The following is a 118579-nucleotide window of genomic DNA, read 5'->3' as shown; positions in this document are numbered from 1 at the left end:
AAATTCCTGCCCCCACCTACCGGGAGCAGTCAGAGGACAGGGTTCCCCTGCAGTGTCCCGGTTTCTCTAGGCCCAGAGATGGAGTGAGTGGACCCCTGCTGAGCAGAGGCTTGTCTGAGAACCCTGACTGGGAATGAAGGAGAGAGGGGATGGGCTTTGGCCGGAGGCCTAAGGCACCCGCTGGCTTGGCTGGCTGGGTTGCATCCCCTCCAGGCCTGGAGGGAGCTCCCTGTAGAGGAATTATAGACCTCTTGTCCAGGAAATCTACTCTCAGGGCACAGGACTCACATGTGAATTCCCTAAATAACTGCCCCCCTCCGGGTCTGCAGCTGAGATTTTTCCATTACAGGCATCTGTGGGGCAGATCCTACCTGCCCCTATTGCTTCCTCCTGGGTCTTGGCAGGAAGGATGGGCAGGATAAGCACGTATGGATTTTCTCAGGGTCTGTGATCCCTTCCATGGTCTGGAATAGATGAGACTGGGAAACCGTGACAGGAAATGGACACAGTCTCTGCATGTCAAGGACAAGGACATAGAGAGCAACTGAAGACGTAAAGCATAGTGAGGAACATTCTAGAAGATTTATCCAGAGGTTAGTGGAGTTTAGGGGTGAACCCTTAGGGTCAAGGGGCATCTATACTCCTGGGCAATCAATCCCCCTAGCTTCTTCAAGACTTAAGGTGAGACAGAAGAGAAACAGGAAGCTCTGAGCTCCTGCGGTTACCCGTTCCCCTCACCCCTGCTGGCACTCTCCAGGGTTGCCCAGTCCTTCCCACGCCCTGGCTCTGCTGTCCACTCTCAATAATGGAAAGGTCTGAGCCCTTCCTCCGCTCACAGGCTCTTAGGGCTCCCTGCCATGCCCTGCATTAGGGTGACTACAGTCCCAAGGACACCGCTGCTCGCGCACTTGGGCTGCAACAAGTGCAGGCAGGAGTCCACGCACCCCTCCCTGGCCACTCTCTCTGTGGAGGAATTGGGAGTCCGTCTCAGACTCCGGAACACACAGACTCGGGTGGGAGTAGACACCTGGCCCTTTGACCTGTTGTGCGTGGGTTGGCTATCGGTGGACCCAGACAGGGGGGCTCATCTAAGTCAAGACAGGAAGAAAGGAGGAAGACAGGAAGACATGAAAGCAGGAAGTAGGAAGGCAGGCCTGGTCTTGAGAGCAAACACAGAATAGAAAGGTCACAGGGATAGGATGGAGAACGTCTGAACCACGTTTGGTTGGCAGAGATCTGGGAGTACGTGTTTGCAGGGGTAGGAAACAGAAAGAAACGTCTGAACCACGTTTGGTTGGCAGAGATCTGGGAGTACGTGCTTGCAGGGGTAGGAAACAGAAAGAAACGTCTGAACCACGTTTGGTTGGCAGAGATCTGGGAGTACGTGTTTGCAGGGGTAGGAAACAGAAAGAAACGTCTGAACCATGTTTGGTTGGCAGAGATCTGGGAGTACGTGCTTGCAGGGGTAGGAAACAGAAAGAAACAGGAGCAAGTGCTAGCTTAGAGGTGGGGTGCTGGTTACGAGCAAAGGGGACACTCGTGTGTGGTTGTGTAGGTAAGAATGTACCAAGTGCTAATCCCAAAGGAGATTCCCTCTGGGCATGTGGCTCAGTGGGTAGAGTGCTTTCCTAGCAAACATGGAACCCTGGGATCTAGCCCTAATACCCTCCCCCAACCAAGGCTTGTAGAACATGCCTCTAATCACAGTACTTGGGAGGCGGAGGCAGGAGGATCAGAAGTTCAAGGTCCTCCTAAACTACATAGCAAGGTTGAGAAGACAACTCCGACTATATGACGGAGACCGCCTTCTCTTTTTTTTTAGGAGTTGATGGCGAAAGGGCAGAGCTCGCTTGGATGCGTGGCCCACCTATTACAAATTAGTCATCTGCGCAGCAGCGTGTGACGCGCACATGTCCGTGTGCAGGCATGCACGTGTGCTACAGCGAAGGCTGTGCAGTTCTGTGGGTGTACGTGAGAGTCCATGGGAGAGTGTGCGAGGGGGAGGGTGGGCGCTGAGCTGCAGATGGACTTGTAAAGGAAACAGTTTTGTTTCCTAAGTGACTGGCCTCCTGGGGCCGCCAGCCCAGACTTGAAGGTTGTTTCAAGATCGTGAAAGAGAGTAGGAGGGACAGAGGGAGGGACAGAGGAGCTGGGAGAGGCTCCACCATTTCCTCCCACGTCCCTGGCCCTCCTCCCGCCCCCTCACCCCACTCTTCTGCCCCAGTCCCCGTTGCCTGCCTCTCCTGCTGCCAGCCCCCCTGGACTGCCCTGTCTCTCCTGTTCCCTGCATCTTTCTTCCCTTTTAACTGGTTTTGTCAATGCTGCCAGGCTTCTGGAGCCTTCTGGGGGTGTAAGTGAGAAGTGTTCTGCTTTCAAAGAAAGACCATCTTGGGGTGAAGAACTAGTTGGGAGTCTAGAAGGCCTGGGATGGTCTTATTTGGTGCCCAAAAGGTCATTCTCTCATTCACCCATTCTCCAGAGTCCTCTGCTCCTGTTCCCTCAGATTGCAGTGGCCTTGGCAGTGGGAATATTGGGCTCCAAGTCACAGACACAGCTGGCCTGGGCCCACTGCCGCCGAGTCTCCGCACTGGACCACAAGGACTGTGTGGCTTTTCCTCTCATCTCTTCCTTGACTTGGGTTCCTCTGTTTTCTTCCTGCTCTCTCTTTTCCGTGTACTCAGTACTTCTCTTCCTCAGGATCTCCTGAGCCTGCCGTCTTTAATCTGTCCCCCAGATGGTTTTCATTGTCCTGTTCAGATTACTCCAATCATGCTGTCTAGAATTAAGAGAAGGAAAAGCCTCCGGGAAGCAGTCCCCACGGTCCCTCTGCCTCTGACCCATTGTCTTTTTGCTGTCTTTGCTTCTCTGACTCCAGAAAGGTCCACACTGGGGTCCTGTCAGGACACTCAGGTGGGGGTGTTGAAGAGATTAAAGAAGAAAACATTTGTATGCGAGCTCTCTCAGGCACGGTGATACACAATAATCTATGCCTGTTTCTCACCTGCCCTGTCTGGGGTCTGGGTCATGGTCTGGTGCAGTGGGAACTTGCCTGAAAGTCAGGCCCCAGTGGGTTCACCAGCCACTTGTATGACCTTGGACAGGCTATGTGCTAGCCTTTACCTGAGTTCCAAGGCCTACCAGAAAGCCTTGGAGCTAGCTCCCTTTTCACTTCTAATGCTCCTGAATTCTGGGCTTCCTCTTAACTCATGGCCCAGCTCAGGGGAGCAATAGAAGTAGCCTGCAGCTACTCTGGGCTGGGAGGAGATGAGTGGGCAATTGATTCTGCCCAGTCCGTTAGTAGGGTACAGCTATGTCTACTTTGATTAATGTGATTCTAGGAAATGACCCTTTAACTCTGGGCATAGAAATGAAGAAACGCCCCCTACATGTTGTTGTTGTTGTTTTGCTTTTTAAGGGAAGATGACCTTGATATTTTATACAGAGCCACTGTGGAGGTGGGCAGGGCCTGGGTATCCTTTGGGCTGGCATTCAGGCAGCAAATACCAGGTGAGGCTGTTCCAGGATGTTCTTTAGGCGGTGAGAATACATCAGGAGTGATGGGAGGAGGGGTTAATGGGTCTTGCTGAGTTTGGGGTCAGGGGTCACAGCTGGGCCCTGCAGGATTCCTGTTTGCCTTTGATTCCATCTGTGTGAGGAAGGAATGGGCCCCCAGCCCCCTGAGGTAGGTTTGTTTTGGCTGAGGATCTGACCCAGCCACTGGCCCAGAGCTCTCCACCCTCCCTGCTCGCCCTATCAAGAGGCAGCCTGGCCTGGCCCCCAGCCTCCTCCTTCCTGCCTGCTTTCTTCTTTCCTTCCCATGCCCCTTTCTCTTCACCCATACAGTTCCATTTGTCTGCTTGTCCCCTTTGGCATTCTTTTTTTTTTTTTTTTTTTTTTGGTTTTTCGAGACAGGGTTTCCCTGTGGCTTTGGAGGCTGTCCTGGAACTCGCTCTGTAGATCAGGCTGGTCTCGAACTCACAGTGATCCGCCTGCCTCTGCCTCCCGAGTGCTGGGATTAAAGGCGTGCGCCACCAACGCCCGGCTCCCCTTTGGCATTCTTATGCCCACCTAGGGCAGCATGCCCCATAAACATCTGGCACCCAGAGCCATGGCTGCTCTCCTATGATGGACTTGCAGAATTCTAGGGAGCTTGGCCTCCTCTGTGTCTCAATTTCTCTTCCCAGGGTCTTTTTCCTATAGAAATGTGGCGTGAGCAACAGTGTGCATTCCTTTGATGCCACTGAGTCATCAAGACATTCAACTAGCACTTGTTGAACTCCATCTGCATGCCCCATTCTGGGCCGGCACTGGAGAGACCATCACAAGCCAGAGTCCAGTTTCCCACTCTTCTAGTCCTTTTGCTTGAATCCCAGGTCATTTAGTCTCCACCCCATGCCCAGCCTTTGACTCTATGGTCCCAGAGTGGGTGCTGAGCCTTTGAGATCTCTTCTCTCCATTTTCTCTTTCTTTCTTTTTGTTTTTGTTTTTTGTTTTTTTGGGTTTTTTTTTGTTTTTGTTTTTGGTTTTTTCGAGACAGGGTTTCTCTGTGGCTTTGGAGGCTGTCCCGGAACTCACTTTGTGGACCAGGCTGGCCTCGAACTCACAGAGATCCGCCTGCCTCTGCCTCCCGAGTGCTGGGATTAAAGGCGTGCGCCACCAATGCCCGGCTTTGTTTTGTTTTTTGAGACAGGGTTTCTCTGTGTAGTTTTGGAGCCTCTCCCGGAACTCACTCTGTAGACCAAACTGGCCCTGGACTCACAGAGATCCGCCTGCCTCTGCCTTCCAAGTGCTGTGATTAAAGGCATGTGCCACCAACACCTGGCCTCTCTCCTTTTCTTTAATCTTCTTCGGATTTCTCCAGTCCTACTGCTTGGGAGATGCTCCCATCCTTCCAGTACAGGAGCAAAGACTGGGCCTTTGTGTTAAAAGTTGTGCTGGACTGGCTATGAGGGAAGGAAGGGTTTCAACCCAGAATTCACTGTACTTACCAAGAACACTTGAATAAGTCCTCCACCTCCTATGGGTAAAGTGAAGGATTCTCACCCTAGCTTTGTGTTCATATCCCAGACTGGGTCCTCACACCAAGGATCATTGGTTTGAGGTCAGGCCCAGGCCTCTGGAGTCCCCAAAGCTCTCCAGTGGGCAGGCAGAGTTGAGGGTTACTGTCCCCAAGATGTTTTGTGTATCAAAGCTAATGGTGAGTGATCTCTAGCCATTCACTCCTGCTGGGTGTGATGGCTAACCTTGAATGTCAATTTGGCAGGCTCTGGAGTCACCTAGGAGACTTGGTGATTCTGGGCAAGTCTCTGAGAGTTTCTAGGTTAGGTTGATTGAGGCGGGAAGACCCACTGTGAAAGTGGGTGGTACAATTGCATGGGTATGTGGGGGGGGGTCTAGGACTAAATGGAAAGAAGCAAGGGAGCTGAGCACGGGCATCCACCTCCCTCTGCTTCCTGACTGTGCACACAATGTGACACAGCTGTCTCTCGATCCTGCTTATGCTTTCCCCAACGTGACGGACTGCACCTTCAAACAATGAGCCAAAATAAACTCATTCTCCTTTAAGTTGCTTCTACCAGGCATTTCGTCACAGCAACAGGAAAAGCAATCAATACACTGAGTCCCACTATGTCACAGGCTAAAATCTCTTCGCCCAGCGTGAGAGTATTAGGAGACGGAGCCTCTGGGAGGCTCTTACACAATGGGGGTGCCCCATGATGAGTCTCCCTATGTAGGTTTCAGCTTGCGGTTCTACTGCCTTGACTACCAGAGTACTAGGATTATAAGCATGTGTTATCCAGATGCAGGCTAGTGCTCTTATGAGAACAGATATGTATAACCTGTATCCTCTCCCTTCCCTTGTTGCCATGTGGAGAGGTACAGCGTCAGTAGCTATGTGAAAACCAGGAGTAGGTTCTCACTAGATGTGGCAACTGTCGGTACCTTGAAATTGGATTTCCCAGGCTCCAAAACTAAAGAGAATGCATGTTATTTAGTCCTCATACCAACTCTGTTTTACAGATAGGGAAACTGAGGCACACAGCTCCAAAATAGCTAAGACAAGTGGGGGACCTGGGGCTCAGACCTAGTCTCTTCGGCTCTAGTAGCTGAACATTTAACATTCTTGCTATGGAAAAGGGTCATCCCTGGGACCAAGGTTCCTGGCTACAATGGTGACAAGAAAGAGAGCACAGAGTATAAGCGGGGTGGGGTGGGGGGGGTAGGGGTGTGGGGGTGGGGGGGTGGGGGTGACAATAGCATGCCTCTGTGAGCCAGGCTGCAATGGCTGCTGATTGCACACAGTTGCACTCAGGCCAGAGGGTGATGTCAGCTCCAAGAGGAGGCAGCTGATCCTCAGCTGGAAGAATCAGGGAGATCTTCGTGGAGGAGGTGACATTCTAGCTAGGTCTTGATAGGGGAGGTCTGGTCCAGACAGAGAGAACCCTGTGAGCTCAGGCACAGGGGACTGCAGCAGCACCCAGAACACAGAGGAGACTTCGAAGGCGATCCTGGAAGCGGTTACAGAGAGCCTTGAATGCCAGACTAAGTGTTATCCTAAATGTCACTGTTCCACTAAAAAAAATGAAAACTAAAAACCTGTGATGATAAGAGTCACCTGGATGCTTGTTAAAAATACAGAACAGCGGGCACAGCTCTTAGAGACTCTGATTCATGAGGGCGGGGGCGGGGAGTGGGAGTCTGTATTTTTACCACCAAGAAAGTTTGAAAAATATTGCTATAAACAATATGGAGACATTTAAAGTTTTTGAGAAGAGAAATACTCTCACTCAAATTGTGCCCTAGGTAGACTCATTTGATTGAAAGGGGTGTGTGTGTGTGTGTGTGTGCGCGCGCGCATAGGTGTGAAATGTAAGGCTGGAAGGAAGAGATAGGTAGCAGCTCTGTGGGTGAGGGGGTGGTGGGTGAGGAGGTGGGGATGGATGAGGAGGGACATTTAAGCTTTGGTAGCTAGCTGCTTGTTTGCCAGGGCAAGAGAGGAAGGACTTGAGGGTTGGGCTGCACAGTGTAGTTATTAAAATAGGCTAGGGAAGGAAGAAAATTGTTTGGAAAAGGAAACATAGCTTCCCTGTGTGGGTGGTAAGGTTGAGGTGGTGTGACCGGGCTGCAGGAGGAGCCCCGTGAATGACTGAGACAGGACTGGAGAGTGGCATGAGCATGGGCTCCGGAGATCACCTGCATGGAGGCGACTGCTGAGGCAGAGACCACCAAGGGGGAGGATCTGGAGGACAAATGGCCAAGAGTCTTAGGCAGAGCTTTGCTCAATACCTAGGCCAAAGAAAGGTCTAGAACAGTGGTTTTCAACTTCTGGGTTGAGACCCATTTGCGAAGGGGGGTATCAATAACTCTTTCAGAAGGGTCCCCTATCAGAGACCCTGCATATCAGATATTTACATTACAATTCGTAACAGTAGCAAAATTACAGTAACAAAGTAGCAATCAACTAATTTTACCATTGGGGGTTGTCACAACATGAGGAACTGCACAAAAGTTCCGCAGTATTAGGAAGGTTGAGAACCATTGGTTTAGAAGATGGTGGAGGAGAGAAGCCAGAAAGACTGGAGAGGAGAGAGAGAGAGAGAGAGAGAGAGAGAGAGAGAGAGAGAGAGAGAGAGAGAGAGAGAGAGAGAGAGACCTAGCCGGAGGACCTAGAGCTGAAAACAAAACAAAGAACTCTAAAAGTTAAGTTTCAAATGGTCAAAGGAAATGAAGGCTGGTTACATTTTTTTCACCTCAGAGGTAGCACACAATGTGACACAACCTAATAGCCATCCTAATAGCAGGTCAAGCCTGGGAACAACACCCCTCATCCCACACTGAGGAGGCTTATGCAGTGAGGAAGCTGGCGACAAAGCAGGCCACCCTCTTTCCCTCCAGGAAGCAGAAGACAAAGGAAACAGTGGGAAACCGAGGGGAGATAGCGTGGGGGTTAGGGGACTAGGGCCACCCCATAGAGGACTCTCTTCTCCTGTCTTCTGGGCCCACCCTGCTGCTCATGTGCCCCAGCGCTTATCATAATCTCTCTTCCTGACAAGGAAACAATGAGGTCAATACTGTGTGCTGTAGTGAGTGATTCCCACCATAGAGATAAGGAAACTGAAGTTAGGGACAGTCAGTGATAGGGTGAAGGCCACTGGCTGTGAGAGCCACGGCTGCCCAAAGCCTTACTGGCTTGCCCCACCTAGCAGACCTTAAATTTTAGGTTTGTTTTGTCTACTCCCTTCTCCCCAAGAACACCAAGAGATGGAATCCTCTGTGCCGACACTCAGTGCCTGCTTAGTGGGGCTCCCTGTCACCACGGCTGGCAGCTAGTCAGACCTCCATACCTATATCATGCCACAGAAACCAGTTTCTTGTCCCCAAATGGAGTCAGAATGCCCAGAGAATAAATCTTAGACTGATCCCAATTTGGACAAAATGTTTTCTGAACCTGTTATATAGTCACTAACTCAGCGTGGAGGACAATGAGCATAGCTATTACTTTTTATCCTTGATTTCCAAGGTGCTGGCCTTTGGACTGCAATTTCTTTTTCAGCTGGACCTGAGTCTAGCACCTTCACTCTTTGGAGCACAGAGCTTGTCCTAAGTAGGCTGTCCAGGAAGCTGAGTGGCTTGATATCTGAAAGACAGAAGTTTGGGTTCTGAACTAGAAGGAGAAACTTTCATTTGTGGGTGGAAGTGGTCAGGGCGAGATAGAATCGGGGAAAACGGAAGTGCCCACCGTGGAGGCCGTGGGGTAACCAGAGAGAAAAGACCCGATTTCCTCCAGTCACCCCCTCACTGCTCATTCACTCACTCAGTCACTCTGCAAATGTCTGCTGAACTTCTAGGCCTTGCCAGGCAGAGCAAGAATTGACAGCGGCTTTGAGCAGCTCAGTCAAGACAGGGAGGCAGATTGAAACAAGCTCTGTATGTACAGTTCGATGTGGAAAAGGGCCAAGGGCAGGTGCAGCGAGTGTACGTGTGCGTGCGTGTGTGCGTGCGTGTGTGTGCGCGTGTGAATGTTGGGGGGTTGTCTAAGCATCAGGGCCCAGCTCACATCACTCCCATGGCCAGCGCATTCACCCCCACTGTTCCATCTGTTTCTTTGTTTTGCAGTTTTTATTTCTGGCTTTGTTTTTCCTTTACTTTCCTAATAGAGAGCCTTTGGAAAAATTCCACCCTTGTTTCAGTTGGACCAAGCTAAAAGGGAATTGTCCACTCTTCAGCCAGAATAGCCGAGGGGTACCGGCCTCCTACGGAGTCCAGGTGGACAAGCAGAACAGGCAGGGCCCGGCAGGAGAGAGGCCGAGGAAGACCCTGAGTTGAGACAGAGGACAGTAAGAGCGCAGGAGGATCCCAGCCTGCTTAAGCTGAATGGGTTGGCCTTGCGCCCCTCCCACACCTCCCCCCACACCTACCTGCCTTCTGTTCTGCTTGGAGGGGAGGAGAGAGAAGCCTTTCCCCCTCGGAATGCCTTAGTGCTCTTCCCTCACCTAGGAGACTGTGAGGGGCTGAGACCCCAGAGTTAGAAGTGAGTCTTTGGTATGTGTGCATGGAATTCACTCTTGTTCCTCTTTTTCCCTCAAAGTCAAAGCACACAGCTCTCTAGCACTGCATTTGTCCATTTAAGAAATATTTATAGAACACCCACTGTGTCACACACACACACACACAGACACACACACACACACACACGCTAAATGTGTGCAGGTTACAGTATAGGAGGGAGAAACGTTCAGAGAGTGTAAGCTCTGAAGATAGTTTGCTTTTGCCTGTGAGTACTGGTTTGCTTGCTATGCAAACTTGGTAAATTACACAAGGTCTCAAAGCCTGTTTCCTGGTCTTAGCACAGAGGTACGCACAGCTCTTTGCTTCCAGGACTGTGGTGAGGACTGAATGAGCGAGTGTGTAGTGTGTACACAGCGCCCAGCACAAAGCAGCCTTTCAGTAAGCATTAGCCATTGTTTCTCCTCACCTCACTCAGCTGGAGGCAGTCAAACCCATAAACGACCTGTTCTTCAAATTTGCCTCTTGCTCAACCCGGTGACTCAGAGGCCGTCACCTGGTGCTAACCACCTCTTGCCCCCCAGGCTCATCTGCATCCAGTCTGCAGACATGTGTCGGCTGAAACTGCAGCTATCTGCAGTCTCATTGCCGTCCACCCCACTAGGGATCTCATAAGGCAAGAGGGAGGGCGGCCTCAGCTCTCTGATACCCTCCCGATGGAAGCCTGAACCAGCTGTTCCTTCTCAGCTGGCTGGGAACAGAGTAGAAGAACGGGGAGCCTTGGAGGGGTGGAGCCCAGACACCTACTCTACAGGAGTAGGGAACACAGGACTTGGCAGGGGAGAAGGCTGAGGGGATTCCAGCTCAGAGGGCTTCATGTGTGGTATTCCAAAGTGGGAAGGAGCTGGCACTCATACTGGGTGCAGAAATGGCTGGGCCCACTCAGTGGGTCAGGACCAGGTCATGGCAAGGCCCAAGTAGCATAGTAGCTTCTCTATTCTTGAACAACGGTGCTGCCCACTTTGGCACAGGGCTTGAGAACTAGGAGTGTGAACTCAGTCAGGGCAAGAGGAGAGACCAGGACACACACACACACACACACACACACACACACACACGCACACACACATGTACACACACACACACAGAAACAGAGACAGAGACAAAGACAGAGAGAACACACTATAAGGGTGCACACGCCTGACTCAGAGGGAGAAAGAGTGGAATGCCGGGGGGGCATCTTTGTGGGTCTGGGAATGTGTTTGGGTGTGTATGATGATTGCATGTTTTCATTTGCTTATGCACCTGCTTCGCTCTCTGCGAGAATTTATTGTCCAGGTGAGAGGTAGGGTTTTGCTCTTCCTTTGACTGACCCCTTCTGTAACCTCTCAGCAGGGAGAACTTTCCCTTTGGGGAGGGTGGGAAACTATAGTTCCTTAGTGAAGTCCCGGTCAAGGCTTTGTAAACATAAACACAGGACATACTTGTATGTGATCCTTAGCTCCGCTGCAAGCTGGAGTCTGCACATGTTTAAGAGAGAGGATGGCATACTATGTATGTATCTGTGTCATTTTGCATTAGCGTAGTGGCTGGTGTGTGTCAGTTTGTCTCAGCAATTCCTGTGTCTACAGCTCTATACATGTATGTGTATACATGTGCTGGGGCTATGTTTCTTTCTTCTTTTTTTTTTCTGTGATATTTACTTTTACAGTGCAGCAGGCTAGAGGATCCTAGCTTCAAACTGAATTTGGACTAAAGGAATCAAACACTGGACAAGTCTAACCTTCCCTAGCCCATCCATAGCTCAGTTTTCTATGGAGACGATAAAGGCTGAGGACCAAATAAGATTGGGTTACAGAGCCAACCCGGGACAGAATACTTCACCTCAACAGTATCTCTCTCTCTCTCTCTCTCTCTCTCTCTCTCTCTCTCTCTCTCTCTCTCTCTCTCTCACTCTCTCCCTCTTTTGGTTTTTTGAGACAGGGTTTCTCTGTATTGTTTTAGAGGCTGTCCTGGAACTCGCTCTGTAGACCAGGCTGGCCTCGAACTCACAGGGATCCACCTGCCTCTGCCTCCCGAGTGCTAGGATTAAAGGCGTGCGCCACCAACGACCAGCATCACCTCAACAGTCTTGTCTGAATATGAGGGAAAGGTCCCCTTGGCTGTGACTATATCATGTGACAATTCAGCCAGACTATAACCGTCTCAGGGCAGACCTTGGGTCTTAATGGCTTTTAACGATATTCATGACACCTTACTGTCACCTAGATGTCTCATGCATATGCCATCTGGAGGCAAAATGAGTTAAATAAGCGTATGAAACAAGCTTGGTGACTAATGTCTTCCCACACACGGTAGTACATGGGATGCAGGTGGGAAACTGGCTGCGATGGTGACAACACGACTCAGCTGCGCACCATGGAGCCGGAGTCCCGGGGGTCACCGCAGTGTCCGTGTCTCGACAGTCCCTTCCTTCTCTGCTCACGCCACCCCAGGACACCAGTCGAGATACTGCACAAGCCTGTTTTCTTGTGGGAGTGATGCATGAGTGCACGGGTGTCCTTCTGTCTTTGGCATCGATGTGGCTCTCCCTTGGAGCAAGTGCGTGTGTGTGAGCCTCCCCCTGCTGGGTGTGTGCGCAACGCCTGCCTTTCTGTGTGAGGCCCCTTGGTTTCATGGGGACATGTGCCTGTGTGTGATGTGCCTGGCATTTGCTCTCCTCCCCCAACTTTCCCGGTTACATAAGCGGCTTACAAGAGAGTCGGTCCTGGACTTCGGGCTCCCCCTGCTGTCCACTGCTGGACTTCACAGTTTTGGGAGGGGTGTATTCAGTCTCCTTAGGGCCCAACTCCTCTGGAGATACTAGCTCAGCCCCTAAACTCTACTTACTGGTTATGGGAGTCCCTTTGTCCCAAGTCAAGAGGTAAGATCCTTGAACAGTGAGTGCTCTTCCCCCATCCATCCCATAATGACTGCTACCTCTTGACCTGATATTGCACTAACACAAGAATGGCACCCCTGCCAGGCGGTGTTAATTCCAGCCCTTTGAAGGCAGAGGCAAGCTATCTCTGTGAGTTCAAGGCCAGCCTGGGCTACAGAGTGAGTGCCAAGACAGGCTAGAGAAACCCTATCTTTACCCCCCTCGCCAGCCCCTAAAAAAGAATGGCATCCTTGAGAGTAGGAGACCTTGATAGCCTTACTTACTAGGCCAAAATTCAGCACAAGGCCTGGCCCAATCAGTATCTGCTCCACGAACGAGTTTTCACCTTAAATGGAGTGGACAAGAGGATTTAGAGACAATCAGGGCTGAGGTTGTTTTTTTTGTTTTGTATTTGTTAGATTGCTTTGAGACAGGGGCTCACTATGTAGTGCTGGCTGGCCTGCCTCTGCCTCCTGAGCATTAGGGTTAGAGCTGTGCACACGAGGCCCGAGCGTTAAAGTCACGGTTGACTTAAAATGTGTGTGGCCTTGGGCAAGATACATAACTGTTTTGAAGTTGTGTGAAGTTGTGTGTTAATGGCGTTGTCTTGTAAAATAAAGGCTGGAAAGGGTGTCTGTGAGTGGTGTTATTGTGTAATCATACCATAAATGGCTGGCGATTGACTTTCAAACCTTAAGTACAGGAAGGCTTTCTATCCAATCAACTTCCACTGAGGGGAGAGCACTTTTTCTCCCAAAGTGTCCCTGGAACCTGCGGTTTTCACACGGCTCAGCATGGCTTCTAGAGAAGTAGTGTGAGGAAACCAGGCCGGGAATGTCCAGGTGGGAAGCCGCAGTCCTTTATCCTGCAGTCTTGGGAGACCAGGGTTGGATTCTACTTCTCCGTGGGTTCCCAAACTCTATCAGTGTTTCTCTGTGGTTGCTGGATATGGCTTTAACTGGCAGCCCCACGAATACTTCCCCTGAGAGTGAGAAGTCGGCTCTGGCCTGGGCCACTTTTGCTCTGTGTGCCTCACTTTCCTTAAGAGGGTGAAGTAAGCGGAGGAAGCAGGGATAAAGGGAACACGTCGAATGTGGAGGTGCAGAACCCGGATGTGTGCTAGGCCAGTTTCCACTAATGGCTGCTTCCACAGGCTCGGCTTTGCGGTTGGCCTGTCCCTTCTCCCCATTCTGGCTCCACCCTCCCTACTCTCCGCCTTTTTCACAGTGGAGACGGCATGAGAAGGGACTACTTCCTTTCTCCTACCTCCAGGCTAGCTCCACCCTTCCCAACAGAGAGGAGACTCCAATAGGTAGAAAGGAGTTTAATGCAAAAACAAAACACGCCCTCCATAGTTACCGTGGGCAACAAACGTATGTGAGAGATCTCAGTTAATTATCACTATAACTGAGTGTTTACAATCTCTCTTCCGTATGTGGAAGGGAAAACTAAGGTTGAAGGGATTGGGCTGATCACCCAGCTAGGAAGTCTGGACGGCTAACCCACTTTCTTTTCGTTTTGCTTTCTGGCCGGGTATTAGAACAGATTTCAGTGATCTTCCAGGGCTCTGAAGCCCCTTGAGTCCAACCACTTCACGTCCAGAAAGTCCAGGGTTCCGCCATGCCCAGATAAGTCAGCAGGGTTTGCTGCCAGGACTCAGCAGCCTACATCACCCAACCGGATTCTGAGTGCGTAACCACAGTCATCCCATTATCCCCAGAGGCTCTGCAAGCACCGATTCTCCCGGAAAGGCTGGCAGGTGCAGGGCGGGATGCGCCCTGAGCGAGGGTAGGTGGGGGTACAAGAGTCCAGGTGCCGCCAGTTGGCTCAGCCTGAGGCCAGAGGCGGAGCCACTGTTAGGGTCGAAGTCTGGCCGTGGCGTCGGCCCGGGGAGGGGCGGGGCGGGGCGGGGCGGGGCGGGCTGTGGGCGGGGCCGGGCAGCTGGGCGCGGGAGGGCGGGAAGAGCGACGGGAGGAGGGGAAGAGGAGAGGAGGGCGGGGAGTTGGCGGCTCCCGCTTAGCTGGGCTCTGCGCACCCACGCTTCACTGCTCCGCTCTCTGCCCCCCACCCGGGCATGTGCCCCCCGCGGCCCTGGCCCTCCAGAGCCCACTCCGACCCCCGGAGCCTTCCCAGAGCCGCCTGCGCAGAATGGGCGCCCCCAGCCCTAAGCCGTTGAGTTCACTGCTGCTGCTGCTGCTAACGCTTGGTAAGCCTGGTGGTCGCCGCGTCCCTGTCCCGGCCGGGTAGGTGCTGACACTGCGCATCCAGTCAGCTCACTTTCCTACCATTTCCGAGTTGGTTCCATCCCTGCTTCTCCATCAGGCGAGTCTCCGGTCTCTCTGGGCTCGGCGCCTCGCTTCGTTTTGCGGCTGCCTGCCTCGTCAGTTATGGGGAGGGTGGTGGCGCCCTAGCTTTAGGCCCCGAGCTGGGGTATACCGGCCGTCTACTGAGGGACCTCCTGAGACACCATCGGACCCCCGGAGGGAGGCGCCACCTCTCAGCTTTTACACCCAGGCCCTGGGGTGCTTGTGCCCAAATACTGTGACAACCTTCTGCCCCCCTCTAGGCTCCAGGCCCGGCCTTGGGTGCGTGCTTTGCGTGGGCAGTGCCTGGCGGTCTTCATAATTGCCCCAGAGTTGGCTGCAGGCCCAGGGGCTCGTTCTGCCCACCGTCTTTAGAGAAAGTCTCCCCTAACCACCTCCCCCCACCAACACACACATTTTACCCTCCCACCTCACCCCTGTCTCCACCCTGGGCCAGTTCCTCTTTGCCCTTCTTTCACTCTCCAGACATTTGGCTCGTTGTCACACTCAGTTGGTCCCAATATCGTTGTCTCAGGAGAAACCAGGCTCCATGGAAACTGAACCTGGCATCTCCAAGCACCCAGGGTCTGTTCTGGAGTGTGTTTATGATGGTGTGTTCTGGGCCAACCGAGCATGGTTGGTGTGTGTATGTGTGGGGGTATGGAGAAGGAATGCAGTTACAGGGAGGATTCTGGGGTGCCATAGTCAAGGTGGAAGCCTCCAGAACTGCATGGTGCCAGAGTCGTTTACCTGCTGCAGGTCTTGGGCTTCTGGGGCCGGGATGAAAACTCTCCTTGGGGAGCACGGCAGGAGGCAGAATGCTGGAGGGAAAGGGAGGAGCTGTGGGGCTTGGTTGCCTGGTGATGGCCTCTTTCCCCAGTGGGCTTTATGGGGCAGGAATGAGCCCAGGGGAGGTCAGGAGGAGTGAGTGTTGCCGAGGGGCCGTAGAGCCTTCTGGCATCTGAGCCTACGCCATTCAACACTGATGTTCACTTCCCAGACAAGGAAAACAGAGTATCTGTTCCAGAGAGCATATACAGTGAGGGTTGGGCCTGGGATTTGAACTCAGATCTGACTCCCGACTCCCAAATCAGGCCTTTCGCTGTTAGAGAGGAGGTGGCCTGGTGAGCGAGAACCTTGTAGCAGCCTATTTCCTGAGGCTGTGGGGACAACTTTCCCATGGGGATCTCCAAGCATCAGCACTTACGGAGCCAGCAAGGTGGGAGGGGGCCTCCTGAGCAGCCTGCCCATGGGCAGGCTGGGAAGGTGTCAGCCTGGCTGTCTTTAACATCACCCTGATTATGAAATGTGCCTGGAGCAGTGTGTGCCTGAGTCACACACTTTCTGCGTTCTTAAAGTTCTTAAAGGCAGAAACTGAGACCCGGGAGAGGAGAGAATTGGACCTGTGTTGGCTTCCTGACTCTAGCCTCAGCTTCAAGTGATGGTCATGTGTTCTCTGAGTGACGTAGCCAGAAGAACGCAGTAGGAACCGGAGGGCAGGCTCTCAGGCTCCTGGGTGTTTTCCTCCAGTGTGAGTGGCATGGCTGTGGACTTCCCCGTGGGAATCCTGGAAATTACAGTTTGGTAAATCAGACCTCCCCTTGGAAGTGTCTCATCTTCTCTTCAGGGGTGTGTACAGGCCCTCCAGAAACGTCAGGATCTTGACCAAAACATCACATTCTGTCTTACTTTTCTCATCGAGAGAGATGGCTCTCCTCAGCCAGGCCTTCTCTTCTGTGTTGGCTAGGAGAGCAGTTACAAAGCTTTAGGCTCATCTCCGTGTTCAGATCCTAGCCCCAGCACTCCCTAGATGTGCTCTCGGGGAGTTATGCCATTTCCCTCATCTGTGAAATGACTGCCCGCCCTCCTCGCATTCTGGGATTCTGTGGTCTTTTCTAGAAGTAGCTATGGAATGGTGGAGAGAAGAAAAGCTGAACATTCCAAGGTTTGTCTGTTGGAACAGGGGTGGGAGTAAAATAGGTGGAAAGAGAGAGAGAGACAGAGAAAGGAAGAGACAGCAGGAGCTTAGGGCCTCCTTATAGAAAGGGGGCCTATGTAACTGATGCACAGCACATGCAAATCGTATGCAAATGAAAGCTTTTGTTGGGGAGGGGTGCATGGTGCATCATCTGGGTTAGCCAGAAGGTTGGCAGACTCTGGGGGGAAGGGATCTTCTGCCCCAGGCCAGGGCAGAGCCTGATTCTTGCCCCAGAAGCCACAGCTGCCTGTGTAGCCCTGTGGGCTGGGAGCAGTGAGCTCATGGCACAGCTGTCGTGGGGAGGGTATTGTGTGGTGAGAACTGACTAGGTCCGTGCCCTGTTCAGCATGGTGCCCCGTCCAGTACAGTACCCCGTCCAGCCTGGGCCACTGGCTCCATTGTCTAGCCCAGGTGACAGAGCTAAGCCTAGCAGCCTCTCTGTAAGATTTTGCCAGGTCCCCTCCAGCAAAGGTCTTAGAATCCCTTAGCTAGAGGTTCCACCTGAGCATGTCCCCATGCATGAATGGAGGGTGAGAGAGAAAGATCCAGCCGAGAACAGGGGAGTGAGGAGTCAGACATTCTTCTTATTTATTTCTTATTTTAAATTCTGTGTATTTGTGGTAAATGGGGTGCACGTATGTGCATGGGTGCAGGTGCACATATGTGAGCATCCATGTAAGGACCAGAGGTCAACCTCATGTGCCATTTTCTATTTTATTATTATTATTATTATTATTATTATTATTATAGAGAGAGACAGAGACAGACACAGAGAGAGAGACAGAGAGAGTGAGAGAGAGAGAGAGAGAGAGAGAGAGAGAGAGAGAGAGAGAGAGAGAGAGAGAGAGAGAGAGAGAAAGTGTGTGTTTAGGTCAGAGGACAACTTTAAGGACTTGGTTCTTTCTTCCCGTAGTGTATTCTTGGGATCAAACTCAGGTTGTCAGGCCTGTGTGACAACTGCTTTTACCCACTGAACCACCTCACCAGCCACCGTGTCAAGCTTTTTATGTGGTTTGCAGGGACTTGAACTCAGACATCATTTTCCTCACTGGGCTGTCTCCCTGGCCTCCAGATGCACTCTCTTGTTGACATAGGCGCTCTACCTCTAGTTGGCTAGAAATAGAGACGTCCTCTGTTCTGAGGTGGATCTGGGCTTACGTTGATATGCTGAGATGCTGTTTTATGTCCCAGCATCTCTTCCCTGGACTCTCTGTGTTTTATGCCCCAACTGTGTTCTAACCTTCCCTAGGTTTCCCTTTGCTCCCAGGCCGCTTTCAAAAATGGTGCTGATGGTACTGCGCATCAAATAAAGACCCAGTCTATCTAAAAAAGTTTCGATTCTTTCTGCCTCTCCCCCACAGGAGTCAGGTGCTATGCCCGGCAGGTGCATGTCCCCAAGGGGCCTCTTTACCGCGTGGCTGGCACTGCTGTCTCTATCTCTTGCAACGTGAGTGCCTATGAGGGCCCTTCCCAGCAAGACTTTGAGTGGTTCATGTACAGACCAGAGGCCCCAGCGACTTCCCTGGGCATCCTTAGCACCAAAGACAGCCAGTTCTCCTATGCTGTGTTTGGGCCTCGTGTGGCGTCTGGTGAGCTGCAGGTGCAGCGCCTGAAGGGAGACTCCGTGGTGCTCAAGATTGCTCGCCTGCAGGCCCAGGACTCCGGCTTTTATGAATGCTACACCCCCTCTACGGATACCCAGTATCTGGGTAACTACAGTGCCAAGGTGGAGCTCAGAGGTACGGGCTCTGAGCTGGGTGGCGAGAGAGCCTCCCAGACTTAGCTTTTCTCCCTCCTCCTCCCCCCCTCGCTTCCTCTTCCTCCTCCTCCTCTTCCCCTTTTCCACCCCACCCCACCCCCAACGCCCACCATCTGGGAGATTGAACCTACAGTGTTGAGCTTACCAAGGAAGGAATCTGCTAAGCTGTATCCCCTGTGTTGCTTCTTGAGATTGGGTCTCACCCTGTAGCCCAGGCTGGCCTATGGCTCACTAGCCGAGGACAGCCTGTAATTCATGGCAATTCTTCCACAGTTTACTGTGTAGCCCAGGTTACTTTAAAACTCTCAGCCACCTTCCGGTGTCAGGCTCCTGTGCCATCAAGCCTGCCTTTCCAGCATTTTCTTTTCTTTTCTGGGGACCAGATGCAGAGACTTTCCAAGCTGCCCAGTCTGGCATCCGAACTTGTCCTGCAGCCCCAGTGCGCCTTGAACTTGGTTCTCCTGCCTTAGCCTCCTGGGGAGCTGGGATTATAGGCCTGCACCATCAGAATTACTTTAGAGAAGGAAGACAGAATTACTTTTTTGTGTACTTAAAACAAGTCAATTGCCGGGCGTTGGTGGTGCATGCCTATAGTCCCAGCACTCAGGAGGCAGAGGCAGGCGGATCTCTGTGAGTTCGAGGCCAGCCTGGTCTACAGAGAGAGTTCCAGGACAGCCTCCAAAGTCACAGAGAAACCCTGTCTGGAAAAACCAAAAAAGAAAAAAAAAAAGAAAAAGTCAATCTCAGACACCAGAGTGGGTGTCAACAGGCTTATTCTGTGAAATTCAGGAAGTATTTATTGAGCACATTGGTATGCCCAGGCTGGGCTTGGCACCACTGAGTTATAGAAACCCTTGCCATTCAGCAGCCCACAGAGTAGGTAGTGAAGTAAGATGCAGGAGGGCCGCCGGCTCCCAGCCCTCTCTCTCTTGTCTTTCTCTCCAGTTCTTCCAGATGAGCTGCAGGTATCTGCTGCCCCTCCAGGGTCCCGAGGCCGGCAGGCTGCAGCCTCCCCGTCCCGCCTGACAGTGCATGAGGGGCAGGAGCTGGCGCTGGGCTGCCTGGCTCAGACCAAAACAAAGAAGCACACGCACCTGTCTGTATCCTTTGGGAGAGCCGTTCCTGAGGCGCCAGTGGGGCGGGCCACTCTACAGGAAGTAGTGGGACTGCGCTCCGACATGGCGGTGGAGGCTGGAGCTCCCTATGCTGAGAGGCTGGCTGCGGGGGAGCTGCGGCTGAGCAAGGACGGGGCTGATCGGTACCGCATGGTGGTTGGGGGTGCCCAGGCTGCGGACTCAGGCACCTACCACTGCACTGCCGCTGAATGGATCCAGGATCCTGACGGCTCCTGGGTCCAGATCGCAGAGAAGAGGGCAGTCCTGGCCCATGTGGATGTGCAGACACTGTGTGAGTGCCACTTGTCCCCCTGAGGGGCCATCGCAGTGGGCATCGGGTTGTGACCGTCCTCTGACTACGTCATCTTCTGTGGAGTGAGCAGCCGCCTAGGCACTATTCGCTCAATTCACGTTTTCTATGCTCAGCAACTGGATGTGGAGATACACGGGCTGTGGTGGAAGGGTGAAATTCAGGTCCCGGGGTGAGGGATGGATAAAAGGCTTCTGCATTTTTGCAGAGAGGTATTGTAGATGGGGACCCAGGCGTCTCTTTGACCCCTCCCTTCCCCTGCTGTATTTCAGCCAGCCAGCTGGCAGTGGCAGTGGGACCTGGTGAGCATCGGATTGGCCCAGGGGAACCCTTGGAACTGCTGTGCAATGTGTCAGGGGCACTGCCCCCACCAGGCCGGCATGCCGCGTACTCAGTGGGCTGGGAGATGGCTCCGGCCGGGGCGCCTGGGCCTGGCCGTCTGGTGGCCCAGCTGGACACAGAAGGTGTAGGCAGCCTGGGCCCTGGCTATGAGGGCCGCCACATTGCCATGGAGAAAGTGGCATCCAGAACCTACCGGCTACGATTGGAAGCTGCCAGGCCCGGCGATGCAGGCACCTACCGCTGCCTTGCCAAAGCCTATGTTCGAGGGTCTGGGACCCGGCTTCGTGAAGCGGCCAGTGCTCGTTCCCGGCCCCTCCCCGTGCATGTGAGGGAAGAAGGTGAGAGCTGAGCCCGTGACAGGGTTCAGAGCTTCCAGAGCTTATCTCCTAGCCTCTGGGCCTTCACCCTGTAACCCCCATGTCCTTTGCTCTGCAGGTGTGGTTCTGGAGGCCGTGGCTTGGCTCGCAGGGGGTGCTGTGTACCGGGGAGAGACTGCCTCCCTGCTGTGCAACATCTCTGTGCGTGGTGGTCCCCCAGGGCTGCGACTGGCAGCCAGCTGGTGGGTGGAGAGACCAGAGGAGGGCGAGTTAAGCTCTGGCCCTGCTCAGCTTGTGGGTGGAATGGATCAGGATGGCGTGGCCGAGCTGGGAGTCCGGCCTGGAGGTGGTCCGGTCAGTGTGGAGTTGGTGGGACCCAGAAGTCATCGGCTAAGACTGCACAGTTTGGGGCCTGAGGATGAAGGCGTATACCACTGTGCTCCAAGCGCCTGGGTGCAGCATGCCGACTATAGCTGGTACCAGGCTGGCAGCGCGCGCTCCGGGCCTGTCACAGTCTACCCTTACACGCATGGTGAGTGATAACTGCCCTCCACTCGCCTGCTCCAGTGTCTGCCCCTTCCTCTTCCCCGGCTTCCCCGCTCTCCTTTTCCTGCATCCCTTTGCACGGAGCCCCAAGCTAACCTCTGCGCTCATTGGGGCGGTTGTGGGTGGGCAGGGGCTGCCCTCTGTGAATAGGGGCTGAGTCTAGAAATCCTGCCAGACACCTGTACTACAGCGGGGGGGGGGGGGGCGAGGGGAACCATGGCACTCTCTAAGCAGAGCCGTCTTTCTTCCAGCCCTGGACACCCTATTAGTCCCCCTGTTGGTGGGTACAGGAGTCGCTTTAGTCACTGGCGCCAGTGTCCTTGCTGCGATCACCTGCTGCTTTATGAAGAGGCTGCGGAAGCGGTGATCTGTAGCATCCCAGGTGAGGGGAAGGGACCCCCAGGCTCCTTCTTCCTCGGGCTTCCTGTGTGCTCCATCTGGACGAGAAGCTGCCAGCTCAGTCAAGCCGGCAGGGTCATGTAGCAGGGCGAGTGCCGAAGGGAGCCTGGTCCTCAGCCTGCTCCACATGTTCTCTCTAGTTTCTGCAGGTGTCCACTGTCTTCCAGCCAGTGCCGCCCCTCCTCCGGTTGCCTAGATACCCTCTCCCTCCTCCGTGTAGCCCTCCTTTAATTTATTTGACCTGTCTCTGCCTAGAGCGAAAGACAGGACTCCGGGTCCCTCACACCTTTCCTCTGGTTCTCTGTTCTTGGTCTCACACTCATGCTGTAGGAAGGCCAGTTCCTGTCCTCCAACTAGTTTTGTTTTGTTTTCTAAAATGTGAATAAACTGGTTTTGTAAAATCCAGGCCTGGTTGTGTCTTCCCTTACCATGAAGCTATAAAAGGCAGCAGCAGGGGTGCATGGGAGGGTGTGGTTAGTAGGGATGTTTCTGGGGGTTGACAACCTATTCTGGACAACCCAGGCCTCTTTTCCCACCATAAACACCATCTGTCCCCCGTGGGCCTCGCTACCCACCCACTGCAGGAGGGGATGCCTGGGTCCCATCTGTTGCCTAAGATGTCAGTGCGGAGCCAACTTCTAATGGGGTTCTATATAGGAAGAGAGGGTGAGTTCCAGCCGAACCTGGTCCCCTCCACAGCTTCCAGGGACAAGTCTTTCAGAGCTCCCCAAACTGGGCACACCCTCCTCGTCTCTTTCTCCTGGTTGGGCTAGTCTCCGACCAGACTCCTCCCACCAGGCCCTGGGGCCTCAGTCTTTGTCATCCTGACCTTAATTATTCTCTGTCTGCAGCAGAATAGGAGCCTCAGAACACAGCTGCCTGCTTAGGGACAACAGCAGTTTGGGGGGGGGGGTTCCTCTGCTTTCCGTGTACACAGAGCTGCTGCATCTCCCTGCCGGAAGGTTCTGGAGAGTCTCGGCTGTTCAGTGCTCCAGGCGGCATCCAGTCTACCCTTTTTCATTTAGTAATTTAACATTTATTGAGCATCACGAGTTTGCCAAGTATCATTTTTTACAGATAAGGGAACTGAGGCCCAGAGAAGTAGTGTGTCTTGCTGAGAGTCATGGAGGTAATTAGTGACAGTCAGCACAGGCACTAGAACACAGGTCTCCTGACTGTCCCGGACAGTGGTGCCCCGGGTGGCGGCGTCTCAGCGACTTCCAGGAGCAGCTTCAGTGTCTCCACTCTAATGCTTTGTATGAGGATGCCAAGCACCCCACCCCCTCTCGCGCAGATTCCACCTTTTCCCCAGAATTCAAACCCTGGCCTCTCCCTGTGCTCTAGCCCAATATGTGTATGCGGGACTCCAGCTGATACTTGTTCAAGGACCTCATTTTTGAGGGTGACCCAAGTGGTCCTGAAACCCGAGTCCAGAGTTAGGCTGAAGGGGAGAGGTGACAGCTTGCATCCTCTGAATGGACCAAGCTGAGATGGGCACTGGGAAGGAGGCACGGTGTCCCACTGGATGCTGGCTTCTTAGCCTGGAACAGAGCAGCAGACCTTTATTCAAGGACGGGAGTGGGTGTAGCCAGGTTTGAACTAGCCCCGTCAGAGGATACGTTCACTGGGCTACCCTTCGCTCCAGGGGCCAGCTTCGAGCCTTTGATCTTCTGCCCCTCACCTTGCCATTGCTCTCCCCTCACCGTCCCGAGATGACTGGGGACAAGGCCGGGATGCAGTGGGGTGGGAGTATGTGTCTCCAGGCCCAGGGTTCCCTGTCCTGGCAGGAGGGCAGGCTGCAGATACCCGGAAGTATAAGCTCCGTTTTCTCCTCTAGTCAACTTTGCTTGTCAGCCCTGCTGGCGAATCTGTCCTTTGTGTTGAAGCCCACTGAGCCTCAGCTGCTCGCTGCCTCCTCAGGAGTCCCCTAAAGGCCTTCTTATTGTTTCCACCTGTCTCTGTGACGCCACCTCCGGTGTCACTGGCCAGTTACCGCTGACGTTTCCGTTCTGGGACCTAGAGTTACCAAGTTCTTCAGCCTGGACCTGGGTCCCTTTCCTCGACATTTCCCTCCTCATCTTTCTGTCCCTGGCTTCTTTTCGGCACCTGCAGCTTCTACCTCGCCTCATTCCAGTGCAGTCCCCAGACTAACAGTGTCAGCACCATCCAGGAACCTGTCAGATCTGGGAACTAGTTAGACATGCAGGTTTTTGGTTTCCATCCCGGACCTACTGAGTCAGAATGATGGGAGTGGGACCCAGCAATCTGTTTTAACAAGCCCTCCAGGTGAGTGACGCAAAGCTCTGTAACTGCCAGTTCCCACCATTCTCCCTGCCTTACTCAAGCCTTAGTTTCCGGGTTGCTAATACCCTTTTCTTGCCGGAAGAGCTTCCGGTGGGCTCCTAGTATGAGCCACACTTCCTTCAGTTGCTGTGGGGCCTTTCTGATCTCCACCTGCGTAGTGCTCTGCTGTTAGGACCAGGTGTTTGAATACACACCTGATTGATACCCAATGCTATTTTGAATGGGCCCTTGTCACTATGTCCCAAGGATAAACTACTTTCCCCAGGATCAGGCTTCCCTCATAAAACCACTTATTAAGTCTCCCAGGGCCTTTCTTCCCCTTCAAGGTTCACAAAATAGTTGTCCTCGGGTCTCTCCTGGTCCTGCTCCAGGGCCCCTGCTCAGTATCTACCCCCTTTGCTTGTTTGCCTATACCCTGAGGTTTAAGGCTGTGGACACCTTTCTAAGCCTATCATAGTGGGGTAGTGAAGCTGGATATGGTCACACCTGTGCCCTCATGCACCCAGTTTTCTCTTCTCTGGCTCAGCAGTGACTGCTTTGTCTAGACAGGTGTGTCACACGTGGGAGGCCAGCTAAGGAGGTGAGTGGCTGCGGTGATTCATGTGTCACTCTACCCCCTTAAGCCGGGCACGCTGGTTTAGCCGTGTCCCCTGCTTTGAGGCTGCCTCTGTCTGGAAGAAAAGGGTACTGGTAGGTTTCGCATGAAGGTGTGCTGCGGGTTGAGGCAGGACTGACTTCACCAACTCTTGGTCCATTTGCCACCCAAGCTGTCCATATGGCTGTCTCTGTCTGCTCCACCTTCCCATTCAACCCCGTAGGCCCATCCTTCCACCCACAAACAGATGTGAAGGTCAAACACAGAGAGACTGACGGGTGCTTTTACCCCCATCCTCTCTTCTCTTCAAACCGGGACTTCTTCCTTCCCTGCCGGATCCTGGGCTCAGTGGGCCTCTCCCAACTGTAGCCATCCCTTGGGACATTGGCTGCCTCCTCTTCTTCCATCACCATCCTGCAGCTCCCACGTACCTGCGTCTAGCCCCCTGGTCTGCCACAGGGGTCTGGAGAAAACCAGTCACACCTTGGACTCACTCTCTGGGGGTGGCAGGCGGCCATTCTGCTCCTTGTCAGCCCCATCGTCCCCACCTGCTCCCTCCCCAGCCCCCTCTTCCTCCACCTTCTCATCCAGCCTGCTAGGGATGGACCAGTAGAGATGGGCATCGAGGCGGGCTGCAGCTTCTGCCAACTCCCTGGCACTGCATGAGGGTGTGGGCACCTCAAAGGTCTCGTGGAAGCTGGCGTAGTCCACCTCGTAGAAGCCGTCCTCCAGGGTGAGCACAGATGTGAACCGATGGCCCCACAGCACTTCATCTACCAGGTAGGAGCTTCGAGCTTGGCAGGTCATCCCTGTGGGGAGGGGAAGCGGCGGGCACCGTTAGCCAAAGGGATTGCAGCCTGAGCTTCCTCTCCCGCCTCTCGCCCCACAACCCTCTCTTTCCCCAAGAATCCCTCCTGTCTTTGGTCAGCTCTCTTCTCCATTTGCCAGCTCTCCTTTGAGAATCTTAATCTTAAAACTAACCTTAGGCATCATCTGGTCCAGATTCCCACTTCTCATAGTCTGCTTGTTCAACCCCCAAGCATTCACAAATAATGGGCAGCTGACTGAGTTGATTACCTCCCAGGATTGGAAACTCACCACCCCATTAGAAGGCCAGTTCTTTGTGTATTGCATTAGTGTGTGTGTGTGTGTGTGTGTGTGTCACAGCATGTATGATCACTCCACAATATGAGAGCTGGAGATCTAACTCAGGTCCCCAGTCCTGGTGGCAAGTACCTACGCTTGCTGAGCCATCTGGCTCTGGGTTGTCTTTTATACAAGCTGGAATCCTTCCCCTAGGATCCCTCCACCTCATTCCCATCCCACCCGACGCTCCCTTAGTGGCTGTCAATATAGAGCCAGGTTCCCTTAGGTCTCTTCCTCAGATTGAACACTCATGAGCGTTTCTCACTTGTTCTGGCTTTGGAAAAGTTTACTATCTTCACTGCAGATGAGAATGGTCAGAGAGGGCCACCAGATAGGGGTCCATCTGAAGTGGGATGACTTTTCCAGTTGTGGCCTCTTTGTGCATAAGCGCAGGCTCTTGCTTCTGGCCAGGATGCTCTAGCGAAGTGGCCTGTGATTACATTACATAAATGCCTGTGGAAGCTGATCACGTTGCTACAGCAAAGCCTGTGGCCAACTAAACCCCCAGTTCTTTCTCCACCAGAGCCTTTCCGTGCTGTGCTTACATAAGAGTTTTTTTTTTAAAGCCTAAATGTAGAATTTTATATTTATTCCCTTTAAATGTCATCGTGTTGGGTTTTTGGCTCATTATTCTTGCTTTTCAAAAGCAGTTTGGATCCCAAAATACTACCATCCTCCCCAGCTTTATCTCTAGAAACATCAAACAAGCTCCCACCCCCATGTCCTTTACCCTGCCCTTCTCAGTCCTTGCCCTGGGTCTGTGTCCTGCCTTCCCTGCTCGGATTGTGCACCCTCCCCTCAGGGCAGATCGTTTTGGTCCTACTTCAGAGTCTCCCCAAACTAATGCCATCTCAGAAACAGAGGTGTAGACGTTCACCAGCCAGAGACTGGCTGACATTGAAAGTCTGGCCCCGTGACATCTTGGAGACATTGGTACTCTGTGGCAAAGCTGTACCCAGCGAAGGTTGGGAAGGAGAGGCCCCAGGGCTTCTACAGAGAGAAGGCCTGAGAAGCAGGGATGGGGCTGCGGGGTGTAGGGGTGCGGGGAGGCAGAAGCAAAAAAAGTTGTTGTAGGAAAACTGCCCCGGATAGTGTCAAAAAGGAGAGCGGCTATCTGGAGAGACGAGAGACATGGGGAGTTGTAAGGGCAGGGGAAGGATTAGGACCAGCCCAGCTGGGGTGAAGGAGGAGTGGGGGGAACTGAGATGGTGCTGAGGCAGAGGCTGTTTCTGCCTAGGACCCGGAGCCCGGCCGGTTTCAAGGCTAGCAGCAGGGAGCAAGCCCGTCAGTAGCAGCGCCGTGGCTCCCCCTAGTGGTCCTTTGGTTCTCCACCTGCATGTTCCTTATCGTCTTTGGTGGCTAGGACCTCTAAGGGACCTGCTTTTGCTCCCATCCTGGTCCCAAGCTCTTGACAGTGTAGGCCTGAGTGAAGGCGTTGACGTCACACTTCCTTCTGGAAAGGTGCTAGAAATCGCAACATCAGGGGACATTAGGAGTAACAGGTGGGTAACTGAGGCAGAAGTGAGACCAGTTCTCACCTCCCCACACCTAAGTTTGCCTCCTTGGGGAATAGCTCAGGACAATCTAATTCCAGGGCTCTGAACCTCGGGGCGTCAAGAACCTGCACTTAACCTTCATCCCAGCACCGTACTAGGAAACACGGAAGATAGACTTCCTGTGCTCAACCCAGGCTGCTATTTATTGGCTTGTGACAGCGGGCTATTTATGGGACCTGTCTTTGGGGTTACTCGCTCTCTGGAAAGTGACCACAGTAATAAGTAACCTCCAGGGGAACCTTGCTAGGATTAAATGAATTCAGAGATGTAAAGTGCTATTCAAAGTGACATACCTGTCAAGCCAGGGCCTCAAACTAGCATCATTTCATAGAACTCTTCCAAGCTTTATCTTGACTCTGCAAAGTCACCCTGTCCATCCCTTTCGTTTCCAGCCCTGACCCAGCGCACCCTCCTCCTCCACCTGTCACCCTAGACTCCACTCCCTGTCCATCTTTCTGCAACCCCTTCCCACGGTGCCTTTCTCGCTACTGCCCTGAGTCACCGCTCCCGTCCTCCATCCTGCCCGCACCCGTGGCCTCCACCATGCCCTCTAGAATGACCACGATCTCGAAGTCGTCCCTCTCGAGGGCGCGGCGAGACGCCTCCCAGAAGGGGCTGGCGGCATCGATCTCGTGGCTGATGACGAGAGGTGAGACGAGGAAGAGGCGGTCGTCCCCCGTGTCGAAGCCCACGCTGAGGTCAGTCTGGTGCAAAGGGATGAACTCGCCCTCGAGCGTCTGGCGTGAGCGGATGAGCTTGGCGCGGATGGAGGCCTCGACGATGTGCGAGGATCGCAGGTCGCCCACGCGGAACATGAGGCAGAGGCGGCCGTCGCGCAGAGACACCACGGCGTGCGAGGAGAAGACCAGCGTGGCGGCCCGCTTGTTGGGCTGCGAGATCTTGACGAACATACAGCCCACCATGAAGGCGTTCACCATGGAGCCCAGGATGGCCTGCAGCAGCAGCAGCACGATGCCCTCGGGGCACTGGTCGGTAATGACGCGGTGCCCGTAGCCGATGGTGGTCTCGGTCTCGATGGAGAAGAGGAAGGCGGCCACGAAGCCATTGAGGTTGTTGACGCACGGGGTCCACGCGGTGTCCTCCAGGTGCTCCAGGTCGCCGCGGCCGTAGGCGATGAGCCACCAGATGGCGCCGAAGAAGAGCCAAGTGAGCGCGTAGGCGAGCACGAAGAAGAGCAGGCTGAGGCGCCACTGCAGGTCCACCAGCGTGGTGAACAGGTCGGTCAGGTAGCGGTAGGTCTCGCGCACGTTGCCCTGCTGCACGTTGCAGCGCCCGTCCTTCTCCACGTAGCGCTGGCGGCCACGGCGCCGGGGCGGCTCCTCCGACACCGGCGAGAAAGCGGCATTCTCCTGCGCCATGGCGGCCGCAGCCGGAATCCTGCGGGGACTTAAGAAAGGTGTGCCGGAGTTGCTGGATCCACCCCGAACTCAGCGTCTCTTAGCCTCAATTTCCCCCCATGTGGTGGAATGGGAGCTACAACCCTAACAGCCCACAAGCTCAGAAAGCTGGTTGCTCTTCCAGAGGATCTGGAAACGTTTGACTGCCAGCACCCACATGTGGGCTTACAGCCGGTTGTCACTCCAGTCCCTTGCCCTCTTCTGGCCTCCGAGAGTGATGCGCAGACATACATGAAGGCAAAACACTCATACACATAAAATAAAAATGAAGATTAAGAAAAAGTATGGAGCACACAGGCAATGAGCAAAACTGGGCAACACAGTGTGAGTTCAGTGGGTAGGAGGCGTGAGAGATCTCCTTGTCCCAGATCGCGGTGTCGCTACCTCAAGCCGGAGTATGTAGCACCCCACAGGCAAGCCCAGTTAGACACCTGGGATTCTAAAACCGGAAGAGCTGGGCTCCTGGGCAGTTCCTTCTCTATGCAGAGCCCTCTCTGCCATGAGGGCTTCCAACCCTCTTTCCGCGGCTATTATCCGTTCCCCCAGGACTCTTCTTCATCATCCTATTGGAAGACCCATCTAAATACTGTTTTAAAGTTCATACCAAGACTATTCCCTCTCTTATCTTCCTGAATCTCACTTTTTCCACCTCTTCCTATATCTTTTCTCCACCCAAGACTTACCAAGGAGAAAAAAATGCAAACTGTGCACAAAAACACCCCTCCAATGTGCAAAGGTTGAATGTTCCCAACATTAGGAAATTCCCGCTGGCAATTCTGACTGCCTAACCATGGTCACTGATGCTCTGACATCAGCCCATCTCCTGGGCTCTTTCCCAAAGCAGATGTGCTGAACAGGGTTAGCAATAGGAGGCTGGAGGCCATGTGAGGTCAACTGCCCACAGCAAGAATAAGGGAAGCGCCAGGCCATCCAGGGTTACTCTAGTCTAGTATCTTCCAACTCTATTCTTTCTAAGAGATAAGCAATCAGACCAAGTGAGACACCAAGTGCCCACATCAATCCCCTCCCAGTTTCCTGCTTTGCATTTACTACCCTGTCATCAAGCCCACCCACGCCAGCCATATGTCTCAAAGCCCACATTCCAAGCAGAGCCGAGATTCCAAGCAAAACCCACCTGGTTTGGTTTCAAATTCTTCCCCCTGAGATGCACTCTGAGTTGCAGTCTTCCCTGAGAGACGGATGTCCAGAGTCCTTCCCTAGGCGCTTAGGGTCCCCTAAGAGATATGGACCATATGAACCAAGGATTTAGGATACAGCAACATTCCTTTCTGTCTTCTGGAACTTGTGATCTCCCATTCCATGGGAACCTGGGGGAGGAGAGGCAGGAGGGCTGGGAGGGCAAGGGAGCGCAAGAATGTGACATAAGCTTCACAGATGGCTTGGATGACCAGGTCCTAGGGAGAAACAGCATGGATATGTAACTACAAGCCCGACACTCCAGTTTTAAAATTTTGGAGTGAAGTGTTCTGCAGCCGGGCCTTTGGAGGATGTGTGCATGTTAGGTAAAAGGCAGAAAGAGAAACCACAGAGACGGTTTGTATCCTAAGAGCCCCCACACTTATTTCCATGGGAGTCAAGAGACACAAACACCTTGGCAATGGCAGATTCGGTCTTCCCCTCCCCCAACAGCAGGCTTGCTTTCTCTCTCTGCAACTCAGAGTGTCCTCTGGAAGTGGTCTGGAAGTACTCAGTGTCCCAGGACCCAGGTCTCTTTTTTCCTAGCAGTAGCGTCAGGCGGGCTTCCTGACATTCTTCTAAGGGTCTTGGGTAATCTGACCTCTGTCTATGGCCAGGAATGGGGAAGGGATCCTAGTGTCCGATCGTCCCCAAAAGACTGATTGCCCAGGGAAGCTTCTGATGCGTCCTAGCTGTTGTCATCCAGGGGAAGGGTCTCTTCTTCATGGGACAGGAAAGGCATGCACTGTCCACCACCTGAAGAGCAAGGTCTTCATTTCTGCCTCTTCCCTCCAAATAACTCCAGCTTTCCCCACCACAGTTCTCGGGCATGCTGGGACCACTTTCAGTAAGATCCCAGCACATTTTCTTGGTGCTGTTTTCTTCCCAATAGGGAGTGCTGGCCAGTATGGGGGGGGGGCTTATCTTTTATAAGAGGTCTCTCTGGTGGAAACTCCCTCAGGAACCAGCTCCACCCAAGCCCCACTTGCCTTAGAAATCGGGGCCCAAACCCCAAGTCCCACAACTCAACTCACAGAGCCTGGAGAGGAGAGGAGCCAGCAGCAGAGACCCTTGGGGGTTGGTGCCCATGTCCCTGACACCATCTCCCGGCTACCATGGGTCCCCTCTGAGAGTGGGAGCCGCAGACACTGCTGTTTCTCCTAATGTGCAGCAGCTCAGACTAGGACTTGGTATCTGTGTCATCCCCACTTCCCAGGTTCCCCTGCTCCTCTCTCGTTTCCATGGCAACCAGTCTGGCTACAGCTCCACAGCGGCGCCCTCCCTTTCCCAGTCCTGGGTACCACTCTGGTTGATCCACACGCCATAGCTATTTTTAGCCAAAGTACCTCCTCCTGGACACTGACAGTTGTCTCCTCACCCTTTTACAGGGGGAATAGCGTGCGTGAGGGGGATGACGAGGGGGGGGACTTGGCATATTGGCCCTTTTCTAAGAGGCTCCTCATTCTGGGAAAATAGAGCCCTGGATGTGTTGGGAATAAGATGTTTGATTTCAGGGCTCATCTGGGAGCTCACAGCTCATGATACCCCGCAGGGACCACTGGGTAAAGGCGCTGCCCTCAGACCAGGCTCACCACTGCAGGCTCCACTTTCGAAGAGCCCTCTGAGGAAGCAAGCAACAGCTAGAAGGAGAAGAGGTCTGTGAAGGTAGGGGCGAGAGGCAGGGCCAGACGTTCTGTCGTCACGGATACACACACGATGTGACAGAAGTGCCTTCGCTGAGCCACAGTTGTTCTGTCTCAGAGTGTGGGCATGGCAAACAGCTCTTCCGCCTGCTTCACAGGGGATGCAGGCCAAATTAGGCAATGTACATAGAAGGGTTTTGAGATGTATGTTGCTAATAGCAAAAAGTTGAGAAAACCCTCAAATGTCCAACAGAGAGAAAAGTTCAGGCTAGTGCTCACTATCAACAAATCTACGGGGCTCAAATGCCCCACACTATGCTAGCTAGATTATGAAACGAAGGGATTCCTACCCAGAAGCAGCTTCTGATGCCATGGGAAGGAAAGACACAGAACTACATAGGACTATTGCTAATCCACCAAGCACCAGCTCATTGGATGCCTATGAGACAGTTATTTTTTTCTACCTACAGATGAGGAAAGTAGCTTATTAAATTCCAGAGCTGAACAGAGATAAGAGCCACACATCTTGTTACTGCCCTCAAATTTATCATAAGAAAAGACTTGTGATATTTTTGTATGTTAGGCAACCCTGCCCCCAGGTCTTACCGTCTAGCCCAGGTTGGCTTCAACTTCCTCCGTGTTGGGATTATAGGCATGTATACAAAAGACTTTTTTCAAAGGGTAGTTTTAAATTTACAGAAAAAATGAGAGAGAGAGAGAGAGAGAGAGAGAGAGAGAGAGAGAGAGAGAGAGAGAGAGAGAGAGAGAGAGGAACCTGGGGAGATGCTCAGTCAGTAAAGTGCTTGCCCTACAATGAGGACCTGAGTTTGGATCCTCAGCACCTATGTAAAAAGCAGGACCTGGCGGCAAGCACCTATAGTTCTGGCTCTGGGAAGACAGAGACAGGAGGATGCCTGGAGCCCTCTGGCCAGTCAGCATCACTGAACTGGTGAGTTCCAGGTTTAATGAGGGAATCGGCCTCGAAAATAAGATGGAGAGTGACATAGGAAGACACTGATTTCTGGCCCTGTGTGCACACACGTGTACATGCACACATACAGATGTATAGACACACAAATTGAGAGAAAGGCACAAAGAGTTCCCTCGTGCCCTCTGCCTGGCATATACACAGCCTTCCCCACTATCAACATCCCCAGTGAGAACAGTAGCTTGGTTACAATCGACACACCTTAATTGGCACAGCATGATCACCAGTCTCCAGCTCTCATTAGAGCTTTCTTCTGCTGCCTTAACTCTGGAACGATGTATCGTGGCATGTATCCACCATTACGGTGTGGAGTGCTCTTCTCTGTTCTTCACTTACTCATTCCATTCTCCCAATAGCCTTTGGCAATCTCTGATTTTTTAACTGTTTCCATCGTTCTGTCTTTTCCCGAGTGTCATGGGGTTGGAATCATACACTATGTAGCTCCTCAGACTGGCTCCTTTTTACATTTAAGGTTGTTGCACGCATTTTTACAGCTCCATAACTCGTTTCTTTTTGATACTGAGAAATAGTCCATTGCCAGGATGTACCTGGTTCATTTGTCCACTCACTCACTGGAAGACATTTTGCTTTCAGTTTTTGTCAATTACAAATAAAGTTGCTATAAACATCTGTTGTGCAGGATTTTTATTTGGAAAAGTTTTCAGCTTTTGGGGAGGTAAATACCAAGGAGTATGGTTGCAATATCATGTGGGAAGAATATGTTTAGTTTTGCAGGTGACTGCCAAACCGTATTCCAAAGTGACTGTACCATTTTTTAGCCTGTTCCTGTTGCTCTATATCCTTGCCAGCATTTTGGTACTGTCAGCTTCATGAGTTTTACATCACCACAGAAATGCGGTAACTGTAGCCTTCAGTATAATAGGTTACTGCAAAGTCATGGTAGCTGATATGATTATGTATGCGAATGTGCATGTAGATAGTGCTGTTACATAAAAAAGGAATACATTGGCTGGAGTTCAAGATCAAGAGTTCAAGACCAACCTGGGATACACATCATGTTCAAAGCCAGACTCAGTTACATGAAAACTTTTCTTTAAAAAAGAAAGGAAAGAAGGAAAGAAGAAAGGGAGGATGAAAGAGAGAAAGAGAGAGAGAGAGGGAAGGAAGGAAGGAAGGAAGGAAGAGAAAGAAAAGGAAACCAAGATATAAAATATGCATACAAACTGATTATTGTTATATGAAAGCAACTGCAAAATGACTGATTAAAAATTAGAAACTGTGACAGGGTGGTGGTGGCTCACATCTTTAATCCCAGCACTCGGGAGGCAAAGACAGGTGGATCTCTGTGAGTTTGAGACCAGCCTGGTCTACAAGAGCTAGTTCCAGGACAGCCTCCAAAGCCACAGAGAAACCCTGTCTCGAAAAACCAAACAAAAATTTAGGAAATGTTTTGGAGAAATAAAAATATTTCAATGTTAATTTCCCTGAGAATTTATTTACTCATTTACTTATTTATTTGCATTGCTGTGGATAGAACCCAGGGCCTTGCACATGGTAGTCAAGGAATGTGCCGCAGAGCTGCATCCCCATCCTCAGGGAAATGAGAAAAGCAAAGAGTGGTATATAAATTGAAGCTGTTATTATTGCTGTCACCAATATTGTTATGTGCAAGATGCTTTCTATGTGTTCTCCTGAGCCTTAACGTGGCAAGGACACATAACTAGAAGAGTGGGAATATGACTGCACATTAGAAGGCTAGAAGTTTCTGGAATGTACTGAAGAATATGATTGGTGTATGGAGCAATGTACATTTTAGAGGCAATGACTTGAGTTCAAACCCTACTCCATTCTTTTTTCTCTTTATTTTTGTTTCCTCCTCCTCTTCATCTTCGTCTTCTTCTTTTTCTTCTTCCTTCTCCTTCCCCTCTTCCTCTTCCTCCCTTCCTCCCTCTTCTTTCTTTTGACAAAGTCTCATTATGAATCCTTGGCTGGCCTGGAACTCATTACATATATAGTCCAGGCCAGACTTGAACGTGTATCTCCTCCTGCTTCTGTCTCTCTAGTTCTGGAAGTACAGACATGAGCCACCATGTTTGAAAAATGTTAGCTCTTTAAATCTAAGAAATGAGAACAACTATGTTGTATTAGTCGCTTTTTGTTGCTATGACAGAATAACCGAACCAATTTAAAAGACAAAAAGTTATTTTTGGTTCCCAGTTTCAGTCTAGGGTTCTTTGGCTCCATTTTTCTTGGGTCACATGAGACAGAGCATCGTGATAGGCAGCAGGGAAAAGCAGACCTCACGGAGAATGGAGAGGTGGAGATGGGGAGAGAGAAGGGGAGCGCAAAGGCAAAGGAAAATATGAGGAGAGAGGAAGAGCTGCTCTTTTAGAGCAGAGGTTCTCAACCTGTGGGCCATGCCCCCTTGGTGGTCACATATCAGATATTTACATTACAATTCATAACAGTAGAAAAATTAGGGTTATGAAGTAACAATGCTGTAATGTTACGGCTGGGGGTCACCACAACACAAGGAGCTGTATTAAAGGGCTGAAGGATTAGAAAGGTTGAGAATCACTGTTCTAGAGCATGCCACTGGTGGACTACTTCCTCCAGGTAGTCTACTTATAGTCCATTCAGGGTTATTCGATCAATGGATTAATTCACCAATGAAGTCATCTCCTTCTTCACAATCTAATCACTTCCCAATAGTACCACAAACTGGGCCTCTAAACCTCCAATACTTGGGGCTTTAGGGAGGGGCATTTCATATGGAAGCCACAATAGTGTCTACTTCTTGAAGATTGTTTACATAAGATCCAACATACTGTATTTTCCTCTTGCTTTTTCCTTGCAACCGCCATCTTCATCATCTTCATTGTCACCCTCCTCACCCTCATCCTCATCATCTCAGGGGACTCCTGAGATCCCTATCCAGCAGGGCCTGCCCTCCTCTTTTCTGACATCACCCAGTGAGACCTGCAGGGGGCTCTCCCTGTTCACTGACCTCTCTCCAGTCCTGTTGGCTGTCTCTCATTGTTCCAAGTGGAAATATCAGGTTTTTGCCCGAGATTGGCATCAACAGTGCTGTTAAAGCCCCAGTCAACATCCCTGTCTCCTGGGCCTGGCTCTGTCACCTGAGCCAGGGGACTGCTAGCTTGCTCTTCTCTGCCCTGCCAAGTGGCTGCTCACATTGGTTTCACTGTGCCAGGCGTTCAGAGAGAAGAAACCAAACTCCAAGGCGAGAACATGTTTGCAAAGAGCTGGCCCCCTTTTCTGCAGGGACAGTCACAGAGGTGACAGTGCCCTCCAGGTGTTGTTAGCCAGCCCTCTGACTCCATCCTGGCTGCCCTGAGCTTAACCTAGCTGACAGGCAACAACACTCCTTTGCATGGCGTCCATATCCTCCAGGTCTGGGCTTAACTTGTTAAGTTTAACCTCAATTCCTATTTATCTAGCTTGAACTGAGGCAGGAGAAAAGAAAATTTTGCAAGCCACCAGTGTACAGAAAAAATAGGTAAGATTCTAGATTTTCTGTTCCAAGAGAACAAAAGCAGTTCTGCAAGCGATCAAGCCCGATATGTCAGTGGAGTTGTAATAAATGAAGATTGGAAGATAGAGGACACTGGGGACCGGAAGGCCACCTCTGGAGCCACACTGATGGTCTACAAAGAACCATGGGGTGGAGCTGGGGAGATAGCTTAGTGCACAGAATATTTGCGGAGCAAGCATGAGGACCTGGGTTTGGATCCACAGCACCCACATAGACGCTGGGCACGACAGCATATATGTATAACCCCGGCATCGGCCTCTAACCTCTACACATGCCTGCTTGGTGAGGGCTAACACATGTGCGCGCGCACACACACACATATGCACTGGCACACATGCGCGCAACACACATTTTGATGTAAACTAGAACAGCTCTCTGCAGATATCTCAGTTTTGTGGGGAGTCTAAAGAAGAGGTAGGGTTTGAGTTTCGCTGCTGCTGTTTTGAGGTGAGGGTAGGGACATTCCCTTCCTTTCCCCAACAGCTGGGAGTTTGTGTGTGAGATGAGTGCAGCGTAGCCTTCTGCTCACGCTCACTCAGCGGCAGCTCCTTTGTTGTCAGCTGTGGGGTCAGTCAACCTGGGAAGGCTTCGTGAACGAGATCATGAGACTTCCTGGGAAAAAGTGTGGAGAAGGGGGAAGGAAGTATGAAAGGGAAGGCGGGAGATGGTTGAGGATGTGAGTTTAGTGGAACAGGAAGGTCAAGTCAGTCCACATAACAACTGGTATAAATTCAAGGAGTGTGTGTGTGGTGCACACTTTAAACCCCAGCATGTGAGAACACTGGCAGGTGGATCTCTGTGTGTTTGAGGCCACCGTGGTCTGTATAGTGAGTTCCAGTTCAGCCAGAATGACATGGTGAGGCATCATCTCTACATGAATAAATAAAAGTGGATTCGGCCCTGGAAAAAATCACACATCCGTCTATTTTGTTTGCCAGTTCACTGGGCTGGCTAGAGATAGGCTAAGACTTACATGCCAGCGTTTAGAGGTATTCCAGGAGCAGCCCTCGCTTTGCAGATGAAAAGAGGGTCTCAAGAGAAGAATCGGGACTAAGACCCAGCTTCCCACTTCCAGGCTTCCTGATTTCCTGTTCCTAACCTCTCCACAGTGTATTTGGGTGTTAACAGAATTTCCATCAATGGACCCAATTACAGAGGTACTAGATAAGCCTTATAGTTAAAGAACATATTCCTCCCTCCTTCCCTCCTTCCCTCCCTCCCTCCCTGCCTGCCTGCCTCCCTGTCTGCCTTCCATAGTTCTTCTGTAATCAGTCATTCATAACTTAAGTCTTAAAAACACTGGCTTGTATACATTATATGTACTTAAAGGTAGCAACTTACCTAAACATGCTATCTTCTGTGGGCTGTCATCCTGCCACAAGTCGCCCTACTTTTGGTGGAACTTGTTAATACTGCTGCACCTAAGCACAAAAACACTCCTCAGAGTCCCTGGGACTCCCTTTCAAGTCTGTCTCGTTCCTTCCAGTCAGCTCTGATCTACTCAAGCGCTGCTGTTCTGAGGATGGGCCTCCCTCTGCAGGCAAACTTCCCTGCATTCTCACTCATGCCTCATCCCATGCCCACCCGTGGACTCTCCTTCTGCAAAGGGGCTCCACACTGCGCTCCTCTTTTGTGCTGAGGGGATTGACCTAACTTCGAATAAGGTAAAAGAAGAAAGGAGGCCAGCGGTGAGAAGATTAAGTCTGAATGTTGCAATGAATCAAAATGAGGAAACCACAGTTACTACCTGAGAGAAAAGGAGGTCCTCAGGAAAAGGGTTCCTCTGTCCTCTTGCATGGCCAACACTGAGCGTCATACCCTGGAAGATTATTTTTTATATATACTGACATTTTTGGTTTTTTTGTTTGTTTGTTTTCGAGACAGGGTTTCTCTGTACTGTTTTGGAGGCTGTCCTAGAACTTTCTCTGTAAACCAGGCTGGCCTCAAACTCACAGACATCCACCTGCCTCTGCCTCCCGAGTGCTGGGATTAAAGGCGTGAGCCACCAACACCCAGCTATACTGACATTTTGCCAAGAGCCATAACCTCTACTTGGGAAAATAAGATTATGTTTAAATCATGTGTCTCTCTACTATTACCCACTGACAAACTTTGGAGTCAAACAGGTGGATTTAAATGCCAGATTTAACACTTGCTGGGCATATTACAGTATATAGGCCAGCCACCTAATATCTTTTGACTCTGGGCTTTCCCATCTCATGATATATCATACATAGTCAGGAGAGGTGTTACACAGCTATAATCCCAACATTTAGGAAGCTGAGGCAGGAGTTTGTCAAGTTCCAGGTCAGCCTGGGCTATACAGTAAGACCCTGTTTCAAACAGAACAAATGGAAACAAAAGAACAAAATCAAATTTATCACACACAGTAAGTAAACACTCAGAAACATTAATTTGCTAAGTCCCCATCACCAATGGTGCTATTGTGATTGTGGTGTGTTCCAGAACTTTTCTTTGGCAAAAGGTTAAATATTAAAAACCTGACATCTATACAGAGAATATAGCTGCTAATAAAGCATGATTACTTAAGAATGGAAACCTGATTTAAGTCACCCTTAACATGAGAAGACGATAGTACCACCGAATCTGCTTTTCTCACAGTCCTGCAGCCCTGTGCTTCTAGAATATCTTACTCTTTCCAACTGACACGTTCCGCACCATCTCACCCTTACTCTGAGATTCAGCAAATAGCTGTTCTTCTCTCTATATTTGCGAGAAACTTATCCAGACAGTTTTTCTACTTCAGGTTATCGATTTTCTGTCCTTCCCTTTGGTTCTGTTTCCACTATAGCTTCAAGGGTTTAAGCAAAGGAGACTGGACTAGTAAGAGGGGTTGCTTTTACTGATTTGTGTGTGTGTGTGTGTGTGTGTGTGTGTGTGTGTGTGTGTGTGTGTGTGTGTGTAGCCTTGGCTATGGCAGGCTTGAAGCTGGTTATGTAAACCAGGCTTGAGCTCCCAGAGAGTCTCCAGACTCTGCCTCTTGAGTGATGAGGTTAGAGGTGTATACCACCACACCCCACTTTGTTCAAGGTTCTAGGTTTTATATATGACTTCTTTAATGGAAACAGTATGTTTCCCTTTGAGACTGGAGAGAAGGGTGAAGGATGGGTCAGATCCTGGGCTAGTGGTAATCGTCATGATTCTGGCTGTGGAAATGACAATTTGCATCCTAGAGAGATATAACTAAGGGAGACTTAACAGAACTTGGTGGCTGAATTAGCATGCCAGAGAATAGGACATAGTAGGGCAAACATGGAGACCAATGCTTATTGTCAGTTTTTCAGTTTGCTTGACAGTAGTCACACAGAAATAAGGAAACTGAGAGTATTCCCAACACTAGTGGGAGGGGTGGGGGAAGAGGATGGGTTCAGTGGAGCCTGTCAAGTGCGGCTGGAAATCCCTTGCGGGTACTGGGTTGGAAGTAGAGCTCCAGTGAGAATACCCGGGAGAGTCGAGATCTGTTCAGTGCTCAGGCTGTGTGACCAGGGGGAAAGGAGCAAGGTACAGACAGAAAACAAGACCCCACCGTGGGTATCAGAGGAGGATGCAGCTGTAGATTTGGATGTGAAGTGTCAGAGGAAGACAAAATAGAATGGTGTCAGGCCTGGTTATAATGAGCCTTCTGTCTATGCTAAAGAATGTGGATTTGACTTATATACAATTACAGCTATTGAAGGTTTTTGAAGTGTGTGTGTGAAGAGAAATATGTTATTGATGTTTAATTCTTTTTTAAAAATTACATTTCACCCCGTGTGTGTGTGCACGCGCACGCGCGGGCGTGTGTGTGTGTGTGTGTGTGTGTGTGTGTATGTATGTGTGTGTGTGTTTATGGGTGTGCCACAACACACCCTTGGAAATCAGAGGACAACTTTTGGTAATTGCTTCTCACCTTCTACCACGTGAATACTGGAGATTGCTCAGGTCATCAGGTTTGCAGCAAGAGCCTTTACCCTCTGAGCCATCTTGCTGGCCTTAATAGTTTTACATAAAGGAATTCATGAGCGGAAGGATTATTATTGAGTGGAGAAAGGCAGCAGGGAGTGGACCGGTTAGATGGCTGCTGCAGTAGCCCTGCTGAGAGGCGCATCTGCTCTAGACTACAGCAATGGCAATGGCTTAGTGGGGGAGTGTTCAGGGGCTTAGAAGGGAGATGCTTTGGTTAGACAATGGAGTGGCATAAGGAGGAATAGAGTCTGGGACGGCTGCTGTGTTCCCAGTTGGGTGATGGTGACATTCACTGTGGTTTGGAATAAAGAGGAGCACGCCTGCGAGCAAGATGATTCTGTCTATGTTGTACTGAGTTTGAAATATATATCTGGGTGGTTTAGAGTCGAGGACACATGGTGATGATTGATGCCAAATGCTTGGGTAACATTTTTTTTGAAAAAGAATAAACTCATGATAAATGTCTTGTAATGATCTCATAAACTTTGACAGTTCCTTGGCTTCTCTTCTCTCCATTTTATATTGTGGTCTGAGCTCAGCCTCCAAATCCTCCCTGTCTCTGAACCTGTGGACCCTGCTCAGTTGTTTAAGCTGGCCTTGAACTCACTCTGTAGCTCAGGAAGGCTTTGAGCTTGCAACCCTTCTGCTTTAGGTACCCAAGCCCTTGGGATTGCAGGCCTAACCAACATGTTTTCAGATCATCTTACTTTAGCCACTCATCTCTATTTTCTTAGCAGCAGAAGATATCAGAAATTTGAAAAGCAAAAAATAAACAAACCCCCCCAAAACCAAAAATCAAACAGGAAGATAGTTCCTGGTCCATTGCTTTGGTTCCGATTGTATTTTCTCCTCTTGAAGCAAAAATCCTTACAAGGGTAAATGTTAACATTGTCTCACTTTCTAATGTAGCACCTTGTAATCTGGTTACCCCTTAGATCACTCTTCTGAAATTGCTCTGGCAGGGGTTGTGGTCATGCATACCTTTAGATCTAGTACTCGGGAGGGAGAGGCAGGTGGATCTCTTAGTTTGAGGACAGCCTGGTCTACAGAGTGAGCTCAGGAACAGCCAGGGCTACACAGAGAAACCCTGTCTCGAAAAATCAAAACCAAACCAAAAATAAAAAAAAAAAAAGAAAAGAAAAGAAAAGTGAAAGGAAAGAAAAAGAAAAAGAGAGACGAATGACTCCTGGTTGTCAAACCCAACACTTCTCTTTCTGCAGTGACAGACACTGTCCTAAGTTCCTCTCTTTGTCTTTCCTTCCTTGCCTCTTTGACACTCTGCTCTCTTAACCCATTCTTTGTCAGTCAACGGTGACTTTTTAGCGGTCTTTCTCCTTCTGATCCTCCAAACGTAAGTATTCCTCACTTTTCGTCAGTCTATCTTTCCACCAAGCACGGCCCTAGTTGAGACCAGTCTTGCTGTCATGGCTTCAGAGTTGCTTTGACAGCAACTGTCAGCTGTTTCTTCTTCCTTCTGCCCTTCACCCCCCCCCCCCCAGCTGCTAACTCACCATCTCTGCCTCAGTTACCCGTTTCGTCAACAGGTTGGCTGCTCTCTGGCATTCGTTCCTCTGTCATAAGTGTCCTTCCCGCCATCTCCTAGGACATGGACCCTTGTGTCCCCTAGTTCTCAAATAAATGTTATCTCTTTCCTCAAAACTTTTGTGGGGAACCCCTAAGTAGAACGACCTTTTGCTCTTCTTCCACAGCCTTGGGCGTCTCCCACACTTTGCACGGACTGCAGCTTATTTTTGCTTCCAGATGAAGTTGCAGGTGGCAATGGTTTTAGGTGGCCTTTTGCACCCAGCACCTCGCTCTCTAAACAGGGAACAGCGAATAACCTGGAAAGTGTGCGGGATGCCAGAGTCCTGTAGCCGCAGGAGCCCAGGCCAAGTCTGCCAGTCTCGTCCCAGTCGCGGCCCGTCCTGAATTCATTTCCACCTCATTAACTGGGACCCAGTCCCGCCCCCGCGGCCCTCGCCCTGGTTCCTCCATTCTGACAAGGCCGCCTGGCTTTTCTTCTTTCTCTCTCCCCCTGTCATCTTGCCAGCTAGGCTTCTATCGCTTCTCCTATCGTCTCTTCATCTCTCTTTCTCCGGGACTCTGTCTGGGTCTCTGTCTTTGGGTGTTTCTGCGCCCTAGTCAGTCTAGGTTTGCGCTTCCTAGCCCCTTACGCCCCGCCCCTTGCCCTAGTATGTCCAATCGTCAGGCTCGGTCCTGGCGCTCCGCTCTGTCATTGGCCGGCCCTGAGCTCCCCCACCCCCGTCGTCCCGGCCCCCTCCGGGCCCCTCCATTCACTCAAAGTTTGGCTCCAGCGCTGCAGAGGGAGGGGGCGGCCCGGCCCGGCCCAACTCTGCCCCCGGCCGGCCCGACCCCGGCCCCGGCTCCCGGACAAGCTCTTATCTGATCCCAGCTCGGGGTTTAAGAGTCTTGGCCCTGCCCGTCACACAGCTCCGCTCGTCACTCCTGCCCGCCCCGTCCGTTCATCTGTCCCGCTGCCGGGCGTCCCTCCATCCCTCCGTGCAACCACTGCACCTGCGAGCCAAGGTAAGACTCTGGCCCTGATGAAGGAGTGCTGCCGCCCTGGCCCGGGTCCTATCCACTTACAGACATCGGGCCCCCTTAACCCTTTGGTCCCTCCCTGCTAAGGTTGGCTGTACAATCCGGGTATCCCTCCCTCGGTCCCAAGTGGACTTTCCTGGGAAGGGCTCCTCACCAAAGATACCTTACCTCCATCTCAAGCCTTCCATCTAAAGAAGGGGCTTCTGATGTCCCCGCCTCACTTGGCATACCTGCAGCTGCCTGAGGCTCACCCAGTTACTGCTCCACTTACGCTGCACCCACCACACAGGCATACCGACACCGCTCCTGCTTCCAGTAGCCACGGGTTACTCCTGCTCCCAGCCTCCCCCTTTTACAGTGACACTCACGCAGTGACACTCATTGACGATGTTCTGATCACCTGTTTACACTTGGGGAGAAAAACAAGCGTTAGATTGGAATTCACACTCAGCCTGGTAGGTCGGGGACCCTCTCCTCTCCTTCCTTTCTCTCTCCCTTCCATTCCAACTTGGATCCCACATCAAGACACCCCTCCCTACCGACACCCCTCAAATTGCTTCACAAGGGGAATTTCAGAAGGAGCACGCTGTTTCTTCTGGAGTCAGAGGGTAGATTAGGGCCTATGAATTCACCCTGCAGAGATTTCCCTCTCCTATGCTATCTCCTCCTCCAACAGGGACTAACAAGAAAGAACTGATTCTAGGGAGAGCTAAGACCCAGGATGGTTAGAAGGTCAAAATAGAAGAAAAAAAAGTAGTGGGGGTAGGGCTTCTGGTATCCTGGGATTTCCTTCCAGTAACTGAAGTGCCCTGGGGAGGCTGATGACCAAGAAGTCAGCGTGTAAGAAACAACGGCAGAGTTGGACCCAAAGGGAAGGCAAGCCTGAGGCCTGATCAGGTCTTACCAGTGCAAATTCTGATGAGATTTCTGGCCAGGCAGCACTTCTGTGGTGTTCATTTTTTTCTCTCTATGGGACAGACTGCTTTATGCAGTCTGAGAGGGCAGGAGATGGTGAAGGAAGATTTGAGAGCCTCCTGTTTGGGATTGTGTGGAAGGCATTAAGAGACTAGCACCATGCGCCCGCAGTTACCATGACCTCAACCGCGTTTCATCGTGGCCACTTTTCCCTGATCTCCAAGGAGTTTTGAATATGTTCCTGGAATGATGGCAATTCCATCCTCTGCCAAAGGGTAGGGCTTGTCAGTTCCCCGGGGTGCCGACGGGGTGTGGGGACCAAGCCTAGAAGCAACCAGGTGTCCTGGCTCGTGGCTGGTTCTTCAGGAAGGAAGAAAAGGGGAAGAGGGGGAGAGACGGCATCGTGCCAGGGGGAGGGTCCAGGGCTAGACCGAAGAGGCAGTAGGCTTGACCCAGGCAGTGTCAATCTGTCCACCCACCCGCCCAGCCTTTGGTGGTGGTGGCAAGGGAGGGAGGAAGGGAAGGAGGGGGAGTTAGGGGGTGATCTGGGCCAGTCCAGCCTCCCAAGGCCCTTGCCAACCTGGGTCCTGAAAGGAACTGCTGTTTCCCGAGCCATCCCCAACCCCCCCATCCAGAGCCCAGAGCAGCCAAGTTGTCTCCGTGGATATCAAATGGCAATGATTCCACTGACTGGGGGGTGATGGGGGGGTATGGTCCCATTTCTTGTGTAGCTCTAATACAGAGTCCTACTGCTTTCCCTTACCCTGGGGTGGGGAGCATAACATCTCTCCAACACATACCTGTCCATCTTTGGGGGGCACTGTTTATGTGGGGGATAAACTGGCATTTCCCAAGTTCTCTACGGCTCCCACCTGCACTCTGCATTAGCTCATTTACACTCCAGCTTTGTTGGCTTGGTCTGGAAAGGAAGTGGCTGGCAGAAGACCCAGGGACCTTCCTCTCTGTCTTTCCGCTAGGGACCGGGGGGCTGGGGTGTTCAGGTCTGGGTGGGTTCATGTGCAGTTCTTCACCTTTGTGCTGAGATTGGCAGGGTAAGAGGTTTAAAGGCTCTGGTGGGTGAGTTGTGTGGCAAGGCAAGGCAAGGAGATGTCTGGGTCTCCTAGGCTGCGTTTCTGCACACAAGATGCAGACAGGTGGTTGAGGCATGAAGCTCCGGTGAGGAGGGCAAGAGACTGGAGGTGATGAGGGGAAGATGCTTAAGCCCTTAAAGTTTCCTGCAACAAGCTATTCGGATGAAAGAAGAAGAAAAAAGCAGCTCTACTCTCCCTCCCTTCTCCGGCCTAGATTCTTCTCTTGCCTGACTGGTCAGCGCTACTGCCCAGACTGAGGCCAAGTTGTCCAGGACAGCAGTGAGGCCCTGGAAGGGGCAAAGAGAAGGGATAGCACGAGGCACCCTGTTGAGACTAAATTGCAAGGACACTGGCCAGGAAGGGGGGTTTTGGACTCCAAATGTCTTAGCCTAAGGCCACTCCTGAGAATGGGGAGTTTTTGCATTCACCTCATCACCTCGGTCTGAGGCCAAGGGCTTTTTTTCTCTCATCAGAGACTAGTGTCCATGTTGTCACCATTCTTCACAGAGAGAGTACCGTCCTGGGTGGCCCCTCTCCACCCTTCCCCCCATCAGAACCTTGAAAGGGCAAAGAGAACAGGATTGTGGGAGCAACCCTCCTGTGGGTGTCTGCCAGCCTGGAGCCTGATTTGAGGTGGTGGGGAAGGGAGGGGCTGTCTTTGGAATGTGGGAGAGAAGTCAGAGCTAAGTTGTGCGGTCTGTGGAAGAAGCTTGGAGAAGCGGGGCTCCAGACGACTGGGTTACTACGTGGCACCTCTGCTGTTCTTCCAGTGGCAGAAAACCCAGGGAGAAATTAGGCACCAGTAGAAAACGTGGCCCATAAAAGAAAGATTTGAAATGATGGCTGGGAAGGAAAAGGAGACACATTTCTGGAGGTTTAAAACAAAACAAAACAAAACAAAACACAAAACAAAAACAGCTCCAGGAGCTGGAGAGGTGGCTCAGTGGTTAAGAGCACTTGCTGCTCTTGCAGAGGACCTGGGTTCAGTCCCAGCACCCACACGGCAGTTCAAAGCCATCTGTAACTTCAATTCCAGGGGATCTGACACCCTCTTCTGGCCATTAATACACATGGGATGCATGCACTCAGGTATACACATGGCATTGCATTACCAACATGATAAAAAAAATTTTTTTAAAAAGTAGCCCAAACAAAAAAGTCTGTCATTCTGGCTTCTGAAAGAACTGTGAAGTTCTGAAATATGGTGGTGATATAATAACTGCCAAGAGACTTCTCATAGTGGTGGCGTGACCCTAACTCGACACCTCTTCATCCTGAGAGATTACACACACAGTGGTTCGGAGCATAGCCTTGGAGTCCTCCTTTCTTGGTCCAAGTCCTGGTTTTACCAGTTAGTAACCACACAGATTTCCTAATGCTTCCATCGGGGCTAATAATAATTGTGAGGATTACAAGAGTCAATATTTGTAAAGGATTTAGAAGGTGGGCAGCCTGTAAAAGGTGTGGTGGCTATTATCTTCCTCTGGGCTCGCTAACTCTTTCTCTCTGCCATCTTTATTGGCTCCAGAGACTGGTCTCAGTCCTCCATAGTGGTTTTCTGAGCCCCCTTCCTAGATCTGGGAAGGTCGAAGAATTATTGAGAAGTTAAATACAGGGTTCCTGTTTCATACCAACAGACTGGATGTTACCAGAAGCTGGGCCTTCATACCGCAGCCCATTCTTCCCATGAAATCTGTGCCAAACAGATGTCCTGTCGTCAGTTCAGACTCAACAACTGTGATCTGTCCAGCGCCGCCCCCTTCCCCAGATAATCTCTCTGCCCTAGCAACCTCTGCTTTTCAGCCAAAGATGCAAGTTTCTACCCCTACATCTGGGGTATTTCTATTTTCACGTGTCCCCCTCCACTGCATGGCTCTGTCTCCCCTCTCTTCTGTATGGTGCATGTGGATGCTAATATGTGGATGTGGGTGCATGTGTGTGTGCATGAGTGTAGAGGGCGGAGGTTGCTGTCGAATGTTCCCTTAATCTTTGTCTATCTTATATTTTAAGATAGGATCTCTCATGGAAGCTGGAGTTCACCAATTTGGCCAGACTGACCGGCCAGCAAGCCCCAAGGATCTTTCTCTTCTCCCCAGTCCTGGGATGATAGGCTCCCTATACCTGACTTTTTGTGGGTGCTGGGTATCCCAACTCAGGCATCAATGTTTGTGTAGCAAGCCCTTTACTTAACGAGCCATCTCCTCAGAACTTTGTGGGTGTGTGTTTGTGGGAGGGTGTCTTATGAAGCTTGCTGGGTATTCAAGGATGACCTTGAACTTCTGAACCTCCTGACTCTATCTCTCGAGCGCTGAGATCATAGTCTGTGTCACCACACCTCCCTCCAGGCCTGGTGTAACGTGGTGTTGAAGGTAGAAGCCTGTGCTTCGCACATGCTAGGTGAGAGATCTACCACCTGAGCTGTGTTCCCAGCCTGCTGCCTGCCTGTCTCTCTCTTAGTCTCTTCATGTAGCATCTCTCCCTTCTCAGCTGGCTCAGGTGTCCTCTACACCTGTCCCCTGATCAGCCTGTGTTACTAAAGACAGCCTCCATCGAGGCTTTCCTGACTCTGGACCCACTCCTTGATCCCCTTCTTTCGCAGCTCCGTGTTTGGCACTATCATCACTGAGCAGTGGTCTTACCTTACCCCCTCCATGCCTAAGCATTCCTGTTAGCACTGACATTTTCAGTCACAGTATCCGGTGACTTTCTGCCTTTTCCACCCCCCCTGAAGCCCATCTCTTTGAGACTGTGTTTTCCAGGGTCTGACCCTGAGGGACACATGCAAGGACATTTAGTCCCCGAGTACACTCTTCCACCTACTCTTAGAGAACATAACAAGTCATTCCAATGCCCACCTGCCTGAAAACTGCCATAATCTTTTTTTCTCTTTCTGTTCATCCATATCATTTTATCTTTTCATCTTTGACTTTTCCCTGGATGCCTCATACATGGCAAATGTCTTACTTGCTAATGAATTTCATTAGGACAAGCCTGTGTCCCTGTCACAGTGAGGGCCTCCTGAAAGAAAGGTAAGACTTCCCTCCTTTGGTCCCAAGGATGCAAAAATGTTCTGTCTTACCTTGAATTTAGGCAGGACTCTGCTCATTTGGGAGGAGTACCCTGATTTTAGAGACCTAAGTGGGCATTTTCCAGCACCATGTGTATGAGACCCCATTACCCAACTCTCTAGGGAGCTTTAAGCTTGACCAGCCATTTCATCTGGTGGGGACAGCTCTTGGACTCCAGCTTCTTGTTCCCTAAGTATTGACGGTCCCTCAGAGGGAAGTCTGACTCCGGCCTGAAGCTAGTGTGTGGGTGGAACAGAGTTAGAGGTGAGGGTCCAGTCTGGGACAGTCCCCCCTTGAGTGTTGCCCCCATATCTCTTACCTTGCACATCCCTGCTCAGAGGGGACTCAAGGGGGTGTCACATTCTCCCTAGAGGAGACCGCTGAGCTCTTCTCCTCTTCCCAGTCTAACTCTGAGATGCCTAAGCCCTGGCTGACCCATGCTTTAAAAAGAAACACGGGAAGCTTATACAAGGTGAAGGTGAGTGTCTGAGGCTGTCTAGAGCGTTTGTTCTTAAATCTCAGCATACATTTACATTTTTCCGAGGGCTCCAAAGAGCATTATCATCATGGGTTATAGCTATTGATATGCAGCGTGTTAGAAATGAAGGCCGAGGAGGCGTGAGATCATTCACAATTAATTTAAAAATGGTGATAACCCCATTGCCTGTGGATGTGAGGTTTTAAATGAAAATAGCTGTGTTTTATAAAACAAAGGTTAAGTGAGGGTGACATTGCCTTTTGTTAACACAAATCTTTTTAATGTCTAGCTCAGGAAAAATTTGTTGGTTCCTTCTATTTGCTTCTGCATTTAATATGTTGCAATATCACATGCCATGTAACCCTGGGAAACTCCACTGATCACCCTTGAAATAATGAAAGTGGAAGAGTAAATAATGCAGTATTAGCACCATGACAAGAATAGGCTTGACCTTAGAAAGCCTCAAAACATGCCTCAGGAACCCCTGTGGATCCCTAAGACACCCCTGAGAACTGTCACTTTGAGACACTGCCGATGTGTGTTGGGAGTGGGCTTGGATTGGGAAGAGGTGCACACCCTTGGGAAGAGTAGCCTGGCTTGCTGGTCATGTGGTTGATTCCCTTTGGCTGGACAGCTGGTATTACTTTGTGGGTTCAGACTGACCTCTCTGGAAGAGCACAAAGGGCATTGGCCATTGTCCTTAGTCACCTTCTCTGCCACCACAGCTGCCCCAGCAATAGGTCTTGTGGGAGGGCAGCGCTGGACCAGGGAGATCTCCATCACGCGTGTAAAATCTGGGTGTTGCATGCATTGGGGAAGACAGGTAGCTCCCTGACATTTGCGGGCCAGCCAGCCTACTTGAGATAGCAAGCTCCAGGTTCAGTGAAAGACCTTGTCTCAAAAACTAAAGCTACAGCAGAAGACACGTGACATCAACCTCTGGCCTCCATACCCCCAGCCACCCATGCAGACTAAGAGGGCAGCAGCCAAGGAAGCAGAAGACCAGAGACCACCCCCCACACACCCCCTGCCAATCCGAGCATCCTGAATTTCAGAGGTCCAGATCCCTCTGTTCCTGAAGCCCGCCATTCTGGCACAGGGCCACCACCAGCTGTGTCTCTGAGCTTTGGCTTGGGACCTTGCTCTCTCACACGGGTGTTCAGAGTCCTACCCACAACATTCTCTTGACTACACAGAGAATTCCCTTACCTCCCTAGCAGAATGGAGGTAAGGGGTGGGTAGAGTCAGACTCCCACCCATAGCCTCTCTCTCAGCTCCTGTCCCCAGGGCCTTCCCTGTTTAGGTTGTGCTCTCTGGTCATTGGCAGGTGTGGAGGAGTTGAAGCTCCTTCCCCTGGCTCTCGTCAGTGACCCCAGGGGAGCTCAGGGCTAAAATCTCCTCAGCCTTAGCCGTGCCCCACCCTGCCTCCCCCTGCCAGCAGTTCCCCAGCTCCCGCCCCTGGGCTGTGGGACACTGAGAGGGCCGAGGGGCTGGCTCTGCATACTAATGTCCGGCCCATTGTCAAAGCCCCTTTGTGCCAGAGAGTTCCATTGAGGCGGCTCTGGGGCGGGCACAATGGGGGCTCTGTCCCCAAGTTCCCCCAAACAGTCACCTGCTTTCAGAGCCTCCCCACCCCCCCCCACCCGTCCCAGTGTCCAGAGAGCATGAGGGAGTGGACCCAGGGTGAGGAGGGAGAGTGTGGGCAGTGTGACATCCCCCCTTTGGGCAGGCCGGGGAGATGGACATTTGACAGGGCTGACTGTGGAGGGCAAAGCCTGGACCACAGGGGTGGGGGTGGTCTGTGGAGGGAGTTGGAATGCGGGTCTGTGAGGCCCATGACAGGACAGGCGCACACACAGCCTGTTCATGCCTCCTATATGCCCAGCCTGGACCAGTGACTGCCCAGCCCCTTCCTTCTCCCGGCTCATGGACGCATGGCTCATCTATGCGGAGACACACGGGCACACGCTCATCTATGCAGCCCCACACCCGCTCCAACCCCACACCCAAGCACCCTGACGCAACATGCAGAGCTGTGTTCCCAGACCACGCACCCACACCACCTCCGGTCAGCGTGTGCACGTGCACACCGTCTCTCTCCGCTCCACTCTTTCCCTCCCGCCCCCCTCCAGCAGCTACTGGTACCTCAGTGCCACCCCCTCCCCACCCCTGGCTGCCCTCTGCTGCTCTGACACAGGTTTTAACAAGTTTGCACTTGTTGTGACCTCAAGAATGTGGCCCTGGGGCAGGGAATGTCCTGCTGCCCCAGACTTCACCTGCTTATACGTTAACCATGGACACGGCCTCTGCCAGACTTTGAGTGCAACTTTCCTACCTCTACTCCAGGGGTGGAGGGAGGTCGGTGGACAGGGACCCCCACCCCGATATTGAGTCAAGCATACAGTCTGTATGTGTGTGGATAGCTAACATATCCTGACCCGGTGCAGGCCCTGGTGGACTCTCTTTTGCATTTCCCCAGAACACTCCCTACATCCCAAGCCCTCGTGGCCTTGAGAGGAAGACAGGACAATTATCCTTTCCCCAGCATGACTGAGATGGTGAGATGAGGTACCCAGGTGGCTGGTGACAAGACGGTGGGGTGGGGCTGGGGGGTCCCTTGCCTCTAGTTGTTTTTTGTTTTGTTTTGTTTTTTGGTACTGGCTGCTTCTGCTCTACTCAGATGGTCCCCTGCTCCTATGGAATTTTACCACAGCTGTCTTTACTCAACTTTCTCAGAAAGAAGCTGTGGGCATGGTAACAGTTGGGAACAGAGAAACAGCAGGTAGAGGGACCTTCACTGAGCTTCTGGGTATAGAAAGGGTTTCAGAAGGTCACTGTGAGTCAGAGACTGCTTCCTGCACATACAGAACGGCAGCCTTGAGGAGGTGCTGGGGCTGAGAGGAGCTGTCCAGGAGGTGACTCAGTTCCCCCAGTATGAGTCACAGGTAGAGTACCTATGGGCCCCCAGTGCCATCAAGGGTGTGAATACGAATAAATTGCTTGTCAGGTGGTGTCGAGGTAGTGCCTTTAGTTCCAGAACTCAGGAGGTGGAGGCAGGTGAATTTCTGTGGGTTTGAGGCTAGCCTGGTCTAGAGGAAGCTCTAGGACAGCCAGGGCTATGCAGAGAAACCATGTCTCAATAAGCAAACCAACAAACAAATAAATAATAAATTGTTTAAGAACAGCAGGTAACATTTGTCTTAAAAAACTCCCTGGGTGTTAGGTGTTACTAGGCACAGAAGGAAGAAGAAAAAGGGGAAAGTCTGTGTCTCTTGTAAGGAGATCTCCGTGTAGTCACCTACAAAACAAAGGTAGGATGGCCTAAGCAATAGTTCAAATGACTTTCAGAACCCCTGTGGGTAGTGGGATTTCTAAATGTCTCCAAGGAATCTCTGTCCTTTTCTACAACTTGCAGAGAAAGCATCATCTGATGTGTCCCTATTCTCTCGGGACAGCACCGATTTCTGTTTCACTTCTTATAGTGTGTTTCTGGACTGGCTGCTGCAGGAGGTGAGGGAGGCCCTAAGCCCGGATGGACAGGGAGTCAAACCAAACACATTCCAGGCCGGGTGAGCACAGGAAGCAAGCTCCTCGGATAATATTTCAAGTGTAAACCAACTGTCACTTCAGGACCCCAGGGTCAGATCTTACAGGAAGAAAGGAGGTGGGATGCATGAATGAAGGCCAGGGCTACTCTCCGATGCCGGTGTAAAGTAATGTGTCCCGCTGGCAAGCTGTGTGACCTTGGGAACGCTGCTCTAAGCAGCGTCTCCTTTCTTCAGTACGTTGAGGGGGCTGAGTGGGATGTGTGTGGAGACCTCCCAGCGCCAACATCCTGTGACCCAGGGCAAGATGACAAGCACAGGTTGGGTTCAGCTTGCGGTGCCAGCCTTCTTCGCAGCGTCCTTGGGCGTGAGCAAGCCGGTTAACTCTCTGTTTCCACACCATTAACATGACAGCAGTGCTATCACCAGCCTCTTGGGGAGGACCGGTCCACACATCACGTCACATGGAGCAATCAGCCAAATGTGGGAAGGGTTGGGACGGGGCCGTTGGTGGTGCTGCAGGAACACGGATGAGGGTGAAACCCACGCAGGGCCTGGAGGCCTTCTGAAAGGTTTTCCAAAGAAAGTGACATCCAAGCTGAATCCTGATGGGAGAGAAGAAATGAGACAGCCAGGGGGATTGGAAGAGGCCTGCTTTGCCAAGAACGGTTCGTAGGTGTATGTTCCAGAAGGAAAAGATGTTTGGTATGGCTAATGATGGAGGATATGTGTGAGGAGTAAATGAAAGAGCGTATTGCCGCTTGGGAGGTTAACAAAGGTCAGACTGTAAGGGATGGCCTTCTGGGAGCTTTAGAGACAAGTCCCTCAGCTTCTCCTCAACCCTCTCCTTCCTTGTCTCTCTCCCTTTCTCTCAAGACTCTGTCTTCTTGCCTTGGTTACAGTGTCCTGGGGGCACTGTCCTGCCTGGAGGACCCCTTGACCGATCTCAGATAAAGCGCCAGCAGCTTTAGGTCAGGGCTTGCCATTGTTTCTCCGTCTCCTAATCATGAAAGAATGAACTACTTCCTCTAGAAAGCTGGCATTAAGGCATCCCTGGTAAGCAGAGTGGTGATTACATGCGGGCACGCCTTCTCCAGATGCCCACCCTCACTCTGAGGGCAGGGGTAATTCTGAGGAGGTACCAGGACCAGGACACTAGAGAGAGCACAGCTTTTCAGTCCAGAGTAAAGGCTGGGGGGCAGGGAGGGGGAGGGACTGAGTCTGTGCCTCCCAAGCACTCAGAGATTCTATAGGAGTCTAAGACGGAGGGCGTGCTGGGTTAGAGCATGATACACACACTGCTAGGGCAGCCCAAGGGAGGGAAAAGTAACAAATGGAGCGCTAACCATATGTGCATGTATGTGTGTATGCATGGAGGACATATGACCACCTGTGGAGTCAGCTGTCTCCTTCCACCATGCGGGTCCCAGAGGCCAAACTCAGCACTCTACCTACTGAGCCGCCTCATTGCCCCTTATGGGCTCTTTTGAGTATAAATACTAGGCATAGAGGAAGACACAAAAATGAAGCAAAAATATAGATTAAGAGTCAATTCAGGGGCTGGAGAAATGACTCAGCAGTTAAAAGCACTGTCTGTTCTTCCCGAGGACCAGGGTTCAATTCCCAGCATCTCCACATGGCAAATCACAATTGTCTCCAATTCCAGTTCCAGGGTCTCCAAGGCACACATGTATGAGCAGGCAAAAACATATATACTAAAAATAATCGTTTATTATTTTTTTAAAGAATCAGTTCAGAAGAGCTTCTCATTTGGGGGAAGATGGAGGTGTCCCCCTGGGGAGCTGTCCTGGGGGCCTCCACGCCGGAGAGCGGCTCTTCTGCTTCTCCTCTTCCCTCTCGGGCGCTCTACCAGCCAAGCCAAGGCCTCCCTGATCACCCAACAACGTAACTTCAAGACGACAGAGTAGCAAGCCAGAGACGGCACCTTCGGCAGGGGTCTTGCTCTGTTCCTCACCTCTCTCTTATTGAGGTAGGGTGTTGCTATGTAACTCCGGCTGTCCTGGTACTCACTGTGTAGAACAAGCTGGCCTCAAACCCACAGAGATCCACCTTCCTCTGCTGCCAGAGTGCCAGGATTAGAGGCGTGGCTCTTTCTCTTTTCTAAAGTGGGGATCCTGTGTGAGTGGGCTCCCAGGACTCCCAAGGAGAAGTCCCATCAGCTCGGAGACTCTCTAGTGCCCTAGATCCTGGTGGCAGATCAGGTGCCAGAATATAGTCTTCCGAGGGTCTGGACGTCCTAGGCCTGCCAGCTTCCTGGAGCCCCTGAGGTTGGAAGTAGGGGAGGGGTCAGAGAGCAGTCATCGAGGACTCAGCTCTGCCTAGCATTGTTTGCAGCACACTTCCTTTGGCTCCTGGCAGGCTGAGGGGTGTCTGCAGGAAGCCTCATTGGGAATAAGGGGGCTTGGGATAGACCAGTCAATTGGAAGCCCCTCAAATTCTGAGGCTATAGCAAATCCTACCGCATCAACCGCAGTTTCCCTAGGGAAAGCAGTAATAAACTTGGTTCAGCTTGAGTAGCATCAAGCCCTCTGGGGTACAGAGAAGCAATATGAGTAAAAACCTTGTGAGACCTGGAGAGACTTCTGTCTTGCTATTAAGTAAATGTCAACAGTCACCTCACTTTCTGAGTCTTAGTTTCTTTAAGTCAGGGGAATTGTCCCTTCATCTGCAAAGTGCAATAATAATGATAACTTTATTTGCATAAGGGCCTTACAGATCTCATGTACTTTCTTTATATCTAATAATCCTGAGCACATAATCAAAGTGTATTGCCTCCTTAGATGAGGAAACTGAGCCCATGGGGATTAAGAGATTGACTGAGGTTCCTGTAACTAGTTACTGACAAAGACCAGAATGGCAAACAGTGGCAACGGAGAACAGAGAGAGAACTGGGCTGTGACTTGGAGGCAACGGGATTTAAAAGAAAAGGTTTGTTTGTTAGGGTGGCACCACCTGAAATGGTTTTCTGTGGACTCTGTTGTCAGAAAAGATGGCTCATATATGTATAGTTGACATCTATAGCCCAGAATCCATCCTGAGATAACAAATTTAAATCCTTAATCACCGAACAATTAGGTGAATTTTGATAGCACTAGCTTAAAAAATGCTTGAGATAAAATCTCTGACTTCAAAAAAAACTATGGCAAAATGTCCCAGGAGCACAGAGGGAGTCTACATATTTCAGCCTGCCTCCGTGGCAGAGAGAACACTGGGACTAGGACAGGGTCTTAAGGAATGAAAAGATTTTAGAGGGAAGAGGGGTGTGGAAGGGAGTTGGGAGTAGAGGAGACATTCCACTCAGAGAGCTGCAGAAGCAAAGGGTGTGTGTGTGTGTGTGTGTGTGTGTGTGTGTGTGTGCGCATGCGCATGTGTGTGTGCCCGTGTGCGTGTGTGTGTGCGTGTGCGTGCGTACGTGTATGTGTGTGTGTGTGTGTGTGTGTGTGTGTGTGTGTGTGTGCAGCATTCTCCGAGGTGGAAACGGGAGTGTGGGGAGGAGACCAAGAAGAGGCTTCTAGAGTGATGGAGTGAAGGATTCTTAGTGCCATGTCAAATGTCAAGTGGTTTTGCCACGGGAGCTCAAACCTGAGCTGAGCGATGGGTCAGACTGGACTGCAGGGCTCTGTGGTAGCTGAGGGGTGGGGTGAGGACCCGGAAGTCATTGCATCATTTCAGGTGAAAGAGACCAGGACTGCACGATGGGAGCCTCAGGGAGTGTGGGCAGATTTGGGCAAAGGCAGAAAAGATAAGACCCGGTGACCCATGGGCTGAAGGGCAAGAGAGAGGTCAGATATCCAGCTTGGGTACTGAGAGAGAGAGAGAGAGAGAGAGACAGAGACAGAGACAGAGACAGAGACAGAGACAGAGACAGAGAGACAGAGAGAGAGAGAGAGAGAGAGAGAGAGAGAGAGAGAGAGAGAGAGAGCCTGTGGCAGAGGTGAAGTGGCTTGCCCTGGAAGGGCTGAAACGGTGGAGACGGGGAGAGCCTTATTAGGAATGATAATCGAGTGGGGGTGTGCATGGGAAATGCCAACACGAAGGGGCAGAGGGGAGACCTCACCGAGAGAGAAGATGGATCAAAAGTAAACAGAGGACAGGTGAGCTGACTCAGTGGGCATAGGGGCGTGCTGCCAAGCCTGATGACCTGAGTTTGATACCTGGGACCCTACATTGTGGAAAGAGGAAAGAGAGAACTGACGCTTACAAGTTGCCCTCTGATCTCTACGTGTGCGCTATAACACCCATGTAAATAAATGTAGCAAATTTTTGAAATAGAGGTAGAGAGAACCTAGGAAATGTGATGTCAGAAGCGACTACATTCTTAGCACTACACGTGAAGAGTTCGTACATGCATGATCTCATATAATTCTCCCATCACCTCTATGTCATTAGGCCCTTTTTGCAGATAAAGGACACAAAAGCCCAGAAACTCAAGTGAGTTGCCCAGAATCCTAAAGCCTAGAAGCTCTACAAAATCAGGGGTCTCCATCACACTGCAATAGAAACAAACAATAAAACACAAATAGTGTGCCAGGGATGGACCACTGTTAGTCTCAAAACACAAAGAGTGTGCCAGGGATGGACCACCGTTAGTCTCAAAACACAAAGAGTGTGCCAGGGATGGACCACCGTTAGTCTCAAAACACAAATAGTGTGCCAGGAATGGACCACCGTTAGTCTCAAATGAGAGACTGCTGGGGTTGAGAACTGAGAAAACACCCTTGGATTTAACAAGCGGAATGTCAGTTCTGACCTTGGAGAGAATTCCTGGTTGCCTCGCCACTGCCCAATGGGGCATCTAACGGGATGGCACTAAATTCGTGTAGGTGCTTCCTGGATGGCAAACTTCTGCTCTCTAGAGATGGTTGCTATTGCTGCTTGAATAGCTAGTGTCGTTGAACCATTTGATATTGACGACGTGTGATCTGTTTATTTTTGATTTGCAATTACACGTAGTTCAACCTAACAGTAAAAGGAGTGGATTGGTGCCTTGGTAGAGATTGTGAGAGACTATGAGGGCCGCCTGCCAGACTAGAGGGCCCTGCCCCCTGGTGGTCAGGACTTAAATCTGCAGCACAGGAGAAGGGCCGGTCACCTCGAAGCTTGCAGTTGGTGGTTTTACAGTTCCCTCTTTCTCTGTCCTCCTCTGTAGGCATGCCAGACCGCTCTGCTCAGCAAAGACGGGTGGAGGTGATTTTCCTGAGATGGGGTTTGCCTGATATATAAACGAGTTTTATTATCTCAATCAATAGCATTAGACAGAAGTTGGATTAGAATCCCTTTACGGTGTCTAAGATTAGGCTGTGACTGATTTGAGATCTAGGGCAGAGGAGGCCTACAAAGGAGAGATCCCAAACGGATATGTTGTTTATCATCCAGTTTCTTCCTAACTCAGCCTAGCGCTCACCCCCACCCCCACCCCCATGTCCTTGGGAACTGTCTCACTGGGAGAAAATACAGGCTGGGCAGTCGCTTAGTTGGCATAGTGCTTGTCTAGCATGCATGAAGCCTGGCTTCAGCCTCTAAACACTGCATGGACTGGATGTGAGGCTGCATGTTTGGGAGATAGAGGCAAGTCATATTTACCTCCATTATGAGTTCAAGGATAGCTTGGACTATATAAGAGCCTGTCTCTGCAGGGGTGTGGTGGGGGGAATGGAGTTTTCCCTACCCAATGTTTTCTGCTAAGTCACACTATTACTTCAACTTTCTCAAAGTGAAGGAGGACGAGTTAACATCCCTAAGCAAATGTTGTGAGGTGAAGGCTCACATGGGGCCAGGTTGGGAGGCTCTCCGGACCATTGGCGCTGAGGATAATGAGGAGACAGTGGTACAGCTCTGTCCTCGGTTGAACTCTGCATAGTGCCAAGTCCTGACAAAGGAGCAGTTGACCGAAGAGCTCAGGATGTGCAGTTCTGTAGTCCCAGACAACAGCTAAGAGCAGACACCATGGCTGGGCCACAGCTCGGGGAGGGAGTGTGCTGGAGGTGATGCCCGAGTCAGAGACGGGGCAGGTACACACGGAAGCCATGGAGTCATCCTCCCTCTCCAGGCACCCTCTGGAGCTCTCTGCAGGGATGCCCTCCCCTTCCTCAAGGGGGTCAGAAGGCATGTCTGGGGAACAAGCAGGAGGAGGGGCCAGTGGTCCTGCCCAGCCCACACTGACAGGCAGTGGTGGCATCTAAACACAGGGGAACATCTGACATGGCCCCATCTCTTTGTCCCTCCCACTCTTGACTGGAAAACACGGAGGGGGTCACAAGGGCCAGGGAGAGGTCACGGACTCCCAGGAAATGCTTTGAAGGCTTTCATCCTTCCTGCTGATCAAACTCTGAGAACGTTCCAAACGTTGACACAAGGGAAGAAAAGCCTATTCTTCCCTGGCCCAGGGCCTTGGTGTCAGGCTGGGGATAGAGGATGGGAGGGCCAGGGGAAGGGGCCTCAAGGGTGGGAGACAGGGGCAACGGTGAGTCAGCTGGGCCGGCAGGCCCCTGGACACACACACTGCCCCCTTTCCTCACCTCGAGATTTGTGTGCGGCTGACTCGTTTCCATTTGTTTTCACCGGGGGAGAGGACAGGAGAGAGGTTGATGAATGACGACATTGAGCTTTAAAAAGACCCACATCCAAGTCCATTCTTCTAACCCCAGGGTTTACATAACCCTCAGAGCTTTGCTCCCTGCCCTTCCTCTTCTTCCCCTCTCTCTTTTCTCTTCCTCTCTTTCACGGAGAACACTTGGAAGCCCAGAAATGCTTCTTTCCAGGCCCAGCCACTCTCCTCCAGGAGGCCTCCAAGACCATTATTTAAGTGGCTTTCACGAGGGAGATGATATGACTGGAAGAAGAGGCCGAGGAGCTGTTTCCTTTCCTCAGTGGGAGGAATGGCACCAGACCAGGCTAGACAGATGGTGAGATCTTTTGTTTTACTTGTTTTTGAGATAGGTTCCTTCTGTATAGCCCAGGCTGACCTCAAATTCACCACCCTCCCGCCCCAGTCTCTGGAATGCTGGGATTATAGGCATGCACCGCCATCCCACCAGACAGGGGTTTAAAGCAGAAAGTGGCCGCTCCTGTCTTCCAGCACGGCACCTCCAAACTGACCTAGCAGTGTGTTCTGAAGGACAGAGGACAGGAACGTGTCCACAGATGAGCTGCAGTTGCCATGCACTGGGCATCTCAGAACGCTGTTTTGGTCTTAAGTAGTGTAAATGTTTCATTTTATTCCACCGTACAGCCAGGTGTGTGCTAGAGTTGGGACACAGCCTTCTTCTTCCACAGTGGAAGCTTTGGAGGCCTAGAGGGTTAGGAGCTCATTCAGGTTAACAGAGAGTCTATGCAGAGTTGAGACAGGCTGACGGTTTCCTGCTTCCCGGTCCAATGCACTTCCCCGTAGGCGGAATTTCCCCCTGTTCCCAGGCTGGACCTTCCTCATCCTGTGTCCAACCATCTCCAGCGTGTGATGCGCGAACACACGTCCAGGTCATTTGCTTAAAGCGACTCTTGTCTGAAGACGTCCTGCCCACAGAGTGTGGCTGGCTTGTGTTAGTTGCATACCTTGTTGCTGTGACTGAAGAGCTGACAAGAGACATCTTAGGGAGAGAGAGGTTCGCTGTGGCTCTTGTTTAAGAGGGACTTCAACCCATCATGGGAGGGAGGCGTGGCTCTGGGAGTGTGAAGTCACACTACACCCACAGTTAGGAAACGGAAAGCCCGTGGAGTACCCGTATTCACTCTCTCTTTCCTATGCTCCCAAAACTTAAAAAAAACAGTGGTTGTTATTCTGCCTCTGATGACCCCAGGGCTGCCACACACCTGTTCCAGTGTACCCCTCGTATTGCATGTGCTTCTTTGGGTCTTTCCTACAAAACCCGAATCACATTTTTCCCATCTTTTAAACCCAGTCACCTTTCTCTTTGTGTCTTTCTCCAAAAGAGACACTTGGGTATAGCAGGAAAAGTTCAGTTTGTGGTTACTGTCTATATTTCCTGGTCCATAAGACTCAAGTCATCAAGAAATAGTAGACCTAGGTGATTCCTTCAATAAACTCGTTTTCTCTCAATAGATATATACACAGGAAACTCAGGAATAGACTGTGGTCTTCAGGTAAGGCTTTATGGAACAGGGGTCACCTGAACCGGGCTCCGTAGCCTGGAAGACAGAAGAAGGATAAGCAAGGGTAAGAAAGCTTGTGTGAGTACAGCAGGGCTTCTTCAACAGCAAGGCATGCGCTTGTTTGAACGAGCCACAGGGGGCAGTAGGAAATGAGGCGGGGAGCGTGGGCTAGACACAGGCCACAGAACTCCTCGGGTGCTGGACTCAGTCTGGTCTCTCTCTGGTGTACGACGAATACTTTCTTTGAGCTGGAGAAGGAGCTGGGCAGATGCAGTGTGGTGAAGAGTGGATGGGTTTGGAGCCAGAGGACTCGATCATGAGTCCAGTTCCATGATCTAGGGAGTCACGCTATCTTGCTGAGCTATAAAGTAAGGACTAGGATTTTTTTTGTCAGTTTTTGGGATCAAATCCAGAGCCTTGGTTATGCCAGGCAAGCACTTTATCTCTTAGCTATAGTATGTACGTATGCATGCATGCATGTATCCTCAACCTCAGGACTCTGGTCTCGCTCTTTGCCTGGAATGCCACATTCTTTCTGAAATGTGCACACGCTTTGGAAAATACCAGATCAGTGTTCATTGGTTCATGATCAGAAGTGTAACTAAGAGTAGCAATGTAGGATGAGTTCGATTATCGAAAAGTGGAGGTGTGAGATGAAGGGTGGGTGACACAGTGACTCATTAAGTCCCTGGAGGATGACAATGAGACGAAGGGGAGGAAGCACAAGGATCCATCCACAACATGAGCATTGTGTGGGGAGCTGAGGGGGAAGGGGCGCTTAAAGGGGCTCCAGGACTTTGAATGTAAGTAGCTGGAGGATACCTTTAGTGATTTAGGGACCGAATGGCAGAGAGGGGCAGGTTGGAGAAGAAGGAGAAACTGTCTACATTTGGAAATGAATGAGTCTAGTATTCACATCCCAAAGCTCCTTTCAGTTGAGTTGCTTTTGCTACAGAGAAGCTCTTTCTTTGGGGTTGAAGCCTCCCCTCCCGTCCCGTGATAGGTCTCAGGAAATGGTCCAGTTTACATCCTGCCCTTCCACCTGCTGTCCTGGTGTGGAGCTGAAGCATCTTGTCTAGCCACCCCAATATAGCATAATAAACTTTAGTACCAAGTAATCAACTTAATTGGTTTTTGAGATCCAGTCTCATGTAGTTCAGACGGGCCTTAGACTTGCTATATAGCCAAGGATAACCTTGAGCCTCTCATTCTCGTCTCAACCTCTTGAGCATTGGATTACAGCTGTGCCACCATTACTGCTTTATCTGCTATTGGGGGTCAAACCCAGGGCATGCTATACAAGCCCTCTGCTAACTTAACTTCCTTTCCAGCTCCCACCTGCAGCAATTTTTAAAACCCACTCTTTTACCAGGCTCCTACTTAAAAAAAATCAGCTGACCCACAGAAGGGTTGGCATTGAAGTCTCTGAGCTGCCTTTCCTTCCTTTTCTGAAAAGATCTGCAAACAAAGATCTGTAGCATTAGTCATGCTGAATGATCTTGGATCCCCTCTTCCTTGTCAGGCTCCTCCTGAAGGTCTTCAGGAGGTCATCTCCTGTGAGGTGTATCAAGGCTGCAACCTCACTCAGACCTGTCCACACAGTGCCTTCAGTCATCTCTTCCTCAGGCTTCAGAACGACTTGCTTCTGGTGGAACAGATGCCGGCAGAGTCCATGGCCTCCAATTAAGAGTTCACAGATGGCAAACAAAGGCAAATAAACATTTCAAAGCACTGTGGTGTTATAAAGCCAGATTCAGGCAGGAGCATGCTTAGAAAACTCATGTCACAGTGAGACGGGGTAGGGGTATAAAGAAAAACCTTTCCTCTGAGGGTGAGGAAGGCTTCCAAAGGCATCACTAGCATTTGGTCCCAGCTTTGGAAGGTAGGTAGGAAGTCGTCAGACAGCCAGGAAGTTGGGCTGATCCAAAGGTAGAAAGAACCAGACAGTGGGGCTTCCTGCAGAGCTGAAGTCTGAGGATATGGGAAGACTGTTGGGTAAGGCCAAGAAGGAACAGAAGCCAGGTGTTATGGCGCATGCCTCTAGTCCCAGCACCGGGGAAGCAGAGGTCTCTTCAATACCAGCCTGGTCTACAGAGAGAGTTCCAGGACAACCAGGGCTACACAGAGAACCCCTGTCTTGAAACAAACAAACAACAAAAAAGAAAGAAGGAAAAAGAAAAAAGGAAAGAGAAAGAAGCAGAGACTAATTCGTGGAGGACCTTGAATGTCGTGCCAAAGGTTTGCAGTTCATCCTAAAAACAATGGGGGACCTTGGCCAGTTTTAGTCACAAGAACTATGTCGTGTCTTGTGAGCAATCAAGTACCTGAGAAAGGTGTTGATAAATCCATTCATTCTGAAGCCTAAGTGGTTGGCATAAAATAAAAGTGCATGTAGGTTAGGAAATCTAGCTCTAGGGGGAGCTGAGGGTGTGAAACCAAAGATAGGCGTGGTATTTGCTGGAGGAATGAACATCACGGTCCTTCTTTGCTTTAGGGAAAGAATCAGCTCACTTCTCAAAGAAGAAAGGTGATAGATAGCCAGGTTCTGCCTCTCCATTCAGGCTGCTCTTTTGAATGCCAATCCCAGTGCATGGTTGGGACTGTTTTGGAGAAAGTGCACCCTCTAGAGGAAACAGGATGTACATTTTTTTTGGTAGGACAGCAGCAAACCACGTCCAGAGCCTTGGCTGGCTTCCTTCCCTCAGAGGTCTGGCCAGCTTGGGGGTGGAGTGTGCTGATTGTTTATCTGTTTCTGAGTCTGGCCACCCCTGAGAACAAAGTGGCTTGGCTGTAGGAGGTGGCATAACAGCTGGAACTTAGGATCACAGCTGGAGGTGGCAGATACAAGGGCTGGCGACCTCAGACACAACAGTTGGAGGCGGCAAACACAACAGCCAGAGGCAACAGAAAAAGCTAGCAGGTAGCCAAAATCTCCAGGGCTCATGACTCTACAGCCTTAAAACCCGGCTTTCAAAGTTCCAGGTTCTGTCCTCTTTGTGGCCACAAAACTCCTCAGTACAGGGGACCAGGTGTTTTGGACCAGGAACTGGGGACCAGGGTTTGGCTTCCCATTTTACCACTAATTTGCTTGAGGTAATTTTCTTTGAGCCTTAGTTTCTAATGATGCCTTTCCTATCTACTTCATAGCGTAGGGATCAAATTATATATTTTATAAGGTAACAAATAATGTAGGTTATTGTTTGGAGAATGATACGCTAGGCTTTTGAGAGCCTCCGTCCTTTCTGGTAGGCAGTGCCTCCTTGTAACACAAAGGGAGGGCTTAGATGAGTGATCCCGAGTGTCAGGGAAGGAGGTGGGGAGGTGATGCTCCCCATAGGTGTGTCTGAAAGCTCAGGTAGATATCCAGTCAGAGCTTTCATCTCCTCTGTGGGACCTCTGAAAACACTGTAACTCACCTTCGGATATCCAGGGACTGCGTGTTCTGTACCTGCCTAGGGACTCTTCACATCTGGGCAATCCTGTTTCTAGTGTTTTGTTTTGCCAATATAACTGGAGTCTTCCTCCCTGTAGTTTGAACTCAACAGTCTTGTTTGGTCTTGGAGCTTGGAAAACTAATCGGAACCTTCGTTCATGTGACAGTCCCTCAAGCCAAGTATCTCGTTCACATCTATTCCTTCTTTCAGATCATCTCTTCTCTTGACAAAATCCGTCTGTTTCCTTTAATCGTCTCCCATGTGATCTGGCCCCGAGTTTTTTCATCTCTTGATTGCTGTTTGAGATGGAATACTGAAGATGTGGAATGAACCAAGCAGAGTGGAATCAATTACCTCCTTGTTCTAGAGACTCCATTCAACCAAACATAGCTTAAGATTGTATTGCTTTTTGGCATGAATAACTCATGCTGGACTTTTTCCTTTTGATAAAATGTTTAAATCTCTCTTTTTTCCCATGGTAATGTGACTAAATTACATCTTAATAATCTTTAACTTTCCCAGGTAATTTTTAGGCCCCAGTGTATAATCCAGCGTTTATCCTTTATTAGATGTGGCTCACTCATCTGGTTCTTTTTAGAGCCCATCTCTGCCCAGTCCTTGTAGAGTGTTGCAGGTTTGTGTCACCCACACAGCTGATGGTCACAATGTTCTCTAGTTTTGAATGAAATTAGTGTTAAGAGTGCTGAGTAGGGCAAGAGCAAGGATAAATCTCTTCACTACATCAATAGGAAATTAATTCTAGGCTATTGGGCTCTAATCATGCATACCACTGAATTTTTAAAGCCACCTAATTACATGGCCCTACTGGTCATTTTTCTCTATCTTATTCTCAAAGGTATGATAGATTTAAAAAACCTCCCTGAAGCTCTAGTTACACATTATCTGTATTTTGTTGACTTGTCTGTTTAGTAACCTCATCATAGAAGGACATGAAGCTATTTTGATGTGACTTGTTCTCAGTAAGTGCACAGTGAGTCTCACTGACCACTTCCTGCTCTCTTGTTCTGTCTACTTACAATCCTTATATTTTATTGCAGAATCTTTCCTAGGATCAGTATCACCCATTTGTCTATAGTTTATGGAATATACTTCATTTTTATTTTTGAAAATTAAAGTTATTTTCTCTCCTATCTAACTGTGCAATCCCTATGTTCCCCCAACAGTCCTCAAAATCTCATGTATAGGTTTCACATCTTTAAGAGTTTGAGGATCAAGCCAGGCAGTGGTGGTGCACACCTTTAATCCCAGTACTTGGGAGGTAGAGGCAGGTGGATCTCAGAGAGTTCAAGGCCAGCCTCATCTACAGAGTGAGTTTAGGGCAGCCTGGACCATTACACAGAGAATCCCTGTCTCAAAAACAAACAAACAAGCCGGGCGTTGGTGGCGCACGCCTTTAATCCCAGCACTCGGGAGGCAGAGGCAGGCGGATCTCTGTGAGTTCGAGACCAGCCTGGTCTACAGAGTGAGTTCCAGGACAGCCTCCAAAACAATACAGAGAAACCCTGTCTCAAAAAAACAAACAAACAAACAAACAAAAGGAACAAAAAGGAAGAGTTTGAGCATTCTTTAAATATTTATTTATTTATTACATATACAGTGTTCAGCCTGCATGTATGCCTACAGATCAGAAGAAGGCACCAGATCTCATTATAGAGAGCCACCATGAGCTGGGAATTGAACTCAGGATCTCCAGAAAAGCAACCAGTGCTCTTAACTTCTGAGCCATCTCTGCAGCCTGAGTTTGAGCATTCTTATGTGTCTTATGTGCAGACTCTACAGTGGTGTGTATATGTATATATATGTATGTGTATATATGGATTATATGTATATATGTATATGTATATATGGATTGTATATGTATATATATGGATTGTGGTAGGTGGTTGTTATTATTAGCATTTCTGAATATTGAGAGGGCTTTATTTTAGTTCTAAATAGGAATTATTCAGAGCTATAGTGCTTCCTTTTTGCTTCGAAGGAATCAAGGCCATAGGGCAGTGAAGAGCACTGGGTCTGGCTGAGTAGCAGTCTCCTGTGGATGAGAGTTTTCAAACGGTCTCCAGGTTGGTAAAGTGGGCAGGCTGCTGCTTCTGAATGTTCTCAGGACCCTCATCCACTGGTGATCTCCTGTATCAGTGGATAGGAATACATGGATGTTCTCAGGACCCTCATCCACTGGTGATCTCCTGTATCAGTGGATAGGAGTACATGGACGTTCTCGGGACCCTCATCCACTGGTGATCTCCTGTATCAGTGGATAGGAGTATATGAATGTTCTCAGGACCCTCATCCACTGGTGATCTCCTGTATCGGTGGATAGGAGTATATGAATGTTCTCAGGACCCTCATCCACTGGTGATCTCCTGTATCAGTGGGTCGGAATACATGAATGTTCTCGGGACCCTCATCCACTGGTGATCTCCTGTATCAGTGGATAGGAGTATATGAATGTTCTCAGGACCCTCATCCACTGGTGATCTCCTGTATCAGTGGGTCGGAATACATGAATGTTCTCAGGACCCTCATCCACTGGTGATCGTATAACTTAGACTCTTCCAGAGGCAAAGCAATGGGGAAAATGAGGGAGCATGATAAAGAGCAACAATGAAATGCAATGGCTCAGACATATGGGGTAAGGAACGCAATGGTGGCTCTGATTGCCAAAGGGCCCCAAATCCCAGAAACCACCTTCATCCTTCTCAGGAGTTCAGACGTCAGACTCAGAGTCACAGTGATTCAGATCTTCTCTCCTGGAAAAGTACAAAGCTACTTTTTGGGTAGAGATGCCAGACGCCTTGTATGAGTGAATTGTCTCCTATTTCAGTGTCTTGTCCCACTTTCTACTGTCAGGACGAATAGCAACCTTGAATTTGAGCTCCTGCAGACACAGCTTCTAATTAACATGGCATCCACCCTCACTTCACTCAGTCAAGACAGTTTTGCTGCTATAGCCTGGCATCGCGGGCAACCCGCGGGGAGATGTCTCGGTGCTGGGAGGAAGCCTCAGCCTGTCTTCCTTGCTGTTTATCGCTCTTGAGCAGATCTTGTCTGCGCTCTTCCGAACACCAATCTAGACCCTGGCCCAGACTTAACTTCTCCCAGGTGCAGACAAATGATGATGATAATGGCGGCAAATGGAGGAGACTAGATGATTAGCCGAAGAATGGACACCTTCTGCTATTTTCTCACCAGTGGGCTTTAACTCGGGACTACCGGAGAGAAGAGAAATTAAAGGTGTAGATGCATCTTAAGCAGGACTGTCCTAAAAGGACTTCAGTGGAATAGGTTTTTTGCCTTGATGTTCATCAGAGAAGGGGGGTTTTATTTTAAAATAGGTATCTCCACAGGAGTGGCTCTTTCGAGTACTCGTGTGTGTGTGTGTGTGTGTGTGTGTGTGTGTGTGTGTGTGTATTTAATGGAGATCAGGCGAGCTCTCATTCCTACTTTCAGGGACCTGTGCACTTCCTACTCATTCTTCTCTGTCTCACCTCTTCCCCAAATCAAAACATTACTACACTGTATTGCAATTATGTATTTAATTCATGCCCTCACCAAGCTGTGACTTCTTAGCAAGAATGACATCACTTTCACCTTTGACCTGTCAACACCTCGTGCTGTGACTGGCATTTAGCAAGTCCTCTACATATATTTGCTAGAATAAATGGCATCAAAATGAAGGTTAGGGGCAGACAAGATGACTCCGACTCAGCAGGTAAAGGCATTTGCACCAAGCTTGACCAGGGCCCACATGCTGAGAGAAAACAAAATCCTGGAAATTGTCCTTGGGCCTTGACACTTAAGCAGTCCCCACCATTAATTAATACAAGCGATTTTAAAAGGAGATCTTAGTGTCTCTTCCCATTGGGTGGTGCTAGGAGTTGGCTGGATTTGGACAGTAACCTCCTTTGTGCTGTGTTGCTCCCTGCAGATGACATCAGTCGCTAAGGTCTATTATAGTCAGACGACTCAGACAGAAAGCCGGCCCCTGGTGGCCCCAGGCATCCGACGGAGGAGGGTCCTGACCAAAGATGGCCGTAGCAACGTGAGGATGGAGCACATTGCTGACAAGCGCTTCCTCTACCTCAAGGACCTGTGGACGACCTTCATTGACATGCAGTGGCGCTACAAGCTTCTGCTCTTCTCGGCAACCTTTGCAGGCACCTGGTTCCTCTTCGGTGTGGTGTGGTATCTGGTAGCTGTGGCCCATGGGGACCTACTGGAACTGGGACCCCCTGCCAACCACACCCCTTGCGTCGTGCAGGTGCACACTCTCACTGGAGCCTTCCTCTTCTCCCTCGAATCCCAGACCACCATTGGCTATGGCTTCCGCTATATCAGCGAGGAGTGCCCTCTGGCCATCGTGCTCCTAATTGCGCAGCTGGTGCTCACCACCATCCTCGAGATCTTCATTACAGGTACCTTCCTGGCAAAGATTGCCCGGCCCAAGAAGAGGGCCGAGACCATCCGTTTCAGCCAGCACGCAGTTGTAGCCTCCCACAATGGGAAGCCTTGCCTCATGATCCGAGTTGCCAATATGCGGAAGAGTCTCCTCATTGGATGCCAGGTGACAGGCAAACTGCTTCAGACCCACCAGACAAAGGAGGGTGAGAATATTCGGCTCAACCAGGTCAACGTGACCTTCCAAGTAGACACGGCCTCTGATAGCCCCTTTCTCATTCTGCCCTTGACCTTCTACCACGTGGTAGATGAGACAAGTCCCCTGAGGGACCTCCCCCTCCGCAGTGGGGAGGGGGACTTCGAACTGGTGCTGATCCTAAGTGGGACAGTGGAGTCCACCAGCGCCACCTGCCAGGTTCGCACTTCCTACCTGCCCGAGGAGATCCTCTGGGGCTATGAATTCACACCTGCCATCTCGCTGTCAGCCAGCGGCAAATACGTAGCTGACTTCAGCCTTTTTGACCAAGTTGTAAAGGTGGCTCCCCCTGGTGGCCTCCGTGATAGCACTGTACGCTACGGGGACCCAGAAAAGCTCAAGTTGGAAGAATCGTTAAGAGAACAAGCTGAGAAGGAAGGCAGTGCCCTTAGTGTGCGTATCAGCAATGTCTGACTTCCTGTCTTCTCCGCCGCAGCCCTTTGGCCTTCTCCAATTTCAGCGCCCTGGGAAAAGGAGACTCTCCGGGTTCGCTGGAGAGCCCCAGAAGCACGCATCCTCTACTTACCCTTCCGTAAGCTGCTGGACTCTGTTTCCCTCTCACGGTCCCCTCGCACTTTCCTCTACTACTATGCCAGTGTGCACGCGTCTTCAGCCAGGGTGGGGGAGGGAGAGGGAAGATTAGGCTGAGTGGCTTGGAGGGCCTCAGCCATGCGTGGAGATTCATATTAGGAGGACCATGTGATTGGGTGGGTGGACTCCCCCCAACTACCCACTACTAGAAAGTGTCATGACTCCATCTCTGTTTCCATCTAGTGAGTCCCCTAAGGCAAAACTCTCTCAGAGAGTCACCCTGGGGCTACACTCTCAGAAATAAAGAATCAGAAATCAGTTTTCACCGGGCTGTCTACCAAATCCTGAAGGAAGAAGCCAGGGTTTGCCATGGTGCATTTAATCTCAGCTGGTAACTCCTGACATAACCCAGACTTTGGGTCACCGCCTTATTTTCCCTTTCCTGTTCTCAAGTGGGTCTTCTGGGGGCTTCCCAGTTCTCTCTCAGCCTCTGTTTCCACAGCATTGGGGCTGACCCGAGAAACAGGAACAGCCACCACCCCTCCAGCGCCCATCCTGGGTTCTGAGAAATTCAGTTTTGGAACTATTCTCTAATAGTCTGGCCCTGTCCTGGAAAGATTTGTCTTACTGTGTCCTGTGAATGGGAAGACCTTAGTCAATGCTGTCCCTCCCTCCCTCCCTCCCTCCTTCCCTCCCTCCTTTTCTCCCTCCTTCCCTCCCTCCTTTTCTCCCTCCCTCCCTCCCTCCCCCCCCTCTCTCCTTCTCCTCCTCTTTAAAAACTTTTTTTTTTGGAACAGGGCCTCACTATATAGCTCCGGCTGAACTCACTCTGTAGACCAGGCTGGGCTCAGACTCACAGAGATCCACCTGCCTCTGCCTCCCGAGTGCTGGGATTAAAGGTGTGCGCCACTATGCCCTGCTGCCAATTCTCTCTAAAGTCTAGTGCTCAGGCCCCATGAAAATATCTCAGACCACTCCAGATTACTCTGTTCCTGACTCCTCTTCTTCCTCTCCTACCCATCCCAGACCCCTCATCCCTTAACCCAAGCTTTTGAAGAAAGAGAGGGAAACACAGTCATTTCCCTTTCTTAATATCAATCAATTAGAACTGGTCACAGGGCACTGATTCCCCAGGAAAGCTGAACCAGCTCCTCTGATTTCCAGATTGTTATCAGAGCCCCTGGGAATTTGTGATGTCTTGCTAGGGTTTAGACCGAAGCAGAACTTGGCCTGGCAGCCACTATTTTGTCACATCTCCTGGTGCCCTTCTAAAAAGTGCCAGCCATTTTATGAGGCAATGCTGAGAGGGGAGGAACTTATGTTCTGATCTCAGCCATTCTGACATGGCATAAAATGATGAAAGTCAGGGTCATCTCTATTCTCTGCTGCCAATGGGCCAGTCTCAGGCCAGCTAAAAAGACAACTTAGGGTCAGACCCAGGCCATTCCTACTTCTCTGTGAGGAGCGTGGCAGGGGTCAGGGAAGGGCGTTGTAAGCATCAGGACTGGTTCTAAAGTCTAAAGCATAAGTGAGTTCTGGTTCCACTTTAGGTACACAGGAAATCTCACAAGATGGTTTAGCAGGAACTCCAGCAGCGATGACATGTTGATTTAAGGTGGACTTGACAAATGATGACAAACTACATGTTTACGCAGAATGTATGCACACATCTCTGTGCAAAGTCCTGCAGAGAAACCAGAAGATCCCGAGGCTAAGCTCATCTCAGCCGTGCTTGGTCCCTTGCATTGGTCTTTCCTCGAACTCAACTAACCGCAGCTCGAAACGAAGAGCGCTCAACCCCTCCCTACTGTAAAACCCACCATTATCCTTAAACTCGAATCAGAACAGGAACCAGAAGAACCTGAACGTCTGAAATAGAGTCCCAGGCAAAAAGCCAGCGTCTGTGCTTTCAAATATACTCAAAGCTGTGCCTGCCCGGTGGCGTTCGGTGTGCAAGGACTGTGTCCCACCGTGTGTGTATCTTCTTATTCACTGGTAATTGTTCCCCTGTCTGGTTTCTTCTGCACATTGCTGCTTCCCTCCTGAAGGAATTACTCTGTCCCCAGTCCCTTACCTAAGGCCCAATGCTCCTCAGATTCTTGGATAATAATGTGAGAAGAGAACATTTTCTGCCTTACCACTTTTTGAACTTCCTCTGCAATCCCAGGCTTCCCTGTAAGTTGCACTTTAAAAATCATTCCGTCCTGTTAATTCAGAATGGCACCCTTCTCCCAGAAGCCCAGTGTTCTGCATGGAACAACTCCCACTCCCAATCCTAAGTGGTTCTTCAGATCACAGCCTGGCTCGCCTGACCTGGAATCCTATTTCAGGATATGGGACAAGCTTTACTAGCAGCCGGTCCTGATGAGAAACGGGTTCCCTATCTGTACCAGCTAGAGGCTTGTAACGTCAGGATTTTAAGTGGGGTGGGAGATCTCAGGTGGGCAAAACAACCAGTGGCGAAGGAAATCTAGAGTGTGAAGATGAGAAAGATGAGGTGAAGGGGTCTAGTGAAATGCAACCCAGAGTCTTATGGCTGACACAGAAGAGGTGGGTGGAAACTTGGGAAACTGGGATATGATATATATGTTTATCTAAGGAAAAACAGAGATAATATATAGAGAGATATGTATATAGATGTACATATATCCAAATATGTGGAATGTACAGGAAGGAAGTGCTCAAGACTTCAGAAAAGGGACAAATACCTTGTCTTGGTTTTATGGAGTAGGCTACCTGGATTTTCTGTGTTATGTTCGGCAGAGTGCTGAGGGCAGTTGATGGTTTTAAGTTTGGTTGATGGAAAAGGGAGGGCTAGACCCTGTCTTTTTCACAAATAAAGGAGCACCCATCAAGGTTGAGGAACCTGTGCTGATTGGACAAGAGAGCAGCCAGAAGAAATGGGCCAAGGAAATGCTCTCTGTCCACGGAGATCTAGGAAAATCTACCACTCATACTCTGCTCTACCTATCCCTGGCAACAAACAAGCAAGCAAACAAAAGCACCCTTTTCCTCTCCTGAAGTACAGCTCTGCATTTCCTATTCTTCCACCAATGTAGGAGCTCTAGGCCCCATAACTGAAAACCGAGAAGCTGAAAAGTTGGTATTTGGGAGGCATTAAGTGGAAACCGTACTGCTATAATACAAACTCCAGGACTGATGAGTTGTTGAGCTCAAGATGCTCCCAAGACAGGCCTGAGCCTGTGCACAAAAATCCTAAAGAGGGTTCCAGTCCTGGCGGGGAGGCAGATGGGATACTTGGGCTTGGAGGCTCTTCTATGCAGAATGTGGTTTTCATCTTCCCTAAAGGATGATACAATTCTATGGGAGGCCTCTGAAACCCCTAAGCTGTGTTCCACTTAATTCTTGCTGCTCCCTACTGCCCCACCCACTTTCTGAAACCCACTTCAGCTGGTAAAACTATGCAGGGGTTTCCCTGAGGTCAGCAGAGAAAGAAAAGCAGTCATAACGTAGCTACCGGCCAGGGACATTGCACTTTCTCCACGGCTGCTACCATGAACCTTTACCCCTGATAGCTAACTTATTTTCTTTGCAAAATAACACATTACCTATACTGTACAGTTAGCTGGCCAATGCTACTGAAACAGAAGTATCTAGTGATGAATTTTCTATGCACTGCACTAAAGACTAAACCAGGTCAAACGTATTTAGAAAAAAAGATGTGTGAGGAATTATTGGTTTATTTTTGTCTGTTCAGAAGAAACTACTAAATAAACTGGATGAGTCTCTTGTTCTCACTGTATCTTTTAGAAACAGAAAGCTATCTTGTTATTACGGTTTGAACTCAGGCTGACTTATGGGAGAGGAGGGCTCAATTGGGCTGTGCTGGAAGAACTTCTGATCATGAGGCCAGCCTTTCTTACTGACTTTCCCTTACATTCAGACGTTTCGTTAATAGTGTCCCCCAATCCTACCAACCCTTTTCTTGCTCTTTCCCTTATTAACAGCCTTTAACGAATAATTTCCAAGCTCAGGTTTTTAAATAAAAACCCTTTTGTTTATTTATTGTTGTGTGTGTGTAGGTGTGCAAGGGCTTGTGAACATCAGAGAACAACTTTCTGGAGTCAGCTCTCTCCTTCCCCCATATGGGGCCTGGGGAATCAAACTCAGGTTGTCAGGCTTGGCAGCAAGCACCTTTACCCTTTATGGCTTGCAAATCCAGTTCTTCTTTTTTTAATGTTTATTTTATGCGCATGCCTGGTGCCATGAATCCCCTGGAACCAGGATTACAGACAATTGTAAGCTGTCATGTGGATGCCAGGAATTGAACCAGGGTCCTCAGTGATCTTAAACACTGAATCATTTCTCCAGTCTGAAAATCAAGTTCTTTTTTTTTTTTTTCCCCAAGACAGGGTTTCTCTGTATTGTTTTGGAGGCTGTCCTGGAACTTGCTCTGTAGACCAAGCTGGCCTGGAACTCACAGAGATCCGCCTGTCTCTGCCTCCCGAGTGCTGGGATTAAAGGCATACTCCACCAATGTCTGGCTGAAAATCCAGTTCTTAAAGGGCAAGACTTACTAAGATTCAGGAATCTGAAAACTTGTATTACTAATTCCAGGAGTCAAATTGGTCTGGATCTGGGACACTGTCCCTTTTAGATGGTGATGTTCGAGTCCATTTTTCTTTTCTTTTCACACTAGGAAACACTTTGTGGATGATTTTCCTTACACATCATCAAGGGTCTGGAAGTCCATTTTAAATAGGAGACATTTCTGTCCCTAGGTCTCAAAGTAATGGATTTTTCATCTATTCTTACCTAGCATGAGCCTGAGAAAGTTGTGGTCAATATCCAATCCCAGATACTCTGACAAGAAACAACAGATTATACTCACTGATTCTTGGTCCTTAAGATGGAAGGACAAAGGGGAGAGGGAAATTGGGTCCTTCATCATTAATAGACAAGTGAATCATAAGACATTAAATGTACAAGATATACGAGATAACCAGATCCCAAATCTGTAGGCCTTACATACTTGTGAGGAGTAAATGGTACATGACAAACATAACCGCGCCTGAAGCGTTCAGCATACGCTAATAAAATAGATAATTAACATATCCTAAAATGTAAAATCCGTGGGAAACACTTCACAGGGTAGGACACTAAAGGCAGGGAGTGATATCTGTTCAAGAGTTCTGCTCTTTGACTCCAGGGACAGGCTGTTTCTTTTGATTAGGTATTTCCTTATCTTCCTGAATACGACGTTTCTCCTATTTACTAGGCCAGCCGTAGAGGATAATTAGCTGAGGCGTTTCTGTCAAAATACCTAAAACAACCTACCCAGAAGAACTCTTACTAAATCTTCAGGCATCTCTCTCATAGTCTCTACTGAAGCTAAACCTCACTTACCTGTAACTCACAAAGGAAAATAGCAAACCAGGAATATAAAGAGTAACAGGGAGAGAGACTATCAGGAAGATTTCAAGATGAGATTAAGAAGACAAAACAGAGAGACCAGAATTCCAAATCAGCCTTTGATTTGCAAGCTCATCACACATTGATTAAGCATGTTGGGTTAGGGAGACCTGCTTGCAGTTAAGCATGTTAGCTTAGGTAGACCTGCTTGCAGTTCCAGCTCTGTTACTGGTTGGCTGTGTGACTTATGTACTCTACATAAACTCTGATTCTCCTCCTTGCAAAAGGTAAGAATATCGACTTACATTAAAAAGTAACTAGTACGTCTGACAATTGTAAATAAGTCAGTAACAAACAACTATTATGAATCGTAATGGTTGTTATTTGAATGGCAACGAGATATCACTGTATATATGGCCAGTCCATGGTGAAAAATGACTAGATGTAGTTATTAATCCACAACATATACTTAGACATCAAAGCATATAAAATAGAAATATTAGAAGATGAGGTTAGGATGGCTCATTCAAAGGACAAACATGAAGTGTGGGATGAGAGAGGCACGTCCAGACTGAGTGGAGCCACCGCTAGTCTCATCTGCAAGACTTCCCTAGGAGCAGGCTCAATCTGTAAGATCAAGCCGGTCAGCCTGTGCCAGTTACCATGTGTCTGAGACTGTAACACAAGAAAGTACAAAGAAATAAGGGCATACTGTGTACTCCCAAGAACCCTACAATTTAGTTGAAACTGGAAATATTCTAGAAGTATGAAGTTCTTAAAAGCCGACTATAAGTGCAGTAAGTAACCAGAAAAAAAGAATGAAGGAATTGGAGTCCTTGGTAAAAAAAAAAAAAAAAAAAACAGAAAAAATTAATGGTAGCAGGGTGGTAAGGGGTGGGTGAAGGAGAGATTTTACTTAGGTGAGGGATGTTTGAAAAGAAGAGTTGACGGCACTCCTGGGGTGACCACACAGACGTTTTCTGGTAGGAGGAACGTTCCTATCAGGGATAAAAACCCCAGAACTATCTTAGGTTTATTTCCTTCCCATCTACATTTTTCACTCTCAGTCCTCCAAGCCGGTTCTGAGGGAGTGTAGCCGACAGGTCGCAGCCCACTGTGCGCCGAGGGTCCGCCTCGCTAGACCCGCGTTGGGAGCGCGGCAGCACCGGTGACTGAAAACCAAAGCTCGCTCGGCTCCACGACACCTCAGCCACTCCGGGCTTTCGGGGCAGCGGAAATGAGGGACGGGAAATCCCGCCTCAACCAGAAGCTAGGCAGCCAATCCCGAGGCAGGTAATGGTTCCGCGGAGAGGGTGGGGGGGCAACGGAGGAGCGCGCGAGGCAGGGAGGAGCGTGGGGGCGGGGCTTGGCGCCGGAAGTGCTCCTGCCTCGGGTGTTTGTGTTTGCAGTCCGCGGAGGAGATGCTCCGGGAGGCCGAGTGGGGTGACCTGGGGGACGGTTAGAGAGCGAGCGAGGGCGAGCGGGGGCGAGCGGGGGCGCAGCGTGGATCCGGGGCGGGCCGGGCGGGCGTCTGGCCCGCAGTCGGACCATGAGCTACAGCAGGCACTGGGGGGAATGGTTCCTGAACCTGCGGGTGCCCCCCGCCGGCGTGTTCGGCGTGGCCTTCCTGGCCCGGGTCGCCCTGGTTTTCTACGGCGTCTTCCAGGACCGGACCCTGCTGGTGAGGTACACCGACATAGACTACCACGTGTTCACGGACGCCGCGCGCTTCGTCGCGGAAGGGCGCTCCCCGTACCTGCGGGCGACGTATCGCTACACCCCGCTGCTGAGCTGGCTCCTCACTCCCAACGTCTACCTCAGCGAACTCTTCGGCAAGTTCCTCTTCATCAGCTGCGACCTGCTCACCGCCTTCCTCCTGTACCGCCTGCTGCTGCTGCGGGGGCTGGGGCGCCGCCAGGCCTGCGGCTACTGCGTCTTCTGGCTGCTTAACCCCCTGCCCATGGCGGTGTCGAGCCGAGGCAACGCCGACTCCATCGTCGCCTCCCTGGTGCTTGCGGCCCTGTACTTCATAGAGAAGCGGCTGATCGCGTGTGCCGCGGTGTTCTACGGGTTCGCGGTGCACATGAAGATGTATCCCGTCACCTACATCCTGCCCATAGCGCTCCACCTGCGGCCCGAGCGCGACAACGACGACAGTCTCCGGCAAGCCCGCTACTGCTTCCAGGCTCGCCTCTACGACTTCCTCAGGAGGCTGTGTAGCTGGGCCGTGCTGCTCTTTGTAGCCGTTGCGGGACTCACGTTCTTCGCCCTGAGCTTCGGCTTTTACTGTAAATACGGTTGGGAGTTTTTGGAGCACACCTACTTCTATCACCTGACGAGGAGGGACATCCGCCACAACTTTTCTCCCTACTTCTACATGCTGTATCTGACTGCGGAGAGCAAGTGGAGCTTCACCCTGGGGATCGCCGCGTTCCTGCCCCAGTTCATCTTGCTTTCGGCCGTGTCTTTCGCCTACTACAGAGACCTTGTCTTTTGCTGTTTCCTCCATACATCCATTTTTGTGACTTTTAACAAAGTGTGCACCTCTCAGTACTTCCTTTGGTACCTCTGCCTTCTGCCTCTGGTGATGCCGCTAGTGAGAATGCCTTGGAAAAGAGCCATAGTCCTCTTAATGTTGTGGTTTATCGGGCAGGCCTTGTGGCTGACCCCTGCGTACGTTCTAGAGTTTCAGGGAAAGAACACCTTCCTGTTTATTTGGCTGGCTGGTTTGTTCTTTCTTCTGATCAACTGTTCCATACTGATTCAGATTATTTCCCATTACAGGGAGGACCGCCTAATAGAGAGAATCAAATATGACTAATGTGTGTTCTGGATCTCCTGCAACTTCTGTGACATTCTGATTGTTCTGTATGGACTAGAAAAACTTTGGTAGTTTTTCCTCCCTAAGGACTCTGGTGAAAGTTCCCTTGTTCCAATAGAAATTAAAACCAGTGTTGGCCTTAAATATAAAGGAGACCCCACGATCGAGGCCCATCCTTTAGAAAGTCTTAGGGCTCATTTTTGATTAGTTGAAAAACCGATGAACTAGAAGATACTAAAATGTTTCTGTACGATAGAGAAACACGTGTTTCCTGGCAGGGTTCGTTCCTGTGACTCTGTGCCACCGTTGTGTCTTCAGCCCTCACCTTTTCTTTCTGCAGTTCTGACAGCTGTGGAAATTTACAGTTTCTAAAGTACAGCATGTTTACATAGAAAAGGAAAATTTTACGTTTTTGTATTAAACGTCGGGGCTTAGACATAAACAATCCAAAGAATTTGAATGATGATCATGTATTTGTTTTGTCATTTAATTTTTCAGCCTTAGTACCGTTGGTATTCGTTTTATACAAAAATTGAAACTCGTCCATCTTTAGAGCTCAGTTTTTAAAAAAAGAAATGGAATATTATTACATTTATATGCTTATTTTTCTATTATCTAAAAAGATTTCCATCTAGAATTTGAGCTGAGTATTGCCCATAGTAAAAGTAGTAGAATTTAAGTGATAAAACCTAAAGTTTTGCTCTATTCTGGTCTTGTCACTTAAATTGTGCATTGTTGAGGAGGCTCAAGTCCTACACTCTGAAAATGCCACAGTGGGAGGGAAGGAAGATTCCTGGGATGTGTAAGTGCTTCTTGAGGATTCACTGGTCTAGATGGAGAGGTTGCAGCGGATGTGAGGTATTGCAGGAATGAGGCTTTGGTGGGCAGGTTTTGGGGGAAATACTCCCTCAACTGTGTTAATAGACATCCTAAAATATTCTTAGAAAAGCTAGAGCCCATCTAAGTAGAGGCTTCCTAACATTCAAAGATTTAGCAATAGATGAGTATGATTTTGTGATCATGATTTTTAAAAACTAGTAAATTGTTTTTCCAGAGTCAAAACTACAACACATTCCTGAAAGCAAATATTGCTCCAGAAAAGTAGTTTTTTTTTTGTTGTTGTTGTTGTTTTTTTAATGTCAAGGCAAACTTAAAGCCTTAAAAGATTTATAGACTGGTCACAATGAAAAGCTCTATTATTGACTATTTTCTTTGCTGGCTTCCTTTTGGGGTTTGGTCTTAGGAAGAAGGCCAGGTGGCTTTTCTGTGACTGTCTATGTAAGAAAAGCAGTCAGTTGTAGAAAACAGTGACCTTCGCTATGACATCAAGTTTCATATTCCTCATTAGCTTGTAACTTAACAGCTCATTGTTTAAGACAGTTTAAATAATGGCTTTCCACTACCTCACATGAGCCTTTAAAATTATTGTGGGTGTTGAAACCTGGGCCTCAAGCATTCTGGACACGTACTCTGCCACTGAGCTATGTATCCAACTCCAAGTGAATTTTTATAGTGAAAATTTGAGGAAGGAAAGTATACTTCGTGTGTTTGTGTAGGCCTGACTAATTTTGTTGTTAGACAATCTTATTCCAGGCTGGCCTCAGACTTACTTCATAGTTCAAGATAACCTGGAACTTCTGATCCTCATGCCTCTACCCCCCAAGAGCTGAGATCACAGTCCTGTCTACTGTGTCTGGCTCAGAAATCCTTATCAAAGAAATGCAAGTGTTTCTTAAGAGATGCAGAAAATGGTTTTCAGTTTATCTCCTGCAGAACATTATTTTTATTACTTGTTTTATGTGTATGGGTGTTTTTCATGTATGTCTGTGGACCATGTACATTCCTAGTGCCCAAAGTGCCCAGAAGAGGACTTTGAGTTTCCTGTAGAGTTACAGATTGTGATGAGCCACCATGTTGGTGCTCGGGAGCAAGCTTGAGTTCTCTGGAAGAGCAGCCAGTGCTCCTAACCACTGAGCCCGCTATCGAGCTCCCTGTTGCAAAACATTTGATAAGTTAAGTGGAGAAATGACCTGATTTGGTCTCTCTTACTTTTGCTCTGCAGCTTTTAAAATTTTTATTTGGGGAAGAGGCACAAGCGTCATGGCTGTGTGTGGAGGTCGGATGTACCTGTGGCACCAGAGGAAAACTAATGCTAGTCAACTTTCCTCTTTCCACTGTGCTGGCTCTGGGGATCAGACTTGGGTTGTCAGGCTTGGCAGCAGGTACCTCTTCATGCTGAACTGTCTGATGGCTTTGACTTCTTATCATTGGTGATACCTGTTGTTTCCTTTTTAGTTCTTGAGTAATACCTTAAAATTGTGTGGCTCTTTGGCTTATTTTTTGCGTAATTCTCTTGTTCTTATACTACCTGCGTTATCTTTATGTCACTGTAGCAAATGCCTCATGTGAATCAACTTGTAGAGAGAAAAGGTTTATTTGGGGCCATGGATTTAGACGTTTCCGTTTGAGATTGGTTGGCTCTGTTGCTTCAGGCCTGTAGTGAGGTTGAATATTGCGGCTGGGAGCACATGCTAACACAAATTATTCACCTAATTGTGGGTGCCGAAGATGGAGAGGGCCCACCCCTGATGCCTTAAAGTCTACCCATTGGGCATGACCTAAAGTTGCTGCAGCTTCCCAATAGTGCCACAGGCTTAACACATGGGCCCCTGTGAGGAGTGTTCAGATCCATGCTACAGTATCACTGTAAGACTGATTAAGAGACAAGCATTAGGTACTAGTTTAAGAAGAATGTTTCTCCAGATAGGTTGTGTTCTAAACAGAGCACTGTGTGTTTTCTTCTCTAACTGCTTTTTTGGTGTCTCCAAAATGTTCCTAGAGGCCTCAAGTTAAATTCCCTGGGGATTAGGGTCATTATTATCTTTTTTTTGTTTGTTTGTTATTGCTGTAGGAGATAGGGTCTCATGTAGCCCAGGCTGACCTCAAAGTTGCTTTGTAACAGAGGCTTGACTTTGAACTCATTAACCTCTTGACTCTACCTCCAAGTACTAGGACTAGCAGGTGCTGGTTATTTGGATTAGTTTCTTTGGAAAAGCTGTGATAATCATCCACTACTGGCCAGCTCAGCAAAAGGATTCTTAAACTATAGATCGTAGTTACTGACGTCTCACCATCCAGATTTCATACGTGATGTGATGATGTTTCATAAGTTGTATAAAACTTGTCCTTTAGTTAATTTATGGCTGAATATTTATATTTTTAACATCAGGTGTTATGGACTCTCTTGCAATCTGTGGTGTAAGTTATGAGTAGAAAAGAAAAATATGAAAAATTCTACTTGTGGTGGTCTTTAAATGAAATCTCTTGTTATTTCCCTCATGCTTTATTACGTGTGTGTGTGTGTGTGTGTGTGTGTGTGTGTGTGTGTGTATGTATGCGTGCAAGTGTGCATCAGCCTTGGGTATCATTCCCCAAGCACTATCCACTTTATTGTATTTTTATTTTTGGAGCTGTTGGCTAGGTTGATGGTCAGCAAGCCCTAAGATCTGCCTGTCCCTGCTTTGACAGCACTGAGATTCTAAGTAAATGTCACCATACCTGCCCCCCCCTTTAAACGTTAGGCATATAATTATTACTGTTCCTTGTCAAAAACAGAATTGGCAATTAAGTAACATCAAATCCCCTCTCCTCCGCCCACCCAGGGTTTCTCTGTGTTGCCCTGGCTGTCCTGGAACTCACTCTGTAGACCAGACTGGCCTCAAACTCAGAGATCTGCTTGGGATTAAAGGCATGCACCACAACTACTTGACTAGAAAACAAATTTAACATCCTTGTATTTTATGGGAAGCTTCAGAGATGAGAGGAAATACATCTTGGGAATCTTAATATCCACTCTTTCCTTACTCAGTGACAATAATTACTTAATTGATTTTTGTATCATGATGGTTTTTCATGGTTAATCAATTTAGGGTATTACTCTGCCACAGCTTAATTTTTACAGCAACACTTCAGGTTTGGTGTTTGTACTTAGATGAGCAAAGTGTTTTAAAGATTAAATGACTTGGTAGTAAATGACAACTAGAATTTAAGTGACTTCTTCCGACTGAAATAACGTGCCCTTTTCACTGTTTTAGATTTTTCAGAGTGCATAGACCCAGCTGATGATTTCTGCAAAATAAATGGGACTCAACACTTAACTGTGGCAGGTGTTTTGCCAATCAGTTTGACCTTCCTGTTGTGTATTTGTGTAAGGGGTAGATCTGACTCTCTCTCTCTCTCTCTCTCTCTCTCTCTCTCTCTCTCTCTCTCTCTCTCTCTCTCTCTCTCTCCCTTCAAATATACATCAAAGAAATGAGTTTCATTATGCTATTCCCATGCTTTTGTGGGTCTTTCTCCCCCGCCCTCTGCTGCTGTCTCCTTCCCCCCAGTAGCCCTTCCACCTTCGTGTCCCATCTCTTTTTAATTTTTTGGTGTGTTGAAACAGTCTCATTATGTAGCTCTGGCTGTCCTGGGATTACTATGTAGACCCGGGCTGTTCTTGAACCCTCAGAGATCACCTGCCCCTGCTTCCCAAACACTGGGCCTCATGCCACATTACTACTGCTTTCTTTTTCTCCCTCAGAACCTTACTTTAAGCTTCTCCCCTCCATTATGGTCCCCTTCCTTTTTCATGACCTGTCTCCACCCACTCACATGCATAATAATTAAAATCTAGGATCTGCCTTAGAGAAAACAATTCCCAGTTCTACCCTTTTCTTGCAAATGCCATGATTTCATTTTTCTATTTTGGGTGTACTTGGTCGTGGTATAGCTGGTTTTTATGGTATTGTGTGTGTGTGTGTGTGTGTGTGTGTGTGTGTGTGTGTTTCAAGTGTACATCTAAGGAGCTTGGATTTATATAAAGATTATTTGACTTCCTGTTTTTTATAAACTTTCCATCTTGACCTAGTAAGTTATATGTACAAAATAACAGATCCTTCAAATGTCTGGATAGATCTACATTTCTGTATCCCCATCATACATTAACTGATTTTTGTTGTTGTTGTTGTTGTGGTTTTTCAAGACAGGGTCTTCCCATGTAGTTCTGGCTGCCCAGGAACTCACTCTGTAGACCAGGCTGGCCTTGAACTCAGAGATCTTCCTATCTCTGTCTCCTGAGTGCTGGGATTAAAGGTGAGTGCCACCACCCCCCAGCACTGTCTGTGGAGGTTTGGCGTTTGCCTTCAGTTCACATAGCACTTTCTCTGTTGGGGTGGGGGTGGGGGTGGGGAGAGTCATTCAAAAGTAGTGTTCTGGAGATGGACGCACATGTCTTCTCCCGGGTCAGAAGCATCACAATAGCATGAACATGTATTCAGCGTTGCTCTATTCATTTAGTCAAAACGCATTCATATTCATCATCCTGAATAAAAGCCAGACTAAATGGTAATGTTTCTAGCTGTGCAGACACTCTGCTAATTGCTATGTCTGCTATCTAAAATGAAATGACACTTACAGTGACTATTTAAAATAATTTGGAGCATGAATATTTGAAGTTCAGTTCATTCCACAAAGGAAAATTTTAACCTTCTTTGCTCTCCATTCTTTTGGCAGTTATTTATAGATCTTGGCCATGCGTCAAATGTGGTAATAATGAGTCAAATAGTCTGCTTTTGAAGAGTTACCAGTAACATTAGAAATGTATCCTATGGCTGGGAGGCCAGCATGGGACTGGTCCAGACCCCCTGAATGTGGGTGTCAGTGAGGTGGTCTAGGCAATCTATGGGGCCTTGGGTAGTAGATCAGTATTTATCCCTGGCATACAAATGGACTTGGGTGCCCATCTCACAATGAGGGATGCTATCTCAGCCTGGACTCTTGGGGGAGGGTCTAGACCCTTCCCTGAATGTCATGACAGACTCTGGAGATCCTCCATGGAGGGCCTCACCTTCCGTGGGGATTGGGTGGGGGGCTGGAGGGCCTGGTGGGGGGGTGGGGAGGGAGAGGGAGCTGGGATTTACATGTGAAGCAAGCTTGTTTCTAATTTAAATAAATAAAAAATGTAGTCTACTAATAAAATGTTATGTGAGACCCATTAGGTTCCATAAAAATACTGTGTTCTTAAAATGAGGGTGGGCAGGGACTTGGGTAGAGGATGATCCTATGTCTGTTTTACAGATTAAAAATTTCTACTCAGATAAAAGTGACTTTCTAAAAGTAAAGAACTGGTTAATGGAAGGCCAGAGTTGGACCCAGCATTTCTGATTCTAGCTCTTTAATTTTTAAAATTACTTTGCAAGTTTCTCTTAACGCCACATGAAGATGGCCGATTGCAGAGGAAACGTTCATGTGTGTAGTAAATACCATTCATTTACCAGAGTTTGAGCCCCAGGACCCATACACCACAAAGAACTGGTTTGTGAAAGAGAACTGACCTCCACACATGCACTGCAGCATACATGCCCTCAATAAATGAAGTAATAAACTACTAAAAGTGCATGCTTTGTTCAATGTCCAAGACAGTGCACTGAGTAGGACTAGAACCACGATCTCCTGGGACTTCCCCCTTCCTCTGGTGAGCATTATCTATGGTGAACAGAAGATGATCCACTGGGTTCTAGAAGGCTGGAAGTGCAGGAAAGAAACTGTTCAGTGATCATTCATACAGTGGACAGACAGTAGGTGCCAAATTTGGTTACGTATTCACATAGACTCAGGAAATAAAGATGGGGAAAATGACGGATCTGCCTTTAAGGAATTCATAGACACGGGCGACTGATGGAAAGGTGTTTGGGCTCACAATTCCATGGCTGGGATAAAAAGTGTGCACAGTTCACCCGCCCTCGGTCTGGATGAGGCTGGTGTAGAACCTGGGATAGATAGGTAGTGAGATGTTACCTGCTTTCCTTTAATACTGGCTAAATACCAGTGGCTCAAACAAAGAACCCCTTTCTGCTTAAAGGTGCTCAAGAATTACATATACCTGTGTCTGAATGTAATTAACTCCCATAAGCGCATAAAGGTGTGGCCCTACTAGGAGGTGTGGCTTTGTTGGAGGAAGTGTGTCACCATGGAGGTAGACTTTGAGGTCTCATACATGCTCAAGCCACACTTAGTGGTTCAGTTCAACTTCCTGCTGCCTTTGGATCAGGATATAAGATCTCTCAGCTCTGGCACCATGTCTGCCTGCATGCTGTCTGACGATAGTGGGCTAAACCCCTGAAACTGAGCCAACCACCACAATTAAACGTTTTCCTTTATAAGAGTTGCCATGGTCATGGCATCTTCACAGCAATAGAAACCCTGTAGAGAGGGAAGCCTTTTCCTTCCGCTTTGGTTTTTCTCCACCAGTCGCCTGGGCTCCGACATGTTGTAGTCCCCAAATAACACACAAGACGCTGTATTAATTATGAAGCTGTTGGCCTTGCTTGTTTCTTACTGGCTAGCTCTGACTTAAGTATTTATCCCGTAATTGTTAATTAAGCTAAGTATTTCTCTTACTGGAGAAGAGTTCCGGACATCTTACTTCTCTGGCGAGCTACACGTGACTCCCTGTGTTTCTCCTTCCCAGAGTTCTGCTCGACTCCTAGTCCTACCTATCTTGCTTCCCTATTGGCCAACAGTGCTTTATTGACATATACACAGGACTTCCCCCATCAAAACCCTATTTAAGAAATACCTGTAAAAAGTAGACATGACCTTTTAAAATATAATTTATTTAACTTCATTTTTATATGCATTGGTATGAAGGTGTCAGATCCCCTGCAACTGGAGTTATAGACAGTTATGAGTTGTCATGTGGGTGCTGGGAATTGAACTTGGATCCTTTGGAAGAGCAGCCAGTACTCTTAGCTACTGAGCCATCTCTCCAGTCCTGTAAACAAGACGTTTAAAAAACACTTTCTGAGGCAGCCTCATGTAGCTCAGCTTGGCCATCTTGATTCCTGTTCCTCCCCGCCTTTTGAGTGCTGGGATTATAGATATGTGGCACATGCCAGGTTTATGCCTGGTGATGACTGAACCCAGGGCTCTGTGAATGCCAGGGGAGCGTTCTGCCAATTAAGCCAGTGCTCTTCACATGGCCTTTTATGATCATCTCGTTCTTGCTTCCTCTGCCTCATCCCAACCTCCTCACTGAATTTTACTACCTCTTCACGCTTCTACAGCACTGCTGTCCCTGTGGTTAAATGCCCTTCTGTGTCTCTCACCAGCTCACGTTTCACTTAAGGGTGACCTTTGCAGAGCTTTCTCTGGTACGGCACTGTTGTTTTACAGTGCAAGCCGTCTTGTACTGTCCTTTCAATGTGTGACTGTGCCAGCTAGGCCATGAGCTCGGTAGGGACTTGGGTTATTTCTTTTTTTTATTATTTATTTTTAAGTTTAAATTTAGATTAGAAACAAGGTTGCTTCACAAGTCAGTTCCAGGTCCCTCTCCCTTTCCCTCCCCTCCTCCCGTGCCCTCCCCCCATTTGATTATTTCTTACTGCTGCTATTTTCCAGGGGTTTCACAGACCCAAGCAAAGATGGACACGAGTAGCCAACATCACTGAGTGAGTGGGTGTTCCACCTACTCCCAGGGTTGTTGAATTGAGTTATACAAGAGTTTGTCAAGGGAGCTGAGGACAGTTGAGTCCTTTGAGCGGTGTCCGCGGTGGCAGCTGTGAAAAGGAAAGAAGGCACTTTCTTACTGCCTGTCATTTCTAAATGCCATTGGTGTCTGCCTAGTTTTCCAAGGTAGGAGTTTATAATCACTTCCTGTTCCTTCTCTTACTACCCGTCCCTATCTAATCAGTCACTAGATTCTGTCAGCTCTATCCTTTAATGTCCCCAGAGCCTGCTGGCGTCTCGCCATGGCCGTTGCCAGTTCTCCAGTGCAGCCCTCATTATCTCTCCTCAGCAGTCGATAGCTCTGACTGGTCTTGCTTTCTATTTCTCTTGTCCTTCATCCCACCCCCCATTTATCCTCCCCACCGCTGCCACAGTCTGCTGTCGAAGGCACATCTGCTCCTGTCACCATTCTGATGAAAGCATCCTAGGCGGCTTCGTGACCCGCAGGAAATCCAAATGCCTTGGCACCTTCTGTCTTGGACCAATTCCCCCCACTCAGCCTCACTCCAGCTCACCACATAATGCAGTTGTCTGAAACGACCCCAGTGGGCAGCTCACTTGTGCTATTTCTCTGCCACGAGGGCTTCCCTATCTCCTGGCTTTCAGACTGGGTGCCACCCATTTTTCAAGGCCCAATTCACAAGCCTGAGTTATGAAAATTGAGCTCATGTGGAGAGGTTAGCTATTAAAGAAAAAAAGGAGTTGTAAGACTGGGTAAGTAATACTTTTAATGTACTATTATATTAAATTGGGCTTTTGTTTCTTTCAAAGCAGATTAGCTCCTGAGGATAATTGGTGTGCATGCTGTGCACGTGTGCGTGAGTGCATGCGTGTGTGTGTGTGTGTGTGTGTGTGAGCTTCTGTGATTTTCATGGTTCCTTTCATTTAATTCAATGACCAAAATAACTGTTTTTAAAGTTATATGTTACTTGTTGCCAAAAATAAAAAAGGTCAGAGGAAATAACTGCCTGACCCAAAGCTAAAGGCACTGGTTTAAAAAAAAATTCTGTCCATTTTCTGATCTGCATGCAGTCTTATTTTTTTTCTTTCTCTTCTACCTAATTTTCCTTCCACCTTTCTGCTCCTTAGTCTTTCTTTTCTGATTTATCCTGGAGAAGGCTTTCCTGAAGTTTCCAGCATTTTCAAAACTCTTTTCTAATTAGAAGGTAGAGATGGTCTATAAGAAACTGCAGGTTTCAAACAGCAGTCCCTGGAATCTGGGAACAAAGCCAAAAATGTCACCTACTGAAATTGACAACAAAAAGTAGATGAGATTAATCACTATGATAATCTTCCCAGGAAATAACCCACCTAAGAAATTCTTGCAAAGTCTGTTGCTGATAGGATTTGGCTGTTTTGTAATCTGTGCTAGTGCATAAGAATGTCTCCCTTGCAAGAAAACCATTTAAAATGCAGCTTCTGTGAGGTAAACTGTAATGTAGGAAATTATAAGTGTTTGTCTTGGGGTTATTCTAATGGGGATGCAGTTAATGACTTCTAAGTGTGACTGCCTCTAAGTGCTTGGGGAGGGGGTGTTAGTTTCTGTTGTTTGTTCTCATAAGGCTAATAACCCTCAGGAGGGAGAAACTCGGTTTGTTCTGTCATGTTCTGGCAGCAGAGGTGTGGGAGAGTCATTGCTAGTGGAAGGAGGGGATCAGTGGTGGTGTAGGACATGGTAGACAGATGCTGGCATAGTTTAGATGTTGCTCCTACCCAACTGCTAATGGTTCAGGTGTTGGTACCTTGATCTTTTGTGGTGGTGGCGTGTGGTACAGACTATAACGATGGAGACTAGGGGAGGTCGTAGGTCATGGGGGTACACAGTTGGTAGAGACTGTGGGACCCCATCCCCCAACCTCTTTGACCTTTACTGTGTGACTTCCCTCCTTTACCTACATACTTGGCATGATATGACACAGCTAAGATGGGCCAAATAATCATTTTTGTATAGTTAGCTTGCTTGGGTATTTTGTTGTAATGACCCGAACTGGACTAATACAGCTGGGGATGTGGTTATTAATCAGAATCTCAAGAACCTGGGTTGTATGCATAATCTTGTGTGCACGTGTCTTCATTTTTCCTCCTTAGGACAATGTCTGTTGCTCTTATCAAAGGAATCTATAAGGCCAAACCCTTGCTCTGGTGGTTAGGGTCACTGGGGACAATGAAAAAGAAGAAAATGAAGGAAAGACATAGACATTAGCCCCTCCTTGGAGAGAGAAGATGCCTTTTTAGGGATCAAATTTACTGGTTTCGCATGCACAGGGCCCTACTGTATATACAGAGAGAGTTCCCAGTTCTCTCACAAAAGCTGTGAGCAGGTGGAAAAATGAACTGTGAGCAAACACTGAGGAAGAGCAGGGATCCAGCCTGGAGGCTGCTGCAGAAAGTACGAAAGGATGCACACACATGTACACATTAAGCTGTCCCACATGGACCAACATGAATGCTGAGTTTGGATTTCATAGATGCTCTGGGGTAGCCAATGATCATTGAATCAGGTAACAGCTGATTAAAGTAATTAAGATAGGGTTCCTTTGGAGGCCTTGTAGATTGCAAATTACAGAACCCAACTGCAGCTAACGGCTGTACTTACAGACTACTTAGTAACCTCTAAGGAAAGACATGAGCGAACAAGTGTGGGAAGGGAGAAACGGAGCAGTCTGTGGACTTCCACAGCAAGTGACAAGCTCTACCCTCACCCCAGTCTCTAGTTTCCTATCTTAGGCTCTAATTTTTCCAGAGCAGAGTTAATTGTTGGGACTGAGCTCGAAAAGATCAGTTCATTAACCAGGGGACCACCTCAGGCTTTGGCCACACTCATGACCATTCCTGGCTTGGAGCGGGTATCCGATCTTGAAAATAACGGGAGACTGGTGCAGGTACCCACGCCTTCAGATTGTGCGTTTCATACTCCAGGCCCTCAGTGCACTTTCTTCCTGTTTCGTTTTTTAACTGAACATGTAGTTTTTTCATACAATCACAGTTTCCCCTTCCTGATCTCTTCTTAGATCTAATCCCTACTCCCACCCATTCAACTCAGTCTTCTCTCTCACTCTCTTTGGAAAACAAACAGGCAAATAAAAAACAAAGCAGAACAGAACAAAACAATCAGAAAATGCAAGAAAGAGCACACACGCGCGCGCGCGCGCGCGCGCACACACACACACACACACACACACACACAGAAAGATCATGAAAACACAAAATTGGAAAACACATAATATATAAGTAAAGGCCAGTAAGTTAAAAATGCCAAGGCAGAGCATTATGAGACAAAACAAATCTACAAAAATACCACTGAGTTTGTTTAGTATGGCCGTATACTATTGAGCATGGGGCCTGCCTTAAGTGTGGGTTTGTATACCTAGTAAGACTCTATTGAAGAAAACTAATTTTTGTTCCCATCTCCTGCAGGAGGAAGCTTCTTTGATGATGGCTGAGCTAGACACTGATCTATGGGTATAGCAGAAAGTCGATAATAGTCGGTATATTGCTACAGTCCTCTAACAGAACGATAGTATTTGCTTTTTCCCTATGTCCATGGCCTGTCTTGTTTCAGGTTCTTAGCTGCCCAGTGTCAAACGGGGGTTCTTTCTTCTGGAGTGGGCCTTAAGCCCAGTCACAGAGTGGCTGCTGCTCCCACAATCCCCGTACCATTACTGCACCAGCACAACATGGAGGCAGGTCCCCATGTAGACCAAAGGGCATATAGCTTGGTGGTTGCTTAACATTCTCCTCTAGTAACACCAATGCAGTTTCTTAATTTCCACAATAAAAAAAAACTAATTGTTAACCACTTACACTTTCTCTTTTGAGAACAGAGTCCAATTCATTTGCCCATTTATTGATTGGGTTATTTGTTCTATTGGTGTTTACTTTTTTCTTCATATAAAAGTTCTCACCATCCTTAACCATCATGGAAATCAAAACAAAATGGCACTGAAATTCTAACTCGTGCCAGTCATAATGTCTATCATAAAGACAATGAGCTGGCCAGATGACTCAATGGGTAGAAGTCTTTGATGAGGGGGTCAAAGCAGTTACTGCACCAGCCTCATGACTTGAGTTTGGTCCCCAGAACCCTTGTAAGCATAGAAGGAGAGAACCAACTCCACAAACCTCCACAGGCTGTGGAAAAAATGCACCCTACTCACTTATCGTCAAATTCGAAAAGAAAACAAATGCAGGTGAACATTGAAGGGGAAAAGAAAGCTTACATACTGTTGGTGGGAATGTAAATTAGTCCAGCTACTATGGAAATCATGATGTTCCTCAAAAAACTAAAACTAGAACAACCGTATAATTCAGCTATAACACCCACCCATTGGCATCTGCCAGAAGGAATCAAAGTCTGCATATCATTGAGATATCTGCACAATCATGGTTTTTACAGCATTATTCACAATAGTCAAGTTATGGAATCAACCCAAGTGTCCATAAACAGAGAAATTTGTTTCAGGAGACCAGAACAACAGCTAACTCTGCTCTTGGAATTATAAAACCTAAGCATAGAAAACTAGAGATGGGTGTCACGGGAGCCGGTCACCTGCTGCAGAGGTTCACTGAACCCAACCAAGCCATCCAGTTTCCTCCTCATGGTCCTTCTTGCTTTCTTCCTTCTCTGGATCTAGCCAGTGTTCTCTAAGTCCTTTCGCAGAGATGTGGAGAGGGCACCTTTGGAAAGCGCAGCATTGATGGCTGGAGGGATGGCTCAGAGGTGGAGAACACTGGCTACTCTCCCAGAGGTCCTGAATTCAATTCCCAGCACCCACTTGGGGGCTCACAACCATCTGTAATGAGATCTGGTGCCCTCTTCTGTCCTGCAGGCAGACATGCAGGCAGGACACTGCACACATAATAAGTAAGTAAATGTTTAAAAAAAAGAAAGAGTGCAGCAGCTTTCAGAGAGGGATGAACCTGACATTCAGAAAAGGGAAGAAAGACCTGGGGCCAGAAAGAACTCACTAAGGCAGGGGTGAGGCTTGACCTCACCATGTTGCCTGTGGGCAGTCCAGGCTTGTTTTGTGTTCATTTCTTCTCATGTATAACAGAAAACCACTGGAGATATCTAAGTAGAAAAGAGTTCTGTTTTTCATAAAGTCCCACCCTAGATGAGCTATAGGCAATTAATGTCTGCTGAGTGAGAGACGGGAGAGAGAGAGAGAGAGAGAGAGAGAGAGAGAGAGAGAGAGAGAGAGAGAGAGAGAGAGAGAGAGAGTCAGTCTTTCCCTTGGATGAGCCCCCCCCCTTATGGTTACTCCACAGGCTGTATGTATATTTAACACTGGCGGGGGGCAGCTGGGGAGACAGCTCAGTAGATCAAGTGTTTGATGCACAAGCGTGAAGATAGGACTTCAGACCCCCACCTATATAAAAGCCAGGGAAGTGTGCTGCTACCTGTAGTCCCAGCACTTGGGATACAGAGACTAGTGATCCCTGGAACAAGCTGGGCAGCTAGACTAGGTGGAATTGGAGAGCTCTAGGTCTAGTGAGAAACCTGGCTTCAATAAGCTGGAAAGAGGTTGAGGAGGAACATCTAACATCAGCTTCAGGCCGTCACATGATATGCATACATGTACACTCACACCTACACATATGTACACACATGCAGATTGGAACATGCGTTAACACGTGTAAGCACAAGACACACATACCGCTCTGGAGCTGAATATAATGCCACCTGCTTATAATCCCCACATTTAGGAGGCTGAGGCAAAAATTATTTCCTGGCCTATGTAATGGATATGTTGTCCTAATAAACCAAAACCAAACCAGACCAACCAAACAAATAATAAAACAGCAGAACGGGATGTAGCTCGGTAGTAGAGTCTTGCCTAGTATGTTAGCATGTCCTCAGGGCGGATCCCTAGCCTGACAAATATGAGAGAGCAAAGGAGAGATGAAGGGAAGAAAGGGGGAGAAGAGGAGGAATGAAGGAAGGAATGAATAAAGGGAGGAAAGAGGGAAGGAAGGAAGAAGGAGGGAAGGGAGGAAGGAGGGAGGGAGGGAAGGAAGGAGGGAGGGAAGGAAGGAAGGAGGGAGGGAGGGAAGGAAGGAAGGAAGGAGGGAGGGAGGGAGGAGGGAAGGAAGGAAGGAGGGAGGGAGGGGTTCAAAATCCCTGTAGATACTTGCTAGAGCATGACCCCTGTTAAGACCAACAGGAAGTTATTTCAATACCAAGGTAAGAGACCATGATGGTGGCTGTCCTGGCTAGTTCAGTGTCAACTTGGTTCAAGATAAAGTTATTTGGGGAAAAGGACTCTCAACTGTGACAATGTCTCCATAAGATTTCCCTCTAGGCAAATCTGTAGTGCATTTTCTTAGTGATTTTCTTGATGCTGGAGTGACCAGCCCATTGTGGGTGGGGAGGCAATGGTCCTGGGGTGAATAAGGAAGCAGCCCCAGCAAGCCAGGGTAGCAGATGAGTAAGCCGCACTCCTCTGTGGCTTCTGCTCCAGTTCCTGCCCTGAGTTCCTACTCGGGCTTCCTTCAGTGATGGACTATTTATTAGCTGTAAGATGCGACAAACCCTTTCCTTCTCAAGTAGCTTTTGGTCATGGTGTTTTATCACAGCAACAGAGCCCTAACTAAGACAGTGGCTTAAACCCAAGCATTAGTACCAGAGGAGGTGAAACGTTCAGTGTGCATTTGTGTATTTTGGAGAGAGTACTGTCAGGGCTTGCTGAAGGATTTGGTGCCCAAGAGAAAGAAAAGGAAATAGGCTTTTTGGTTTGGTCAATGAGATGCTCTTCACTGAACTGGGAAGATGAATGGAAGGAATAGATTTAGGGAGAAAGACAGAGTCTGGAATCAATTCTGCCAAGTTCGAGATGTTGATCTCTTAGTTAAAGTCAGGGGGTAGTCAGATTTACATTTGGGAACCACAAGGCTATAGATGTACTTACAAACAAGGGTCTGGCTGAACATGTATGGGAAGGTATTTATGAATGAGCTCAGGACAATCTAACATGAAGAAATCTGTCTTGGTTGCTGGGAACAGGGACAGCTTACTTGGTAAAGTGCTTGGTGCAAACATGAGAACCTGAGTTCAAGTCTCCAACCGCCATGTAAAGCCGTGGCTATAATGCCAGCACTTGTGGGTGGGTGGTCTGGAGACAGGTGGAGATCTAAACTTTGCTTTCTAGTTACTCTAGCCAGACTGGTGTCTCCAGGTTCAGTGAGAAATACTGCATCAAAAGATAAAGTACAGCTGGGCAGTGGTGGCACACACCTTTAATCCCAGCACTCAGTAGGTGGATCTCTGTGTGTTCTACAGAGAGTTCCAGGTCAACCAGGGCTGCACAGAGAAACCCTGTCTCAAAAAACAAGGGGAAAAAAGATAAGGTACAGGTTTAGCAAGATGGCTCAGTGGCTGAAGGCACTTGCTACCAAGCGTTACAACCTGTGTTTGATCCCTGGGACCCACATGATGAAAGGACTCCTGAAAATTGTTGTCTTACTTCCACAGTATGCCATCACACACACACACACACACACACACACACACACACACACACACACACACACACACACGTGCCAGATAAATACCATACTATTTTAGAAGGGTGGGCCCTTACCTTACCTTGCCCTTCTTAAATTACAGAAGCTTGTAATTTGATACTTTGTTTATTTCAGACATCTATATTCTTTTTTTTTTTTTTTGAGTTTTTCCAGACAGTATCTGCAGACCAGGCTGGCCTCGAACTCACAGAGATCCGCCTACCTCTGCCTCCAGAATGCTGGGGTTGAAGGCGTGCACCACCATCACCTGGCTGACATCTACACTCTTATCTATGAATGTACTCTTACATTTATGTAGTAAATATCACAGCCTTCAGAGGGAAGACTTTTCCTTCCTTGAACCATTGGCAAAATCTTTCTGGTTTTTCTTTCCATATATTTGAGGAGTTGGCAGGAATCCACTGTGCCTGGAACGAAGGCCAAGTCTGTCAATAAACCTCTTTGGACTGTAAATATTTGTGTGAGTCCATTAACTGTACTGAGTGGCTGGGGTAAACCAGGGGTAAGCCAGGTACTTTACTTACCCACTACGCTAATGAGCCACAGGCAGAGAACCCACTCTGTGGATTATTTGCAATAAAATTTAAAATGTTCACAGTGTTAAATTAAAGCCTGTCTAAGTTCTCTTTGGGTTTTTCACTTATTTCTGGGGTGGCTTTCTTTATTAGCATTCAGCATATGAGTTTATTTTAGGAGTAGTCTAGGCAAAACACAAGTAGAAGCCAGGCCTGCTGCTTATATACAGCACACACACACACACACACACACACACACACACACACACACACACACACACACACACACACTCACACACACATACACACACACTCACAGAGAGAGAACATGAAAACATATAAATGCTACCTAGCTCCTTCTAGCTCCCCAGAACTAAGTATCCATGGCAACCAATTAGTTTATTTGTTGACTCCAGCTTGCTGTATTTTTAAATAAAAATAAAATTTCCTCTTGTTATCAAAACAATATGTTCGTTATGAAAAACAGGAACAAAAATTTTCAGTGAACTTTTCGGACACAGTGACATAACTCCACAGTTCAGTGAGAACCCCACTTAACACCTTTGGAGTATCCTTTGGGGTCATTGTATATATTTTAAGGTTAACTCTATATAAACCCTGAGAAAGGTATTATTGAATAGCTTTAAAAAACAAAGTGTTGAAGACATTCTTCAGACTTTAAATGTTGAGCATTTCAGAATACATTTGTGTTGGTTTTGTTTTGTTTTAGTTTTCTGCTAGTGACATCCTTGCACAAGTTGTTTCTTTAGACTGGACTTTTAGAAATGGGCTTGTTGAGTTGGAAGTGCTCTGACATGTATTGCCCAATTGTTCTACAGAGTGTATTGATGTAGACAAGGGCCGACAATAAACACCTTCGTCGACACTGAGCCTTAAAAATATTTTATGAAATCTTTGTCAAGTCAGTAGGGAAAATTCAATTTGATTTCTTTGATTACTAGTGAGATTGAACATTATACTTACTGGCCTTCGGCATTTCTTACTTTATGATTTGCTTGGCCACAGCCCATGTTCAGTATTCCCTGAAGATACCTGTTTATTGATTTCCGAGACCAGCTTCTCTATATAAGGGATATTGATCTTCTGTGTTTAAATATTTTTCCTTACATGAGTTGCTGTTTTATGTTTTGACCTGGTGAAAAAAGTATGCACTCAATGTCTGCTTTTCCTTTTATGGTTTTGTATGTACTGTCTCTTTTAGGATGCATTCTCCATCTATTGTGTGGATGTTTAGCTACATGTTTTTGCTATTGCTCTCTTCTCTGCCTTCCTCTTCCTCCTCTCCCACGTTCTCCTCTCTCTTCTGAGTTAATATGTCATGTATCCAGGATGATCTTAACTTTGCCTTAGAGCTGCAGCTGGCCATAGAGCTGCAGCTGGCCTTAGACTCTTGCCTCTACCTCTTGAGTGCTGGGGTCAGAGGCTTGCTCCACTATACCTGTCTAAGTTTCATTTTTGAAATTTGTGAACTGTATTTGGTGTGACATAAAGGTGCTTAAATATATTTATTTCAAGTGGTCCACTATTAAAGAGTTAATCGATTTTGCTTCATTTAACCTTTCTCCTAAGGTATTTGCACATCAGTTATATAATAAAGCACTAATAAAAAGTTTCACAATAACAGGTTGTGGCGACACATGACTTTAATCCTATCACTTGGGAGGCAGAGGCAGGCCCATCTCTGTGAGTCTGATGCCAGTCTGGTCTACATAGTAAGTTCCAGACCAGTAGGACTACATAGTAAGATGCTGTCTCAAAAAAAATGCACGTTAGAGACCCAGGGTCATGTCTACATATGCATGTACACGTACATCGACACATGTGCCTGTGCACATGTGTGTGCATTGTGTGGAGGCCAGAGGTCAAGGTCAGGTGTCTTCCTCCATTAATGTTTTTTTTGAGACCCACTCTCTTGCTGACTGTGGAACTTGCAGACTTGGCTAGTCTTTCTAGTCAGCAAGCTCCAGAGAGCCTCCTGTCTCTGCCTCCCCAAGACTGGGTCACCGCCTCACACCCACAGACTCAGGACGTCAGGCTTCTGTGACAAGCAGTGTACAGACTGAGCCACCTCCCAGACTCCGCCTATGGATACATTTTATTCGAGCAGTTTTCGAACTGGTTGCCTAAAGATAAAAGCCAGGAAGTTTTATTCCAAAATCCAGCTTTATAAATGTCTCTTGAAGAAATCACTCTGTCTGGCAACCAGGCTCACGACTTCCCTTGACAAACGTGTAGAGAGCTGGGAATAGTTACTTCTAGTAATCCCCATCCATGCACTTCATTTATTTTTGGTGTCTGCTCAGTTTCCGGTGACATTTAATATTACAACCAACTGGGCGGTGGTGGCGCACGCCTCTAGTCCCAGCACTCAGAGGCAGAGGCAGGCAGATCTCTGTGAGTTCGAGGCCAGCCTGGTCTACAAAGTTACACAGAGAAACCCTGTCTCAAAACAACCAAAAAGAAAAAGAAAGAAAGAGATTACAACCACTGGTGTTCACGTCTAAATCTATGCACATCTTACAATTGGACACATTGTGAGAATTAGGAAAAATTAAAGTTAGTTCTGAGTTTTCAAGTAGGAACACAAAAATGACAATCTTGCCTTTTCTTTTTAATCTTGTTTCTTGCCTTATTTTGTGTGTCTAATAGCCTTCTAACAAAGCTCATATGTGCTAGCTGGCGTCTTTACACCATATCTGGCTTTGGCAGGGAAGTAAGTATTTTCCATTGTCAAAATACATGCATTTTGTGGTTCTCTGATGCTCTGATGTTTTATTAATAAAAGCCATGCATGTTGAATTTTGTAAAATCAAATGACTTTAATATCTACTGATTCCTGTGGCTTTTCTCTAAACTTGATGCTTTATAGTAAGATTTCTAATGTTGAACCACATGTGTTCTTTTATTATAAATCCTAATAATATTTAACACTACCTAATGTGCCCTAATAGTATACTTATTAATCCAATTTGTGTTAAAAATAATTGGAAAATTTGCATCTCATTTTAAAGTAAGATTTGTCTATTGTAATCCCCTCTCTTATCCTTTTGTGCTTTGTCAACTTTTCTCTTAAATGTACGTAGTCTTCAATTCTCACTGTTGCTATGGTTAATTTTTATTGCATTAACTATATGTCTCTTAATTTCTTTGAAAGTTAATTTTCATAGATATGTACATATATACAGAAGTGACTAATGTCATTTGGCTGGGTAAAAATTTCGCTCAGTGCTTAGCTGTGGATGCCTGCTTCTGATTCCATCAGCTACTGGATGAAGGCTCTAGGATGGCAATTAAAGTAGTCATCAATCTCATTATAGGGGAAGGGCATCAAAGGCAGCCTCTCTACTACTGCCTAGATTCTTAGTTGGGGTCATCCTTGTGAGTCTCTGATCATTTCCCTGGTGCCAGATTTCTCTTTAAACCTATCCTGGCTCCCTCTATTAAGGTGTCTCTTTTGTTGCCTCCTCTATTCCTCCCCTGTCTCAGTCTTCCTGATGCCTCTCATTCTCTTCCCCGCTCCTCTCCTTCTCTTTTTCCTCCCTCCCTCCCCCCCCACGCTCCCAATTTGCTCAGGGGTTCTTGTCCCTTTCCCCTTTTTTGGGGGACCATGTGTTTCTCTCTTAGAGTCCTCCTTGTTTCCTAGTTTCTCTGGTGGTGTGGATTGTAGACTGGTAGTCCTTTGCTCCATGTCTAAAATCCATATATTAGTGAGTACATACCATGCTTGTCTTTCTGTGACTGGGTTACCTCACTCAGGATTCCAGTTCCGTTCATTTGCCTGCGAATTTCAAGATTTCATTGTCGTGCCTCACCCCCCCCCGCTGAGTAATACTCCATTGTGTAAATGTACCACATTTTCTCCATCCATTCCAAAGTGGCAAAAATATACACTCACACCAGCAATGGAGGAGTGTTCCCCTTTCTCCATATCCTCTTCAGCATAGATTGTCATTAGTGTTTTTGATTTTAGCCATTCTGGCCGGTGTAAGATGGTATCTCAGTTGTTTTGAGTTGTGTTTTCCTGATGGCTAAGGATGTTGAGCACTTTCTTAAGTGTCTTTCAGCCATTTTAGATTCCTCTATTGAGAATTATCTATTTAGTTCTGTATAGCTAAGCACTGAGCCATACTCCCAGAATTCAGTTGTAGAATCATTAAAAAAGAGTCTTAATGTGAAACACATATGTGTATGAAATAATCTATGGCATGCATTTGTGTAGTTTATTATTTCATTTTTTTTCAAGGCAGGGTCTCATTGTGTGTCTATCTATAACTGACCTTGAATAGTTATGTAGACCAGGCTGGTCTTGAACTCAAAGAAATCCACTTACCTCTGCCTTCTGAGTGTTAGGGTTAAAGGTGTGTGCCATTATGCCTGGCCATTTGTATAATTTAAAGAATAATTATTTAAAGAACACCCATACACTCGCCACTCAGAACAAGGCGTAACATATCACCTGTACTTAGAGCTTGCTCACCCAGGCAGGCTCACGTTGGGGGCTACACTCGTTTTCATTGCTGTATCATTTCCCATTATATAGATTTATTGTCTGTTCTACGACTGAGTGACATTTTTGCATTTAAGATGGCAGAAGAGAAACCTGCTATTTGTCGGTGGGAACAACTTATTTTGTTTGGTTTTCTACCTGGATGATCACAGGATTTTTCTTTTTTTTAAAGAAAGTCTTTGACTGTCATAGTTTATTACAATAAATTCAGACAGCTCTTTTAAGTTTGCCCGGCACTCTCACAGTGGCTCTCATCTCTTACCTGGTCCTTTTCCCCCATGCTGGCTTCCTCACAGTGGAAGGTCTCTGCTTGTCTAGATGGGAGTGGATAGCGGTTCTCCTTGATTTATGAGGCTCTGTGGAAACGTTTCAGCCTCAGCATGGGAAACAAATGTATATTTTTGCCACTATACCCGCTTTTGAAGTGACATCGCATGGGAGGAGTGGGCAGCTTCGCCTAAGCCAGAAGGGCTCCCCCTAGGTCTGCTGTGGCAGCTGAATACTCCTGTACCCCAACAAGCTTACCCTCAAACCCACTCTCTCTTCCTCCATCCCCACTCTCTCGCTCTCCGCCCTTACCCTCTCTCCCTTCACCCCCACGCCCTCACCCCGGTCCCCACTCTCTCACCATCCACCTCACCCCCTCTCCCTCCACCCCAACCCCGGTCACTATCTGCCCCTGCTTTGACATGGCAGTTTTGCCTGGAAGCAAAGACCCGAACAAGCCTTGAGCGGGCCTGGGGTTACCTGGCCCTCTCTGAGTGCTCCAGGTCCCCTTCTGAAGGTGGTGGTGGTGTTTGACTTTGGCACCGCAGCCTTGCGATTCTCACTCACCCCTGGTCTCTGTCACACAATGATGTGTTTGTCCTCTTCTACCCGGTAGGTCTTTTCATCAGAGAATCCCCAAGGGAGAGCATTAAATGCATCGACTTGTGTTGTCCCTTTGGGCTGGAAATATCACCTGTTTAGCTTGTATTGATCCTCAAGTTGAAAAGTGGACCTCCTGTGCAGCACGCTGGCTTCTGGAGCCTGGTAGGAGGGTGCAGTGGACAGAGAATGATGGGCAGCTTCTGTTTTCCTTGAGAAAAACCCCAGGTTGTTTAGCAGACTGGCAGGGAAAGTGAACACTACCTAAGATTTATAGTCGCCCGAGGGACAAACTCGTGTTTCCATGCTGACTAAAACACAGTCTCTTCCTCATAGTCCCTACAGCAGGGAGGGAGGCCAAGCATTTGCCAAACATCATGTAGACAGGAAAGAAATGCATCAGATGGGAGACTGGACAATGTTCTTAATATCCTTCCTTTCCGGAAATCTTGTGACTAGTGTTTTCTTTCATTACTCAGGGCATGTGCCGGTGTGTGTGTGTGTGTGTGTGTGTGTGTGTGTGTGTGTGTGTGTGTGTATTTCTCCAATCCTAGAGTCCTGAGTTGTTCCTGCTGCAATGTTTCCTAAAGATTTCTATTCGATATTTGAGGGTGGGGTTGTCTCATTATTGCATAGACAATTTTTTATTGCCTTAAGGGTCTGACAAATTAGGGATGACATTCCTTTTGGAGGCTCTCTGTTTCAATTCTCCTTTGTGGGCCTTGAAGGGCCCATACTAGCCATTCAGCCGGTAGTTAAGAGTTTTCCCTTCCTCCTGGGCAACAAAAGTGATTAGCAAAATTTGACTTTGCTTATTGTTCTTAAGTAAATTGCATTAAAATTTATGGGTACCTTTCCAAGAGAAGACAAATTACACATATTACAAGAAGGGAAGAAAAGACACGTGATTATATAATTCCTCTGAGAAAGGTTCTTTGTTTTGCTTGCTACATAATGTATCCATCAGAGCAGACCCATCCCTAAGTAGGTCTGTGATGCCAGTGAATTCTGCCCTAAGAACAATTTACTGACCCTATGTCTTTGAAGATAATTGAAAAGTTAGGATACCCTCACCCCTGGGGAATTGTCTGTGTCCCTGGAGTGAGTGTCTGACTGGAGACAGAGGTTGAGTGCGGTAAGGAAGGTGCTCTTAGATCAATCATATTTGAAAAGAAAACTTTTTTCCCAGCTAACATCTAGAAATGACACATTACAACCAACTGTTTCTTGAACTATCTTGGATAGAAGGGAGGAGTAAAATCATTCTGCCTTTTAATTTAAAAAGTGGTGCTCGAGAGAAAGACACCATGCAACACAGATCTCACCTGGAGGGTTTTTTTTTTATTATTAAGGGAAAGGAATGGGGAAATGGGGAGGTGGGGGGAGACCAGCCTCTTGAGACAGGAGCAGCAGAAAAGAGAGGTAGGAGTAGGGGTGGGGGAGACAGAAAGACAGGCGCAGAGAGAGAGAGAGACAGAGACAGAGAGATAGAGACAGAGAGAGAAGCAGGACAGGGCCCTTTTAAAAGGGAACTGGCTGCAGGTGAGAGGGTATCCTGTCAGAACCCCAAGGGCAGGCCAGTACAGATGCCTGAATAATAACACTCTGATTGTTTTGTGGCTGTTGGAATGTGGCAACTACCACTACTTTTCCTCTAACAACCGTCCAAGTGGGCCCAATCTGAGAAAGAAGACAACCTGATTGATAGTTACACAGTATTCTGCACTGTTTGGTTTGGTCGCAGTAAGTCATGGTGGTCAGGGTGCTAAGAGACAGAGATGCCAAAAGAAGTTGACTCTGTGTTTCCTTCTTATTCATATGATGCTAGGCAATATTGTGCAGAAGGTGGATTCTTGGATTGTCTGATTGGTTGCCGAGCCTGCTGCTGGGTGCAGAATGACATCCACAGTAAGGCTTGTGATCTGTGGGAACAGGAAGCAGTTCTAGCCCACAATAGAAAGTCTACACTAGCCAACTATAATGTAATGGGTTATTTAATAATGTGCCTCAGTTTCCTTTTCTGTAGCAAGGGGACAAATAGGGTACTTTCTGGCAACGCTGAGAGGATTAAATGAGATGTAGTTGTTAGAAAAACTTTGGCGGGCAACTGTGGTGCACGCCTTTAATCCCAGTACTTGGGAGGCAGAGGCAGGTGGATCTCTGTGAGTTCCAGGCCAGACTGGTCTACAGAGTGAGTTCCAGGACAGGCTTCACAGTTACAGAGAAACCCTGTCTGGAAAACCAATAATTAATTAATTAAAACTTTAAAAAAATGAAAATATAAAAAACTTTGGGACTAGAGAAAATGATTAATATTAATTAGGATATGATTGTTGTCTTATTTGGATATTTGACGAACAAATTCCTTCCCAATATTTGGTAGAAATATTAAAAATAACCCAATGGTTTAGTCTCTAAGAGAAGATAAACTCTCATGGACTATTTACTGATATTTTACATATTTGCCCTTGGTGGTCTAGAATGGATGCCTGTATATATAAACAAAATCTTACATACTTTGTTTAAGTACCATAGACAATGCCCACAAATCTCTCAATGGCATTCAGTTCTCGCGAGAAGGAACACTGCTACATAGCGATGGCTGAGGAGCTCTGTCACGAGCGCTCCCTGAGAGACTTCCGAAACACTAGTTTTACAGCTAAGACTGGCTATAAAAAGATCTCTCTCCCACTGACTTTTGTTACAAAATCAGAGATATGACCTCATGGGGGAAAAATCCCCCAATTGATGGACAAGATTGTTTGTTAAGGAGTGAGTAGATGGTATGTTTACTTATTCTACAACCGTGATCAGAGCCCTTAGCTGGGACTCCTGCTTTTATAGTTCATTTAGTGCGGGGCCTTAAAAGGTTGTAGGTGCAGTAAATGTTGACATGGGTTGACCATGTCTGCAGAACAGAAGATATATATATACATATATATGTATATTAAATTTATTGAAGGCTTGTGGGATTCTTTGTGAAAAGAACCTATTCAAAACAATTTATATGTGAAAGATAGAAGACATGTCTCAATTTGGGTCTGGAAAGGAAGTCACAGCCCATGGTCTAGCCTTGTGTAGATGGCCCTGGCAGTGATTTTAGTGTTTTTAGGAACACAGTTATAAAGCCACTCACATGGCCCAAGATGGGGTTCTGGGGATGGAGTTACCTACCAAGCTTATACAGCTAATTGTGGAAAACCAGGACCAGGACTAAGCACGTTCACAGTGCTAGGAGATGTCCAGGATACCTCTCTGTTTTCTCTGCAGGAAAAGAATCTCTGTTATTTTGACTCACAGAAGAGACGGTAAGTAGTATTTAACCCCAACCTGCTCCTTTTAATTCCAACCCTAGACGGCTGCAATACTACAAATGTACCAGTAGATGACGCTACAGGCTACATTATTGTGTACGCGTCTCCAGCTGTCTTTTACTTGGAATTTCATCATTAAAGGGAGTCCTTAGAATCCCTGCATGGATTTGGGGGGATCTAGGAAACACAAACATTTTTCAAAAATCAGGCTTATCAGTGGTAGAGAATTCAAAAAGTTTCTTGGCTAGTAAGAAATGCAAAATTTAGTTGAAATCAGTTTTCAACAGGGAAAAGGAACAAAAAGGGAAAGGGGCAATTTAAAACTATTCTTTCTGGATAGAAGCGGTCTGTGGCCCCGAGCAGCCCCCATCTCCGTCTCATTCAGCAATGAGGGGACGCCGAAGGACCAAAGAGGGAGGAGAGTCAGCACATTGCTTAGCTGTGGTATCTCCTTATTAGGCCTCCTTTGGCTTTGACATAACAGCATCAACTACATTCTGCTGTGAAGATGAATAAAGCAAAGATTAGTTGTCACCATCAACTGTGATTATTTCACCCAGCAAAAGATTTTTTTTAGTTAGAAACATTTGAAAAATCTTAGTTGAAGCTTTCATAAAAAAAAAACCAAAAAACAACAACAAAAGAAACAAAACAAAAGAGCAGGAACTGGGCACTTAAGAGGCCGTGTGGTTGGGTTCTCTAAGTTTCACAATTTCAGGACACAATGTGGCTATTTATTTAAAATAGGACCCTCCACTCCTAATCTTTTACAGGTGCTCCCTGGGGGGAACTTGATATTTCCCTGTTTGAGTTTAAGAAGCTCACGGAATGCAAAACAATCCTTCTTACCATTTAACATGCCGGATAGCTCACTTTAGTTTTAAAAGCCATATTTATTTATTCTATGTATAAAGGTGACCCAGAACGGGTTTGTAAGATCTTTCCCAGTGATGCGCTTCTGCAAGGATTCTGTTAATGTGGCTGAAACAGTTTAATAGGTAAATACAGATGTTTTCATAACTTCCCAGACGTCGAGTTGATGCTTTGATTTGGCTGATTTGTTGATTAGAAAAATATTTTGGTTAGAAAAGTTTCCGTTTACCGAGTAGCTGTGTGGGCTGCCGAGAGAAGGTTCCGTGAAGTAGGAGTGTTTGGCACGCGGCCCTTTGGTGCTGACAGCTTTCATGAATTATTAGGTGGGTAATTCAAAGTTTTGTGGGCCCAGCCTCGTTTAGTTTTACCTCTCTATTGAATTCCTGGTTACATGAGATAGGTTACAAGGCCTGATATGTAGCCCTAGCTGACTTTTAATTTATGATCCTCCTGCCTCAGCCTCTCGTGTGCCCAGGCTTGTCTATGACATGCATTTTTTTTTTTTTTCTGAGACACAATTTCTCTGTAGCTGTCCTGGAACTCGCTCAGTAGACAAGGCTGGCCTCGAACTCACAGAGATGCACCTGTCTCTACCTCCTGAGTACTTGGATTAAAGGCATGAGCCACCACCTATTATAGCCACCGACTATAATGATAGAATCCCACTCTAATTCCGTGTGTTCTTATCACAGGGTCTGAGAACATCAAGATTCTGGAACCAACAAGTCAAGGACTGGTTGGCTGATTGGATCCTGGATGTTCTGCCTATTTTGATGGTTTCTACGACAGAGAGGCCATCATAAGAGTCAAGAGCCCCTAAACTCTTTAGAAAGAAATCCGGGCTTTCCGGTGGTCCTAGAGACCGCTATTGCTGCTCCTACCGGCAGGGGGAGTAAGAGTCATTGATACAGGGTTCATGGGCCACACTCATTAACACGCAGTCTAGGGACCACTGTGCTTTCTGGGGATCGTGAAGACTGAAATGATTTTAAGCAAAAAGAAAAATAAGGGGGGCTGGAGAGATGTCTCAGTGGTTGAGAGCACTGACTGCTCTTTCAGAGGAGCCAGGTTCAATTCCCAGCGCCTACATCATAGCTTACAATTGTCTATAACTCCAGTTCCAGGGAAACGCCAAAACTCATAAAATAAAAATAAGTTTAAAAAAGTTAAAACAAAGAAAAATAAGTATAATAACGAATATTCAACCATGAACCTAGCCTAGATAACATTTGTCTTTTTACTAACATATAGCTAAAATAGTTTTTTGTTTGTTTTTGTTGTTTTGTTAACAGAGTAAGGAACCCGCAAATACCGAAGTATGTCAGGCCCACGAGCATAACGAGCTCCAAGTTATACTTCTGAATCCGGAGTTCTAAATTTACTGTAGGGAGGCAGGGGAAACAGCGACTACCAGAGGGAGAGAATTCCTCGCTTTCCAGAGACCAAACACTCTTCTCTAAGCTGGGCCCTGGACGGCTAAAAGGAGGAGATCCCGGACTACCTGCATTGTTTTAAGTTACGAAGCTCATGGGCCAAAGATCTTTCTGATCTCAAGGCTACCTAACTCTTGGCCTCTCACCTCCTTCCTGTATCTCCAGCAGCAGGCTCTAAAACAAGCCAGGTCTGGACTGGACAAGGCAGGGCAGGAAGACTGGGGCTTTCTCCCCATCCGGGCTTCAGGCAACCGCGCTGCAGGCAAACTATAGGTGAGTCAACTTTTCCCTTCTCGGGAAGTTACTCGGAAGGGCTCAGACACATCCCTAAAGGCCACAAGAATGGACAAGAAACCCACCTTCTGTATGACTAGCAGGCCTTGCGGGTTGGCTGAGGACAAAAGGAGAGGTCTCTAGACTGCGGCTGCTCAGTCTTGACAAGGGCTCTGTGGTCTGGAGGAGTACCTGGACCCTCTGAGCTGCGGATCTCCCAAGGCTTCCCTAGGTGTGCAAGAGGCAGGCAGGGGGAGCGGGGTAAACAACCTGACCACCAGGTGGCGCTGGGCAACTGGCCGGCGGCTTGCTGCAGCAACCGCTACAGTGCGGCTGGGAGGTGGTCTTGGAGCCTGTGCCATCTGCCGTGTGGCCCCAAAGAGAAGGGTCTCCTTGGAGCAGTCCAAGGAATAGGCAGAAGATCAAGACTCACCCTGACAGCAACAGAAAGTCTGTGGATGGGAAGTGTGGGCGGTGGAGATGCTTCAAGGTCTCTGGGTTCTTGTCTTGAAGGAGGGAATTCAGTCAAGAGACATACGCAGTTTAAGTGGGTTATTCAGCGAGATTAAGGAAAGCAAACACTCCAGAGAGTCTGGAGTGGACGGCTCCGAGATGGGAAGAAAGCCGGCGGGTTCTGGTTGTGAATTTTAGAACATTTAGAACATTTAGAATTTTTAGTGAACATTTAGGAGGTGGGTGGTATATTGTTAGGTGACACTTTGCCTTCCCCAAATCGTGGAGGACCTTTTAGGTTAATTCTTCCGTGACTTTCTTCCCCTGTGGTGTAAAAACCACAATGTAAGTGATGTTACAAGGATGTTACTCTTCGGAGGAGGTAAGTCCTTCGTTAGTGCGCATGTGTGGGAGAAAGCCCAGGCGCGTTAGTTTCAGATATAGTGGAAACAACCTAGCCGCAGCTTCAAGGGTGTTTAAGCAGAAAGCAGTGTTCAGGAGAACAGCTGCCCAGGATACAGCTGCGGTTTTCCAGGTACCTCGTGTCTAACTCCTTGCCTGCCCAGTGTCAGAGGCGCACGGTGCGACAGGGCGGAAGACGTAACCAGAGTGGCTGCAGTGCTACCCAGCGAAAGAACCTACCCGGGAAGCAGGTGCAAGACGTGTCCTTGGAATGAAGCTTAAACAAGATGCAGGGGAGCTTACTCATCTGCAGAGACATCACCGCCCCCATCATCTCTTGCAGAACAGCCTCCTCCATTATGCGAAGTTCCTAGGACCAGGCTTGGTACCCCATCCTGGTAGCACCAAGAACACTGGTCCTTTCACTAGGCTGGGCCTGGTAGGTCACAGGGAGAAGTGTCCTTATAACACCATTCCTATCTTCATTTATGACTTCATCTTTTATCCTTGGTGGAGCCGGGCCCGGAGACAGAAATGAGTAATTAGCAGTCACTACCTCCAAGGAGCTCAAAGTCTGGTGGGAGAGACACAAAACAAACAGGCTCTGGCACACAGTGACAACTGCTGGGCCAGAGGTGTGCCCAGGAGGGTGGTGGCAGCTGTGCCTGGGGGTGCGGGCCAGGGTGGGCGTTCCAGGTAAGAGAAGTCATGAAGCGGTGTGGGAGTTAGCAGAGGAGAAGCCAAGGAAGGACATAGACATCTCCATAGCCGTAAAAGCAGGGTGCCCGGGGCTGCCGGTGAGGTGTCCTGGGCTGCGGGTGAGGTGTCCTGGGCTGCGGGTGAGGTACCCGGGGATGCGGGTGAGGTGCCCGGGGCTGTGGGTGAGTGTTGCGAGTTAGCTTTTGTCAGTTTGACACAAGCTACATACACTCCCTGGGAAGTGCAGGGAACTTCAGTTGAGGAACTGCCTCCATCAGGTAGCTCTCTGAGGCGTTTTCCTGATTGCTGATCGATGCGTGAGGCCCCAATCCATCACGGGCAGTGGTCCTGGGTTGCATAGGAAAGGAGAGCGAGAGAGCCATGGGAAGATAGCCAGTGAGCAGCTCTCCTCCGTGGCCTCTGCTGCAGTTCCTGCCTTCAGGTTCCTGCCCCGAGTTCCTATCTGCTTCCCCATTGATGACAGACTGTAGCCTATGACCCAAATAAACATTTGCTCCCCAAGGTTGCTTTTGGTCCATGTTTGATCAGAGCAACCGAGAAGCAAACTAGGGCTAGGTGAGGAACTGAGGTAAATGAGAACAGGGAGAGACAAGGCTAGAGGTTATGCCAGGGAGTCAGGCTTTCTCCACCGAAGGCCTGGGAAGCTGTCGTGACATTCCCTCAAGGTGAGAGAGACACACAGAATAGGATATGAGTCATGTCAGGGAGGGGAGGAGATGGGATCTGGTGACAGGCAGATCTGCTCGAGGGTTATGGCCAGCAGGAAGTGATAAAAACCCAATAAGGGCTGGAAAGATGCCTCCTTAGGTTAAGTGCTTGCTTCACAAACGTGAGTTCACATCTCCAACATTTACAACATTGCTGGGTATGGTGGCATGGATTTGTAATCCCAGTGCTGGGGAGGTAGAGGCAGGAGGATCCTTGGGGCTCCCTGGCCAGCCAGGTAGATGAATTTGGACCCTCTGGGTTCAGTGTCTCAAACAATAAGACGTGAAGTAATGGAGGAAAACACGTGATGTCAACTTTTGGCTTGCACACGTGTATACACACACATACATGTGAACCCATACATGCATACACATGAAAACACACTCAAACACGCAGCCCTGACATAGAAGAGACTGATGCTTCCCTGCCTGCTTTGCAGCATCTGTCAAACTGGAGTCTGAAATTTATAGGCTTGGAGCTCCTGGTCACACAGGAATGAATCAGGGTCTCAGGATTGGAAAGAATTCCGGAATCTTCCTCATCCCATCTTTCTAGCCCCAGGGAGAGGAGTTAGCTAGCTGGACAGTACTGTTGGCTATGGTTGAAACCACTGCATAAGTGTTGGGGGAGGATGTAGGTGTGTGTGTGGGGATGTAGGTAGGTGTGTATACACGCTTGTGATGTAGAGATCTGTGTGTAAGTGTGTGTGTATGAGTATGTGAGTGTGTGTGTGAGTGTGTGTGTATGAGTATGTGAGTGTGTGTGTGTGTGTGTGTGTGTGTGTATGTAGGGGGTGGAGCGAAGGGCCCAGGAAGCCTAAGCTGGGGACGACAAACCAGGTAATGAAAAGGCGGGAAGGAAGTCTGGGGTGGAGAAGTGGTCCCAGACCCATGGGCAGCAGGGCTGGCTAGAGTGACTCCGCCAGGGAGAGGCTTGGTCGGAGGTACAGAGTGAGAAGGGTAGCCTGGGCTACCCAACAAGACTCACCTGTTCAGTGATCATTAGCAGAAGCTTGCTCCCCTCCTCCTGCATACTACCCCTTCCCAGCTCTGTTGGCAAGAACTCCACGTTGCCCGTGGATTCTTTTTTTTTTTTTTTTTTTTTTTTTTTGGTTTTTTCCAGACAGGGTTTCTCTGTGTAGCTTTGGAGGCTGTCCTGGATCTCGCTCTGTAGACCACGCTGGCCTGGAACTCACAGAGATCCACCTGCCTCTGCCTCCCGAGTGCTGGTATTAAAGGCGTGGGCCACCAATGCCCGCGGATTCTTACTGTAGTCTATTCTGTTAATCAACCACGTTTCCCACTTTATCTTTGTTTGGTTCTTTTCTAAATGCATAAAGACTTAGCTAGTTATATTTGCCCATTCTGAGATTCCTTGCAGCATGAACTTTGTAGGATGCTGTTCAGCCTTGGACACTCCCAATGCAGCACATGTATCTCCATCGTATTTGATCTCAGGCTGAGTCGATGGTCCCTTACATATTTTATGTAGATAAACGGCTGACATAAATATTTTTGGAAAACTAAACATTGAGATTGATAGGTTTTATCAAATTCTATCTCTTGTTAAAATTCATGGGCCATGAATCTGGCCAAATGTCAACCCATTTGATTGAATACGACTGAACAGATATGCATGGTATAAATCCAGGAAATACGTTGTATAAATCCAGGACAGGCTTCACCCACATTTTGGATCTAAGGATCGATTGCCCATTAGTTAGTAGTTGCTCTTATTTCATCTTTGTCTGTTGGGCTCTTTGAAATACATACGTTGGACATTAATTATAGCTGTTTATAAACCTGCTTTTTCTTCTAAGTCTATCAGTGAAAACTGGAGGTAAAAGGAGGAAGATGAGATGAAATACATTTACATTTGAATTGTAAAATTTTGTAACGAAAGAATGATTTTTTTTTATTTTGGCTGCCACATCTTATTGCTTAAACACTTTTATATATATATAATGTTAATATAAACTCATTTCGGAAGATCATATTAGCGCAAATGAAAAGAAAATGTTATTGTAATCCCAACAATCAGGAGAAATTGTTGTTAGTAGGTTGGAGAATGCACTTCCAGCCTTTTTTATGTTCTTTACCGTATGTACATGTAAAGAAAATGACCTATGTCTGCACACGGGTGTCCTCGGCATTGAAGGTGCTTCTGCCCCTTTAAGACAGACTCATCTCAAGGAAGATTCTTTCTTTTAAATTTAGAGACACGCCTGACAGTCCTCATGAAGTTGGGTAGTAGACACATCCCACCCCTATACCAGGAAAGAAGAAACTAAAAAGTTTTATAATTTCTCTTCACAAAGCAAGCCGAACACTGGGTGATATGCCGACAGCTCGAGAGATCGCGTTCACTGGTTTCTCCTGATTCACAGTAACCGACATGCCTGACGGGAACAGCTCATGAGAAGAAGGAGTTTTGGGTTCCTGGTTTCAGAGGGTTACACCTCATCATCCGTGTGTGTGTGTGTGTGTGTGTGTGTGTGTGTGTGTGTGTGTGTGTGTGTGTGTTAATTTGGATATGAGTTTCTTAATCTTTTTGATTTTCTCAAAGAACCAAATCGTCGTTTCACTGCTTTTTTGTATTTTTGGTTGTGGTTTGTTTGTTTCTATTTTATTGATTCAGTCTGCTGCTTCATTATTTCTTGCCGTCTACTCCTTTTGGGTATTGAAAAGTTTCTGTACCCCAATATTAAGTCTCTTTTTCTTCGGATGCAATAAGTCAGATCAGTCCTAATTAGTAAGACCAGGGTTAATCTGAGCAAACATTTTCGGGTGGTCCCAGGGGAAGAGGAGAAACCCCAGGGAAAGTCCATGGGCCAGACCTTAAACACCCTCCAGGGGTGGAGATGCTGCTCAGTAGGCTTTCTTTTGGGTGGGGTCTGGAGAGGATAACTCCAGGGGAGGGGCTGCCACTGGGTGCACTGAGGGTGGTGGTTTGGAAATGGCATCTCTGGGGAGATCCCCAACAGGCATGATTTCTTGTTTTTTTTTTTTTTTTTTTTTTGTTCTAGAGCTCCAGTTTTCATTTTTTTATTTTTATTTATTTTTATTTTTCTTACATAGACACCAGTGCTATCTATACTTCTTAGGACCAGAGTCATTGTGTCCCGTAAGTTTGGGTATGTTATGTATTCATTTTTGAAGAGACCCTCGAACCATGGGGTGCTCCACTCTGGATTAGGTACAGACCATACCCAAACACCAATTTTCAATACAAAGAGATTTTTATTAAGCAAGGCAAAGAGACAAGGTGGCTGAATCTGAATTGGGCAGAAACAGCAGCAAATAGCTTTATGCGAGTGATTTTAACAGGCAAAAAGGGGAGGTCTGAGTTAGATGGAGATGGCATGAGTTGATAAGTTTGATTGGGAATGTTAGTTAGGGAATGTTAGTTAGGGAAGCCAGATGCGGCTTTTGATTGCAAGACCTTGATGTTTTGATAGTTGGATGCTGGTGAGCAGACTCAGGAATGAGTCAGGCATAGGGAAGTGGCCAAATAAGGGAACAGACCTTGGTTCTGTCCCAGCTTTAGGAATGCAGAAGTGCCTAAATAAGGGAATCTGACCATGTAGCAAGGGGGCAGCAGGGCGAGACCTGCCGTGCCATGCTTGCTGTGTTTGGGCCTCGTAGAGCCCTTCAATTTTCACTCAGTTCTAGAAAGTCTTTAATTTCTTTCTTAATGTTGGTCTTGTCCCACTTTTCATTCAGTCCTAAGTTTTTCAGTTGCCGTGAGTTCATAGGCCTTCTGTTGTTGTTGATATCAGGCTTTAGTCAGATGGGATGCAGGGTGTTTTCCTCAGATATGTTGAAAGCGTTTTTTGTGTCTGGGCATGTGGTAATTTTGGAGAAAGCTCCATGAGGTGCTGAGAAGGAGGTGTCTTCTTTTGTGCTTGTGAAAGGTTCTGTAGGTATCTGTTAGGTCCATTTGGTTGATGTGCCAGCTAGCCCCAGCGTTTCTCTGTTTAGTTTTGTCTGGGTGACCTGTCCGTTGGTGAGAGTGAGGTACGGAAGTCTCCCACTGTCAGTGACCCAGGGTCAATCTGTGATTTAAGCTGTACTCATGTTTATTTTACAAACTTGGGTGCGCTTGTGTTTGGGCACAGATGTTAACAATTGCAATGTCCTCTTGGTGGATTTTTTTCCTTGGATGAGCATGCAATGCCTTTCCCTACGACTTCTGGTTAGTTTCAGTTTGAGTTCTATATTGTCAGATATTAAAATAGCTACACCAGCTTGCTTCTTAGGTCCATTTCTTGGAATATTGTTTTCCATTCTTTTACTCTGAGGTGATGTCTGTCTATCATTGATGTTGAGGAGTGGTTTTTGGATGCAACAGAAGGATGGATCCTGTTTTCTCCTCCATTCTATTAGTCTGTTTATTATTGGGGAATGGAGACCATTGATGTTGGGGGAATCTGAGTGGGTCCACGGATGGAAAGAAAGTAGTATGTTCCACTAGGATTTGCTCAGTCCTCTGGGAATAAGGGCAGAGAGTGAGGAGAGGCCGTAACAGGTAGTCTACTGCAGAGCTGGGGATGAGCCTGGGGCATTGGATATGGAGGAGAAGACTTCTGAAGCTCGCCTACCTTCCTAACTGGCCTACTTGCTTCCCTGGCAGGCTTGGCTGGTGGTTCTGGGGGATGCCTGCTGGAGTTAGGGGCTGGGATAACAGCATGAGTGGGGAGGAAAGTTGGAGAAGATTTTCATGGTTGATGGAGATGGGGACAGAGGGCAGGAGGGGAGGTCACAGCAGGTGATCTGCTATAGAGTTGAGGGAGAGATGGGTGGAGAGGTGTTGGATTTAGAGGACAGGAGGAAGAGGTGACATCTCATCTCCAATTAGCTTACCTGTTTCCTTGGCTCGAGTGATACTGAATTTTTTCTGGGAGTTTTGTTTATATTTATATGAGGCATACATATTAATAAGCTGGTATTGTTTTTCTCTTGTTAGTTTTTCTTATTTAAATCACGGTTACATTATTTTTTTATTGGCTATTGGAAGTGAACTTAATCTTAAGTGATGGGGCTTTCCGTTGGGTCCTGTGATTTATCTGTATGCTTGTGTAACAAGACTGTGTAATTTGATATTATTGTTGATGTATATTTTAATATGTGACAATGTAGATATCTGTGTTAGTTTCTTTTCCCATTTCTGTGACAAATACCTAAGAAAAGCAACTTGAGGAGGAGAGGGTTTATTTTGACTCTCTGTTTGAGGGGATACAGTCCACCCTGGAGGGGAGGGGTGGGTGGCAGGTATCTCTGTTGTGGCAGGAGAGTGCACCTAGCACCTCCCACAAATCCTGAAAAAGGAAGCAGAGAGATTCCAGGAAGAGGGGCCAGGCTATGAAACCTCAAGGCCCAGGCCCAGTAACCCAGCCCCTCCAGAAGGCTCTACCTCCCAAAGCTTCCCCAAGTAGGAATATGAGCTGGGACCAAGTGTTCACACACCCGAGTCTGTGGGGGGCACTTCACAGAAGTATCCTTTTTTCCAGTGTTTTCTTGATTCTTATCTGTTGTCCTTGGCAGACTTTATGTTAATTATGCTAGCTTGCAAAAAAGTCCCTTTGAGATTTTTCAATAAAATTACATCAGTTTTATGAAAGAATAGGGAAACACTGACCTTTTCCTTCCCCTCTGTTTCTTCCTCTTCCCCATCCCCTCCTGCTCTTGACCAGCTAGGCTTTGCCGTCCATAAAGATGGTGTGTCTTCCCCAAATAGGTCTGCATTTTTTCTTTATGCCAACTTTATACACTTTTTCATGCTTACTACCAAGCATCTTACTTTGTATTATTTATATTACAAGTGGAATTTATCCTGATAATTATACTAAGATAGTTAACTTTTTTTTGTGACAACTTTGTGTTGTGTAGGGAGTGTCCAAAGCAAACAAACCAAACAAATTAAGCAACTACAGCTTCTTGGAGGAACATCCTAACTCTAGATCCTGTGTCTGAAGTGTTAGGTTTCAAAGCCCAAAGCCGGGACAAATGGCTGAGGTGCCTATTAACACGGCAAAGTGAACCTGGCTGCCAGGCTCTCCCAGCCTCTCTCAGTTCCTGCCTGTTACAGGTGTGGCTAGCACACCCTGCCCCCTACCCTGAACTCTCCTTCCCAGGGGTCCTTATACAACTCAGCTATTTGGCTACGCCAATCCTTTTTTTTTTTTTTTTTTTTTACCTTTTTGTCCCCTTGGCTGCTACACTTGGTTCCCTTCTCTCCCCTCCTCCCTCTCCTCACATGGCCCAGTTTAGGGTCATGCTCACTCTGGACTCTCCCAGATGTTTCTGCTTCTGGCTGTGCTTTCCTTCATACCTACAATAAACTCCTCCACCATACCTAGGAACAGTCTTGTCCTTCCTTTTTCATTTATTGTTTTCAATCATCTCGTGCCAAAACCCAGGGCTGGCATAGACGTGTTCCCTTCCAGGAAACTCGTCATCTCCCAACCAAGCTGCTGCTCTGGCTTTCCTGAGGTCTGCTGGCTCCTGCCATCCACCAAATTAGACCCAAAATTCTGACTCAGCCTCCTCAGCTACTTCTCCCTTCCACGTGCGCCAGCCATTCCTCTCCTTGTCTGTGCCACAAGTGTCTCTCAGGCCCCTAGACACCTACCTGGGCACTCTGACCTGCTATTCTGGGTATCTCCACTAAACACACCACATCTCTTTCTCCCACCCTCTCCCTTCCTCTTCCTTTCCCCCAGGGGTCTGCTGTCCTACTAGCCATCTCTCAGCTCCCCCTACAGTCAGTAGCTTCTGCTCTTGGCTCCCTCCTCAAATTTCCTGTCCTCCCTCAGAGCTGCTTGCTGTCTCTTCCTTAAGCCCTCCTAGGCCTCTCCCCTCTTGGGCAGAGTTCCTTCTGCAGCTTTTCTAAGCCTGAGCCCATCTAGGCCACTAGGAATTGTCTCTCAGCTCCCTCTTGGAGTTTATAGAAATTCCTACTAGTGGAGTTTCATTTTTCAACACCCCCCTGCTTGTCAGACTGTAGACCACTTGGCCTCAGTGCAGATCCATGGCCCAAGACTGACACATTTGTTTTTCAAATTCTCCTCACATGGTAACAACCTCTGCCACACACAAACAGAGCGTCCCCAAATCTCTTCCTTCTAAACTTGTTCTGCTTTGCACTTCCAAAAGTCTCTTATCTCCTAGGTTTTCCTACTTCCCACTCTTAAAAATCTTTTAAGACTATGCTATAAACTCTGTCTTAAGATTTGTAAGTTCATTGGTTACTTGTAGAATGTAGTTTTTCCCACCAGTCGCCTGGGCCCTGCCGAGCTGTCTGAACCCCCCAAATAACACACAGGATACTATATTGATTATGAAGCTGTTGGCTCTTTGCTTGGTTTCTTACTGACTAGCTCTGGCTTAAGTATTTAACCCATAATTGTTAATCTAAGTATTTCTCTTACCAGAGAAAAGGGTCCGGACCTCTTACTCCTTTGGCGGCCTACATGGTGTCTGCCCTTGTCTCTCTTTCCCAGAATCCTCCTCAACTCCTAGTCCCACCCATCTTGCTTCCCTATTGGCCAACAGTGCTTTATTCAACAACCAATAAGATAAGCACATACACAGAAGGACTTCCCCCTTCAGGTAGGTTTAAAAAAAATCTATAAAATCTGTAACAAAAGTTAGCTTAAAACTCATAACAAAAGACTTATAATTCAAAGTCTATGCATGTGTAATTGTAATTTGCTATAACTTACTATATATGTGATTCAACTTGTTTAGGATATGCCATATAGGTAAGTTAGATTCAACTCTTGTTTAAACATACACTATTTAAAAATAGACTTACAACAACAAAGAAGATGTTGTAAACTAACAGTGGTGCTGGCAGCCATCTTTACACAGGTAAAAGAGGGTACAGCCATGTGACTTACTACCATCTTAAGATGGCCACGCCGAAAACCAACTGAGGCAGCACCTGTAAAACTTCTTAGTCCCACACCAGGCAGTGGTGGCGCATGCCTTTAATCCCAGCACTCAGGAGGCTGAGACAGGAGGATCTCTGTGAGTTTGAGGCCAGCCTGGTCTACAGAGCCAGTTCCAGAACAGCCAGAACTACACAGAGAAACCCTGTCTCGAAAAAAAACAAAGCAAAACAAAAAAACTTCTTAGTCCTTCTGAGTCCTTGGTTTATCATTGCATTTCCTCTTAAACTAAAAAAACCAACATCAGGTTTCCAAAATACCTTGGCTTAGGATTTTAATATGATGGTTAACTTCCAAGGTTATATAGGTATATTCAGGTTAACAAAACCTAAATTAAAAATATATGTCTAAGTATTTGTGTTTTTGCTAAATCTGTTCAACACCAGGCTTCTAGAAAATTTAAAATAAAATAACACGTTTAGTAAATATATATATTTCATAAATAGCGAATGTTTGATAAATAAGCTTGATAAGTTCCTAAGGTGCGCTCAGATTCACAGTAATATTTGTCTAGCCTCTTTGTCTTTTCTCACTTCGTTAAGCTTTAGCTATTTTGATAAAACTGAGCTATAAAAAAACATGTGATATTCTGTAATGATACACTATAAAAGGATCAGGAAAATTCCCAGTCTCTCTATTATTTATGGTTTAGCATTTTATTCTGATGCTAAAGAACTTCAACTAAATCTTTTACTCAAACTTTAAAGTCTCAGACTGAACGGGAACAAAGCTGTAAAATCCTGATCATATAAAAGCTACTAACTTGTAAGCTGTTATGTAATTCATTTAGTGACACTCTTTGTTTAGCCTCCTGTATGTGCTTTCAAAGTTGAATGTAAAGCAAGTAACTAGCCCAGGTGTACTTAATAGGTGGTCCTCAAACGCTTCAGAGATCTGCTGATTATGGCATTTAAAGTGTTTAACGAAAAAGGCTCCCCATGATAGACAGACATGTCAGCTCCTAGCGGGAACCCTCAGGTCTCCAAAGGAGATAGGTGGGGTAGGGCAACTCCACCTAAATTGTGGTAATATAAACAGGGGGTAAAACTTCCCTATGTCTCACTGGCCACTAGGACTCTGAACAAACTGTGGACACTTTGGAAGTGATTGTCCTACTCTGCCTGGTCAAACAAGGTCTGTCCCCCGAGCTCTTCCTCTGCAGGAAAATCTCTCAGACCCGAGTCTGGCAGCTGAAGGCTAATGCTGCTTTGTGTAGAAGCTGAAGATGAAATGCTGTCCTGTACAACAGCTGAAGATTCACCATTGAGACCACAGGAGCATAGAGCAACCGTCTAGGTAGTGGGTGAGTGTCATTTTAATTGATACATAGGCCATTAGGGTTACACTTCCTGCTATAGTTTATCCTTCTCAGATCTCTGACGATAATTGAATGGCAGCTTTAACAACAGCAAGCATTAAGAGCTCCTCCCCCAAGGCCATATCTGCCTTCCTTCACTTCACAGGAAAAATTAGCCCTCAGGCCTCACTTTCCTAGAGCTATAGTCTCCAGCTGAGAGACAGTTTGCCTTGTACCAGTTGCTTCTAACCCAAAATCAGTTTTGGGTTCCTAAGCTTTTTCTATGACTCAAAGGTGTGAGTCTCCTGCTTTTTCTACAGTGTGGATTTCAGTACAGACTACAAACAGTGGGAAAGCTAACATATCTAAAACTTTTAATCTCCTTTTATAAATTTAAGACAGTTTATGTAAGGTTCAGGAAGTTGATTTGGATCTACCTCTGGAAGGTCAAATGGACTCCAGAGTTTCCTCATCCTGCCTATTCCTGAGGATGGGATCTTTCTCTCTCTCCCCCGGTCTTGGGAATCCCTCCCTGTACTACCAGGACTATGGACCTGGAAGTTTCAAATGTACACCCAAGATAAAAAATTTACCCTAAATTCCTTAACTTGACCTGTCCCTAGTCTATTTGTCCCAGCAGATCTCACATCAGCTACAGATGCTCCAGCAACTCATCAGCCCAGGTGTTCCCTTGGAACCTGCATCCCAGACAACTGCAGAACGGCCAGCCTCTGGGAGTCTAGCCTCACAAACTACTCCAAATTGGCCTGCATTTCCCCAGCCCTAAGTGGTCCCATAGAGCCTGGACAGCTATGGAAACAGCCTTCACCCGTCTCTCTCTTCCTGGCATTGACCAGCATTCCAGTTTTCTTGGGTTCCCAACAACCATGCCCCAATGTCAACAGAAAGTAGTCATAGAAAAGACTGCTGTCCCCAATGAGCTGAATTTAATCTCCAGAACCCATAGTAGAAGGAGAGAACCAATTCCTCTAAGTTGTCCTCTGGTTCCTACATGTGTGCTGTGGTGCATTCAAATAAATAAATACACATTGTAAGACTTTTGTTTAAAAGAAGAGTGTCAAGAGTGTGTCCAGAAGAAGGACAGAGGGAGAGGCAGAGATGCCCGCGTGTACTGACATTTAAGAAGGGAGGTGGAGAGAGATTAAGTCCCTGTGCTGAGAAACGGAAGACACACTTTAAGACTGGGATGTCTTATACTTGGCGTTGCTTTTCCCAGTCGTCCTAAGGACAAGTCGGCTCTCTACAGCACCCCTCCCTTATAAATGCTTCTTTTTTTCCCATGGTTTCCGTCATCTGAGATCAACTGTAATTTTAAAATGTTCAATGAAAAACCCCACAAGTTAATGATTCCCAAGTTTTAAGTCACATGCTTTGAGGAGTGTGATGAAGTCTTATGCGGCCCTGCTTCACTCTGCCCAGACAGACTCTTGTCTTCTGTCCGGTGTCCATGCATTTGCATTACCTGCCCATCAGCCACTTGCCCACCTTGGTTATAAGGGCAACTGGAGGTATCAGTGCCTGTTTAAGTGACCTTTGTCTTACTTAACAATGGTTCCAAAGCACAAGGGTAGTGATGCTGGCAATTCAGATGTGACAAGGAACACAGGGCATCCTCTCTCAATGAGGGTGAAAGCACAGTAAGATATTGTTGAGGGACCCCACTCACATAATTTATATGGCAGTATATTAATTGCTCTATTTCATTGTTAATTGCTAATCTCTCTACCATGCCTAATTTACAAATTAAATTTAATCATAGGTATAGGACAAAGCATGGAGTATACAGTGCAATCTATTGCCTCAGAATTTTATCTCCTGGGGGTAGTTTTGGAACACAGTCGGAAGAATTAAGTCCCCAGAGAAACATACTCAATGGCACGGATACCGAGTGTGCTGCACGGGCTAGGGGAGCTAGGCATTCTCTGAGTTTAAGAGAACAGTAATCCAAGAAGGCTGAAGGGGCATGTGGGGGGCATGCCTGTAACCCAGAAGTCAGGAGCCTGAAGCAGAACAGTTAGGAGTTCAAAGCCAGCCTGAGCTATATAGTGACATCCTGTCCCAAGAAAACAAAACAGAGGGATGAATAACTCAAAGTAATTGTAATTGCATACCTAATTTTCTGATTGTTATTAAGGACAGAGCATAAAAGCAGGCCAGAGCTGGACCACATGTGATGACAAAACTTGGACCTTTGCAGACAGTTGTAGAAGATTGAAACTGGATTTGCAGCATCCATGGGCACAGGAAAGCCAGGACTCAGCTAAAAAACAGCCTTTCTCCAAGGTTTCCCTCTATTTCCAAGCCAGGCCCAACCAGGGAACGTGAAATATGTTCCCCGAGACAGTCTCGTAGATGCTGCTTCCAGTCAGCCTGCCTCCAGCTTCCCAGAACAGCAATTTATCAGCCGTGGTCCACACTGCTCTGACTAAGCGCCACTCTGTGTGGTTTATAAGTGACAGACAATTACTTTTCACAGCTGCAGAAGCAGGAAGCCTGGGGTCAGAGTGTGACACTGCTGGTCTCCGGTGAGAACCTTCTTCCAGGCTGCAGACCTTCTCAGAGTGTCACCTGGGAGAAGGGAAGGTGAAAGCTCCTGCCCTCCCCCACCGACCCCTCCCCTGCCACCTCCAGCTTCTTGCAAAGATACTAATTCCATTGATGAGGGTTCTACTATTGGGATCTAATAATGCTTCCTACAGGCTGCTCC

The 118579-nt window shown here is 48.1% G+C and overlaps 4 protein-coding genes and 1 long non-coding RNA gene across 12 annotated transcripts; 3 read left to right on the top strand and 2 right to left on the bottom strand.

Moving 5' to 3' along the window:
* Positions 1–14398: 14398 nt before the first annotated feature.
* Igsf8 (immunoglobulin superfamily member 8) lies at positions 14399–21897 on the top strand. The gene is made up of 6 exons (XM_013119209.3): positions 14399–14633; positions 18070–18447; positions 19413–19874; positions 20165–20572; positions 20670–21083; positions 21349–21897. The coding sequence occupies exons 1-6, from the start codon at positions 14576–14578 to the stop codon at positions 21462–21464; spliced, it is 1836 nt and encodes a 611-aa protein (XP_012974663.1). The 5' UTR covers positions 14399–14575; the 3' UTR covers positions 21465–21897.
* Positions 21898–22509: 612 nt separating this feature from the next.
* On the bottom strand, positions 22510–32028 carry Kcnj9 (potassium inwardly rectifying channel subfamily J member 9). Of its 6 annotated transcripts, none has more exons than XR_005874540.1 (5): positions 30747–31999; positions 29651–29750; positions 27627–28504; positions 24684–25204; positions 22510–23037 (listed from the first exon to the last, which is right to left on the bottom strand). XR_005874540.1 is itself a non-coding variant. In XM_040739419.1 (5 exons), the coding sequence occupies exons 3-5, from the start codon at positions 28474–28476 to the stop codon at positions 22933–22935; spliced, it is 1185 nt and encodes a 394-aa protein (XP_040595353.1). In that variant the 5' UTR covers positions 28477–28495; positions 29651–29750; positions 30747–31995; the 3' UTR covers positions 22510–22932. The 6 variants fall into 6 exon arrangements, 5 of the variants coding, with proteins under 5 accessions (XP_040595353.1, XP_012974661.1, XP_040595352.1 ...); XM_040739419.1 differs by having other exon boundaries at positions 24975–25204; positions 27627–28495; positions 30747–31995; XM_013119207.3 differs by having other exon boundaries at positions 22510–24858; positions 24975–25204; positions 30747–31993.
* Positions 32029–42122: 10094 nt separating this feature from the next.
* On the top strand, positions 42123–68570 carry Kcnj10 (potassium inwardly rectifying channel subfamily J member 10). Of its 3 annotated transcripts, none has more exons than XM_005078205.4 (2): positions 42123–42370; positions 66996–68570. In XM_005078205.4, the coding sequence occupies exon 2, from the start codon at positions 66996–66998 to the stop codon at positions 68133–68135; it is 1140 nt and encodes a 379-aa protein (XP_005078262.1). In that variant the 5' UTR covers positions 42123–42370; the 3' UTR covers positions 68136–68570. The 3 variants fall into 3 exon arrangements, with proteins under 3 accessions (XP_005078262.1, XP_021087581.1, XP_040594344.1); XM_021231922.2 differs by lacking the exon at positions 42123–42370 and adding an exon at positions 53454–53472; XM_040738410.1 differs by lacking the exon at positions 42123–42370 and adding an exon at positions 58310–58408.
* Positions 68571–75026: 6456 nt separating this feature from the next.
* Positions 75027–79743, top strand: Pigm (phosphatidylinositol glycan anchor biosynthesis class M). The gene has a single exon (XM_013119210.3). It carries the CDS (start codon positions 75175–75177, stop codon positions 76444–76446), a length of 1272 nt encoding a protein of 423 aa, XP_012974664.1. The 5' UTR covers positions 75027–75174; the 3' UTR covers positions 76447–79743.
* Positions 79744–84820: 5077 nt separating this feature from the next.
* On the bottom strand, positions 84821–98704 carry LOC121137227. Its single transcript, XR_005874464.1, has 3 exons — positions 98395–98704; positions 97823–97916; positions 84821–85043 (listed from the first exon to the last, which is right to left on the bottom strand). It is a non-coding gene; the product is annotated as an uncharacterized LOC121137227 (long non-coding RNA).
* Between the last annotated feature and the right edge of the window lie 19875 nt (positions 98705–118579).

Source organism: Mesocricetus auratus, unplaced genomic scaffold (genome assembly GCF_017639785.1).
Source record: "Mesocricetus auratus isolate SY011 unplaced genomic scaffold, BCM_Maur_2.0 Super-Scaffold_100676, whole genome shotgun sequence".
In the NCBI taxonomy this organism is placed as follows: Eukaryota; Metazoa; Chordata; class Mammalia; order Rodentia; family Cricetidae; genus Mesocricetus; species Mesocricetus auratus.
Note: the sequence above shows the minus strand (reverse complement) of the source record. Positions and strands in the feature narration are given on the sequence as shown.

Bases quoted from the DNA above. Each gene is read 5' to 3' on its own strand.
- Igsf8 (XM_013119209.3), top strand. From the start codon at position 14,576: ATGGGCGCCCCCAGCCCTAAGCCGTTGAGTTCACTGCTGCTGCTGCTG. The intron at 14,634-18,069 runs GTAAGCCTGGTG...TCTCCCCCACAG, and splicing joins GCTGCTGCTGCTAACGCTTG to GAGTCAGGTGCTATGCCCGG. The intron at 18,448-19,412 runs GTACGGGCTCTG...CTTTCTCTCCAG, and splicing joins TGCCAAGGTGGAGCTCAGAG to TTCTTCCAGATGAGCTGCAG.
- Kcnj9 (XM_040739419.1), bottom strand. From the start codon at position 28,476: ATGGCGCAGGAGAATGCCGCTTTCTCGCCGGTGTCGGAGGAGCCGCCC. The intron at 25,205-27,626 runs GTGCGGGCAGGA...CCCTCCCCACAG, and splicing joins GGGCATGGTGGAGGCCACGG to GGATGACCTGCCAAGCTCGA. The intron at 23,038-24,974 runs GTGGAGGAAGAG...GCTCTGTTCCAG, and splicing joins CTAGCAGGCTGGATGAGAAG to GCTAAGAAGCCAGCATCCAG.
- Kcnj10 (XM_040738410.1), top strand. From the start codon at position 58,382: ATGGCACCAGACCAGGCTAGACAGATG. The intron at 58,409-66,995 runs GTGAGATCTTTT...TGCTCCCTGCAG, and splicing joins CAGACCAGGCTAGACAGATG to ATGACATCAGTCGCTAAGGT.
- Pigm (XM_013119210.3), top strand. From the start codon at position 75,175: ATGAGCTACAGCAGGCACTGGGGGGAATGGTTCCTGAACCTGCGGGTG.